Raw genomic sequence first — 144,179 nt, 5'->3', positions numbered from 1 at the left:
CGCTCACCAGTGGAAATTGAATACCTGAGGCAGGAAGGCCTCAGCTCCCCCAGCTGGCTGGGAGCCAAGGGCAGTGGCCGGGCCTTGGGGGCATTGATCCTCCTTTGACTGTGACAGATGCTAAGCCTTGGCACTTCACATTATTTGGAGGAAACATGACTGCAGCCCTGCAGGGCCACCAGTGATTGGGCATGAAAAAGGAACAAAGTGGAGAAAGAGACCCAGCCCCTTGGTCCTACTGTGCTACCAGTGAGCCTTTCTGACTCCATAGAATACGGGAGAGAGCCAAATCTGAGCAACCAGTAGACCTCTGCTATCTAGTTGCTGGAGACCTTTCAAACTCTCCCACCTGAGAGTTCGTACTGACAGGGTGACTTGGTTCAGAATCCCTAACTTGGTACAATCACCCAAGGGCCCTCTAGGGTGATACCCTGGTTGTGTAGTAACAGGAAGAGTCGATTTTCCCATTCTAGTTGTTGTCTGGGGAGGTGGGGTTTCTTAATTGCTTGTATTTCTTCACAGCTAAGACTTGATCAGAGTCACTGATCCAACAGGATTGGACAAGAACCAGTTGAATACAATACTGAGCCACCTAACCCCACCACACCAAGCAGGTTTCCCCAGCCTCAGACTGTAATACTATACAGGTCCTTTCCAAAGTTAAAGGTGAAAAAGATGCAGTCATCAGTTCCAGATCCTTAACACAGGGCTGGTTAACCACAACCGCAGGAAACCCCAATCCAATCTCACCTTACCAGACCACCTAGCCAACAGTGAAAAATAATCATGAGGCGGAATGAGTGGAAAAACTCTGGCAACATGAACAATAAGAGTAGATCAACTTCCCCAAGAAACGATAAAGCAGATACAGAACAAAATCCTATTCACAAGCAAATGACTGAGATGTCAGAAATTGAGTTCAGAATTTGGATAGCAAATAAGATCAACAAAATGGAAGAAATGATGAAATTAGAATTTAAAGCAGAAATTCAAAAGATGGCTCAAGAATTTAACAAATTTAAAGACAAAATGACCAAAGATTTTGACACATTAAAGCAAGAATTTGCAGCCCTCAAAGATCTAAAATGTACAGTAGAATCCCTCAGTAACAGAATGGAGCAGGCAGAAGAAAGGATCTCCGATATTGAAGCCAAAGCTTTTGAATGCTCCCACTCAAAGAGGGAAAAAAGTGCAGAACAAAACCGGATCTTTCTCTCAGAGAACCCTGAGATAATTCGAAGAGGTCTAATACTCAACTTATAAAAATACCTGAAAGTGATGAGGTTGCTGTGAAGGATACAGATGCTTTGCTTCATGAAATAATTAAAGAGAATTTTCCAAACATGCCCAGAGATTCTGAAATTCAGATAGCAGACAGTTTCAGAACACCAGCACGACTCAACCCGAATAAAAATTCTCATAGACATATTATAATTAATTTCACTAAAGTTAATATGAAGGAGAAAATTCTGAAAGGTGTAAGACGTAAGAAAACCATTATATACAAGAGAAAGAGCATTAGAATGACTGCAGATCTCTCCACTGAAACCTTTCAAGCTAGAAAAGGGTGGTCATTGACCTTTAATCTCCATAAACAAAATAACTTTCAACCCAGGAACCTGTATCCAGCTAAACTGAGTTTCATCTATGATGGAGAAATTAAATACTTTAATGAGATTCACACGTTGAAGAAATTTGCCATAACTAAATCAGCTATTCAGGAAATTCTCAGAGCTATCCTCCATAATGAACAACACACCACTAAAGTAAAATCACTCAAAACTTTTGATCAAATTCTAACTTCTATAGTGGCAAAAGGATTAAAAATGTCCACTGGACTTTTGAAAAACTTGGCACCCAAAACTCTGTTGGGTTTATAATTACTCTCAATTAATGTGAATGGCTTAAATTGCCCTCTAAAGAGACACAGGTTGGCTGACTGGATACAAAAAACCAGGCTAGACATCTGCTGAATTCAAGAATCTCACCTTACCTTAAAAGATAAACATAGACTCATGGTGAAGGGATGGTCATCTATAATTCAGGCAAATGGAAATCAGAAAAAAGCAGGAGTTGCAATTTTATTCACAGAGACAATAGGCTTTAAACCAACCAAAGTAAGAAAGACAGTGATGGTCACTTCTTATTTGTTAAGGGCAACACTCAACATGATAATTCAATAATCAACATCTACGCACCCAACCAGAATGTGCCTCAAGTTATAAGAGAAACTCTAACTGACATGGGCAATTTGATTTCCCCCAGCACCATAATTGTTGGGGACTTTAACACTCCTCTGGCTGTATTGGATATATCCTCAAAAAAGAAGCTAAGCAAAGAAATTTTAAAATTAAAATTAACCATTCAACATTTGCATCTAATAGACATCTATAGAACATTTCATCCTAACAAAACTGAATATACATTCTTCTCATCAACCCATGAATCATCCTCAAAAATTGATCACATCTTAGGTCACAAGTCTAACCTCAGCATATTTAACAGAATAGAAATAATTTCTTGTATTTTCTCAGACCACCATGGAATAAAAGTTGAACTCAGTAAAAACAGGAATCTCCACATACATACAAAAACATAGAAACTAAATAACCTCATGCTGAATGATAGCTGGGTCATAGACGAAATTAAGAAGAAAATTACCAAATTTTTGGAACAAAACAATAATGAAGAAATGAACTATGAGAACCTCCGGGATACAGCAAAGGCAGTCCTAAGAAAATTTATAGTGTTACAAGTATTCCTCAAGAGAATGGAAAGAGAGGAAGTCAATAACTTAATGGATCATCTCAAGCAGCTGGAAAAGCAAGAATTTGCCAACCCTAAACCCAGTAGAAGAAAAGAAATAACCAAAATTAGAGCAGAATTAAATGAAATTGAAGACAAAAGAATTATCCAAAAGACCAATAAATCAAAAAGTTGTTTTTCTGAAAAGGTCAATAAAATAGATAAACCTTTGGCTAACCTAACCAGGAAAAAAAGAGTAAAATCTCTAATTTCATCAATCAGAAATGATAAAGACAAAATAAAAACAAACTCCTCAGAAATTCAAAAAATTCCTAATGAATATTTCAAGAAACTTTATTCTCAGAAATATGAAAATCTGAAGGAAATTGACCAATATTTGGAAGCACGTCACCTTCCAAGACTTAGCCAGAATCAAGTGGAAATGTTGAACAGGCCTATATCAAGTTATGAAATAGCATCAACCATACAAAATCTCCCTAAAAAGAAAGGCCTGGGACCAGAGGGCTTCACGTCAGAATTCTACCAAACCTTTAAAGAGGAAGTAGTACCTATATTACTCAACCTGTTCCAAAGTACATAAAAAGAAAGTATACTACTCAACACATTCTATGAAGCAAACATCCCCCTGATCCCCAAACCGGGAAAAGACCCAACAAGGAAAGAAAATTATAGACCAATATCACTTATGAATATAGATGCAAAAAAGTTCATCAAGATCTTAACAAACAGAATCCAGCAACACATCAAATAAATTATGCATCATGACCAAGTCGGTTTTATCCCTGGGTCTCAAGGCTGGTTCAATATACGTAAATCCATAAATATAATACATCACATAAACAAATTAAAAAACAAAGACCATATGATTCTCTCAAGTGGTGCAGAAAAAGCTTTTGACAATATCCAGCATCCTTTCTTGATCAGAAAGCTTAAGAAAATATGTATAGAAGGAACATTTCTTAAACTGATAGAGGTCATTTACAGCATACACACAGCCAATATCATAATGAATGGAGTAAAATTGAAATCATTTCCACTCAGATCAGGAACCAGGCAAGGATGCCCACTGTCTCCACTGCTTTTTAACATTGTAATGGAAGTCTTAGCCACCACAATCAGGCAAGAGAAGGCAATCAAGGGCATCCAAATAGGACCACAGGAGATCAAGTTGTCACTCTTCGTAGATGATATGATTATATATCTGGAAAGCCCCAGGGAATCAACTACAAAACTCCTAGAAGTGATCAAGGAATATAGTAACATCGCAGAATACAAAACTAACACTCATAAATCTGTAGCCTTAATATACACCAAAAATAGTCAAGTGGAAATAACAATCAAAGATTCTATTCCTTTTACAATAGTGCCAAAGAAGATGAAATATCTGGGAGTGTATCTAACTAAGGACGTGAAAAATATCTATAAAGAGAACTTTGAAACTCCGAGAAATGAAATAGCTGAAGATGTTAACAAATGGAAAAATATACCATGCTCATGGCTGGGAAGAATCAACATTGTTAAAATAGCTATACTACCTACAATAATTTACAGATTTAACACAATCCCTATTAAAGCACCTCTGTCATATTTTAAAGACCTGAAAAATTAGTACTTCGTTTTATATGAAAACAGAAAAAACCTTGAAGAGCCAAGACATTACTCAGAAATTAAAACAAATCAGGAGGAATCACACTTCCAGACTTCAGACTATATTATAAATAGATAGTTATCAAAACAGCATGGTACTGGCACAAAAATAGAGAGGTAGATGTATTGAACAGAATCGAAGACCAAGAGGTGAACCCAGACACTTATTGTCATTTGAGTTTCGATAAGCCTCTTAAAAATATAAATTGGGAGAAAATTCCCTATTCAACAAATGGTGCGGGATGAATTGGCTGGCAATTTGTAGAAGACTGAAGGTGGACCAACACCTTTCTCCTCTAACAAAAATTGTCTCTCACTGGTTAAAGGACTTAAACTTAAGACATGAAAATATAAATATTCTTAGAGAGAGTGCAGGGGAAACACTTGAGAAAATTGGCCTGGGAGAATACTTTATGAGGAAGACACCCCAGGCAATTGAAGCCTAATCAAAGACACGTTACTGGGATCTGATCAAATTAAAAAGCTTCTGCACTACCAAGAACACACTAAGTAAAGGAAATAGACAGCCCTCAGAATGGGAGAGGATTTTTGCAAGTTATACTACTGACAAAGGTCTAATAACCCGAATCCACAGAGAACTCAAACTTATTACTAAGCAAAAAAACAAGTGATCCCATCTCATTGTGGGTAAGAGACATGAACAGAAGCTTCTTTGAAGAAGATGGGCACATGGCCTATAGACACACGAAAAAAATGCTCATCATCTTTAATCATCAGAGAAATGCAAACCAAAACTACTCTGAGATACCATCTAACTCCAGTAAGAGTAGCCCACATCACAATATCCCAGAACAACAGATGTTGGTGTGGATGTGGAGAAAAGGGAACACTTCTGCCCTGCTGGTGGGAATGCAAGCTAGTACATTCCTTTTGGAAGGAAGTTGGGAACACTCAGGGATCTAAATGTAGACCTGCCTTTTGATCCTGTAATTCCTCTTCTAGGTGTATATCCAAAGGACCAAAAATAATTTGGCAATAAAGATATTTGCACAAGATTGTTCATTGCAGCTCAATTCATAATTGCCAAGTCATGGAAGAAGCCCAAGTGCCCATTGACCCAGGAATGGATTAATAAATTGTGGTATATGTATACCATGGAATATTATGCAGCACTAAGAAATGGAGACTTTACTTCCTTTATGTTTACATAAATGGAGCTGGAAAATATTCTTTTTAGTAAAGTATCTCAGGAATGGAAAAAAAAGTATCCAATGTGCTCAGCACTAATGTGAAACCAATTTATAATAACTCACACTTGAATATGAAAAATGAAACACAACTTTAGGCTATGATGAAGGAGGGAAAGGGAGGGTGAAGATTGGGAAGGGGGTGGGAGGGATAGTAGGAGATAGTAAGGGGACCACAACTATGGAGCACATTGCAAGTACAAGTTGGTTCTATCATGTGTAGAACACAAATGTCCTAATGCTATAATTGGGTAAATGAGATGGAAAGCTATGCTGATTAGTATGATGTAAGCACTCCAATTTGTACAAATAATCAACACACTGAAATGGGCATAAATGTATTGTTGATCTATGTACAAAAAGACTTAATAAAAAATACAATATTGGCTGTGGGTTTGCTATAGATGGCCTCTATCAGTTTAAGAAATGTCCCTTCTATACCAATTTTCTTAAGTGTTCTGATCATGAAGGGATCCTGGATATTATCAAAAGCTTTTTTATGCATCAATTGAGAGAATCATAAGGTCTTTGTTTTTTAATTTGTTTATGTGATGTTTTATATTTATAGATATATGTATATTGAACCAGCCATGAGACCCTGGGATAAAACTGACTTGATCATGATATATAATTTGTTTGATGTGTTGCTGGATTCTGTTTGTTAGGATCTTGTTGAATATTTTTGCATCAATATTCATTAGTAATATTGGTCTATAATTTTCTTTCCTTGTTGGGTCTTTTCCTGGTTTGGGGATCAGGGAGATGTTTGCTTCATAGAATCTGTTGGGTAGTATACTTTCTTTTTCTATACTTTGGAAGAGGTTGAGTAATATAGGTACTACTTCCTCTTTAAAGGTTTGGTAGAATTCTGACGTAAAGCCCTCTGGTCCCAGGCCTTTCTTTTTAGGGAGATTTTGTATGGTTGATGCTATTTCATAACTTGATATAGGCCTGTTCAACATTTCCACTTGATTCTGGCTAAGTCTTGGAAGGTGACGTGCTTCCAAATATTGGTCAATTTCCTTCAGATTTTCATATTTCTGAGAATAAAGTTTCTTGAAATATTCATTAGGAAAATTTTGAATTTCTGAGGAGTCTGTTTTTATTTCATCTTTGTCATTTCTGATAGATGAAATTAGAGATTTTACTCTTTTCTTTCCTGGTTAGATTAGCCAAAGGTTTATCTATTTTATTGACCTTTTCAGAAAAACAACTTTTTGATTTATTGGTCTTTTGGATAATTCTTTTGTCTTCAATTTCATTTAATTCTGCTCTAATTTTGTTAATTTCTTTTCTTCTACTGGGTTTAGGGTTGGAATATTCTTCCTTTTCCATTTGCTTGAGATGTCCAATTACGTTGTTAACTTCCTCTTTCCATTCCCTTGAGGAAGGATTGCAATGCTATTAATTTTCCTCTTAGGACCGCCTTTGCAGTATCCCAGAGGTTCTGATAATTCATGTCTTCATTGTCATTTTGTTCCAAAAATTTGGCTATTTTCTTCTTAATCTAGTGTATGACCCTTCTGTCATTCAGCATCAGGTTATTTAACTTCTATGTTTTTTTATGAGTATGCAGATTCCTGTTGTTACTGAGTTCGACTTTTATTCTATGGTGGTCCGAGAAGATGCAAGGAATAATTTCTATTCCTTTAAATTACTGAGGTTAGGGGTGGCGCCTGTGGCTCAGTGAGTAGGGTGCCAGCCCCATATGCCGAGGGTGGCAGGTTCAAGCCCAGCCCTGGCCAAACTGCAACAAAAAATAGCCGGGCGTTGTGGTGGGTGCCTGTAGTCCCAGCTGCTCGGGAGGCTGAGGCAAGAGAATCGCGTAAGCCCAAGAGTTAGAGGTTGCTGTGAGCCGTGTGACGCCACGGCACTCTACCGAGGGCGGTACAGTGAGACTCTGTCTCTACAAAAAAAAAAAAAAAAAAAATTTACTGAGGTTAGACTTGTGACCTAAGATGTGATCAATTTTTGAGTATGTTCCATGGGCTGATGAGTAGTATGTGTATTTAGTTTTGTTGGATTGAAATGGTCTGTATATCTGTTAAATCCAAATGTTGGATCATTAGTTCTATATCTAATATTTCTTTGCTCAGCTTCTTTTTGAAGGATCGGTACAACACTGCCAAAGGAGTGGTAAAATCTTTGACTATTATGGATCTGTAGGAAATCAAGTTGCTCATGTCTGTTAGAGTTTCTCTTATAAATTGAGGTGCATTCTGGTTGGGTGCACAGATATTAATAATTGAAATCTTATCATATTTGGTATTACCCTTAACAAATATGAAGTGACCATTCTTGTCCTTCCTTACTTTTGTTGGTTTAAAGTCTATTGTATCTGCAAATAGAATTGCAATGCCTGCTTTTTTCTGATTTCCATTTGCCTGAAATATGGACGACCATTCTTTCACCCTGAGTCTATATTTATCTTTTAAGGTACGATGTGATTCTTGTATGCAGCAAATATCTAGCCTGAGTTTTTGTATCCAGTCAGCCAACCTGTGCCTCTTTAGAGGACAGTTTAAGCCATTCACATTAATGGAGAATATTGATATGTCTGGTAAAATTTTGGGTATCAAGTTTTTCAAAAGTCCAGTGGATATTTTCAATCCTTTTTCCACTGTGGAAGTTGGAGTTTGATCAAAAGTTTCTGAGTGAGTTTACTTTTGTGGTAGAGGATTGGCTGGTCATTATGGAGGATAGTTCTGAGATATCCTGAATAGCTGGTTTGGTTATGGCAAATTTCTTGAGCATGTAAATGTCATTAAAGTATTTAATTTCTGCATCATAAATGAAACTCAGTTTAGCTGGATACATGATCTGGGGTTGAAAGTTATTTTGTTTTAGGAGATTAAAAGTCAATGACCACCCTCTTCTGGCTTGAAAGGTTTGAGCAGAGAGATCTGCAGTCATTCTAATATGCTTCCCTTTGTAGGTTCTGGTTTTCTTATGTCTGGCTGTTTTCAGAATTTTCTCCTTCATATTAACTTTAGTGAAGTTAATTATGATGTGCCTGGGGAATGCCTTATTCCAGTCGAGTTGTGCTGGGGTTCTGAAACTGTCTGCTATCTGAATTTCAAAATCTCTTGGCATGTCTGGAAAATTCTCTTTCATAATCTCATAGAGAAGGGCCTCTGTGCCTTGCAAAGCCACTTCATTGCTTTCAGGGATTCCAATGAGGCAGATATTAACCTTCTTTGAATTATCCCAGAGTTCTCTGAGAGAATGATCCATTTTTGCCCTCCATTTCTCTCCCTCTTGAGAATTTGAGAGCATTCAAAAGCTTTGTCTTCAATGTCAGAAATTCTTTCTTCTGTTTGCTTCACTCTGTTACTGAGGGATCCTACTGTATTTTTCAGATCTTTGAGATCTGCAAATTCTTGCTTCAATGTGTCAAAATCTTTGTGGTTTTATCTTTAAATTCATTGAATTCTTGAGAAAACTTTTGAATTGCTCCTTGAATTTCTAAGTCCAACTTTTTCACCATTCTATTAATCTTTTTTGCAATCCAAATTTTGAATTTGATTTCTAACATCTCAGACAGCTTTTAGGAATGGGATTTTCAGTTATATCTGCCATATCTTTCCTTGGGTGGTTGATCTACTCTGGTTATTCATGTTAACAGAGTTTTTCCAGTGATTCCTCCCCATGATTATTTTGCACCATTTGACTAAATAAGTGGATAAAGAAAAGTTGAATTCTGGGCTCCAGGAGTAGTGATTAATCAGCCCTTCGCCCAAAAGCTGTTACTGCTTTCTGCACCTTTTCCCCTGAAGCTTTGCTGAGGACCCATACAGTGCTATGGCCTGAGAAACTGGGGACCTGCTTGGTGTGGTGGGGCTAAGTGGCTCTGTCTTGCTTTTAGCTGGTCTCTGTCTGACTGTAGTGAAACAGTTACTCTGGGTTGAAGTCTCAGCTGTGGAGAAATACCAGAAATTAAGTCACCCCGCCCCCCACAGGCAACAATGGAAAAGGAAAATCAAACCTTCCTACAACCACACACCCAGGGCACCACTTGTATAGACCTCGGGTGATTGGCTCAGTACAAAAGGTCCAAATCAATTGTCTCAGTCAGCACTCGCCTCAGGTGGGAGAGTTTAAAAGGTCTCTGGCAACTAGATTGCAGTAGTCTGTTGACAACTCAAATATGACTTGTTCCAGTGTTCCGTGAGGTCAAGAGGACCCATCCAGCAAATACATTAGTCTGGGAAGATTGATGCCTACTTCCCCACCTTGCACCAGTGTCACACCCAGTCACTGATAAACCCGCAGGGCTGTGACCCAGTTGCCTCCAATGAGCAGATACTCCAGGGGTTTGCACCTGCCTGAATCACAAGGAAATCTATGTCTCCTCAGCTAGGCTGCTGCTCTCTGCCACTATCTGGCAGGGAGAGGTGAGGCCTGACAACCTCGGGCACTTGATGGAGGCTGGGGCTGTTCAACGAGTTCCAGCCATGCCCCTGATTGATGTTACTGACAGAATAGAATAACTTTTCAGAATTTGTTTCTGTCCTGGCTAAATTCCCCTACAGAAAAGAAGCTGTTTTGAGTTCATAGAACCTGCACCTCAGGCCATGTCTTTGCTGCTGCAGATTTGTATTCACAGAAATTGTGTTTTATCCAAAAGCTTTATCCAAAAGCATAAAGATTACAGTTCTTCAACTCAAATTATATGAGTTATCATTGAAATAAAAGTGTTTTAATTTAACCGTTTACACTATGAATTTGTAATATGCTTCCACTCTATAGAAGCTAAAAAATCAATTATCTGAAAAAGATTTCAAGTGCCCACAATTAGCAGCATTAATGGTTCTGAACATTTTCTTCATGAATTTTTACTGTGTACAATTATTATCCAAAGTATTCAAAGTAGCAGTTACTTATTGAGCTCATTTTAAACATGATACGTTGAAATACATTAAATATTAAAGTATCTGTATCACAAAATACATTAAAATACTGTGCTACAATATCTAGGAAGAAAGGGTATAAGTAATAAGACTACTTGCCCACACTTGCATTGTGGAATTGGGGTGATGGCTCAAAGAAGAAAAGCATATTGGCTGTTCCATTGTGTTATAAACATAATAGTGGTAGATCTTCTGGCAAACAAAGTGATTTGGGCTACAAAAGAGACCTCATTTATGAAATACATTTAGTAAAATGTACCTGCCTATCTAGAACTACCCATGGTAAACAAATGTGAAATCTGTAGGTCTATGGAACATATGGCTCTGTGAAAATATAACAACATATAACAAAATATAACTGAATAATATACTAAGAAATATTTGGTCTCTGTCCCTGGTTGCTCTGCCATAGCTCCTAAATTCCTTGTAGATAGAGACACTAGGAGAATTTCTTGTTCTAATATTTGGCTTTTGACTCTAGTGCTAACAAAGAATTCCTAAGAACATTGCAATTTCCCTGGTGATAGGAGAAACTTACACGGAGCTCTTAAATCCCTTGGAATTTCCTGAATGATAGGAGCATCTTTTTCCCTAATGAGATAACTCTTAGGGAACCTTCTGAGTTACCTCAGGGTGGGAGCTGATTGCCATGGGAACAAGCCATATGATTAGAGGGTTAGAACTCCCAGTCCTATCCCTTAATCTCCAGAAAGAAGACAGGAACTGAAAGTTTAGTTGATCACCAATGACAGTGATGTAATCGATCTTTTCTACATAATGACATGGCTTTAAAAACCCACCAGGACAGGGTCTGGAGCACTTCTGGGGCACTGAACACATGGATATTTCTGAGACTGGCACATCCAGAGAGTACATAGAAGATCTATACCCCTTCCCACATACCTTCCCATACTTTGTTTCCATTAGACTATGCACCAGTGTCCTCTGTAATATCTTTGACAAGAAACATGTAAGTGTAAATAAAGTTTCTTTGAGTTCTGTGAACCACCCTAACAAATTTATCTAACCCAATGAAGGAGTAACCACAACCTCCAATTTATAGCAGTTCATGGGAAGTACAGTTCACAGTCTGGATCTTGGAGTTGACATCTGAAGTGGAGGTCAGTCTTATGGGAATGAGTCCTAAACCTGCAGAACTTGACACTATGCCCAAGTAGAAGTTCAGAATTGAATTGAATTATAAGACACCAAGGCAGTATCGTGGGGATGAATTGAATTAAAACAAAAATAGAAGATCAGTAATAAATAAACTGATTCTGATAAAAATTTTTATTACAATTGTATTTTTTCTGGGGAAGCAGAGATGAACAGCTATCATCAGATTCCCAAAATGGCTCTTTATCTAAAGTGTGTAAAGAAACATTTTCATGGTCTCAGCATAGTTCAACAGAGATGCTGTCTATTTCAGATCCACATGTAGAGCTCAGAATCAGTCTCATGACAAGGTCTGCTCTTAACCAAGGGGTATTTGTTAACACTAGAAAGATATTTCATATTCCAGGGCCCACTGTGGTATACTATCAGCTCACCCCTTCTTTTGACTTTTCTACATGGCAGATTTTTTTGTCATAGCCTTTTTTTTTAGATACCTATAATTGTGGCTACATGAAGAATTGCTTGGTGTTTTGGAAAATTTTCAAACATATTTTGGTGACCAAAGGTGAAGTAATGTATTGAGTGATGAGTGTGTGACAGTAGAAAAACCAGTTTGCTTTTAATTTCAAATATACTGTATATAAATTTTTAAATGAATGTAAAAATTGAATCATTTTATGATGTATAAAATGTAAAGTCAATATGGCAATGGATGATGTTCACATTTGATAAAAATAGTTTCAAGTCCATTTTTTTTATTTACCTGATAGAATTATATTTACTTTCTTAATTTTAATTTTTAAAATTATTTCTTTGAGATACAGACCATTGCTTCTATTCTGAAAAAATTTCTATTTCTTCTTATACCTGAAAAGTATCTTAGTTGATCATCTGCTTGTTTTTCTCTATTGGGTTTCCATAGCCCTCTGCCTTCTGATTCCTCCAGACTATTCAAATGAGCAGCTCATCACACTCTAGTTCACACCCCAGATGTGTCCTTCCCTTCTATACAGACTTGCCAAGTTATTTCTGGTATACAGGCATCTGCTCATGTCTTAAATGTCCATCTTTATCTTAATTTGTGCCTATTTAAATACACCTACACAATAGGAAGATTATCTTAATTACTTTATTGACTTCCTGATTCAAATTAACTCCTATAACATTTATAGGCTATAGTACATAATTTAAGTATATTTATATTTTCTTGAATTTGTTTCTTGTGTCTCAACTGTATCTTCTCGGCGAGATTATCAAGGCCATGGTTTATGTTTTGATGGTCTTCACAGCACTAGCTATCATGACCACCAAAAATATATTCTTTGTCATCATGGATACTTAATGCCATTTGATAAATCTAGAGGTAAATAAAGATGCTTGTTTTTATCTGCATCTCAGAGGCTGGGGACAGTTGGGTGAGGTCACATGAATCAATCACTCAAATTTACATGTTTCCTGTCAGATGCAACATAAATTATTCTGGTGATGGGCACACTGAAAGTCCTAAGTTCAGCATGATACAATTCATTCATATAAAAAAAACACTTGAACCCCATAATTATTTTTTAGAAATGTTCTGCAACAAAGGCAAGTTGGAACTCTTGCATTTAGAAATTATTTCATATGAAATACCATAAAACTTTTATGGTTTCTCGATACATATGAGAAATTTTAGAATGTCTTAATTGTCTTATTCTTACACTAATAGATACCTTGTTTCTTCAAGGGACACGTTCACTAGAGAAACTGGCTTAAATTAGTATTGTTCCTGATTCACATAATCTTCCCCTTTGCAGTCATTGAAACTGGCCCTCTGGAAGAGTGATCGGTCCACCATCACTTTATTCCTGGACACCTGGTTCAATTATCATTCTTAATTCTACTGTAAATGTATTGGTGCTTTTACTGAAAAAGCTCCAAGAGGAAGCACAAGGTATTATGCGAGGCACTTGTAACATCAGTGCAATCTAGGAAGAAGAAATCTCGAGATTTATTTTAGATTTGGATTCTAAGATTTCCAAAGGCAGTCTTCCAAAATTTGAGTTGCCTTTTGGTCACAGAAAATGAATTGCCATATTGAATTAAAACAAAAATAGAAGATCAGTAATAAATAAACTGATACTGATTAAAAATTTTTATTACAATTATATTTTTGGGGGGAAGCAGAGATAAATAGCTATCATAAGATTCCCAAAATGGCTCTTTATCTAAAGTGTGTAAAGAACAATTTTAATGGTCTCAGCATAGTTCAACAGAGATGCTGTCTATTTCAGATTCACATGTAGAGCTCAGAAACAGTCTCATGACAAGGTCTGCTCTTAACCAAGGGGTATTTGTTAACACTAGAGAGATATTCCATATTCCAGGGCCCATCGTGGTATACTAGCAGCTCACTCTTCTTTTGACTTTTCTAGATGGCAGATTTTTTGTCATAGCTTTTTTTTTTTTGTAGATAACTATAAGTGTGGCTACATGAAATGCAGTGCAATTAAGTTAAATTATTAGCAATTTTGTGTTTCTGATTCAAAGACTTTTTTTTATTCTTTTCACCTATTCCTGGCCCTCTTCATACTCACTTGCTAAATTTAACAAACTATTTAACAAAGGTGAGAATATGAGAAGAATGCCCTAAAGGTTAAGTCAAGTAATGTGTGAAGAATCTCCTAATGTATGAAGAATTTGGTGCCTGATAGGTCTTCAATAAATTATTAGTTGTACCTAAGCACATTACATTATAGCAAAAATATTTTTGTTTAAATATGGTAATGTGGGCTCAGTGCCCGTAGCTCAGTGCGTAGAGTGCCGGCCACATACACCAAAGCTAGCAGGTTCGAGCCCATCCTAGGCCTTCCAAACAGCAATGACAACTGCAACTAAAATATAGCCGGGCATCATGAAGGCACCTGTAGTCCCAACTACTCAGGAGGCTGAGGCAAGAGAAATGCTTAAGCCCAAGAGTTTGAGGTTGCTGTAAGCTAAGATGCCATGGCTCCCTACTGAGGGCAACATAGACAGACTCTGTCTTAAAAAATATATATATGTGTGTGTGTGTGTGTGGTAGTGTGCTGGCGACAAAATTACCAACAAATTTGGTCTACAGTTGTAAGTCTCATAAGATATGTCTCAGCCATGTTTAATTTTTTAAAATGATGTTGGGTTTTGTCAGTTCATGAGAGTTTGTTTAAAAAAATGTTTTGCTGGAATGGTCAATATATCTTAAATGTGAATATTCTTGTTATAAACAGTAGATGTTATGGATTTCTTAAATATTTATTGTAAGCATCTACTGAGGCAATTGGAATCCCACTGAGTACACAGAAACCAAAGAGCCCCTTTTATGCTTAAAGCACACATGCTGGGAAGAAAGTTATTCCAAAAAATCTGGACTGTGACAGACATTAACCTTCTGCTTCAATGATATCTAATTTTCCTGAAAACCAATTAAATCCCAGGGAGCCTCAATTGGAAACACTTTGCCTTCTCTAATAAAGACCAAGTCTTCATGCTGAGCTGCAGTCATGTTTTGTAGCAATGAACTGAATCATTCTCTTCCTTTGGCACAGCATCTGTTAACCATGTTCCATTTCTTTCATTTTCATGAGGGCCCAAACACGTGACATCTCTACTTAAATCTCTGATAGTTTCTGGAAGTTTCTTCAGAGAGTTGAGTTGAGAGAATTATTCAGCTAACGTAACTGACATGAATGCTAATGCATGTGGTCTGGGTAGGAATTCAGCTTCTTCAATAACTGCTGATTGTGCTTTATTCTTTCTGGTCCTTTTTTTTTTTTTTTTTTTTCACTCTGTCATCCAAGTTACAGTGCTGTGACTCAATCGTAGCTCACTGCAGGTCCCAACTCCTGGGACAGGTCATCTTCCTGCCTCAACCTCCCAAAGAGCTAGGATTATAGCCATGGTGCCTGCTTGTTGTTATGTTTAATGTGTGTTTCCAAGTGTAGTGCTGGGCTCTCCCAGTGGAGCTAAAAGTTTTACATGGTACCTATTATAGCCAGATCCTGCAGATGTGCTCCTTCCCCTCAACTGTGTAATAAAAGAAATGTGGGGGCATGGAGTGATAATTGGGTCTTTGCTGTCAGAGTTAGCAGTGTTGCATGAGTCCAGGCTCTGCCACTCACTGGGGGATCTTCTACAAATCACTGAACTTCTCTGGGCCTCAGTTTCCTTATCTATAAAATAAGGTACCTGGTCTACATTCCCTGTAAAGTACCTAACAGCTCTAAAGTTTCCATGAAGCCCAGATGTTCTACTCAAGGAGCTTGGAATCTTCACACTTTGATTTTCAAGGGAAAATAAAACTCTCAAAATATTAGAAACTATTGCTAAAAGTCTTTATTTTTTTAGTGCCATGAATTTTTAAATTCTGTCTTGATTACAAAATAGTCATGAGAAGAGTGACAAGGAGACCAGTTAATAAACATGCAAGATCTTATTCCTGAAAGACTTGGGGCAGAACTCCCCACTCAGCCCGGAGCTCTGACCACCCCAATCAACCGCAAGAGACGTCGCTTGATGCAAAAACACAAGAGGATTTTTATTCCAGTATACTGGGACTTGACTCACAACTCTTTTAGGAGCCGAGAAATCAAGCCCCCCACAGCAGTTTTTTACAAGCTTATAAAGGCAAAAACTACAAAGTAGGCGGGAATAGCATGTCTCTAATAAAGTAAGAGAGAATACACACACCTGGGACTCTAACTAGATAAGAAGAACTCTAGTTCACTATTCAACTGTCTTAAGACAAGACTAACAGTCAAATATTTGCTTAATAGTAAACATTTGCTGAAGCTCCTGGGGCTATCTCCTGGAACAGTTACAAAAGGTCACATTCCTATGGTAGGGAGCGAGAAGTGGTCACATTCTCATGGTAATATTTTCTTTCATTCCCCCATTTGTTTTTTTGGGAAGTTCTAATCATGGAACTTCTGGCTCTATGTATTCATTCTCATGGCTATCGTCTCGGCGGAGAGACTGGTAATGCTGTCTGAGCATTAATACTTGTACAGCACTCACTCTCTCCCGGACGAAGGTGACTATACGGTTGAGAATGTAGGGCCCAAAGGTAAGAATTAGAAGCAGTATAATAATAGAGCCTATTAAACTGGAAACGAGAGTGGTGAACCAAGGTGATCGGCTGTACCAACTTTCAAACCATCCTTGATGGGCCTCCCGATCTCGTTGTCTTTTTTCTAGTCTCTCCCTGAGTTTAGACATGGAGTCTTTTACCATACCAGAGTGATCTACATAGAAACAGCATTCTTCTCTTAGTGCAGCGCATAACCCTCCATCTTTTAGGAACAGGAGATCAAGTCCCCGTCTATTCTGCAATACTACTTCTGATAAGGATGTTAGTGACTCTTCTAATTTTGTGATCGATTGTTCTATGGCTTTTAGGTCCTCATCTACAGCTGCTCTCAGTTCTTTGAGATACTGTGGGGTCTGGACAAGCGCAGCCGTTCCTGTTCCTACTCCGGCCGCCACCCCTATACCCATCAGGACAGCTAGAGTAATAGAGACTGGTTCCCTCTTCTGTCTACGGGGTCTGAGATCGAATTCTGCCTCGAAGGAACTCGCCTCATGATAGATAACTCTAGGTATTAATTGTACGAGGATACAGTAGTCTGCAGTGGAGTTGAACACTGATGAGGAAATGCACGGGGTTAGCCCAGTGCTGCAAGCCCACCATCCTCCTTTAGGGGGCACTAGATAATAATTGATAGTGGTTGATGGGCTTTTAATGGTCTGATTACACAGATGCTGGCGATTTTCGGGGATCGTGCCTAGGCAAATGCCTCACCCAGAGACTGCTGTAAGGGTGATCTTGGATCCCCAGTCACAGGAATTATGGGAGGTGGTATTTTGGAAGATACTTGAGAAGGCGATTCCTTCATAATAGGGCGGGCCTGAGGCTAGACACAACCAGCAAGATTCGGTAAGATTAGGGTTGGAAGTATTGAGGACATTGAAAGCCCCCTGTATTAAGTTAAGAAGTCTCTGCCCGGTGCTTGGAGTCTCCGGGGATGTTACCTGGGGAGACAGTTTCGCAGGCGATGGGGCTGTGCTGGCCTCAGTAAATTGGGTGCTCCCCGGAGTCTGGGGCATACGGGGAGAAATAGGCGGCCTAGCTGGCGGCTGCTGTCCTGAGAGTACGATGTTGGGTCCTATCTGGCCAGCGACGGGGGTCTCTATTTTTAATTTGATGAAGAAGGTAAATCCTTTATCCCACCCTGACATATAGAAACGGAATCCCCATGTTCTTCCTTTTATCCAATCTCGGGCTTGTTTCCCCCTCTCCGTGAAGGAAATATTTAGGGGGTTTGACCCTGTTCCGGTACTGCTCCTCTTTACGGTTATTAAGTCCCAAGAGGAGAAGGGGTGCCAGAAGGCCTGCCCAGTCGTCTCACATCCCCATTGTTTACAATAGAAATTTTCTACCCCCCCACATCTGTTGGCTTGGCTTCTCGTTCTCCCGTCCCGGGGACAGATATAGAACTCCGTTTGTTGCATCCGGCGCTGGGCGGGCAAGTTGCCACAGCCAGGGGCGTCTGCAACGTACTGGCCTTGGGATGTGGAGCCTTGGGTAAGTGAGCGCTTTGTTAAATGGTGATCAAGGCTTGATGGAACCTCTTTAAAGGTCTCATCGGAGATATCCCAATTATCTAGCCCTGCTATTAAGGCGCAAATATCTGGGGTGAGGGACGGCCACCAGGTCCAAGGAGGGTCTTCTTTTGTAGTACTCCATACTATATCACCAGTCTGAGAGAGAACCTGCCAGGTTAACCTCTGGGGGGCATGGGGGTTGGGACCAGAACTACTTATCACCGGGAGTTGTATCAGCAGGTGCAGGGCTACTGCGGCGAATGCGGAGCTTGAGGGGGTTGTCTGTCTTTTCCACTTTCCACCGTCTGGCGGCGGTGCTGGTTTGACATGAGATGCGTGGATCCAGGCTGCGACGCCATCGACTTTTATTGCCGTCGGGGTTGTGAGCAGCACTAGGTATGGTCCTTTCCACCGTGGTTCAAGGTTGGCTGTCCGGTGGCGCCGGATGTACACCGAATCTCCAACCTGGAACTGGTGAGGTATTTGCAGATCCCCGGGCTTGTAGGCCTCGATCAGCCGGCTCCACACCTCCTTTTGCACGGTTTCAAGGGCTTTTAATCTGGTGCATAGAGATTGAGAGGAGTAAGATTCTGGGGAAGGGAGATGCTGCATGGCAACAAGCGGGGGGTGAGCTCCATATAGGATTTCAAAGGGGGTCAGCTTGAGAGTGCTAGGAGTGTTGCGCACACGGAACAGGGCAAAGGGAAGGAGGACTGTCCAGTCAGTAATGCCAGTCTCTAAGGATAATTTAGTCATGGCCTCTTTTAGGGTTCTATTCATCCTCTCTACCTGCCCTGAGCTTTGGGGCCGATAAGCACAATGTAATTTCCACTCAAGCCCCAGGATTTTGGCTAAACCTTGATTAACCTGGGCAACATAAGTGGGACCGTTGTCGGATCCGATTACCTTGGGTAGCCCAAATCTTGGAAAAATTTCTTCTAATATTATTTTGGCTACGACTTGAGCAGTCTCCCTTTTTGTAGGAAAAGCTTTGACCCATCCTGAGAAAGTATCTATGAACACCAGCAAGTACTTGTATCCGTATTTGGCCAGCTTAATCTCTGTAAAATCTGTTTCCCAGTAGCTCCCAGGACGATCTCCTCGGAGTCATCTTCCCTGAGGTAATGTGCTAGGCTGGGTGTTTACTAATTGGCAAGGTCTGCACTCTTTTGCAGCTGCGTCAATGAGTTTACTTAATTCCATAATATAGTATGGGGAGGACTGAACAATAGTTCTTAGATGCTTGGGGCCCAAATGAGTTAATTTATGAAGTTGTCTGAGAAAGGTGATCGCCTGCTCTTCAGGGAGGATGATTTTTCTTTCCGGAGTTTCTCGGATCCCCTCTGGGGATTCTAAGTGGAGGCCTAATCTGTTCATTTTCTCGAGATCCCGCTCCGAATATTTAAAGTGTTTGACAAGGGGGTGCGCTATTTCTTTAAGGCTAGGCCTTAAAGTGTTTTCATATAGCGGCAGGATGTTGAGCCTTTGAGCTGCTAGCTTAGCTTCTCGGTCGGCTCTTTTGTTTCCCTCAGCAACTCTGGACCCCCCTTTCTGATGCCCAGGGCAGTGGATAATGGCCACTTTCTTAGGAAGGTGAACAGCCTCCAGTAGACTTAGGATTTCTTCCTTGTGTTTAATTTCTTTTCCTGCTGAAGTCAGCAGTCCTCGCTGCCTGTAAATGGCCCCATGAACATGGGCCGTAGCAAAAGCATACCTGCTATCGGTGTATATGTTAACTTTTTTCTCTTCTGCCAAACGTAAGGCCTGGGTTAAGGCGACCAGCTCGGCCTTCTGGGCCGACGTCCCTTCAGGCAGACTACTTGCCCAGATGGTCTGCTTATCGTCCACTACCACCGCCCCGGCCACCCTTTTACCTTCTATTATGGAGCTGCTCCCATTAGTGAACCAGGTCAGCTGGGCATCCGGCAGGGGCTGATCACAGAGGTCCTTCCGAGTTCCAGTTTCCTCAGCCAGTACTTCTTGGCATGTGTGTAATACATCTTTCTGGACAGAAGTATCAGGTAATAGGGTAGCTGGGTTGAGGATGACAGGCGGGCCAAACTGGACTCTGTCTCCGTTTAATAGGAGACTCTGGTAATGTGTCATGCGGGCATTAGACAGCCACCAGTCAGGGGGCTGTCTGATGATGCTTTCTAAAGCATGGGGGGCAATGACTGTCAACTTCTGCCCCATAGTCAATTTGTCTGCATCTTTTACCAGTACCGCTACTGCCGCCACAGACCTCAGACAGGCTGGCCAACCACCAGCGATGGGGTCCAATTTCTTGGAGAGGTATGCTACCGGTCTTTTCCATGGCCCTAAAGGCTGCGTCAGCACCCCTCTGGCCACTCCTCTCTTCTCATCTACGTATAGGACAAAGGGCTTTGTTACATCTGGTAGAGCCAGAGCCGGGGCTGATAATAATGCCTTTTTAATGTTGTCAAAGGCCCGCTGTTGGCTGGCACCCCACTCGAAGGGAGTGCCTTCCTTGGTCAAAGGGTAGAGGGGAGCTGCCAGAGTAGCAAACCCCGGTATCCATAAGCGGCAGAACCCCGCAGTTCCTAAGAATTCTCACACCTGGCGGGGCGAGCGGGGAACTGGAATCTGAGTCACAGTATGCTTCCTGGCTTCTGTTAACCATCTCTGCCCTCCTCTTAAGGTGTAACCCAGGTACGTTACCTCTTTCTGGCAGATCTGGGCTTTTTTAGCAGAGGCTCGATATCCTAAGCGGGCTAGTTCTTCTAGCAATAGTTCTGTGCCCCGATAGCACTCTTCTTTTGTTGTTCCAGCTAGTAGTAAGTCATCTACATATTGTAGGAGCGTTACCTGAGGGTGGCTGGCGCAAAAGTGAGCTAGGTCTTGGTGGAGGGCTTCATCAAAGATGGTTGGGGAGTTCTTAAACCCCTGTGGAAGTCGGGTCCATGTCAATTGCCCCGTTGTTCCAGAGTCCGGGTCTCTCCATTCAAATGCGAAGATGTTCTGGCTAGAGGAGTGTAGTCGGAGGCAGAAGAAGGCGTCCTTTAAATCCAGGACAGTGTACCAGATATGGTTTGGAGGGAGAGAGCTTAACAGATTATAAGGGTTAGGCATGGTGGGGTGGATGTCTTGCGCCCGCTTGTTTACTTCTCTTAAGTCCTGCACAGGGCGATAGTCTCCTGTGCCAGGTTTCTTGACGGGTAATAAGGGCGTGTTCCATGGTGACTGGCATTTTACTAGTATGCCCAGCTGTAGCAGACGTTGAATGTGAGGCTTAATTCCTTCCCGAGCTTCCTTAGTCATAGGATATTGGCGCACTGCCACAGGAGTGGAAGTAGCTTTGAGTTCTATGACTATAGGCGGCCTTTCTGTGGCCAGTCCCATTCCAGCAGTTTCGGCCCATGCCCCGGGATATTTTTCTAGCCAGTCATTTACAAGACTAGTCCCTTTCTCCAGCTGCTTTTCAAAGAGTCTATGTTCATCCTCTAAACGCATGGTCAGGGCTGTTACCCTCTTATTTTGGGTTACCTCTGGGCCATCAGGAGTAAAAGTGATTTGGGCTTCCATTTTGGTGAGTAAATCTCTCCCGAGGAGGGGCGCAGGGCACTCAGGGATAATTAAAAATGAGTGGGTTACCCGTCCCACTCCCAGATCTACTGATCTTCAGGTAGTCCATGAGTACTGCTGATGCCCTGTGGCCCCTACAACCCAGGATTTTTTCTTGGAGACGGGTCCTGATGGTTCAAGTAGGACTGAGTGTTGATCTCCGGTGTCTACAAGGAACTCAACTGGCTTCCCCTCCACCTTAAGTATTACCCTAGGCTCGGGGAGGGGTTCCGAGCCCCGTCCCCGCTAATCTTCTTCTTCCTCTAAGGCCAGTACTTTCTTGGAGAGTTCTTTCTTCTTTTTTTTAGGACATTCCCTGGCCCAGTGCCCCTTTTCCTTACAGTAGGCACATTGATTCTTATCTAACGGGATGCGGTTGTTCAGGCTACCTGACTTCTTAGTTCTACCTTGGGTCTGTTCCTGGCTCTTCTCCCCTACTACTGCGGCCAAAATCCGTGTTAAGTTTTTCTCCTGTCTTCGGTCTCTCTTATTTTCCCTTTCTTCTCTCTCTTTCTCCTTTCTCTGCTCTTTTTCTTCCTCAATTTCTCTTTTATGGTATACTTTCTCAGCTTCCTTAACTAAATCCTGCAAGGTATAGTCCTGCAATCCTTCAATTCTCTGCAGCTTTCTTTTAATGTCTACAGCTGACTGCCCTATGAAAGTCATAGCCACGGAAGCCCTCTGTCCTTCAGAGGCAGGGTCAAATGGGGTGTAGCGCCTAAAAGCTTCCATTAGATGCTCAAGAAACACAGAGGGGGGTTCCGTGGCCCCCTGTATTATTTCTCTTACCTTAGCCAAATTAGTGGGGCGTCTTGCCGCCCCACGGAGGCCAGCCACTAGAGCCTGGCGATAGACTGACAATCGCTCCCTACCTTCTGCCGTGTTGAAATCCCAGTCTGGTCTGGAGAGGGGAAAGGCAGCCTCGATGATGTTGGGGAGCTGGGTAGGACGCCCGTCCGCCCCGAGTACATTCTTCCTAGCTTCTAATAAAATCCTCTCCCTCTCTTCAGTAGTGAAGAGAGTCTGTATGAGCTGCTGGCAGTCATCCCATGTGGGCTGATGAGAGAACATCAGGGACTCTACCAGCCCAGTTAGGCGTTGGGGGTCTTCTGAAAAAGAGGGGTGATTAGTTTTCCAGTTATACAGGTCTGCGGAAGAAAATGGCCAGTACTGGAGGGGCTGGAGAGGATTTGGTCCCTCATCTGTTGCCACCGGCGGGGGGCCGTATGCCCTCAGGGGTAGGGCAACAGTAGTGTCGGGAGACACTCCTCCCCGGCGGTGACTCCTGGTACCTTGTGCGGGCCCCAGTGAAGGTTCCCCCGGGGGTGCAGAGGGGGCAATTGCCGGATCCGGTGATGCTGGTCCTCCCTGCCCCCCGACAGGAGCCAAGGCGGGAGGGTATGGGGGAGGAGGGGGTGGAGGGTTGAGGAGAAGATGATCAGTCTGGATTTCCGGGTAGATCTTCTTAGGGGGGTCCGAACTGTTGCCCCCTTTTCTGGGACCGGAAGATTGGACAGCGAGCACCTGAGGATTAGATGGGGGCCTGGATGTGGCAGTCCACGGCCAAACCCAGGGGGGCGGATTCTGCACCAGGTCCTGCCAGACTATGATGTAAGGTTGTTGATCCAGATGGGCTCCCGGTCCTCTCTGAAAAACAATCTCTTTAATAGCAAAAATAAGAGATAAGTCAAAGGTTCCTCCTGAGGGCCAGCCGACGTTAAAAGTAGGCCACTCCGAGGAGCAGAAAGTCTGCCATGGGCCTTTTTTAACCTCTACTGACAGATCACGACCTCTTCTCTTCACTTCAGTCCAATGATCTAGAGTTAAACTCAGAGGGGTTGTCACAGTCTGTCCCATCGTCAGTGGATATGTCAGAAACACAAATAACAGAAATAACAGAAATATTACAGGTACAAGGACCCACCTACCACACTTGGTCCTTCACAAGCCTATAACAGAATCAGACGGGCGCGTTTCCCGTAATTTTTGATCGAACAACCAGACTCGACCAGCGCCCTTACAGCAGGAGACAACCAGGCATCCCTGGTTCTCCTCAGTTCCTGGGGCGTCCCCCAGGGTTTCAGCCTGTGGTCCTCTGGGCACGTCTACCGACCACTGTCCGGCCACTCTCACGAGGTGCCGAACGGCTGCGAAATCGAAAGCGCGCACACAAAGTCAAACAAAAGGACTGAAGACACAGACTAGGCAGTTTTCGGGGTACCCCTTTCTTACCTCCAAGGTCGACTCTGCAGGTGAGGGGTGGTCGTTATCTCCTGGACGAGCCCCCAAATGAAAGACTTGGGGCAGAACCCCCCACTCAGCCCGGAGCTCTGACCACCCCAATCAACCGTAAGAGACGTCGCTTGATGCAAAAACGCAAGAGGATTTTTATTCCAGTATACTGGGACTTGACTCACAACTCTTTTAGGAGCCGAGAAATCAGGCCCCCCACAGCAGTTTTTTACAAGCTTATAAAGGCAAAAACTACAAAGTAGGCGGGAATAGCATGTCTCTAATAAAGTAAGAGAGAATACACACACCTGGGACTCTAACTAGATAAGAAGAACTCTAGTTCACTATTCAACTGTCTTAAGACAAGACTAACAGTCAAATATTTGCTTAATAGTAAACATTTGCTGAAGCTCCTGGGGCTATCTCCTGGAACAGTTACAAAAGGTCACATTCCTATGGTAGGGAGCGAGAAGTGGTCACATTCTCATGGTAATATTTTCTTTCATTCCTTAATGAATAACCAGCCAGGGGAAAGATAGACATAGGCATTGAAACAGTCCACTCTCCCTGAACGAATACAACACAGGAGTCACTCTGGGATATGGAAAATTAAGCGTCACCCCAAGCTACCATTTGAGGATCAATAGGCCATTAAATGGACTTCGATTCCTACCTACATATATTTTGAGACTGTTTTTTTTGGAATTGCAGATTAAGTCATCTGAGTCCCAAGCAACAAGTTATCCATAGTCATGCCCCTCTCAGGATGTAGCATGAGGGTCTAGGTCCTCTTTAGTGTCCGGGCAGGGTACACACACTAGTTATGCCCCCTAAGCCTGCCCTTTTTACTTCTGAAGAAAGCACTTCCCTGTCCTCACAGCTAAATCTCCTGTCTCTTCTTCTTTACAGCCTGGAGGAAAGCTACCTGCTCTGAATCAGCCTGGCTCAGCCCTTGATATGCAAAGAGCTTTGCATGTGAAGTTGTATATGCAAAGTTGTGGAATTGGGCACACTCCTTCTCTTTCAACAAAGTCTATCTTGTAGTCTTTTGTTTAAGATCCAGAAATACAGTGTATTATTTTTGGAAGATAAAAGTTGAACACTGAGTCTAACAATAGATGCCACTAAACAAAGATAAAATCATATATCAGAAAAGCAAAAAGAGTAGCATAGTGGTGACAGTGCCAGCACAAACACAGAGGCTGGAGAGTATGAACCTGACCCAGGCCAGCTAAACAACAACAACTGCAACAAAAACTAGCTGGGCGTTGGATGGCTGAGGCAAGAGAATTGCTTAAGCCCAAGCATTTGAGGTTGCTGAGAGCTGTGATGCCATAGCACTCTACCAAGGGTGACATAGTGAGACTCTGTCTCAAAAAAAAAAAAAAGAAAAAGAAAAAGAAAGCTGAAAGAATTATTTCCACATGTATTTCCTTTGCAAAAGTAATCCCCAGTGGAGTAATCCCCTGCCCCAAGGTGACACTTTCCTATAACTCTCCTTCTCCATTAAGCTTAGGCTGCCTTTTTTAGAAATATCCTCTTCTGAAGCCTAAATTTCAGTACCATTTCAACCAGATTTTACTTAGATAAAAATTATAACATCAGAGATTAGAATGCCATTTCCCCCCAACATACTGTCTCTCCTCAGTGTCAAAACTTTCTCCCAGATAATCTGGTAAAAGTACAGGTACCATCAACATCTAATATGAGCCAGGTTAAGTACTAAGTCCTTGGCTTGTAATGACTCATTTAACCCTCTCAGCAGCTCTATGTGGTAAGTTTTCCATTTGACAAGTAGGAAATTGCATCCTAGAAAGATGAAATAATTACCTAAGAGCAGACAGCTAGAAAGAAGTGTATCTGGAATTTCCCCAGACACACACTTGGCCTTGTGAAATATCACAGTGACACCAACATTCCAAAATGTTAAGTAAGGTTACAATTTTCTCTCATAATGATTTTTCTATTCTTTTTTCTCATCTAAAAAATTGGCACGCTTGAATCTTACAAGACCATGCACTCAAGAGGCTAGTTATTATTCCCCCATTGTTTTCTAAACAGCAAGACCCTTTTCATTAAATGACTTCTTGAATAAAAGCTTAATATATAAAACATGTCCAGCAGGGGGTGCTCAATTAAGTGAAGGGGTGGATGGGCCAGTCATGGAGGGGTGTGGTGGGGAGGAAGGGCAGCCTGACTTATGTTCTTCAAGGCAGCTCTGCTACAACTTTGAAACATCAGACCGCCATTTGAAGTGCATCTCCTAGTTTGCTGGCTCTTCAGAGTCCAAACTGTCTCCCAGATGATCTGGCAGAACTATAGAACGTCAGACCTATAATGAATCTTACCAACCACCTGGCTCAGTGTTTACCTGGGATGGGCAGGTGGTAGAACAGCTCAGGAGTGGGCTCCTTGTCCCATTCTACTTCGTAGTGCACTGTTCTTCAGAAAAAGGTTCCTTTTGCAAACCAAGCAAGACTCCTTAAAAGCAAGATTTCTAAAGGATTTCGGACTAAGTATGTCTTTCTTTGATGCTTCTGGAAGTAAATACCTTTAATCAGGCAGTGATTCTCCAACTGAACCACAGTCTAAACCATTCTTTATTGGTTTAGAGTAAGCCTCTTCTGCTTCACCCACTCAGCTAAATCACCCATTCTCAGAGGCAGCTGTATTTATAACACCTGATTTACAAAGTGGCTGCTTCCTTATAGGATTAAAAAGGAATCGGACTCATTCAGATTGGCAACCTATAGGCTTCATGAGGGTAATGACTCCATGCATGTGAACCTAGCATCAGGCACCCTGGGGCAGAGTAAGCCCTCAATATTGCACATGTTTGCTTAATTAATAATGCCATGAGTATGTACTCTAGTAAACTGACTCATACTCTAAGCTTTGGAAGTGTAGGTCTGCCTGCTTGCATTTCAGTAAGGAAAATGATCGATCACAAGCAATGAGCATTGGATCATTATTTTATAATCTACAAAATAGGAAAGTATACAGATTTGGTAATACTTAGCCATTGTATCCGATTTATATTACTCATTTGCTGTGACCAAGAGAAGATTCTAATAGCGATGCAGTTAGTATGTTCACACATGATTTACATTTCAAATAGCAGGTCAGCTAATTTTCACTGAAAACCTTTGGTTTAATGGGAATAATGTATCTCACTTTGTTGTTGTTGGGTTTTTTTTTGGGAGGGGTTGTTTGTTTGTTTTTGAGACAGAGTCTCACTTTGTCATCCTGGGTAGAGTGCCACGGTGTCTTAGTTCACAGCAACCTCAAACTCCTGGGCCCAAGCAATTCTCTTGCCTCAGCCTTCCAAGTAACTGGGACTACAGGCACTGGCCACAATGCCCAGCTATTTTTAGAGACTAGGTCTCACTCTAGCTCAGGTTGGTCTCCAACTTGTGCGCTCAGGTGATCCACCTTCCTTGGTCTCTGAGAGTGCTAGGTTTACAGGCGTGATCCGCTGCGTCTGGCCTGATATATCTCACTTTGAACCTTTCACCAGATGTGCCACCCAAACCCATCTGAAGCACAGTTTTAATTTTTTATTGTGAAATTCCATAGATAAAACAATCAACATTTGCCATTATATTTGAAAGAGAAATTTTTAACAACAGTTTTAAAGAATTGCTAAAATATTTTAAGTTATTAATAAACTTGAGGTAGACAATGGTATTTTCTTAAAAGGTATTAAAGACAGGAATGCATTAATTATATATTATAATAATTAGTCGCAAAGAGATTTTAGATATACAATCTGTGAATTATGCTAAGTACTTTGAAATTGTGAGTTATGTCCACCTGTATATTTTGAAAGAACAATTTGTAATATTTATGTTGTATTTTATGTATATTTATGTTAAAATATACTCGGGAGGCTGAGGCAAGAGAATCGCTTAAGCCCAGGAGTTGGAGGTTGCTGTGAGCTGTGTGAGGCCACAGCACTCTACCGAGGGCCATAAAGTGAGACTCTGTCTATGCAAAAAAAAAATATATATATATATATATTTTAGATCAAAGTTCTAAAGGCAAAAAACAATATGTACATATGTCTACATTTTCATTTACAGAACTGATTTATTTATTTACCCTGATAATTGGATTAACATTGTCGAGGGAAATTTATATGAATCAAGACATGCAATAAATTGGATTTTTAAAATAATTCTTATTTCAATGAGTTGCCCATTTAAATGTCAAACTTTCTAGCAAAATCACATACCCCTCATGGTACTACCTTTTGGGTATAATTTAAAACTTTAAATACGCATTGTTTGAAGTTTTTCTAAATAATTTCTTCAACAGTAAAAATAAGACACTTTGAAGGGAGGGTCTTTTTCATAGCCACGTGGTCAGGTTGGTATAAGTCAATATTGTAATAATGTCTACTACTTCTGAGATATTAAAAAATTTTCTCATCATCATCAATATCTCAGCACCATAATCTTAATGATAAATAAGTTGAAGTTTTTGAGTTTCACTCAGGAAGCAGACACCAACGATGATGTCTTTGGTCCTCATAGTAAGACTTTAAAGCCCCTCAGCAAGAAAGAATCAAACCAAAATTCAGAATCAGGGCTATGGATTCCAAAGTTGAGCTCTTTCCATTTGGCCTCTTTTAGCCAAATGCTAATCAACATTTAGCCTTACAACATTGCCATAAATAGATGGCCCATTAAATATTTTTAAAGGTTGTTCAGATTCACCTCTTTTACAATATATTGAAAATAACAGCATTTCCACAAAGGTCATTTCAAATGAAAAGGCATTTCCTATCCTTGAGTTGTCATTTACCCTGAAGATCCCTGTGCAAAAGCACAGCTCTTTTATATAAATAGCATGAAACCAGAGGGATGCTGTGCAAATGCTGCGCTTGCCCAAAATGAATTTTTAAGATTGACCCCAAATTCATCTTCTGCTCTCAATTTACATAATATGTCTTGCAAAACTGCCCAAAACCATATTTAAAATTTAAAATGTTTTGCACCAAGGAAAAACTGCTCTGAAATATCAAATTTATATGTAGTTTTATTTCTTTCACTGTGATGACTCCTAAATACAATCTTGGCTTCAGCTACGGTTTCTCTTGAAGATTGTATTTCAATTTGAAAAAAATAGTTGGTTGTAAGTAACACAGCCTTCTGAGATCCCTCTAGTGGTTTGAAAATGAGATCTGTCCATAAAGTATCCAGCCACATTGTATGAAAAATAGTATTGGCAATGACTGGATACTTTCTGGACAGCCTCATATGTGCTTGAATTCTTTAACACTTAATAAAAGTAGTAAAGTCTAGGTGGTGCCTGTGTCTCAAAGGAGTAGGGTACCAGCCCCATACGCTGGACGTGTCAGGTTCAAACCCAGCCCTGGCCAAAAACTGCCAAAAATAAAGTCTAATTTCCCTCCCTGTGACAATGGGTGACTCACTTCTAATGACCATAATGTAGTAAGAGTGACACCAGGTGACTTCCTTGGCTCAGTTTAGAAAGGCAGCATAATTTTGCCTGGCTCTCATCTGCCTCCTGGGATTCTCACCTTTGGATCCACCCACCATGCAGGGAGGAAGTTGGATGCCCACATAGAAATCCAACAGCTGGCATCAACTACTAGACATGGGAGCAAATGAGCCTGCCGATGATTCCAGCCCCTGGTCTTTGAGCCATCCCCAGATGATGCAGACTTGCCCGCACCACACCCTGCACAACTGCAGAATCATGAACAGAATATGTGATCATATTTTAAGCCACTAAATTTTGGTGGCTGTTTTGTGGAAATAGATTAAGAAAACAAGTCCATTCCACTATTAGCCTTGAGGTTCCAAATGGAAAGCATCTTGAATAATTCAGAGAAAATAACAGTAAATTCCAAGGCAGATACCAAACATCACAGAGGAAACTTGAAGAACTTTTAGTCTTGTTGCCTTTTGTTTTTATTCCTCATTGGCCATACTGACACTCCATCAGGATCAATAGAGAGTCAACAATGGAGTTGATATTTTTCCCCTTTACTAGTTTAAAAAAAAAATAGATCTCAAAATCTAGTGTGCTCCTTATTGGGGTATTTCTATTAACCCATCCTTCTTCACAGGTGCCTCACAACCAGCATGCACTAAACTGAGTGTCGTTTCTCCTACACAGTGATTCCTCTTCCTATGATTCTCATTGCCATCAATTCATATGTCTTTTCTCCCCATATCCAAGATTGCCAATCCAGCTCAGACCCTATGCCTCTCCCCAGCACAAGGGCACAGCCTGTCTTTGGTGTCTTGCCCTTCTATCTTTTTCCAGTCTAAGACTTTCTGCACACACCGACTCAACAATCTTCAAAATTACAAATATGACTGCAATTGAATATTTTTAATAGCTATTTTATTTCTTTGGAAGAAACCTTCTTTCCTCGGCACTGCTTACATGGCCCTTTGTGATCTCATCCCTCCTTCCCTTTCCAACCCCCTTCCCAGATTTCCTTCTTGAATTCAGAATCAGGATTCTGAATCTTGGTTTGACTCTTTCTTGTTGAGGGATCTTAAAGTCTTACTGGGAATATTAGAGACAGCATCCTTAGTGTCTTCTCCCTGACTGAAACTTAAAAACTTTATTTACCAGTAAGATTATGATGGTGAGATGATGGGGATAAGAAATAGAGTCACAAGGGATATCCCATAAGAACACCCCCCAAATTTGCACTTGTATGCCTAAAATTTATTTTCTTTATTTTCCAAAGTCTCAAAAAATAGAGAATATTTTTATAAATAAAAATAGAATATAATTTCAAAAAACAGATCATGCCAAATCTTATAGACAATACAAAAAGAAGAACTACTTCAAAATTTATTTTCTTTCACACTGAGCCTCTCTTCCTTCACTCTGCTACAGAAAGGGAGGAATCCATGGCCAGCCCTCCTACCCCATGCTACACACACAGACATAAATCAGATGAATAAGGGAGAATATTCCTGAAATTTTTGATTCAAGCTATTCTCAATAATTTTTCAGCTGATTGTTATAAATGTCTGTGTTTTGCTAGATGTTTTGCCACTATGACATTGTAAGTAAATAAGTAAAAGAAAAAAATGCTTTAGAGAGTACTGCATATGCACTGAAACGTTAAACTCATCTGCTGTAGAATGTCTTTCAATACTTAGGTTGGTCAAAGAGCTCTTCCTTTCCTTCCTTCTCCTCCTTGCTTTTTTCCTTCCTTCTTTCTTTCCTTGCTTCTTTTCTGCCTCCCCACCTCCTCTTCTTTTCTTCTCTTTCATTGGGATGGGTTTAAGTGACTTGCTTTCTCCTTTAGACTCCACATCATATGGCATTGTGCATTTAAAAGTCTGGCCTCTGAACCTTGTGGTCTTACTAAGGTTGTAAACTTAAGCAAGAATTGAATATCTGCAGTTCCCAAATTCCATCTATAAATTTGGGATTATAAAGGAACCTATGGCTATTATGAGGCTAAAGTCCCTACATGTGGTAAGTGGGTGCCATAGAAATGTTCTGAATGGGCCACTGTCACCATCATATTGATAATGCGTGGACACACCTGCCAACTACTTGGTGAGGAGTTAGGATTTTGTCTTAGTCCATACCTGAACTAACAAAACCACTTCCTCATTAGAAACTATACTTATAACTATTCCTAAAGTTATTCTAATTACTATTAAATGCCCCTTGGCTATGGTATTTAATCAGTGTTGTAAGTCATCCAATTTCCCTAGTATTAATCAAAGCATTATTACATTTGTCAAACTCCAAAAGAAGACATGAATTTTTTAGGTTTCTAATAACAAAGAAAGTAAAGACGTTGCATTATAACTTGTCATCTGTTCCACTTCCTCAGACTACGAATTAATTTTTCAAATTGTGAAAAAATCCAAATGTACAATGCATAAAGAAAGGCCATGACTCCCTTTCCTATGCTACACAGGACCCAAGACCAGCAGGGGCTCCTTGGAGTTTCCCTAGTCATCCCACCTCCCCTACACCTGTCTCAGGTGTGTTGTGCACCATTGCATTTTGTGTTTTTTTCATAACTCTTTCCAGGCATGATCCCCCCAGACTCCTACTTATATTTTTAAAGATATTTACCCAGGTGAATATCATGTCTTTTCTTTTCATATCAGAAAAGTTAGTCTGCTCATTTGTAGGGGGAATGGATAAAAATGCTTTAATAAGTTGGTCAGGAAATCAAGGAAGAATTCAATTAAATCAAATAACTATGTATAATTAATAAACCAGGATTCAATGGTTGTCTATCAGCAGAATCATCTAAGAAACATAAATGCCTGGGGCCCAGCACAGTCCAATTAAATCAATGTCTGGGAAAGGACACAGGCCTTAGAGTGTTCAGAGTTCTCCGGGCAATGCCAATGTCAGGGCTGAGACAGGGTGTACCTGCCATTATGCAGTGTTTTCAGGTGTAACAGGCACCTACAATAAGTTCAGTAACACAATTACACAATTTCTGGAATTGAAAGAAGTTATTTGTGTCAAGGAGAAAACTAATTAGACACACTCTTTACTAACTGGACCAATTGTTTTACAAAAACAAGTACGTAAAATATCTATTACAGTGCAGCTTCTGTATTAAAGACGTACAGTATTTGAGAAGAATATTGATCGGGGTGGGGACTAATTTAACCAATGTTTTTAGTAAAATGATAAAGAATAGAGGCATTGATGTCTGTTTAAATCTGATTCCGCATTCACCGATGTGTATGGGATAACAAAAGCCATATAATAACCTAATATTACTCTAGTGAGCACACATGTGCTCTTTTCTAAAACAATGTCTCTGCATCGTGACTGTGTTCAGGTTTGAAGCAGAATGGGTGTAGTCATGAGCTCACAGAAGTACCACTTGGGTGGGAAAGGGGAGAACCTATCACAGTGGTCACATGTGAAGCCAAGGGAGCCTCGCAGAGCCCTCACAGGTAAGGTAAGATGATTTGTGGGAGTCCCTACTTTTCACAACTGAAGCATTTGGAGGCTTATTATTACTTTGCCCTTCGTCTCCCTTATAAGAAACTATAGGTTCAAACGTTTGGCATGGTCTAGTTAATTTTATTTTACAAATTAAGGTTATTTAAAAACTGAATAAAATTCATACTGACTGTATTTTATTGAATACAGAAATACCCATCCTTACTTCCATTTTTTCATATGACCCTTAAATTCCAATCATGGCATCTATTTACTTTATCTTGTTTTGTAGAAATGTTATAAAATTGTTTCTTAAACTTACTTAAATATAATAAGACATATTCAGTATCATTTAGCTCTTATAATTGTATAAATGCTAATGCATATGAGGTCCAAAATTAAGTTTGCAAACTCAGCCTGGAAAAAAATGCTACATATCTCATTGCTGAATGTTACTTCAGTCAAACCTCAAAGCACTTCCCCTTGGGAAGCTATGTACCAATGCCAGCACCTACTCCACCCTACAAAGAACTTTTTCTAGGATGAGTTTGAGAACTTAATTGTCTGACCTCATATATACGTAGATATATATTTTTTTCTTAAACTATTAGGAGGAAAGACAGATTCTCTGCATTTAATATGGAGGGTCAAAGGTAGTTGTTAGAGATATAAATTAGTCATTTGCCCCTTTAAGAAATAATTTTTAACAAATTTAGCATATTGGAAAAATAGAGAAAATGCTAGTATATCAGGCCTTACAGCTAACGCTTCCTTTTGCTCATGATGCTCCACTACCATGACCTTCTTGGGAGACATACTGACGCTCCACCACCATGACTTTCTTGGGAGACATGCTGACACCATCCTGCCACAGGGCATTTAGCCTCACTGGTCTCTGTGCCAGATCTTCATGCAGCTTCTGGTTATTCCTGTGGCCAGTTCGGATGTCACAAGTTTATTTCTCAGGTGGTGGCACAAGCATAGTCTTGAAATGATATGTAAGTCATAGTGCCTTCTAACTATGATAGACAAATAGATCAATCTGGGCTAAGAATCAAAATAAAACTATCATTAAATTTAATAACTAAAGCCATATTTTCTAGTATTTGACTCTTTATCTCTTTTATTAATAGTAATATTTAATATTTTACAATATTTACTTATAGTACCATATGCTCAATGACCAAAAATCTTACCATTTTGTTTAGATGTGAATATTTAAAATACAACCTAAGATTAAATAGTAAATATAGGTAAAGAAAATACAACCTAAGATTAAATAGTAAATATAGGTAAAGAAAATACAACCTAAGATTAAATAGCAAATATAGGCAGTATAGAAACAGAAACAATAGAATTACTTTTGTTTGGAAAAGAATTAGCATTTCTGAGTCCACGGGTGTATATGTGTGTATATAATTTTATCCTCTAATAAACTCAAAACAAAATTGTCAGCAATTTCATATTCTACTTGATTTTAATTTCTGGAGATTTTAAGTTATTTTACATCATCAAAGAGAAGATTCACTTTCTAAACTAATAACAATTCTTAGAGTCAACATTTATTTGCAGATTCAGAGCAGAAAATTGCTTTCACCAGACCAGCATTTTTAGTTAAACATACTCTCAAAGCACAGAGGAAATTCAGAGGAAGACACTTGTTTTTATATAAGGGTTGACATGTTTCTAATGACAGCATCTAGAATAGTAACTGCTCACCTCCTGTAGCAGAGACAGTAGGGAGCCCTTGAGTATCTAATCAAATGAAACTCAAGGGGCATGAGAATCCCTTCTAAAACCGGCATGATGGGTTTGTGTGTCCCAACACATGCAGAGCCTGGAGACTTGACTTTTCAGCACAGCTTCTCTTGACCAATGCCTGAAGTTTGGATAAACTTCTTCAACCTGCTAAACCCTAGCTTCCTCTTATGCACCATGGACAGTCTACATTAGAGCCCATGTAATCTATGCCACGCTTTCCTTTACACTATTTTTTTCCAATATGGAGAAAGAAGCCCTTATAGCCAACTCTGTATTAGGCTTCAAATTAGCAATTACGACCCTAATAGAAAGAATCAGAAATGTTCATTACAATGCCCTGAGGTATTGGTGAAATTTTTTCTTTTAAACTATTGTCACAGATACAACTTCTACAGATATACAGGTTTTAGTATTTAAGCTTTGAAGACCATGCAGTTGATTGTCATATTTACCTACTATAGTTAAACACAACCTCAAAGTCTTATTTGGGATATTATATTTAAAAAGTATAAAGTGATACAGTGATAAATAATATTTCCATTATAGATTTTGCTTTCAACAACATGAAGGCCTCTATGCTCTAGTAGTAATGGGACTGACGTCCAGGATAGTCACATCTTCGCTTACCACCATTTTCCCTATGTATTCTTCCAGGAAAGGAAGCAGAAGGATGATCCATGCCTGACTGCATGCTGCAGGAAGAAATTTCCATAAATCCACAGCTCCATATAATGGGCAAGTTTAGTTAGGTTCTGAGTTAAATTAATATCTTTTGAATTACCCTTTTTTCTACTTTCTTTTATTCTTGTATTATGCTGTAAAGTCATTCTTTTCTGGTGTACAGTTCTATAAATTCTAAGACATGAATATAAGCTACCATCACAATAAGATACATTTCTATCACCCCTCCCCAAAACTCCATCTTGTTGCCTCTTTATTACAAACCTATCCAAACCCCTCAAGTACTGGCAATCACAAATCTGTTTTCCATCACTAGTTTTATCTCTTGAGAGTGCCATATAATGGATCAATATAGTATGTACTTTATTATTATTATTATTTTTTTGAGACAGAGTCTCACGCTGTTGCCCAGGCTAGAGTGCCAGGGCATCAACCTAGCCTACAGCAACCTCAAATTCCTGGGTTCAAGTGATTCTCCTGCCTCAGCCTCCCAAGCAGCTGGGACAATAGACACCTGCCACAACACCTAGCTAATTTTTCTATTTTTAGTAAAGACAGAGTCTCGCTCTTGCTCAGGCTGGTCTTGAACTCCTGAGCTCAGGCAATCCGCATGCCCTGGCCTCCCAGAGTGCTGGGATTACAGGCATGAGCCACTGCACCCAGCTCAGTATGTACTTTTTGAGTGGCTTCTTGAACACACCATCATGCCATAAGATTCATCCAAGTTATTGCATTTGTCAACAGTTTCATGAAAATGTCTACTGTTTTTTAGCCAAGCAACAGGTTTCCCTGGACACAACCTAGCCTCAGAGAAATCATAAAAAAATTTTATCATCTCATTGTCTTTAATTCAACTAGATTAACAGACAGGATTTTCTTTACTTAATTAAAATGCTTCTACACGTATTCCTCATTTCTCAAAATTCCCAATTTTGACTAAAAAAAATCGCTCTTGGATTTCACAAGATGAATTTTAGCTTAAAATGTACTAAACCCTCTTACAGAATGCTGGGATTGTGTTCTCATGACTTGTAAGAGTGAAAGACATTTTCCCACTGTATGTGCCCAACTCTGGAAATATTAAAAGAAAGAACCTAAGACTGTGCAAGAAAATTATACAAAAGCTACAGAATGTGCTGAACTTTCAGCCAATGGAGAACTCAAATGAGAATCTCCTGGCATCAATTTTTCCATTCTGTTTTTAATGTCATAATGCAAAATGTTAATCTTAACTAAGCATTGATTACAAATATTTATTTTGACAATTTGGTTCCTAGAAACTATCTTACACTATGATTCTTATAAATATTACTTGATTTAAGTTAACAGTTTTATGTTAAAAATTATGTATGTATGTTGATATCTATATAGATAGGTAGAGATTTATTTTTCAAGAAAATATCCTTCAAACTAGTTTTTATGCTGGTACATATTTTAACCAATAATTTTATTATTTTTAGTTTGCCATGTATTTACCAGATATGGTAGGCAAAAATCTAAATGGATGTTTTGTATGTACATACATATCATGCATATAATATGCTAAGCTGATTCTAATAAGTTTGTTTAAAGAAATTTATTGAAGTAAACATATTGGTTAGTTTTTGTTCATTCTGTCTATAAGCAGGCATTTAACTACAAACTAAAGCCTTGCTATTCAAAGCATCAGTATCAATTTAGAGCTTCTTAGAAATACAAACTTCCCACCCCCATCTACATTGACCTAGAATCTGTATTTAACAAGATCCCAAGGGTCTCACACATATGAACATTAAAGTTTGAGAAGCACTGCTGAAGAACATCTCAAGGATAAAACTAGAACATTTGAATTCCAAATGCACTATTTACATTAGCGTGACTACTGTGAAATAATCCACTAAGCTAGAATTTTGAGCTAGTTAAATGTGGATGGTGATAATGTAAGACTGTTTTGAGAAATGCAAGCACTAGTAATCCCTTAGCAAATATAAAGATGCTACCTGTGGTCTAATGGAATATTAGACCTTCCCACTTCTCAGGAGGCAAGGCATTATGTTCCAGCCTGAGCCCCCGAGCTTCCATTGCTGGAATCTATTCTTAGCCTTCATGGCTGCAGGTTGGTTGTTGGGATTATATTGTTTTAACAATATAATGTTAGAAATGTTTTCAAAGCAGAACTGCAACAGGAATAAACTCCTCAAGAAACAAATTTTTGCTTTCTAAATGAATGTAATCATATTTGTAAAAGACAAGAATGAAGAAAGTTTTTTATTCTTTATTAAATCATAACTGTGTACATTCACGCGTTTATGGGTACAATGAGCTGATTTGAAATACAATGTGGAATGCTTACATCTAACTGATTAACATAGCCATGTCCTTGCTTACTTATTTGTTGTGGTAAGACAATCATACTCTATTCTTAATAGTTTTGAAGTGACCAAGTACAGTACCAACAGTACAGCAGTGTCTCAGGATACAAAATCAATACTTACAAATTAGTAGCTTTTAAATATGCCAATATTTAAATAGTCAAAATGAAAATATAGTCAAGGATGCTATTCCTTTTACAGTAGTGCCAAAGAAGATGAAATATCTGGGAATTTATTTAACAAAGGATGTGAAAGATGTCTATAAAGAGAATTATAGAGAAAGGAAATAGCTGAAGATGTTAACAAATGGAAAAATATACCATGCTCATGGTTGGGAAGAATCAACATTGTTAAATTATCTATACAACCCAAAGCAATCTACAGAATTAATGCAATCCCTATTAAAGCACCATTGTACTACTTTAAAGAGCTTGAAAAAATAGTGCTTCATTTTATATGGAGTCAGAAAAAACCTCGGGTAGTCAATAACATTACTCAGAAATAAAAATTAATCAGGAGGTGTCATATTACCAGACTTCAGGCTATATAATAAATCTGTAGTGATCAAAACAGCCTAGTACTGGCACAAAAAAAGAGCGGTAGATTTATGGAACTGAATACAGAAACAAGAGATGAACCACGCCACTTATCGCCATTTGATCTTTGATAAAACTATCAAAAACATTCATTTCATTCATTCACAAAGATTCCCTGTTTAACAAATGGTGCTGGGTGAACTGGCTGGAGACCTGTAGAAGGATGAAACTGGACCCTCATTGCTCACCATTAATGAAAAAAGTTTTATAAATTATATAAAGAGTAGATTTATTTTGAAATTGTACAGTTCCCCTCAAGATACTGCTATTAACATAGTTACTAAGCATTATTTGCAGTTGCATATCCGAGTAGTATCTAAAATGAAAAGACATTTGTTTTCAAATTGTTCAGCTGATAGAATTTGTAGTTTTCCTAATTAACTCAATGCTCTGGCTTAACAGTACACTTGGATTGGTACAGGATCAGAATATTCTATAAAGCTATATTCACTCTTCAAAGTCCTCTGTATCGATTGCCTCCAGACTTTTTTCTTTTGAAGTTTTTGGCCAGGGCTGGATTTGAACCTGCCAGCTCTGGTATATGGGGCCGGCGCCCTACTCCTTTGAGCCACAGGCACCACCTTGCCTCCAGATTTTGAGGTATCCTCTTTTTAAAATATACCACAGCCCATTCTTTGTGGGGATTTGCCTTCCCTTTCAATCCAGCAGAGGAAAAGTGAAATCTGACTACTTACACTCTATATCTGACACTACCTATCAATTATTTCCCTTTAAGATAGGAAACTGGCAGACCTCGCTCAATAAAGAGTTATAAGACCTGAAACACAGTCTCTGATAAAATGGGAGTCAGTAGCAAAGCCAACCAAAACCAGCTAGAACTAAGTTTCCCACAAAAACATGACCTCAGGTTACCCTACTACTCTTTTTATGCTAGCCATAATGTATTAGTATACCAAAAAGAAACTCCTACCAGCACCATGACAATTTATAAATTCCATGGCAACTACCAGAAATTACTCTTATCTGGTTTAAAAGGAGAAGGAATGCCCTGTTCTGGAACCTCCCCACTCCTTTCCCAGAAATTTTATGACTAATCCTTCTCAATTTAACATAAAATTAAACAGAATGTGTAAATAAGACACTGAAAACTCACAAGTGCTACTTTCTGAAAGCTGGTTACCGCTCTGCCGAAAATAATGGTGAAAAGAACATAAGTTTGGATCAAGCTGAAATGGTGAAAAGACCATAAGTTTGTGTTCACTAAGCAGAAGTTCTGCATTTAAAGCTGCATCATGGGAGTCAGGAAGGGCTCAACCAGTTGGGCTGGTTGACTGAAGCCTGGACAAAAAAGTAGCCATAGTGAGAAAGTTTCAAGTGGAGCAAGCCTTTCTTCTGTTACTTTATTTCTTCAATAGACTTGCTTTTGCTTTACTGTCAGCTCACTTTCAAATTCTTTCCTGCATAAAGCCAAAATCTCATCTGGCTTTCAGGCCAGACCCCCATTTGAGGGTTCACTTTCCTGTGTCACCTTCTTTCTGGTCCCTTTATTCATGCCTTTTCTACTGACACTATCCTATCAACATTTTGATTTCTCTGAATATTACTTGTCTCAAAACAAATAAATCACCTTTCTTGTCTCTATTTCAACATGTTTAGCTTTCATTGAAGGTTTCTCCATCTATCCATGAATGAATGTCTCTATTTTTATTCCCCATTTGTCACACATTTATCTTTCAATATATTCCAATGTAAGGTTAATTTCCACAATTGACATTTATTGGATAAAAGTCCTTTCAATACATTTTACTTCTAATATACTTGATATCTGTTGCATGTGTGACAATATCACTAATGGTTATACAGCAACATGTGCCTTATAAATCTTTCAACTCATCATCATTCTCCAGAGAATTTTATCATGTCTGACAAAAGAACTATTTGAGTGTTTTCAATTATATAGACAGAAATCTGGGGAACATATATGAGAATGAATCATAAGGGTGTGAAAACAATGGTGAAAAGAATGTAAGTTTGGATCAATCTGAAATGGTGAAAAGAACATAAGTTTGGATCAAGCTGACATGTGTTCACTAAGCAGAAGTTCTGCATTTAAAGCTGCATCTTGGGAGTCAGGAAGAGCTCAAAGGTTGGGTTGGTTGACTGAAGCCTGGACCAAAAAGTAGGCCATAGTAAGAAAGTTTCAAGTGCCAGATCTGTCTTGTTTTAATGTATAGATGTTCCTAGACTTATTGTGGGGTTTTGTTCCAATAAACCCATCATAAGTTGAAACTATTATAAGTCAAAAATGCATGTAATACATTTAAACTACAAAATATCATAGCTTAGCCTAGCCTACTTTATAGATGCTCAAAACACTGACCTTAGTTTATGGTTGAGCAAAATTATTTGACACAAAACTTGTTTTAAAATAAAGTATTGAATATTTCACATAATTTATTGAATATCATACTGAAAGTGAAAAACAGAATGTTTGTTAGGTACTTATCATTAGCATACACAGCTGAAAGCATACTGGCTCTTGAGTGAAGGGGAGACCAGGTATCCATGCAGAAGGAGCCCAGTACATAGCAAAATTTATACTGTTAAGTTTTCTCACAGCTTCCCCAAAGTAAGGTACTTTTTAGTAGAGCACCTATGCATTGGGGCAAAGGAAATGATTAGACCTTTTAGAAACTACTGGACACTGACTCTGAACTGACATTAATTCCAGGACACCTAAACACCATTGTGGTACCCTGGCCAGAGTAAGGGCTTATGAAGGTCAGGTGGCCAATAGAATTGTAACTCGTATCTTTCTCACAGTGTCTCCAGTGAGTTCCCAAATCCAACCTGTGGTTCATTTTCCAGTACCAGAATGCATAATTGGAGTAGATGTACTCAGAAACTGGAAGAACTCCCACATTGGTTTTCTAATTTGTGGGATATTATTATGATGAGTTAGTTTTAATGGAAGCCACTAGAATTGCCTCGACATAGGGAAGTAGTAAACTAACATCAATATTGCAACTCCAGGAGAGTGCAAAGTTTAGTGCCACCTTCAAGGACTTGAAAGATGCAGGGGTGGTGATTCTACCACATCCCCGTTCAAATAAACTATTCAGCCTGTGAAGAAAACAAATGGATATTTAAGCTTACAGTAAACTACTGTAGTAAACTACCAAATGAGCTTAGTATGTGTCTTCTGGACTTCTAGAACCCCTTCTAAAATGACCAAAAGTTAGATCCAGGTCAAAAATACTTAATTTAATTTAAAACTTGATTTTGGAAAGCCTGTAAAATATGTCAAAGTTTTACAGCATTTGGTCAAAATAGAAGTAGAGGTCATCGTAAATTAACAGTTATTCATTTAGCCAAGGTAACAATTAAAGAAATTCTAAAAGCAATAACGTCTGCTTTTTGACAGTGAAGGGATTCAGTTTTTGAAATAGTCACAAGACCAATAAAGGCAGCATGAGGTGAAATTTGTTCCGCTCTCCCCCTTCCTTCCTTTTTAGGCTATTTATTTAAAGGTGAACAAAAAAAATTTTTTTTTTTTATTGTTGGGGATTCATTGAGGGTACAATAAGCCAGTTACACTGATTGCAATCGTTAGGCAAAGTCCCTCTTGCAATCATGTCCTGCCCCCATAAAGTGTGACACACACCAAGGCCCCACCTCCCTCCCTCCATCCCTCTTTCTGCTTCACCCCCCATAACCTTAACTGTCATTAATTGTCCTCATATCAAGATTGAGTACATAGGATTCATGCTTCTCCATTCTTGTGATGCTTTACTAAGAATAATGTCTTCCACGTCCATCCAGGTTAATACGAAGGATGTAAAGTCTCCATTTTTTTTAATGGCAGAATAGTATTCCATGGTATACATATACCACAGCTTGTTAATCCATTCCTGGGTTGGTGGGCATTTAAGCTGTTTCCACATTTTGGCGATTGTAAATTGAGCTGCAATAAACAGTCTAGTACAAGTGTCCTTATGATAAAAGGATTTTTTTCCTTCTGGGTAGATGCCCAGTAATGGGATTGCAGGATCGAATGGGAGGTCTGGGTTGAGTGCTTTGAGGTTTCTCCATACTTCCTTCCAGAAAGGTTGTACTAGTTTGCAGTCCCACCAGCAGTGTCAAAGTGTTCCCTTCTCTCACATCCACGCCAGCATCTGCAGTTTTGAGATTTTGTGATGTGGGCCATTCTCACTGGGGTTAGATGATATCTCAGGGTTGTTTTGATTTGCATTTCTCTAATATGATGAACATTTTTTCATGTGTTTGTTAGCCATTCGTCTGTCGTCTTTAGAGAAAGTTCTATTCATGTCTCTTGCCCATTGATATAAGGGATTGTTGGCTTTTTTCATGTGGATTAATTTGAGTTCTCTATAGATCCTGGTTACCAAGCTTTTGTCTGATTGAAAATATGCAAATATCCTTTCCCATTGTGTGGGTTGTCTCTTTGCTTTCGTTATTGTCTCCTTAGCTGTACAGAAGCTTTTCAGTTTAATGAAGTCCCATTTGTTTATTTTTGTTGTTGTTGCAATTGCCATGGCAGTCTTCCCCCAGGCCAATATCTTCCAGTGTTTTTCCTATGCTTTCTTTGAGGGTTTTTATTGTTTCATGCCTTAAATTTAAGTGCTTTATCCATCTTGAATCAATTTTTGTGAGTGGGGAAAGGTGTGGGTCCAGTTTCAGTCTTTTTTTTTTTTTTTTTTTTTTTTTTGTAGAGACAGAGTCTCACTGTACCGCCCTCGGGTAGAGTGCCGTGGCGTTACACGGCTCACAGCAACCTCTAACTCCTGGGCTTACGCGATTCTCTTGCCTCAGCCTCCCGAGCAGCTGGGACTACAGGCGCCCGCCACAACGCCCGGCTATTTTTTTGTTGCAGTTTGGCCGGGGCTGGGCTTGAACCCACCACCCTCGGCATATGGGGCCAGCGCCCTACTCACTGAGCCACAGGCGCCGCCCAGTTTCAGTCTTTTACATGTAGACATCCAATTCTCCCAACACCATTTATTGAATAGGGAGTCTTTCCCCGAAGGTAAGTTCTTGTTTGGTTTATTGAAGATTAGGTGGTTGTAAGATGTTAGTTTCATTTCTTGGTGTTCAATTTGATTCCAAGTGTCTATGTCTCTGTTTTTGTGCCAGTACCATGCTGTCTTGAACACTATGCCTTTGTAGTACAGACTAAAATCTGGTATGCTGATGCTCCCAGCTTTATTTTTGTTACAGAGAACTGCCTTAGCTATACGGGGTTTTTTCCGGTTCCATACAAAACGCAGAATCATTTTTTCCAAATCTTGAAAGTACGATGTAGGTACTTTGATAGGAATGGCATTGAATAGGTAGATTGCTTTGGGAAGTATAGACATTTTAACAATGTTGATTCTTCCCATCCATGAGCATAGTATGTTCTTCCATTTGTTAATATCCTCTGCTATTTCCTTTCTGAGGATTTCATAGTTTTCTTTATAGAGGTCCTTCACCTCCTTCGTTAGGTATATTCCTAGGTATTTCATTTTCTTTGAAACTATGGTGAAGGGAGTTGTGTCCTTAATTAGCTTCTCATCTTGACTGTTATTGGTGTATACAAAGGCTACTGACTTGTGGACATTGAATTTATATCCTGAAACATTACTGTATTTTTTGATGACTTCTAGGAGTCTTGTGGTTGAGTCTTTGGGGTTCTCTAAGTATAAGATCATGTCATCAGCAAAGAGGGAGAGTTTGACCTCCTCTGCTCCCATTTGGATTCCCTTTATTTCCTTGTCTTGCCTAATTGTATTGGCTAGAACTTCCAGCACTATGTTGAATAGTAAAGGTGACAGAGGACAACCTTGTCTGGTTCCAGTTCTAAGAGGAAAAACTTTCAGTTTTACTCCATTCAGTAAAATATTGGCTGTGGGTTTGTCATAGATAGCTTCAATCAGTTTTAGAAATGTGCCACCTATGCCTATACTCTTCAGTGTTCTAATTAGAAAAGGATGCTGGATTTTATCAAATGCTTTTTCTGCATCTATTGAGAGGATCATGTGATCTTTATTTTTGCCTCTGTTCATATGGTGGATAATGTTTATAGACTTGCGTATGTTAAACCAGCCTTGCATCCCTGGGATAAAGCCTACTTGATCATGATGAATGACTTTTTTGATGATAAGCTGTAATCTATTGGCTAGGATTTTGTTGAGAATTTTTCCATCTATATTCATGAGTGATATTGGTCTGAAATTCTCCTTTTTGTTTGGGTCTTTTCCTGGTTTTGGTATCAGGGTGATGTTTGCTTCATAGAATGTGTTGGGGAAGATTCCTTCTTCCTCAGTTTTTTGGAATAATTTCTGCAGTACAGAAATAAGCTCTTCCTTGAAGGTTTGATAGAATTCTGGAGTGAAGCCATCTGGACCAGGGCATTTTTTAGTTGGAAGCTTTTTTATTGTTTCTTTGATCTCAGTGCTTGAAATTGGTCTGTTCAGGAGCTCTATTTCTTCCTGACTGAGTCTAGGGAGAGGGTGTGATTCCAAATATTGATCCATTTCTTTCACATTGTCAAATTTCTGGGCATAGAGTTTCTGGTAGTATTCAGAGATGATCTCTTGTATCTCTGTGGGATCAGTTGTTATTTCCCCTTTATCGTTTCTGATTGAGGTTACTAGAGATTTTACTTTTCTATTTCTAGTTAGTCTGGCCAATGGTTTATTTTTTTATTTATTTTTTCAAAAAACCAACTCCTTGTTTCATTAATTTTCTGAATGATTCTTTTGTTTTCAATTTCATTGATCTCTGATTTGATTTTGGATATTTCTTTTCTTCTACTGAGTTTAGGCTTAGATTGTTCTTCTTTTTCCAATTCCATAAGATCTCTTATGAGATTGTTGATGCGTTCTCTTTCTGTTTTTCGAATGTAGGCATCTAAAGCGATGAATTTTCCTCTCAAAACTGCTTTTGCAGTATCCCACAGGTTTTGGTAGCTTGTGTCTTCATTGTTGTTATGCTCAAGGAAGTTAATGATTTCCTGTTTTATTTCTTCCTGCACCCATCTGTTATTCAACAGAAGATTGTTTAATTTCCATGCCTTTGGGTGAGGTTGAGCATTTTTGTTAGGGTTGAGTTCCACCTTTAGTGCCTTATGGTCTGAAAAGATACAAGGTAAAATTTCAATTCTTTTGATTCTGTTGATATTTGTTTTGTGTCCCAGGATATGATCAATTTTGGAGAATGTTCCATGGGGTGATGAGAAGAATGTATATTCTTTATCTTTGGGGTGGAGTGTTCTATATGCGTCTATCAAGCATAGTTGTTCTAGGGTCTCATTTAAATCTCTTATATCTTTGTTTAATTTCTGTTTAGAGGATCTGTCCAGCTCTGTAAGAGGTGTGTTAAAGTCCCTTGTTATGATGGTATTATCAGATATCATATTGCTCAGACTGATTAAGGTCTGCTTCAAGAATCTGGGAGCATTTAAATTGGGTGCATAAATATTTAGAATTGAAATGTCTTCTTGTTGTAGTTTTCCCTTGACCAATATAAAGTGACCATCTTTGTCTTTTTTGACTTTAGTTGCTTTAAATCCACATGTATCTGAAAATAAGATTGCAACTCCTTTTTTCTTCTGAATTCCATTTGCCCGAAAAATTGTCTTCCAACCCTTGACTCGGAGCTTTAATTTGTCTTTTGAAGCCAGGTGTGTTTCTTGCAGACAGCAAATGGATGGCTTGTGTTTTTTAATCCAGTCAGCCAATCTATGTCTCTTCAGTGGGGAATTCAAGCCATTAACATTTATGGAGATAATTGATAAGTGTGGTAGTATTCTATTCGTCTTATTTGGTGAGAGTCCATTGCTTAGTTTTATCTTTTGCATCAGTGTGGAGGTTAGGTTCTGTCCTTTAATTTCTGAGTTCTTACTTTGCTGCTGATCCATTTTGGTGGTCAGTGTGCAGAACAGGTTGAAGTATTTCCTGTAGAGCTGGTCTTGTTGTGGCGAATTTCCTCAATGTTTGTATATCCGTAAATGATTTGATTTCTCCGTCAATTTTGAAGCTTAGCTTAGCAGGGTACAGAATTCTGGGCTGGAAATTGTTCTGTTTAAGTAGATTAAAGGTAGATGACCATTGTCTTCTTGCTTGGAAAGTTTCATTAGAGAAGTCTGCGGTCACTCTGATGGATTTGCCCCTGTAGGTCAACTGGCGCTTACTCCTGGCAGCTTGCAGAATCTTTTCTTTTGTCTTGACTTTGGACAGGTTCATCACAATGTGTCTTGGAGAAGCTCGGTTAGAGTTGAGGCGACCTGGGGTCCGATATCCCTCTGAAAGCAGTGTGTCAGAATCTTTGGTGATGCTTGGGAAATTTTCTTTTATAATATTCTCTAGTATGGCTTCCATTCCTCTGGGGCATTCTTCTTCCCCTTCTGGAATTCCTATAACTCATATGTTGGAATGCTTCATAAAGTCCCATAATTCTGACAGTGAACGTTCTGCTTTCTCTCTCTTCTTTTCTGCCTCTTTTACTATCTATCTGAAAAACTTTGTCTTCTACCTCTGAAATTCTTTCTTCTGCATGGTCTAACCTGTCGCTGATACTTTCCATTGCATCTTTAAGTTCCCTGATTGTTTCATTTCCTTCAGCTCTGCTATATCCTTTTTATATTCTTCATATCGTTCATCTCTGATTTGATTCTGTTTTTGGATTTCCTTTTGGTTATTTTCCACTTTATTAGCAGTTTCCTTCATTGTTTCCATCATTTCTTTCATTGTTTTCAACATGTGTATTCTAAATTGCCTTTCTGTCATTCCTAACATTTCTGTATAGGTGGAATCCTCTGCAGTAGCTACCTCATGGTCCCTTGGTGGGGTTGTTCTGGACTGGTTCTTCATGTTGCCTGGAGTTTTCTGCTGATTCTTCCTCATGAGTGATTTCTTTTATCTGTTTCCTTGCCCTAATTTTCCTTTCACTTCCTCTTGCTCTTTAAGTTCTTGTGCCTGTGGACTAAGGGTTACAGGACCAGAAGGGTGAGAAGGTTGAAGAGCAAAAAAGAGATGAAAGAAAGGAGGACCGAGTGATAAGAAAAAAAAGAAAGATAGAGAAAGGAGAGGGGGTGGGGGTAAGGAATATTGACAAAAAGAAGAGAGGCACAGAAAGAGGGAGACAGGGCAATATAGGTGTACAGTAGGGTACTTTGACACAACCTTAAAAAAACCCCACCTTCTGGGGGTGCCCAGTTGGGTGGTTCCCTTGAGGTCAGCAGCTCTTTGCTAACCTGATCAGACACAGTACCCTACCTCCACCAAGTAGAGAGGACAGACAAAAATGCTATAAATCAAACCAAAACAAGCAAACAGAAAACTTTACGGGGATAAAATTGGGTGAAAAACCAAATGATAGCGGTAGAAACACTAGGAAAAATGAAGTTGTAGTTATTAAAAAAGACAGCAATGGGAAATTATAATTAAACTAGAAAAATTGAGAAAGAAAAAGGGATCTGTATGGAAAAGATTGAAATTAAAAAACAAAAGAACATCAACAACGTCAAAATAAACAAACAAAAAAAAACAACCAAACAAAAAAAAAGAAAAAAATAGACAACCAAAAACAAAGCAGTTTGTATATGCTATTGAATATTGTCTGGGCAACACGTGGTCTTCTGGGGTATGAGATGTTAGTCACAGTTCTGATACGACTGGAGCCTGCTGATTTCTCAAACCCCAGCAGGTAGACACCCTAAATCTCTCTTCAGCCCACTTAAAAGGCACTTTGAACTTGTAAACTTGCTGAGCAGAAGCTTTCCCAGCTTTCTCGCTGGAATCACTGCTGAAGTGGCTATCCACTTACCCAGTGTGCCAAAACCAATCTCACTCTGCCCCTCAGGGTTAGGGCTGCAAGGTGGCTCAGACCCCACCCTTAGGCTACTTGGTTGCTGGGTTACCAGCTCCCACCGGTTTCTAGCTCTGGGACCCTGAGGGCGGAGCTTGCTGGGGCAGATCACTGACAATGGTTCCGTGTGACCCACCGCCAAATACTGTTAGCTCCGTCTGGCTCAGCGGCTCAGACTGGGGCCCTAGACAACGGCCAAAGTTCTCCGCACTCCCACTCAGGCCTTCCCCAAGGCAGTTCAACTCAGTGCCAAGTCCAAGGACATCAAAACAGTTCACAGGTAAGGCCTTTCTGGTTTGCAGTCTCGCTGCTACTGAACTTACAGTTGTGGGCGGGTTTAGACGGATTGAACACACGCGACCACTTGCCGGTTTTCCACTGTTTTGGTCCTCCTCTTAGGGTCCAGAAGTCTCTCGCTGACTCCCTGTATCCTCATAGGAGTGATGATAGGCAGTTCCCACCAGCCAGAGATGCCTGGAGTCCTATCTCCCCAGACTCACGGTGCCCAGATGCAAGTAAGCTGTTACTCGGCTGCCATCTTGCTCCGCCTCCCCCAGCAGAATTTTTATAATTTTGAGATTCACTCTTCTTCCAGCCTTTCCCTCACTCTCCCGCCTCCTCTGCCCCGTCGGAAGTGATCACAGAAAAATTTTAATCTTTCATTAATACTGCATGAAAATTTTATTCAAAAGAGAAAATTAAATTTTAGTTCTATACTTTTTATATTAAGGTTCAATGTAAAAACCTAAATTTATTTCATTTTACCCAGTTTAAACCAAGATTTTAAAATTCTCTTTTTTAACTATTGACATAGATTTAGTTTTATCTATGTCATTTTCTATGTTTTAATTTTTTTTTTTTTTGTAGAGACAGAGTCTCACTGTACCGCCCTCGGGTAGAGTGCCGTGGCGTCACACGGCTCACAGCAACCTCTAACTCTTGGGCTTACGCGATTCTCTTGCCTCAGCCTCCCGAGCAGCTGGGACTACAGGCGCCCGCCACAACGCCCGGCTATTTTTTGGTTTCAGTTTGGCCGGGGCTGGGTTTGAACCCACCACCCTCGGCATATGGGGCCGGTGCCCTACTCACTGAGCCACAGGCGCCGCCCTGTTTTAATTTTTTTATATTTCAGGTTTTGTGAGGGTATAAACAACCAAATCACAATATTTGAAATTGTTAAGAGGAGTCCCTCTTGTAGCTATGTCCTGTACCCAAAAGGTGGGCCATACACCCCTACATTGTGCCCATTCGGTGGGAGCATCCCAAACCCCACATCCCCTCACCTCACTCCCTCCTTCTCCCTCCCCCCAACTGATTTGAAATGAGATTTTCTCCTGTGTGGGCGTGTATTAGATGGTCTACTGGCTTCATATTAGTATTGAGTACATTGGATATTTGCTTTTCTATTCTTGTGATATTTTACTGAGAAGAATGTGTTTCAACTCCATCCAGGTTAATTCAAAAGATGTAAAGTCTCCATCTTTTTATGGCTGAATAGTATTCTATGGTATGCATATCCCACAGTGTGTTAATACATTCCTGAACTGATGGGCATTTAGGTTTATGTTTTAATTTAAAACAACTTTTAAGTAATCTCTACACTAGACAAAATAACTTTTTCTTTATTAAAAACAATTCTTCCTTGATTGCTTTTTTAAAAGTTTCTTTACCAAAAACACATCCTACTTTCCTTATATACTCAGTATATAGAATTGTTTCTTTTATATCTAACAGTTTGAAGTACATTTATTAACTGCAGTTTTAATTCTTAGCAAAGTTCATTTCTCTAGAAATTAAGTCATTTTGAACTGTTATTATATACCAAAACACTTTATGAATATATATTTCATAGTTTTTATAAACATGGGATTTTTTTATGGAACAATTTTCAAGGCAGAATGGGACACATTTATTAACAAACCCAAATATCTTTCATTGCTCTGAAATAAGAAACCATGGGCTTATATTATTATTATTTAAGCAATATGTTTTATTTAGAAATGATCTCAAATTCCATTAATATCCACCGTTTAACTTAACTTAGCAAAATTCTAAGGGTATAATTACCAAAAGGATTTAGAAACCTTTAAGTAAATATATTACTTATATATATATCGTCAGGGAGGATACCTGAGAAGGTTGAGGTCTAGGATAACAGATCTTCTCAAAGAGATCACAAGGATAAACCTGCAGGGTCCTCTCCATGGTGACTCAGCTCTTGGGAATTTGTAAACTTAATTTCCTAGAACATGGAAATTTCTAAGTTGTGAAATCCTGTAGTTCTGTAGGGGCTGGAATAGCATCTCTCGCTTTATTCAAACTGGCCTATGAGAAGGGTACTTATGGGTTGGAACTTTTTGACTGTTGATAAAAAGGGAAAGACCAAGCCGGTACGGGAGCACAGCCATTTGGAACTCTTCTATGCCATAAGCTCTGGGCTGGTAAATTAAGCCCGTCCTCTTATAAACATAGTATTTGGGTGCTCTTCCTCTCCACTGGGCCTCGTCTTCCTGCAACAATAAAACATAATTACTATAAAAAGATTCATTTATGAACTTTCATTACATTTACCTAACTTACTTGTCCTTAACAATTACATTTAAATTGTCACAGAAAACAAAACTAGTCATTTCAATTATTATTTTTCTTTTGAAAAAGACAACACAGGTTAATCCTTCATCAGCCAGTTTCATCTTAACCACAGCTTGGATTTATATACTGGGTGTAAAGCCCAGAGGATAGAGCCAGGAAGATGATGCCTAGAAGATCCAACCCTTCCTAGCATGACCAGAAGCAGAGCTGGATGGGAGAGGAATGGCAATACATGGTCCCAAGGTCTCATTGTGGCCATCTATCCAGATTCTGAAATCTAAATGTCAAAATCAAAGACATAGCTTGCAGCAGTTATGTGCAAGGCTTTGGAGGAGCCCATCAGCCATCCCTTCTAAGCATTAGCTCATAGACAAATCAAGCAAGTATCAAAAATATCACAGAAGCAATAGTTTCATAACCTTAAAACATCTAGCACAGACAGCATCAATCTGTCTAATAAGTAGACCCAGAAAAAAATTTTCTGATCAAATTTTGAAGACATTTTTATTTTATCAAGGTTGCCACCCAGCTGGGTTCATATGCCTATTGCCTGAGAGAAAGCCAATATCCAGAAACAGCAAGGTTCACCACAGAGAAAAGTTTTTTTCTACATAGCACTAAGCGGGGAGATGGGAGAATTCAAATCCACCACCCTGAGAATTGGGGGACAGGGTTTTTAAAGACAGTTGGTAGTGTGCTCGCTTTGGCAGCACATACACTAACTAAAATTGGAACGATACAGAGAAAATTAGCATGGCCCCTGCACAAGGATGACATGCAAATTCGTGAAGCGTTCCATATTTTCTCTAATCCAAAAAAAAAAAAAAAAAACAGTTGGTGGCCAGAAGTTTGGGCAATTAAAGTCTGCTAAATGGTTGGTACCAGGGCAGAATCAGCAGTCCCTTGGTGTGGGCTGCTATCTGGGGGGGTTAGTTGCTGTAATGCAGTTTCTTGGTTGGAGGTCAAAGACCAGTTGAGTCAATTCCATGGTCTTGGTGGGTCAATCAATCCATTAGAATGCAGGACCTGGAAGGTGTTTCAAAAAACTACCCCAAGGTTGCAAACAGATGATGTTATTTCCAGAGAAAAGTTAAAAATCTTTACAACTACCAGCTGTGCCCTCTAGAGTAACAATTATAGAGATGCAAACAAGAGGACAGTGATTATTATTATCAAACAAATGAGGGGACAGTGGCTGATTATTATCATTATTTTAGTTAAGCCTGTTCCTTCAGAGAGTTTGATTATTATCATTAACTTAGCCTTGTCTATTCCTTTACAGAATTTGGGGGACCTTTACTCCAGTTCTTGCCTTGCATTTGTTACTCGATGAAGAAGGTCCTGCTGCCTAACACTGTCAGCCAATATGCAGAGACAGGGATAGGCCCCCAAATTTTACTTGTCAGATGGCCAGGGATTCTAGAGAACAGTGAGAGTAGCCCCTCCAAGACTATCCTGTTCTTCCACTTCCAAAATCATAGTTTTATACATAAAGATTCAAAGCAAAGACCACATTAACTCTTATTTTAAATAACAATCAGCACAATTTAGTGACAATCTATTACAACATTTCTAATTTACAAGTTAATTTCCTGCCTCAGTCCTCCCAAAGCAAAGACCACATGAACCCTTATTTTAAATAATAATTACTTAGCATAACTCCGTGACCTATTACAACATTTCCAATTCCAAAGTCAATTCCTTAAACTATTCAGGATGTATCTTTAGGGATTCCCTAAAGCAACTGCCCTAGCCTGACTGACTCCATCCTATTCTAACTACATGTGCTTTCACACCCTTCTTCAATTTGTAAGGGCAGTTTCACCAATTTTAAAACTGCCTTTATTTACCAAATATCACTAAACTCACAAGCACTTAAAAAATACAGGAGATAGTTTCTTTTTATTTATGAGTCCTTATTTATTTTGGTACCATGTGGGCAATGTACAAGTACATGTACAGGCATACGTATACATACAGCCATATGTATACATACAGACACAACACTAAACACTCATGTATACATACACGTACATATCTAAAAGCCAAAGAGATTAAGGAGTTTAAAGAAAAGAGGGTACAGCTTTAGACCTGACAGGGACACATTAACAGCTCTTAGGGCTCTATGAAGAAAACGAGGGACCTCAAATGAGGGTCAGCAGTGCCTTTTGTGTGTGTGCTCCCCTCAGGGTCTCAGGGTCACTAGATGTTCCCTCTAGTTCCCTTTTGTGTTTTCTGGTATCAAAGGTGGCAGAAAGAAGGAAAAGTAGAAGCAAATTGGAACACAAGTCTCAAGGAAGCCAATTTGGGGACATTTTAAGCTTTCCAAAAGGCGAATAACATTTTAGTTAGCAAGGAATTTGAGCAAAAAAGGACCTAGTCAATTAAGAATTTCCCATGGACAATTAATGACAATTAAGGTTATGGGGCGGGGGAGGAAAAGCAGAAAGAGGGACGGAGGGAGGGGGTGGGGCCTTGGTGTGTGTCACACTTTATGGGGGCAAGACATGATTGCAAGAGGGACTTTACCTAACAATCGAAATCAGTGTAACCTGGCTTATTGTACCCTCAATGAATCCCCAACAATAAAAAGAGAAAAAGAATTTCCCATGGGAGAAATAAGATTTAAAAAACAGAGAGGAATACAAGCTTTTAATTAAGTTGACTTTGACCAGATAGCTCTTTAAAAAGAATCATAAAAACTTTTTAAAATGTGCAAGCAGCCAACTTTTTGTCCTGCTAAGAGAGGATACCTAGAAAAAGTAAGGTCTAAGAGAACAGAGCTCTTCTCAAGGAGACCCCAAGGATACACCTGTGAGATCCTCCCCATGGTGACTCAGCAATTAGGAATTTGTAGAAACTTAACTTCCTGGAACCTGGAAACTAATGTTTCCACTTCTGTAACAGCCTGAGATTCTGTAAAAGCCGGAGTCAATTTTTCTTCAGCTTGATTCAAACTGACCAGTGAGAAAGGTACCCATGGGCCAAAACTTTTTGACTGGGGATAAAAAGAAGACGACTGAGCCAGTCGGGGGGCGTGGCCATTTTGAATTCTTCTGTGCCGTTGCCCCACTGGCTGAAAAAAGCTCTTCCTCTTTTAAACACAGGAGTGTTCATTCTCTCCATTGGGCCTAGTCTTCCTGCAACATTGTCAGCAGCCAACCTTTCCCCGGAGCAGAGAGAGTGGTGGCTTCAGCAGCAGCAGCACCTCTCCCTACCTGAGAAGATCCCTCCTTCCCTGGTAACCCATTCAGTTCCCAGGGATGGTGGGAGGCAAGGCTTCCCAGCCCAGTAAAAGAAGCAAGATAAATGAGAACCAAGTTGTTATCACACTATAAATATTGTGGGGGTGAAAGCAAAATTCCCCCTTCACTCTCAGAAGGTTCACTGAAAAATAAAATCACAATAAAGCAGGTTATTAAGAAAAAAATATTAAATGTATTTAATATGTACACATGGAAACCCTGAGGAAATGAGGATTCAACTCACCAATGAGGCTCAAGAGCTTATATACCTTTCTGGTAGAATGGGGGGTTGGATTTTGTATAACATAGGACAACTAAAACAAAGATTAACTGGTAAATAGCTCCTTTTTTGGATTTTAAATGAGTCTGAGAGATGTGACCTCATCTTCTTAAAGAATCTGTTCTTTAGGTGGGAGAAGAAAAGGACAATTGTTGTCCCAGGTAGGTCTGGATCTTAGATGACAAATCTTCAGCAACTTAGGGTTAGGTTAAAGAGAACTTGAGGAATTTTTCAGACAGTTGAGAATGCCAAAATGTCATTTGAGGGTAAAGATATTCCTAGTTCCCTTCAATATAAACCAAAGTTTTAAACCAGAGGCATACCTAAACCAATGGCTCAAAACTAAAACAACTATATATGAGACTAAAACTGAGAAGCCTTTTATGGCTTTAACCAAGGTCTTCAATGAAGGAGCAAAAGCTTCAGCCTTCCAGATCCTAGACCATTCCCAATGGCAGTTTAAAGAAAAGAAAGTTTTGATAGCTGCAAATGGAGTACAACTCAAATTTCGGTCTATCCATATTCTCTAAGGTTTAAGACAAAGGAAAATAAAATCTGTTTAGGGGGAGACATACAAATTATTGGGTACTAAAAAGGCTATGGGTACTGGACAAAAAGGTTCCAGCCACCTGTCACTGTCAGCCAATACAGAGACAGAGGTAGTTCCACCCAATTTATTTGCCAGAAAGCCAGCAATTCTGGAGAACAGTGAGATTAGTCTCTATGAGACTGTTCTGTTCTTCCGTTTCCAAAATGACAGGTTTATACATGAAAGTTCAAAGCAAAAACCATGTTAATCTTTATCTGAAACAACAATAATCAGTATAAGCCATGACCCAAAAATCATTCCATTTCAAAAGTTAATCTCCTAAATCAATCCTCCTAAACTATTCAAAATGGGCATCTTTAGGGTGGGAGCTAAATTTACAAAACAGTAAGAATGGGAGACAGGAGGTATAGGTCACTTAGGACCTAAACCAACCAGACCAGCAGTCATGTTGGCCCTAGCCTGATTAACTCCATCTTAGTTTCACTATGGGTGCTCTCGATACAAACATAAATTTAAAACAAATAATTCAAACTAATTTTTATAATGTTTCCTTCTTCTCCTAAGTCAAAGGATTTGCAACCACCCTTATAAATTAATAAAAAGTACAAGACTAGAATTGGAGTAAGGGCCCCCAAACTCTGTGAAAGAACAGGTTTAGTTAAAAATAATGATAATAATTAATTACTGTCCATGTTGCTACTCTGGAGTCACATGGCTGGTAGTCACAAAGATTCTAAACTCTCTCTGCAGATAATATCACCTTTGCAAAACCTAAAGGTACTTTCTGAGATATATTCTAGGTCCTGCATTCCAGGGAATTAGCTGTGTTACAGAAAGTTCAATATTCCCTGCCCTTCGAGCCACTAAGCTGAGGCAGGGATGAGGGTTCAGTTCCCCAAAAGTTGGAAAGGCAGAAAATATTTTTGCCTATTTTTTTTTTTTTGGGCCCTTCCCTCTGCAACAGTTGACCCAGCCAGACCAGTGGCTCATACCAAGAAACTGACTCTACTGGAATTGTGACCCTAGGAACTAAATCATGATTTGTACATCCCTATAATTTTGCTTCAAACCTAGTCAACTAGCAAACCTAATTGCCTAATCCTTGGCCCATAAACTATCCTTAAAAACTCTCAATGTACACAGTTATAATTTAATAAAAAAAATAACAACAATAAAAAAAAAACTCTGTCTCCTAAATTCTCAGGGAGGCAGATTTGAAAAATTCTTCCTGTCTTCCCACTTAGCACTATGTGGAATTAAACTCTTTCTCTATTGTGAACTCTGCTGTTTCTGGGTATCAGTTTCCTCTTGGGTAGTGAACAAATGAACCTGGTTAGGTGGCAACAGATTTACATTCCCAGGTACTAGTTCCCCGAAGAGAAATCAAATCTAGGCTAAGAAAATGAAAGCAGAATCTTACCCACCAGATGGCAAGGCAGAGTGCCTTCTTAATAACCCACTGAGGGATCCAAAGCAGGTAATTTGAGTGTACAAGTATCTTTAACATTATTTTAACTCTGATTTCTGCTCTTTTAAAGAAATCTTGCCAAGGGAGTTGTTAAGGCTATATTTCTTTTGAATCTTTTCATAAGTAGCAATAAGATAACTGTTTTTAAGAAGAGAGCACACTAAAATGTTTTCTCTTAAATATAGCTGATTCAATTTCATAAGCAATTCAAACCAATACAAAAACTAAATTTCAGACACAGGTTTCTCCCCTCCCCCTATTAATCCAAATTTTAAAAAGAAAAAAAAAACAAAACAAAACAAAGAGTTTTACTAATTTTATTTGACTGGGCATAATAGGTAGAGAATTGGGAAAAATTATTGTGTAAAAAATTCTTACCTTTTTTTATGGGCTTTTTGTAAGTTTTCCCAAGATCTCATCCCTGACTGATAAGAGCCGCATAGGAAGAAAAAAGCACTCAAATGTGTTAACATGAGGTATGAGGGGGAGGTCAGATGGCTGAAGTTTTTATACTATCCTGAGATTACAGAAAGAATGGGGACTTGGAATGTGATATAAGAGGTTATGAGGGATAGAAGAGGAATGTCATGGCTGGCAAAGGTGGTCTTGTTATATAGATGAGGCCTCTTAGGCAGCAGCCCTTAGAAAAAAGTAGATGATAGCCTGTGATTGAGTTAATGTGTCCTAGATCTGAACAAGGGGTGGTGAATGGGCCTCAGAGAAAACCTAAAGAATTGTTAATTTTTTTCTATGGATACAAATGCCCTTCACAAAAGGCAGCTTTTGAGGTTTATTTCTGCCTGCTGGACCTCTGAAGAGCCATCTCAAAATATGTCAAAGAAATATACTTTGGAGTGAAACATTTTTGGTTTCCTTTGGTACCCGCTCTTTGTATATGCCATGCACCCAGCTGCCTGCTACGGCTCACCTGCACTCCATCTGCATTCCAGAGGCTTATTTCCTGCCTGTATTAGTCTTCTTGGACTGCCATAACAAAATGCCATAGACAGGGTAGTTTAAACAACAGAAATGTATTTTCTCACAGTTCCAAAGAAATCCAAAATCAGATTGTTGGCCAATTCGATTTCTGGTGAGGGTTCTCTTCCTGGCTTATAGATGGTCACTTTCTAAAGGTGTCTTCACGTGGTCTTTTTTCATTGTGTGTGCATGGACAGAGAGAGAGAGAGAGATTGATTTTCCTTTCTTTTTCTTCTTACATAGACTCACAAATCCTATCAGATTAGGTCCCCTACTCTGTGACCTCATTTAGCCAAAATGACCTGAGACTGAGCAGGGACCCCTCTTAGAAACCTACTGGGGACCCCCCCCACCACCACCACCAAGCATAGAAATAAAGGAAAATCTTGAGTCCCTTCAGAGGAAGTTCCCAGAACCTGGTCACTCTTGAAAAGTAAATGGGCAACTTTATGAGAACAAAGGTTTTCCAAGTAAGCCAAAGTCATGAGGTGTTTTGGTTTCCTGTAGAAATTACAGGATGGCATCTTAACATATGTTCTTGAGTTGTTTTTCAGAAATCCCCCACTGGTTTGAAAATACAGATAAGGAGGAACTGAGGAATGAACTCTTTCTGGCATTCTTTGATTCAAATTTCCCCCTGAGGGGCTGGACACATCCACCTTAACATTCCTTTTCACTAATCATAGATTCTCTGAATCCACCTATGCTCTCCCTCTCTTTAAAGTCCTGTCTTTGGGGGCTCAGTATTGTTGTTGAGGGTCCCAGTTTCCTAAACCCAGTTGACCTGGTTTAATTACTTGGCTGAGCTAGAAAGTTCAACTGAGTCAAGGTGATAATTGGAAGTAATAATGAATGGAAACTGAAAATAAAACTAGAGCAGCACAGCCAGCATGAACAGAGTGCTAAGTAACCCACAGAAGTTTCAGTGTAATAAAGGGAAATTTTATTTAGGAAGAACAAAGGGAAAGTTTAAAGCATGTCCAAAGAGAGTTAGAAGTGGGTCCCTCTCATCATGGAGAGAAGGTGGGAGAGGCAGAGACATAAAGGCCCTGCAAAGGTATAAATACCCTCTTTCTCTCCATTTGAAATTGGTTGCAACTCTTTCATTGGCCTCTCTCTAGGCATTATGACCCTTTAGTTTTGGCCAATGATTATTATCTCTTTCTACTGGTCACTGGTTACTGAGGTTACCTTATACTACATTCTTATAGGCCCTCTAGACTTCTTGGCTCAGCAGGCCACGTTTTCTTCCTACCCCCTTTGAAACCCCTCTCTTTGTGTCCCTTCTCAACAATTTTGCTCACATGAAATGTACTCTTGTCGTTAAAAGCTCTGGTTAGCAAGCCATCAGGAAGTTAAGGTATTAAGCATTAGGTACCCATACTCCTTGCCTGGTGTCCTGCAAATAAAGCCTCTTTATCTCCCTGAAACTCTCAGTTTCAGTGTGAGGTTTTGCTGTACCAGGTGAACAGACCTCAGTTCAGTTCCTCCATGTTTGCTGGCTCATGCCTGTAATCCTACCACTCTGGGAATCCAAAGCAGGTGGATTGCTTGACCTCAGAAGTTCAAGACCAGCTTCATTTCTTGAACCAATCACAAATTAAAAAAAAAAAAAAATCTTCAAATACACCTATAACCTATAAGCCCCCACTTCAAGATGTCTAGCCTTTCTGGGCTAAACCAATATACATCTTCCATATATTGATTTGTGATTTTATCTGTAATTCCTATCTTCACAAATGTATAAAACCAAAATTTAACCTTGCTACATCAGGTACATCTTCTCAGGACCTCTTGAAGCCATGTGCTCCAGACCACTGGTCACACAACTCATCTCAGAATAAACTTCTTTAATTTATTTTATAGAGGTTTTTTTTTTTCCCCATTAACAGTATATAAGCTTCTTAACCCCACTGCAAGTTGGAGTAATAACTCTGTGGTTCTTTCTATGCTTGTTAATAAATTTGTATACCATTTACTCAATTAATTGGACTTTTGTGGACTGATTTTTCAACAAACCTTCAGAGAGTAGAAAAGAAGTTTTCCACTGATCTCCACACCTGCTTTCTGCTTGATTAATTGTCCTCCTAAAATGCCGGGAGCCAAAACATATACAAAAATGCCCCTTGCTAGCTTGCTTGATTTACAGTTTTACGAGCAAACTATTCTCAGGAATTCAACCATAACAGCAACGGTACTTTCCGCTTGCGTATCTCTTCAAAAATGCATCCCCTGCCTTAGGGTCCTTCTCCTAGTAATTCTCCAGAAACTAGCCCCCTCCCCGCCCTGCTAGGAATAGCCCTTAGTTACTTCCTCGTTTGTGTGCTTATAAGCCCAGCTGAAAAAATAAACCCTTCGGAGCTTGATCAGACTCTTGACTTGCTCTCATTCTTTCGTGTCTCTTGTCCCCTCATTCAACTGACCCCCTTTGTTTCCCAGGTCCCCGTTGAATTCCCCGCGGGCCGGGGCGCTAAAACTGCCCAGCTGTTCAAAATAACTTATGCATAGATATAGCATGGATCATTTCACTATGTCCAGTGCAAACCTAAACAATGCAAGCTCTTTCTAATTAGAGATAAGACTCTAATAAAGCATGAACATTATCTAACCACCTAAAACTCTTATAAATAACCATTGCTTTTCACATATTGGTTCACAAAGAAAAAAATTATGTATAATTAACCTTACTAATATTATCTTTTGAGAAGTCTTTTTCTATATTTTAAAGTAAATGTCAATTTAAATAGTCAAAATGAGGAAAACAGTTAAATCAAGATGGCAATGCTAACCATATACTAATAACTTCATCTAAAGGAAAAATATGTACTTCATGGGAAAGTCCACCATTTTATGGCATCATGAACAATTAAATCTTATGAATTATTTTTAATTTTTATATACTATTTCCATTTTTGCTTACTACTAATATTTCCTTTATATATAATCCCCAAATAAGAAGAATTTGGAAAGGCATGAAGAAGAGGAAACTACCAACCACCAAGGTATCAAAGATAAACAGAATCAATATTTTGCTGAACAGGCGTCCATATATTTATATGTTCATAGGCATGGATTTAGGAATAAATAAATTGGCATTAGTGGGATCACACTGAATCATTGCTGGACCATAAATGCCATAAATGCAGGACTATGAATGATTTATTTACTTCTATAAACAGGCATATGGTGGACTCAGTATATATTTCTGTAACGGTGGAAGGATGGTTTAACATAACTAATTCCATTTTGCTTCTGACCCCCTACAGTAATATCCTGTAGGTTAAAATCTTCTACTTAGCTCTGCATGTAGGCTAGGAGAAAGGTGATAGCTTTTTCCCCAAACCAACTCCTGAGTAGATAAGAAAAATATACACAGAAGTAACAATACTGTTCAAGATTTAGAGGAACATCCCTACCTATCCTACTCATCCAAAGTTAAATGACAAAAGCAAACAAGTTTTGCAACCTTCTCAGACCCTCACTGATGCCCAGATGTCTGTAGTCTTCAGTTACCTCTTATAATTCTTTCTTAACATAAAAATTAGCCCAAAGTTCATGCTATCTTAAGATGGTTCTTTGGGACATTAGTCAGCTATCTTTCAAGTATTCTGGCTTTCCAAATAATAGTCACTTTCCTTGTTACAACATCTTGTCTCTGACTTACTAGCTGTCCTGTGGCAAGTGGTAAGAACTTGGACTTGGTTAGAGTTCTAGAAAACCTAAGTAAATGCTATTGACAAAGTATTTTATTTTTTAGATTAACATTGTGTCATGGAGACCTATCAATCCCACAAGATGGCTGGCTAAGATAACCTAAAAACACCTACTTCTGTAATTAGAAACACCTAGAGACACTAGGTAATATATAACAATTTTCCTTCCTGTTCTCCGTAGATTGAGTTTTAGGTGTTGATAGACAGTCTTGCAGGTGGTAGAGATAAAACCACTGATCTTAGTGATTTAGAGAGTGTTAAGAGATGCCTGCATCCTGGGTACATTTCTGGTACCCAGAAAATGTGGCCCATTCAGACAAGGGATTAATTTTTTTTTTTTTTTTTAAAGAAAAGCTATGGAACTTTGCTATTCTCTAGGTTAAAATAGAAATTTCTTCTTAGAAATAAAACATTTTGCTTATACCTTGCAAATGTTTAGAAATTAACTATAAGTAATTAACCAAATTTGTAATGCATAAATGACATATTTTATAAACTCTGAAATAATAATAAAACTCACCTTTATGGACATAAAAAGCTTCAATACATATGAAGCAAAATTAGACAGAAGTATGATGATAAATAAACAGATGTTCAAGGAAACAGTTTTAAATATCTCTTACTGGGGGAGGGGAGAATTGGGAGTTGTTTAATGGATATAGAGTTTCAGTTTTGCAAGATGAAAAAGTTCTAGAGATTAGTTGCACATCATTGTAAATACTTTTAACACTACTGATTGTATTTTTAAATTGTTAAAATGTACAAAGAAAGACAAATATTGTATTTTCTCACTCCAAAGTGGGAGCTACAAAAGTGAACACATGGACATGGAGAATGGAATGAAAGAAATGGAGACTTGGAAGGGTGAGAACCTGAGGGGAGGGGTATGGATGTGAAGAAATTGCTTAATGGATACAATGCACATTATTTGGGTGATGGATATCCTAAAAGCCCTGATTTTACCACTATGCAATGTATGCATGTAGATTGTGCTCCAAAAATTTATACAAAGTTTTTTAAATAGTTAAAATGGTAATTTTATGTTACATGTATTTTACTACAATTAAAACAATACTCCTCTGAGGTATTGGTTGAGCTACAAAACAAATAAGGAAATTTGGAAGCTCTATTTAAAATTTCATGAATAGGGCATTAAAGAACCCTACAACCACTACAAAATCACATTTCCTTCAGGTTGATATAAAACATTTATTTTAAAAAATTTCCATGCATTAGGCCACAGCAAGCATCAACCAGTATGTTAGATAACATAGAATTTATTAACAAGAAAATCACACTATCCTATGCTTTGAGAAATTTAAAAATGCATTTGAAATTTAAAAATCAAAAAAATAAAATTATATTTAGAACAGAATGACAATGGAACCACTGTATATCAAAACTGGAGAGTGCAACTAAAGCATTACTTGGCAGATGATTTGTATTCATAAATACATCTGTTAGATAAGAGAAAACCTACAAAGTCAATGGGATAAGTGATTTCATTCGAAGGGAGACCCCTCACATAAAACACCATGACTGGCTACAAAGTTATTTAAATAAGACCAACAGCTTACATTGTAGAAATAGATTTACAACTATAAGGGAACACAGTGGGTGACATCTTACACTTCAGATCAATTAGGGAAGAACTGAGATTCTTCCCCAATAGTACTGGGACACTAGTTACACATAAGAAAAAATAAAATAAAATTAGATCCTTACCTAACACTTTCAATAAAAGTAAATATATGGTTTAGTTATTTAAAATAACAATCTTAAAAATGTAGAAGATAAGAAGAAATACATTTTACTTGCTCTGGGCCCAGGCTTTACCCTTGGGAAAGACAACCACCACCTGATCTAATCATGTAGACTGACTGCAGCTTGGTATCTCTGTAACAATAAAATTACTATAGACTCCTCCCCCCAAAATTGCAGCCAAAATACAAATTATAAAGCAAAAGATCTAACTACCAAAAGACTCCCTACAAAAAGGGTAGAAGCCACTAGCTGAAAGAAGATATTTGAAACACATATGACAAGGGAATAGCATTTGAAATATGAAGAATTTGTATAAATTAGAAGAGAAATGATAGAAAAATGGACCAAAAAGGAAAATATACAACTTGGTATTTCACAAAGAAAATAAACTTACAAAGATGCTCAACCTACAAATGCAGAAGCCAAAAAGAACTAAATAGTAAATCTTTGTCAAGATTTTGCTCTGTGTGTGTATGTATTTCACATGTTCTGGTTCTGCATGTTTTATTTGATACTTTTCCCATGTCGTGAAGTTAAGAAGAAAAAAATGACTCATTCAACAAATATGTATTGAACTGTATCTTTGTACCTTATGCTTTCCTAGACACTGGAGCTACATGGAAAGAACAAAATAAAGCAAAACAAAAATCTCTGCCTTAATGAAGATTCTATTTCTAGAGAGGCAGATAATAAACAAGAAAAATATAGTACAGGGCGGCACCTGTGGCTCAGTCGGTAAGGCGCCAGCCCCATATACCGAGGGTGGCGGGTTCAAACCCGGCCCCGGCCAAACTGCAACCAAAAAAATAGCCGGGCGTTGTGGCGGGCGCCTGTAGTCCCAGCTGCTCGGGAGGCTGAGGTAAGAGAATCGCCTAAGCCCAGGAGTTGGAGGTTGCTGTGAGCTGTGTGAGGCCACGGAACTCTACTGAGGGCCATAAAGTGAGACTCTGTCTCTACAAAAAAAAAAGAAAAAGAAAAACATAGTACAGTAAAACCTCTATATCGACCACCTCCCTACACTGACCATCTCCATAAGTTGACCTAATTTTCACAGACAGGACCACATGTTTCTATCCATACACTAGTCTAGTTCCTTATATTGACTGCCTCTGCCTCTGTATGCTGACCAGTTTGTTATGGGTGACAGCTTACAGAGGTTCCACTACATAGTATACAGTGATAAATGTTAAGCAAAATAAAGCAGAGTGCTAAGTTGAACAGAGAAAGTTCTAACTGAGGGTGTGTTATAAGAATCAGTCATACATATGCATATTTAATACCTCCATATTGAATAATACCTATACATTGATAGGAATTTCTATATATTTTTTTTTTGGCCGGGGCTGGGTTTGAACCTGCCACCTCCGGCATATGGGACCGGTGCCCTACTCCTTGAGCCACAGGCACCACTCAGGAATTTCTATATTTTGACACAGTAACAAAGGGAAGTGAAAATCCTCTCACACAATTACTACCTAAGAAAATACTTCCTGAAAATGGAAAATGAGATTACTAAGAAAATAAATGAAAGTTTAAGATGATTGTTTTTAATTCCAAAATGCTTTCCTAGAAGTTGTGTCAACTTATACTTCCAGCAGCAATGCTGGTGTTGAGGCTTAATAGCAAAATCACATGAGTACTGAAGGAAGCTCCAAATGACAATAAAACAGTTCTCTCAAATGTAACCTCTGGGAATACAGCCAATAATTCCTGCTGTTAATATCGCTCTTAAAATCCTAAATTTATGATTAAAAATATGATAAGGGTTAGTTCAGTAACAGAGATGGCAGGGAAAAGAAAAACACCACAGAGAAAGGACAAGTTTTTCTGTAAACTTATAGACAGAATCAAATTTTGTTGCAGTGGATTTCACATCATCTCAATAAACGGTTCTATGTGGAAAAAGCAGCCAGTTTCAGAACCCAGATCTTACCTAAAAGGCAATCCAAAATCAGTAGAGAAGAAATCTTTGCACCACCAAAATAGTCACTGAAGAACTCTCCGAAGACGTGGAAACTGGTAACAAATGACACTCCTGGGAGTGTGGCAGCAATGGCCAGCTCTGGAAGGCGCTGCTGGCAGGATTTTCTGTGTGCCAGCCACTACCTGAGACTGTGTGACTTGGAGGATCAAGTGGAGCTGGAGACAGAATTCACTGAGTGTCTATTTTAGGAGTGGTTGACCTACTCCTTGTGTCTCCTCCCACCCTTAGCAGAACATCAGAGGTTTCTGTGTAGAGGATAAATGTTCATTCTAGGGTTAAAAAGAGAGGGTCAGGAGATTAGAGACCACTAGGACCAATTGAGGAAAGTATTGAAAGCAAAGCACATACTGAAAATTAATATTTCCAGCTTTTTCCCACCATCCACCTCTTAGAATATTGGCAACATGAATATATATATACATACACATATGTGTATGTCATCTGTGGGGGGTTAGACCACCTCAGTAGGTCAAGTCATAAAAAGCCTGAAATTGAGCATTTCCCAAGAAATAAATCTAACAGCAAAATATGGCCCTAAGAGTAAGTTTCTATAGCACCATCATATAATAGGGGAACCTTAGGGCAGTGTGCAGGACTTTGACTAGTGGGTAAGACTTGATTGAAATCCTGGGGTATAATATTAAGTCATGGAGAAATGGAAGGGGCTTCATGGGGATACAGAGAAAAGAGGATGTATTGAAGAAGGTAGAGGTTGAAAGCCAGAGATCAAGAAGAAACTAACATTTAGTCCACAGAGCTCCTGCATTTTTCTAAGCCCAGTGACTTATCAAAACATTTAATATTCCTAAGATTAATATCTATTACCTCTTTTATGAATGATATGCTTTGTAGTTCTCTGTACAAGAAAGTTTTCTTGTTCTCTCTTTTTTAAAAAACATGGGGCCTCTCTATGTTGCCCAAGCTGGTCTCCAACTTCTGGCATTATTATTGGTGTGCTGGGATTATTGGTGTGAGCCAATTCTTGTTCTTTATAAGGTGGTTACACACTTCTGATGCTTAAAATAAAAAAAAAAAAAGCTAAAAGATTGCAAAGTAAGCTCATGGTTGGAGGTTTTCTTCAATTTTCAGCAACTTTGTCATAAAACTCAGAAAAAGAAAGATTCTCAGTAAACATACCAGTGGGAATGTGAGTCAGGAGAGGCTGAGGCTCTCCCAGGAACTACACAGAAGGGTTTATGGAAGTCCAAGGATGCTCTTCCGCAAATGGAATTCTTCTAGCAAAAATCACCCTCCAGTTCTTTCCATTTACAATGTCAATTTCCTAATGATAAGAAAAAAAAAATCTAAGCAAATTTAAACATCATGGAGTTTATTAGAACATTCAGAGGTTTGTGAATAAAGCCATATCAGTCCGTATGCAACCAGCATATCATCATTAGAAGGGCCAACAGAGGGAAATTTTACAAAGCATTTGCTGGCTGGACACAGTGGCTCATGCCTGTAATCCTAGCATTCTGGGAGGCTGAGGCAGGAGGGTTAGTTGAGTTCAGGAATCCAAGACCATATTGTGCAAGAGTGAGCCCCCATCTCTACAAAAAGTAGAAAAATTAGATGGGTGCTGAGGGGTACCTGTAGTCCCAGCTACTCAGGAGGCTGAGGCAGGGAGATCACTTGAACCCAGGAGTTTGAAGTTACCATGAGCTATGATGATGCAGAGACTTCATCCCCCAAAACAAAGCATTTGCTTAGCAAAACAAAGAAAACAATTCTGATTTGTTAGAGTGAAAAGCCTCTAGTGGTTTCTTTTAATGGTTTCTGATTGATACAGTTTCCAGTTTAAGCTTACTGTTTATTGTAGGACCTTGGTTTACTCAAGTAGAAATTTTAAACTGGAAGAAAGAAACATGTTAGCAGGGACTGACTATGTCATAGAAATAGTGCAGGGGAAATGGTAGCCACCTTCTCCATTGAATGGCAGTGGTACCTGCTCTGTAATAGAGACTGATGAAAAATTAGTCTTACTTCTTGATATTGAAGAAAGAGTAGTTATCACTATGGAGTTTAATCAAAAGAATTAGAATAGTATGTTCCTGAGTAGGATCCACATATGACTGTTGGCATTATTTTTGACTACTGTATTATTCAGACTGTATCATAGATCTCATGTGTCAATAAAATTTAATTGTTCCTAACTGTGGAAAAAAAAAAAAAAAAGAACCAGAGCCACCCCAGTATAGTAGCTTCTCATGCACATTTTTTAAAACGCTACGATGGGAAACTTGAAGACTTGGACAGTCTCTGAGACTTTGCGATTTGTAATGGTTTTTAAGAAACAAAAACAATGTTGAAAAGCAATAGGGGGAAGTGGGAAAGAGGGGGGGTGGGTAGAGGGAGGGGGATCGGTGGGATCACACCTGTGGTGCATATTATAGGGGTATTTGCGAAACTTGGTAAATGTAGAATGTAAATGTTTTGGCACAGTAACTGAGATAACGCCGGAAAGGCTATGTTAACCACTGTGATAAAAATGTGTCAAATGGTTTATGAAGTGAGTGTATGATGCCCCATGATCATATCATTGTATACAGTTATGATTTAATAAAAAAATTTAAAAAAAATAAAAAAAAAATAAAATATGCTAAAAAAAAAAAAAAAGAAACAAAAACAATCACAATTCTTTCCTCTTCTTCTTCCCTTCTTAGACATAGCAAAGTGCTTTGAAATGTATGAATGGCAGCGCCGTCAGAAGGAAGAAGAGGAAGAGATAGGGATAGATGAGGAGGGAGAGAATGAAAAAAAAAAAAAAAGAAGAAGTGATCCAATTTGGAAACTGAAAATCACACTCACACTCTGTTCCCCCCATGATAAGGGAAAACTCCTGTAAATTCAAAAGAAATAGCACCAATTCTGGGAAGACGGCCGACTGACAGCAACACTTGGCAGAGGCTTCTGACCAGAGGAAGAAAAACTGGATGGAATCGGACGCTATGAAGCCAAAGGGGGGCAGCTGAGCCAAGAAAGAAGTTTGGCAAGCTATAACTCCAAGAAAGAAGCATTCAAGAAAACAAATTATAGGTACAAAGCCTATTGACCAGAGGATAAGAGACCCCTCCCCCAAGCAGGAGCCTGCTACAGGCTATCTGCAAGGAAGCAGGGAACAAAAGACCTCTCGTTTCACCTCCCTGGAGAGGGCAACTGAACACCAGGTCTCTTTGTCCAGGGAGGCCCCACTTTTGAACCTAGACACCACCCCACCAGGCATAAAATTTGAACAGATATTTTCCCCAACAAGTCAAAATTTCCAGTTCACCCCTCACCCCTCACATGGCAGTCTGAAGTTCTGCCCCCTGCAGAGCACAGAGTGTTTGGTCTTTTTCTGAGAGATCTGGCCATAGTGTGAACCTCCAACCACCAGGATAAAATCTGTGAACAACAGGGAAGAAAGAGGGTGTGGGAAGAAAGGGACACTTGGCAAGAGGAGGAGCAGTCCCCTGGTCATGACTATGCCCAGCTAGTGGTGATGTTGACTCTCAGTTCGGGCTATGTCTGGCAGGACAGGCTGTAGAACTCCTGGCTCTGGTGGCATCCACAGCAGGAGAGTGGTTGCCCCATGTGGACTGAGTTTGGCAGGCAGGGCTTGTTCCCAGCCCTGACAAGTACTCAGATGTGTGCTCAGGACACCATTGGGAACCTGTAAGAGAAACCAAGGTGTTCTTCAAATGACAATCATGGGACCACCTGCTCTGTGTGCCATAGAGCTGACCAGGTGATTTAAATATCCTTTTAGACATAAACTTCCCAAGAAAAGAAAGTCATTGAGCAATGTAATTTCCCAGTCCATTAAGAAATGTATATAAAACACAGCCAGACTTAAGATTTTATGGATATCACGATAATATATAATATTACATGTACATATGAAAATACATACAGAGCCTGTATAAACTGAAGCATACACATGTGTATTAAAATTATGTATGTATGTATGTATTACACGCAATTGCAAGTAGAACAGGCCCTGCTAACCTACTGACCACTTCCTGTAGCATCAGGGCTCAACAGCTCCCTGCCAAGTGGGGCCCCAGTCCTGCTCCTCCTATTGAGGGATCTCCACCTAAACTTTGGTCCCATCCAACATCCAGCCTCTCCACAGATATTTACTGTGCTCCTACCATGTTCCAGATACTAGGGGCATCAAGTGCTGTTGCTTGTCATAGGCAAAGACAATACCACGGGGAAAATTTCTCTTCTGGCAGCACCTACCCACCTCCAGGTCTGGCATCTTCAGATTTTTAATCTTAGGAACATTCATGACAGGTATTGATTACTCTTCTAAGCTTTCTCCTGGTATAACTTTATATCCCATGAGTCTTCATATCAATCCCATTTGTGCTGTAGCTAGCAGGAATTCCTCAGAGTTTGCAACCTTTAGATAGTTTGCTATCATGGCTGTCAACCCTGATATAAGTGGATCACATTTTGAGTTTCGTGTAGTTTTCATTGGGATGTTAAATGCACAGGAAGGATGATGCCTTCCTGGAAGTAGAACAGGACCTGCTAACCTAGCAACTAAAATGTTCCTTGAGGGTTTCACAATAACTTATTAATTATTAATAACTTAAACAAACCAAACTACTCAGATTTATGTTTATTAGTACTTTCTTTCAAATCAAACCATTTTGATTTTTTTTTTTTTTTGAGACAGAGTCTCACTCTGTGCCCCAGGTAGAGTGCCATGGGGCCATAGCTCATAGCAACCTCAAACTCGTGGGCTCAAGTAATCCTCTTGCCTCAGCCTCCAAGTAGCTGGGACTACAGGTACTCACCACAACACCCAGCTCTTTTGTTTTTAGAGATGGGAGTCTTGCTCTTGGTCAGGCTGGTTTTGAACTCCTGAGCTCAGGCTATCCACCTGCCTCGGCCTCCCAGAATGGTAGAATTACAGGTGTGAGCCACAGCACCTGGCCATCAAATGAAACTATTTTGCAGAATTATATTTTATTTTTATAAAGAATTACTGAAATGTTCACCTTGCACACCACATTTCAGGCAAAATTCACAATATATTGCTAACACTCAGCTGAATAAATCACTTACCCTGATGCTTTTTTTTTTTTTTTTAAAAAAAAAGCACTTCTAACTGGGAGGTTTAATTGTAGTAATCTATGTACTAGCCAAGGAAGACAATGCATTGAAAATATAATGGTAAATTTTGTTGTTTGGCTGGATAACACTATAGCTTTATTTCTACTTACAGGGTACTGGTTCCCAGCCAGAGTTGTTTTTGCCTCCAAGGAACAAAATGTATGGAAACATTTTTGGTTATTAAAACCAAGGGGTCCTACTGGCATTTTATGGGTTCAGATTAGAGACATGCCAAACATACTGTAGTACACAGGTCAGCCTAAGACCTTTCTGTCCCTCACCCCCCAAAAAGAATTAGGCATTATCTGGGTCAAAATGTTACTAGTACTTAAGCAGAGAAAACTTACCATAGACCAGTGGAGGTAAAAATGGTAAAACTCCTGGAATTTACACAGTTTTATTTCTAGGTTTTCCTTTTTTCTAATTTGCTATAGGGGACTTTCTGTCCCTCATTGTTTTTCTAAACCGGTGTGATTTTTGGCATAAACTGCTCCACCCCGTCATGAGACCAGCTCTTGTACTTTTAAGATACTATGAATATGAGCTCCAGACTTATAATGGTGAATTCCGAAGCCCTTCCAAATGTCTTACGACCCAACCCCACTCTGTCACATGACCTGTGTATACACTTAAATCATTCTGAAATGTCCTTCACACGTGTCCTCTTTCAAAATATAAAACATCTTCCTTGCATAAACGCTTCCTATGCAGAACTGGCCAAGTGGTGACTACTTAATCCACTTGAAATGTTGTTCTATGAAAGACAAATGACTATTCAACTGGCAGTAACCTCAGTACCACTCTTGACATTTGATATCTTCACCTACGCTCCCTCCTAAATTTCTTCATCTACTTCAGACAACAAACCTTAGGCTTATCTGAGGCCTAAGAAGTCCAAAAGCAGTCTTGTGGAGATCTGTGGCTCAGTCTCCCTCATCAAAAACTTACATTTTGGGGTGAAGCAAGATGGCAGACCAAAAAGGTGGTTTGGCTAAGTTCTCCTAGTACAACTGAGGAATGGGAGAAATCCAGGCTGTGCCTGGTGCAGAGACCTTGCCTAGAGCTGTGGCTCAGGGTGCCCAGCAATGTGGCGTGATGCTGGATACAGTGCAAGAATGGGAGTGGAGAAGATCTGACATGCTAGTTGTAAGCCAGTGGGAGTGACCCGCTCGGTTTTGGAAGTCTGGAAGGGAGAAAGCCTTTTTGCAGTTTTTTATTCAGGGGGAAGCTGTGCATTGAGGGGAAAGCTTGGGAGAGTGGGCAAACCGAACAGTGATCAACAAACAAATTTGATCAGCAACCAAACGGAACAGTGATCAACAACCAAATTTGTGGGCTGGTGGGAACAGATTTGCCACCAGTGTGGTGGAGGTAAATGGCCATACTGGTAAGGTCGTGACAGCCAGAGAGCGGCCATTGTAGGAGGGTCCAAGAAAATTGTGAGAGTGAGCCTCCCACAGGATACACACTTCTTAGTTCTGCCTGCTGGGATTGGACCTGCAATCGTGATAGGCTCAGGGACTCCTGCACCCCACTGGAACTGTTGTCTAGGGACACAATAGACCTGACTCTGAAAGTTTCTGGAGAGCTTTGAGATCCTAACCCCACAGGGTCTGAATGCTGAGGAAATAATCAGGTGATCACCTCAGAAAATTAAGTAGGGAAACAGATCTATGCCTCAGAACCAGGGAGAAGTTAACAGCTGTATTGTCTGTCCCCTAAAACTATAGTGCCACCTGATGTCCCAGCAGTATATTACAACACAAATATATTCCTACTGAAGTAGGTGCCTTCCCTTCTTCCATATACGTATATATACACATATGCTTTTCTATGTATGTATATACAAATTTTTTTATTTTTTATTTTCGTTGATGTTGTTAGTATTTTTTTCTTTTTTTCCTTCTTTTTTTTTGCTGAGTTTGCTTATTTTTGGTTATTAGAGCTTTTTGTTATGTTGTATTGATGTGTTTCACTTGCTATTTATTTGACTGGTTCTTTTCTTAACTTTCATTTTTACTTTCATCAAGAGCAATGGCTCCTATGTTTGTTTACAATATTTTAGCCTCCCTTATTCTCTTTATTTCACTCCTGTATACTCTCTCTTTGGATAGAGACTCTTTTACCTTTCTCATCTCTCCCACATAAATCACTTCTACAACAGCTAAGATATCCCCTCCCTTTCTTTTTTCTGTTTGTCTTTCTCCTTTCTTTCTTTTTTTTCTTCAAATTCTTGGTTTAATACGGACTTATTTTGAAGAAAAAAGGTCCCAAACATCAGGCCATAATATCAACTTTAGAAAACAAATCTTAAGACGATTACACTAATTATTTTTCTAAAGGATGCATTTGACATGGCAACTCTCATTGATAAAAATACATTGTTACATTTGTGTTGAATTGCCCCACATTAGCACTCTTACATGAGGTACAACACATACTTCCAACACAAAGCTGCTCATAGGTGATACTTTAACTAAATGAGATTGCCTTTGCAGTTAGGGAAGCAACTACTAAGTTCATGTATGAATGGCAAGAACTGTACTCCCTGCGCAACAAGGTATTATTTTGGAGACAACTGATGAAAACCATACATCCTTTTTATTGTTAAGCCATAAAGAGGTATCAAAATTAAAAGCAAAACATTACAGGGTAAAAGTTAACAGAACTACTAGGAGCATCAAAGAAAGTGAAAATGGGACTAGGAACAGGGCAATATGAATTAATGAATTAGGGAAGGACAAGAATGGGGAGAACAGTGAGCATGTGGTGAAGGTACTAGGGGGAGAGGATCTGGTGAAAATTTTGATCTACACAAGCACCTAGGTAAAGAAATAATGGGATAAGATTTGTAAACCCCACTATGTGCTTAAGAGTCATCCATGTCATTGACGCTGTCTCCGTCATCCTCTCTGTCCTCAGCCTCTTTTTCATCACCATTGAAGAGCTCCAGTTGGTCTTCCCCCATCTTCATTATCATCATCATCCAGTAGGTCCCCCTCCTCAGCAGAGTCATCTGCACCCCCCTCAGACTCCATCTTCACATTAGTCTCATCTTTCTTCAGGGAGCTGCTGCTCTGCTCCTCTTCAGACTTATCATTCTTCAGCTATACTGATGCTTGTTTGCTCTGTTCCTTTTCAATTTTTTCCAGGTTTTCCAGTAAAGAATCCACTTTTTGTTTTATCTTGGTCAGTTCCTTCTTGATGACCTGAAGGTCATCTCCTTTCACTTAGACTTGGAAGAATCTTGCTGTCCACTCTTAGAATTTAAGCTACTTTTCCCTTTTGTGAGGTGTTTCCTGATACACACTGGCATTTTGAGGGCACCATAGCCCAAGCAATAGGAAGAGGAGGAGGAACACGTGCTGGGTAACTGTACATCCTGTCATAATAATCCCATTGAAAGTCATAGTCCAAGTCAAAAGGGGAGCTATAAATCTCCACTGCAGATCATTTCACATCTGCTTTTCCTCGATTCGGCTTTGCAGCCAGATTAATATATAAAACTTGGCTAGCAATCATTCTGCCATCCTCTCCTGCTGTAGCAGCCTGGGCATTTCTCTCATTAACATACCGAACAAAGGCAAAGCCCTTGTGAACAGAGCACCCACAATATTGCCATATTTTGAGAAAATTGCCTCCACATCAGACTTCTTGACCACAAGAGCATTGAGATTCCCAATAAATACATGGGAGTTCATGGACAGAGGGTCTGTATTGTTGGTAACATTGCTAGCCATTGTGTTTGATGATAAGGTTCTTCACAAAGTGAAAAAACAGGAAGGGGGAGGGAGAAGAGATTCAATTCCAAGTCTCCTACTCCTGGGTACTACATGGAGAAGCCAAGTACTGCTTGAGGTCAACAATGCAGCTGCAACTGCTCTGTCTTCAACTCTTCACAAAATCTCTCCTTTCTTTCCTTACTCCACTCCACTTACCTCTCCTTTATTTGATATAATGATATTTTAACTTTCCTTTATCTATTCTTATTTTAATAGCTTTTTTGTTTTTTTGCTGAGAGCTGGGGTAACACTGCTATGGTCTGGCAGGTAGGCCACAGCAGTAGTATGGCTCAAGGTAGTTAAAAGACCTCTCTACCTTTGGCCCTAGGAGGAAAGTATTGGCAAGTTCATGCTACAGAATTTTTCTATCTTGTTTTCAACCTTACTTAATTTTTCCTTCCTGTTTTCATTTTTGCTGTATTTCTTGTCTTCCTATTTTTGGCACAGGAAGAGTTTGGCTCTGATCAGGCTCTTAAGGAGCTCCTGACTTTCAGGAACCCACCCAGTCCAGCCCCCCAAAATCCTTGAGTTACAGGCAAGGCCTTACCACCATGCTGATCAATACCATTTCTTCCATCTCTCTCATACTCTCTTCCTATCACCTGTTCTTCAATTTTTTTTCTGTTATTCTCACTTCCCCCTTTTTTTCTTTCTTTTCTTTAATGTTTTCCTTCTTTTATCCTTTTTATTTATTCTTCTCTTGTTTCTCCCTGCTCACTCTTTACCTTTCTCCTCCTTTTGGACTTATACCAAAGGCCTCTTCATCACCTAAACTCTGAGACGATGTAATTTGAAGCAAAGGAGGAAGTGAGAAGGCAAAAGGAGCACAAGGAGGTGAACAAGAAGAAAGTACACATGAGGAGGAACCAACTGAAAAATTTAGGCACCATTCCAAAACAAAATAGAGCAAGTCCTCCAGGGGACCATGAGGCAGCTATTACAGAAGACTCCTCCTATAAAGAATTAATGGATTTGATGGAAAGAGAATTTAAAATATGGATTATTAAGAAAATAAAGGGAATGGATGAGAAAATGGAAAGACAGAACTAAAGTAGAATATAGAAAGGCTATGGCAGAGCTTAAAGAAATGAAGGAGACAGTCAGGGAATATAAAGATGCAGTAGAAAATATCAAAAATAGATTAGACCATGGAGAAGAAAGAACATCAGAGTTAGATGATAAAGTGTTCTAGTTAACCCAAGTAGTTACTGAGGCAGAAAAGAAGAGCAAGAAATCAGAGCAGACACATAGAGAACTACGAGATTCCATGAAGCATTCAAACATATGAATAATAAGAATCCTTGAAGGGGAAAAAGATTGTCCCAAAGATAGGGAAGCCCTACTGGAGACTATCATAAATGAAAACTTCCCACATTTTACTGAAGATTCCGACTTTACTTTCAGGTAGTTATCAAAACCCGAATCATCTCAACTCTAACAGAGTTTCTCCAAGACACATTGTAATGAACCTGTTCAAAGTCAAGATGAAGGAGAAAATATTGCAACCAGCTAGGAGTAAACAACAACTGACCTACAGGGGCAGAGCTATTAGGATGACAGGAGACTTTTCAACTGAAACTTTCCAAGCCAGAAGATCATGGTCATCACCTTCAATACCCTTAAACAAAACAACTTTTTCAGCCCAGAATTCTGCATACCACTAAATTAACCTGTAAAGTTGATGGAGAAATCAAATCTTTTGTGGATATACAAGCACTGAAGAAATGTACTACAGCAAGACCAAAACTATAGGAAATACTTGAACCTATTTTCAAAAATGAACACCACAATGGACCACCACCAAAGTAAATACTAGAAGCTAAAGGACAAAACATAGCTTCCACAGTGGTGTAAAGGATAAAACTACACAACTGACTTTCTCACAACAAGATGAATAATATCCTACCAAGCTTGTCAATGCTCTCAATAAATGAGTAGTATTTATGAAAGACAAATCAAAACTCAGGGTTAAGGGATGGAAAACAATATTTTAAGCAAACGGGAATCAGAAGAAAGGAGGGGTTGCAATCTTATTCTCAGATACAAGCAGATTCAAAGTGACTAAAGTTAAGAAAGACAAAGATGGACATTTCATACTGGTCAAAGGAATAATACAACAAGAATACATCTCAATTTTAAACATTTACACACCTAACTTAAATGCTCCCAGATTTATTACATAGACCTTGATGGGTCTAATCAATATTATATCCCATAACACCATAATACAGGGGACTTTAAACCCAGTTTCTCTGACAGAACTGAATAGCTCCTCTAAACAGAAACTAAACAAAGATAAAAAGGACTTAAACATGACCTAGAACAAATGGGATTAATAGACATATACAGAACATACCATCCCAAAGTAAAAGAATATACCTTTGCTTGTGGCACATACTCCAAAATAGATTACATCCTAGGATATAAATCAAACCTCAGCAAAATTAAAGGAATAGAAATTATACCTTGTATCTTCTCATACCACAAGACTATAAAGGTAGAACTCAACTTGTACAAAAATGTTCATCCCCACACAAAGGCATGGAAATTAAACAACTTTCTACTGAATAATAGTTGGGTTCAGGAAGAGATAAAATTAATTTCTTCAAACTTAACAATAATGAAGACACAAGTTAACCAAAACCTGTGGGATACAGCAAAAGCAGTCCTGAGAGGAAAATTTATTGCACTAGATGCCTACATTCGAAAAACAGAAAGAGAGCACATCAACACACTCACAAACCATCTCATGGAAGTGGAAATAGAAGAACAATTTAATCCTAAACCCAGCAGAAGAAAAAAAAATCAAAATTAAATCAGAGACTAATGAAACTGAAAACAAACAAGAAAAAATCATTTAGAAAATTAGCAAAGTAAAAAATTGTTTTTATGAAAAAATAAATTAAATAGATAAAACTTTGGTCAGACTTACAGAAAACAGAAAAGTAGTCTCTACTAACCTTAGTCAGAAATGATAAAGGGTAAATAACAACAGATGCCACAGAAATACAAGAAATTATCTCTGAATATTACAAGAAACTCTACACCCAGAAATTTTATAATGTGGAGGAAATGTATCAATGCTTGGAATCACACCCTCTCCCTAGACTTAATCAAGAATATATAGGTCTTCTGAACAGACCAATTTCAACCACGGAAATCAAAGAAACAATTTAAAAAATCTCCCAGCAAAAAAAATGCTCTGGTCCAGATGGCTTCCCTCCACAATTCTATGAAACCTTTAAAAGAATTGATACCCATTCTACAGAAACTATTTCAAAAAATGGAGAAGGAGGGGATCTTCCCCAGCACATTCTATGAAGGAAACATCACCTTGAAAGGGCCAAATAAAAAGAACTTCAGACCAATTTCACCAATGAATATAGATGCAAAAATTCTCAATAAAATCCTATCCAAGAGATTACAGTTTCTTATTAAAAAAGTCCTACATCACAATCAAGTAGGTTTCATCCCAGGGATACAAGTCTGGTTTAACACACCCAAGTCCATAAATGTAACTCCTCTCCATATCCACCAAAACAAAAACAAAGATCATATGATCCTCTCAACAGATGCAGAAAAAGCATTTGATAAAATTCAACATCCTTAGGTGGCACCTGTGGCTCAGTTGGGCACCGGCCCCATATACCGAGGGTGGAGGGTTAAAATTTGGCCCCAGCCAAACTGCAACCAAAAGAAAAAAAAAATTCAACATCCTTTTTTAATTAGAACTCTGAAGAAAATAGGCATAGGTGGCCATTTCTTAAACTGATCAAAGCCATCTACAACAAACCCAAAGCTGATATTATACTGAATGGAGTGAAACTGAAAGCTTTTCTACTCAGAACTGGAACAACACAAGGTTGTTCTCTAGTACTACTACTATTCAGCATAGTGCTGGAAGTTCTAGCTAATACAATCAGGCAAGAGGAGGTAATAAAGGGCATCCAATGGGGGCAGGGGAAGTCAAAATCTCCATCTTTGTCAACGATATGATCTTATACTTAGAAAACCCCAAAGACTCACACCAAGACTCCTGCAAGTGATAAAAAGTACAGTCATGTCTCAGGACATAAAATCAATGTCCAGGGAGGTGGAGCATGATGGCAGACAGGACGGACATGTAGCCCACCTCTCCCAAGCCATCAGGTGAGAGGAATGGGGGTCTGGACCTTCCCCATGTGTGAATTATTGGTGTGGACGAATAGCTGGAGATGCTCAGTGAATTGATGGATTACTATATATGAGGGGTAACTTAAAACCACAGACTCTGTTGTAGATATTCTTCCCTGCTTGGCCGTGCTGGCCAGCAGGCCCCTCCCTTAGGGAGGACAGCAGCTTGCAAATGCTGACAAAACACAATTGACAAATATTTATTCCTGAACTGAGGAAGGCATCTGTAAGGAAAGCCACTCAAAACCATGGGGAGCTGGGCAACCTGACGGAAAACTGAAGGGAAGCAATTCCGCCCAGGAAACAGACATTTTGAACTACCCAAAAGGGTGGGCACCTTCCCCCAGTCCAGGAGTGATTGAATAGCATTCCTGGTGGAGAATGTTGGAGGGGGCTGGCGGTTCAGGCTGCCCAGCAAACTGGAGGGTCCCCATCCAAAAGGGAAACTCTGAATCATAAAACTCAGAATAAGGTCCCCGACTGCTCCGGTCACAGGAACCGGCTACAGCCGCAGGAACCAGCTACAGCCGCGGAACCCGCCAGCAGCTGTGCAAACCCAGAAGCACCCTCCCCCATAGCTGATTGCATTCACCAGTTTGCAGGAGAAACTGGGAGCAGAGTGGAAATATTTGAGAAGCGTGGACTCCTACACTGAGTGGGAAGGTTGGTCACGAGTGCTCTCTGGAGCAGAACAGCCGAGGTTACACAACACTTAGATGACAAACTTTTACAGAAACTCCAAAATGGCGATCGGCCATGCAAGGTGGTTACCATTAAAACAGTATAAACCTTGAATCAGGTATAAGCCTGGAAACAACTCACAGCAACACCGGGTACCCAGAAAGTATATTGCAGTGTGAATATATTCCTACGAAAGTTGATCTCTACGTCATACATATAGATGTACATTTCTACATAAAAGAATAATATTTTTGTGGTTGGTGCCTTTTTTTTTCTTTTCTCCTTTTCTCTTTTTTTTTTTTTTTTTGTTTGTTTTGTTCTGTTTTTTCCTCACCATTTCATTGGAGGAGCTTTTGTTAATTTTTTATTATTACTTTTTATATAGATATATTTTTTATTATCTATTTTTTCTATTTTTAATTTATCCTTTCTTCTCTTTTAACCTTTCTACAAACACCACATTTTTCTTTTTCTATTTTTTTCAATTATTTTATGATTATCACTATTTTTATTGCAGATGTTTTTATGTTGCTGTTGTCGTGGCTGTTGTCTGTATGTCTATGTGTCTCCGTCTGTTTCCGTATCTATGGGCTTGTGTGTCTGGTAGCCTTTGTATCTGTTTATTTGCTCATTTGCTCTCAAGGAGCTTGGTGTTATGACCTGCAACTCTGAGCTCCCAGAACTCCCCTCCACTCTCACTCTGAGGTCTGGATGCCTGCCCCCAGGAGTCCAGATTCTTGGGTGATTTCCCATGAGATGTGGACAGGCCCTGGACTGCAGCTGCACAGTGCAGATTCTGCAGCACAAAAGTGAGGAGATTGCAGTTGGCTAAGAGGGAATCACGCCGTAGCAGCGGTGTCCTGAGGTACACAGCAGCAGCCGTCTTTAGCAATAACAAGGCCCACTCCCAGATATCCTGTAGCCACTCCTCCTATCTCCCTGGGCAACCACATGAGGCCGGGCATCTTCATAGATGCAACCACCACGGAACAGACCTGGTACTGAAACACAGGCCCTGTGAGTAAAGGGTTTGCCAGAGGCGGTACTGGCCTGGGTGGAATGCGGGGACCAGAAAATGCATGCACAGAGCCAGGAAACTCCCAGGGTGGGGCTGATCCAGAGGAACGCTTTACTGAGCCTAAGACACACCTGGCCCTCAGGAGATCAGCCTATAGACAAAGGAGGCCAAGAGCCTACAGGTGACAACTAATCGGGCTGCGAATACAAACCTGCAGGAGTAAAGACAGGGCCTGAGGCACAGGTTCTAGGAACTCAAATCAGCCTCTCCTCTGCAGAGGAATCTAGCAGGGTCAGAAACAAACTCCCACAGGGTTGTTCTGTTCAGCCAGTAACATAAACTAAGGGTGGGGCTGGAACTGAGTGAACAACCCTAGCCTCCATCAAGTGCCCAAGGTTGACAGGCCTCACCACGCCCTACTGGATAGAGGCAGAGAGCAGCGGCCTGGACGAGCAGATACAGACTTCCCTGTGATTTAGGGAGGTGCAAGTCTCTGGAGTATCTGCCCACTGCAGACAACTGACTGGGTCACAGCCCTGAGACACAGAGCTGCAAGGTGTGGAAAGAGGCACCAACCTTCCCAAACTTATCTATTTGCTGGGTGGCTCCTCTGGACTCCACGCAGCACTGGAGGAAGCCATATCAGAGTAGTCAACCAGACACCTGTTATCCAGTTACCAGAGACCTCTTAAACTCTCCCACCCAAGACAGGTGCTGACTGAGACAATTGATTTGGACCCTTTGAACTGAGCTAATCGTCTGAGGACTATTCAGGTGGTGCCTTGGGTGTATGGTTGTAAGGAGGTTTGATTTTCCTTTTCCAATTGTTGCCTGTGGTGGGTGGGGAGACTTAATTGCTAGTATTTCTCCACAGCTGAGTCTTCAACCCAGAGTAACTGTTTCACTAGGGTTTAACAGAAACCAGGTGAAAACAAGAGAGAACACTTAGCCCCACCACTCCTAACAGGGCCCCAGTTTCTCAGACCACAGCACTGTACAGGTCCTTGACAAAGCTCCAGGGGAAAAATCAAAGGGAGTAAAACAATCAAGGGGCAGAATAAGGGGAAAAACTCTGGTAACATGAATAACCACAATAGATCAACCCACCCACCCCCAAGGAAAGATATGGCAGATGTAATTGAAGATCCCATTCACAAACAACTGCCTGAGATGTCAGAAATCAAACTCAGAATTTGGATTGCAAACAAGATTAATAAAATGGAATTAGGAATTTAAGGAGAAATTCAAAATTTGTCTCAAGAATTTAATGAATTTAAAGACAAAACCATCAAAGACTTAGACACACTGAAGCAAGCCCTCAAAGATCTGAAAAATAGAGTAGAATCCCTCATTAACAGAGTGGAGCAAGGAGAAGAAAGGACTTCTGACATTGAAGACAAAGCCTTTGAATGCTCCCAAACTCTCAAAGAAGAAGAGAAACGGAGAGCAAAAACGAATCATTCTCTCAGAGAGCTCTGGGATAATTCAAAGAAGGCTAATATCCAACTCATTGGAATCCCTGAAACCGATGAAGTGGCCTTGCTAGGCACAGAGGCACTTTCCATGAAATTATAAAAGAGAATTTTTCAGACATGCCAAGAGATTCTGAAATTCAGATAGCAGACAGCTGCAGACACCCAGCACGACTCATCCCCAACAAGACATCCCCCAGGCATATCATAATTAACTTCACTAAAGCTAATATGAAAGAGAAGATTCTCAAAGCAGCCAGATATAAGAAAGCCATTACCTACAAAGGGAAGAATATTAGAATGACTGCAGATCTCTCTGCTGAAACCTTTCAAGCCAGAAGAGGGTGGTCATTGACTTTTAATCTCCTACAGCAAAATAACTTTCAAACCAGATCCTGTATGCAGCTAAACTGAGTTTCATTTATGATGGAGAAATTAAATACGTTAATGACATTCATATGTTGAAGAAATTTGCCATAACCCAACCAGCTCTCCAGGATATCCTCAGACCTATCTTCCATAATGACCAACCCATTCCTCTACAACAAAAGTAAACTCACTCAGAAACTTTTGATCAAACTCCAACTTACACAGTGGCAAAAGGATTAAAAATGTCCACTGGACTTCTGAAAAACTCGATACCCAAAATTTTACCAGACTTATCAATATTCTCCATCAATGTGAACAGCTTAAACTGAAACAGAGATAGGTTAGCTGAATGGATACAAAAACTCAGGCCAGATATTTGTTGCATACAAGAATCACATCTTAACTTAAAAGACAAATATAGACTCAGGGTGAAAGGATGGTCATCCATATTTTAGGCAAATGGTAATCAGAAAAAAGCAGGTGTTGCAATTTTATTTGCAGAAACAATAGGCTTTAAACCAACAAAAGTAAGGAAGGATAAGAATGGTCACTTCATATTTTTCAAGGGTAATACTCAATATGATAAGATTTCAATTATTAATATCTATGCACCCAACCAGAATGTACATCAATTTATAAAAGAAACGCTAACAGACATAAGCCACTTGATTTCCTCCAGCTCCATAATAGTCGGAGATTTCAATACTCCTTTGGCAATATTGGATCAATCCTCCAATAAGAAGCTGAGCAAAGAAATCTTAGATTTAAACCTAACCATCCAACATTTGGATTTAGCAGACATCTACAGAACATTTCATCCCAACAAAAGTGAGTACACATATTTCTCATCAGCCTACAGAACTTACTCCAAAATCGATCACATCTTAGGCCACAAGTCTAACCTCAGTAAATTTAAAGGAATAGAAATCATTCCTTGCATCTTCTTGGACCAACATGGAATAAAAGTTGAGCTCAGTAACAACAGGAATCTGCATACTCATACAAAGACATGGAAGCTAAATAACCTTATGCTGAACGATAGCTGGGTTAGAGATGAGATCAAGAAAGAAATTGCCAAATTTTTGGAAGAAAACGACAATGAAGACACAAATTATCAGAACCTCTGTGATACGGCAAAGGCAGTCCTAAGAGGGAAATTTATAGCTCTGCAAGCATTCCTCAAGAGAATGGAAAGAGAGGAAGTTAACAACTTAATGGGACATCTCAAGCAATTGGAAAAGGAAGAACATTCCAACCCCAAACCTAGTAGAAGAAAAGAAATAACCAAAATTAGAGCAGAATTAAATGAAATAAAAAACAAAAGAATTATACAACAGATCAATAAATAAAAAAGTGGGTTTTTTGAAAAGGTCGATAAAATAGATAAACCTTTGGCCAACCTAATCAGGAAAAAAGGAGTAAAATCTCTAATCTCATCAATCAGAAACAACAAAGACGAAATAACAACAGACTCCTCAGAAATTCAAAAAATCCTTAATGAATATTACAAGAAACTTTATTCTCAGAAATATGAAAATCTGAAGGAAATTGACCAATACTTGGAAGCATGTCACCTTCCAAGATTTAACCAGAATCAAGTGGAAATGTTAAACAGTCCCATATCAAGTTCTGAAATAGCATCAACTATACAAAACCTCCCTACAAAGAAAAGCCTGGGACCAGATGGTTTCACATCAAAATTCTACCAAACCTTTAAAGAGAAATTACTACCTATATTACTCAACCTGTTCCAAAAGGTAGAAAAAGAAGGAAGACTACCCAACATGTTCAATGAAGCAAACATCACCCTGATCCTCAAAAAAGGAAAAGACCCAAAAAGAAAATAAAATTATAGACCAATATCACTAATGAATATAGATGCAAACATATTTAATGAGATCCTAACAAACAGAATCCAGAAACACATCAAACAAATTATACATCATGACCAAGTGGGTTTTATCCCAGGGTCTCAAGGCTGGTTCAATATCCATAAATCTATACGTATAATTCAGCACATAAAAAAATAAAAAACAAAGATCATATGACTCTCTCAGTTGATGCAGAAAAAGCTTTTGATAATATCCAGTATCCCTTCATGATCAGAACACTTAAGAAAATTGGTATAAAAGGGACATTTCTTAAACTGATAGAGGCCATCTACAGCAAACCCATAGCCAATATCGTATTGAATGGAATTAAATTGAAATCATTTCCACTCAGATCAGGAACCAGACAAGGCTGCCCATTGTCTCCACTGCTCGTTAACACTGTAATGCAAGTTTTAGCCATTGCAATTAGGGAAGAAAAGGTGATCAAGGGTATCCACATAGGGTCAGAAGAGATCAAACATTTGTTCTTCGCAGATAATATGATTGTATATCTGGAAAACACAAGGGATTCTACTATAAAGCTCTTAGAAGTGATCAAGGAATACAGCAGCGTCTCAGGTTACAAAATCAACATTTATAAATCGGTAGCTTTTATATATACCAATAATAGTCAAGCTGAAAAAACAGTTAAGGACTCTATTCCATTCACAGTAGTGCCAAAGAAGATGAAATATTTGGGAGTTTATCTAACAAAGGACGTGAAAGATCTCTATAAAGAGAACTATGAAACTATAAGAAAAGGAATAGTTGAAAATGTTAACAAATAGAAAAACATACCAAGTTCATGGTTGGGAAGAATCAACATCATTAAAATGTCCATACTTCCCAAAGCAATATATAATTTTAACACAATCCCTATTAAAGCTCCACTGTCATACTTTAAAGATCTTGAAAAAACAATACTTCGTTTCATATGGAATCAGAAAAAAACCTCGAATAGCCAAGACATTACTCAGAAATAAAAACAAAGCAGGAGGAATCATGCTACCAGATCTCAGACTATACTACAAATCAATAGTGATCAAAACAGCATGGTACTGGCACAAAAACAGAGAAGTAGATGTCTGGAACAGAATAGAGAACCAAGAGCTGAATCCAGCTACTTACCATTATTTAATCTTTCACATGCCAATTAAAAACATTCAATGGGGAAAAGATTTCCTATTTAACAAATGGTGCTGGGTGAACTGGATGCCAACCTGCAGAAGACTGAAACTGGCCCCACACCATTCACCATTAACTAAGATAGACTCTCACTGGATTAAAGATTTAAACTTAAGACATGAAACTATAAAAATACTAGAAGAGAGTGCAGGGAAAAACCATGAAGAAATGGGCCTGGGCAAGTATTTTATGAGGAGGACCCCCCAGGCAATTGAAGCAGCTTCAAAAATACACTACTGGGACCTGATCAAACTAAAAAGCTTCTGCACAGCCAAGAACACAGTAAGTAAAGCAAGCAGACAGCCCTCAGAATGGGAGAAGATATTTGCAGGTATGTCTCCGACAAAGGTTTAATAACCGGAATCCACAGAGAACTCAAACGTATAAGCAAGAAAAGAACAAGTGATCCCATCGCAGGCTGGGCAAGAGACTTGAAGAGAAACTTCTCTGAAGAAGACAGGCACGCGGCCTACAGACATATGAAAAAATGCTCATCATCTTTAATCATCAGAGAAATGCAAATCAAAAGTACTTTGAGATATCATCTAACTCCTGTAAGATTAGCCTATATCACAAAATCCCAAGACCAGAGATGTTGGCATGGATGTGGGAAAAGGGAACACTTCTACACTGCTGATGGGAATGCAAATTAACACATTCCTTTTGGAAAGATATATGGAGAACACTTAGAGATCTAAAAATAGATCTGCCATTCAATCCTATAATTCCTCTACTAGGTATATACCCAGAAGACCAAAAATCACACCATAACAAAGATATTTGTACCAGAATGTTTATTGCAGCCCTATTCATAATTGCTGAATCATGGAAAAAGCCCAAGTGCCCATCGATCCATGAATGGATTAATAAATTGTGGTATATGTACACCATGGAATATTATGCAGCCTTAAAGAAAGATGGAGACTTTACCTCTTTCATGATTACGTGGATGGAGCTGGAACATATTCTTCTAAGTAAAGTATCTCAAGAATGGAAGAAAAAGTATCCAATGTACTCAGCCCTACTATGAAACTAATTTATGACTTTCACATGAAAGCTATAACCCAGTTACAACCTAAGAATAGGGAGAAGGGGATACGGGGGGGGGGAGGTGGGCAGAGGGAGGGGGATTAGTGAGATTACACCTGCAATGCATCTTACTAGGGTATCTGTGATACTTAGTAAATGTGGAATGTAAATGTCTTAGCACAATAACTAGGAAAATGCCAGGAAGGCAACGTTAACTACTGTGATGGAAAAGTGTCAAACGGTCTATGAAACTAGTGTATGGTGCTCCATGATCACATAAATGTACACAGCTATGATTTAATTAAAAAAAAAAATCAATGTCCACAAGTGAGTAGCCTTTGTATACACCAAGAACTGCCAAGATGAGAGGCTAGCCAAGGACACAACTCCCTTCACCATGGCTTCAAAGAAATTGAAATACCTAGGAATATACCTAACAAAAGAGGTGAAGGACCTCTATAAAGAAAATTATGAAACCCTAAGAATGGAAATAGCAAAAGATATTAACAGATAGAACAACATACCATGCTCATGGCTAAAAAGAATCAACATTGTTTAAACGTCTATACTTCCCAAAGCAATCTATAGATGAAATGCAATCCCCATTAAAATACTAACATCATACTTTCAAAATTAGGAAAAAGTAATTCTTTGATTTGTATGGAACACAAAAAAACCTGTATGGCTACAGCAATTCTTAGTAATAAAAACAAAGCGGGGGGCATCAGCCTACCAGACTTTAGGCTGTACTACAAGGCCATGGTGATCAAAACAGCATAGTATTGGCACAAAAATGGAGACATAGACATCTGGAACCAAATAGAAAACCATGAGATGAAACTAATATCTTACAGCCACCTGATCTTTGATAAATAAAGCAAGATAAATAAATACTGTGGGGAAAAGAATACCTATTCAACAAATGGTGCTGGGAGAACTGGATAACCACATGCAAAAGATTGAAACTGGACCCACACCTTTCTCCACTCACTAAAATTGATTCAAGATAGATAAAAGATCTAAATCTAAGGCATGAAACAAAAATCCTCGAAGAAAATATGGGGAAAACATTTGAAGGTATCAGCCTAGGGAACGACTTTATGAAGATTCCAGTGGCAATTGTAACAACAAAAAGAACCAAATGAGACTTAATTAAACTGAATAGATTCTTCACAGCTAAGGACACATCAACCAAAGAAAATAGACAACCATCAGAATGGGAAAAGATATTTGCATGTTATGAATTGGCCTAGTGCTTGATAATTAGTATCTACAGAGAACTCAAATTAATCAACATAAAAAGAGCAAACAATCCCTTATATCAATGAGAAAGACAGATGAATAGAAACTTCTTTAAAGAAGAAAGATGAATGGCTAGCAAACATATGAAAAAATGTTCATCATCCCTAATCATCACAGAAATGTAAATCAAAACTACCCCGAGATATCACCTAACCCCAGTGAGAATGGTCCGCATCACAAAATCTCAAAGCTGCAGATACTGGCAGCTTTGAGAGGATGTGTATGTGGAGCTGGCAGCTTTGAGTGAACGTGGAAAGAAGGGAACATTTCACACTGCTGGTGTGACTGCAAACTAATACAACCTTTTTGGAAGAACATATGGGAAATCCTCAAAGAACTCATACTAGACCTACCACTTGATCCTACAATCCCATTACTGGGCATCTACCCAGAAGAAAAAAAAAAAGTCCTTGTATCATGAGAACCATTGCACTAGACTGTTTATTGCAGCTAAATTTAGAACTGCCAAATTGTGGAAACAACCTAAATGCCCACAAATCCAGAGAATGGATGAACAAGCCATGGTATATGCGTACCAAGAAATACTTTTCAGCCACAAAAAATATGGTAACTACATCTTTTGTATTAAACTGGACGGAATTGAACACATTCTTCTTAATAAAGCATCACAAGAACGGAGAAGCAAGAATCCAATGTACTCAATTCTGATATGAGGACAATTGATGCTAGTACATGGCAGGGGGTGGCAGAATGGGGGAGCAGAGAGAGCAAAAGAGGGAGGTGGTGGGGGTTATGGTGTGTGATACACTTCTTGGAGGCAGGACACAAATAGAAGTGGGTCTTCACCTAACAAATGTAAGCAGTGTAACCTGGTTCTTTGTACTCTTAATGAATCCCCAACAATAAAAAATAATTTACATTTCAATTGAGAGCAGAAACTTATGGTATTAAACATTATGTGGGGTGTAGTGGCTCACACCTGTAATCCTACAACTCTGGGAGGCTAAGGTGGGAAGATTGCTTGAGCTCAACAGTTCAAGACCAGACTGAGCAAGAATGAGACCCCATTTCTACTAAAAATAAGAAAAACTTAGCTGGGTATTGTGGCAGGTTCCTGTAGTCCCAAGTACTTGGGAGGCTGAGGCAAAAGGATCACCTGAACCCAGGATTTTGAGGTTGCTTCATAATTTTCTAATTTTCAATTTTTTTTTAATAAGATCTATGCATTAATGGCAGGGTTTCTGGACCTAAGCACTATTGACCTTATAGAAAGGATAATTCTCTGTTGTTAAGGCTGTCCTGGGCCTTCTAAGATGCATAGCAGCATCCTTGGCCTCTACCCACTAAATGCCAGTGGCCCTAGCTCCCCCCATTTTTAACAACCAATGTGTCTCCCTAGACTTGGCCAAATATCCTTTTTTTGGGGGTGAGGATTACCTCTGATTGATATTCCTTAAATTGTTTTAGGTCAAGGAAAATTTGGTTTCCCAGCCTGGAGCACACAATGTAGTTTCAATTCCCCCTATGTGGCTTCTCTCCTGTAGAGTTATCCTGGTACTCTCCTTTAAATGGAAACTGAAGAAGACATCCCCTTTACACTGGCTGCTTCACTTACCGAGTTAGGAAAACCTTATTTTCTTCTGTGTTTGTGTAGTCATGGATGGCAATGGCCACAGGCATTGTTGGGGCTCAGAAAACAATACCCCAGAAGCTGCTCTCTCTGACCTTCTCCTGCCCTTTGTGTCTGGCCTCTTATGCTCCTTCAAGGTTAACAATAAAATCTAAAAATATTACCCATCTGTCTGTGTAAATATAAAAATATTACCTGTGTAAAATATTATCTGTGTAAAAACTAGCCATAAAGAAATTAGTTGATCTACTTTGTTTGACTTTAGGGCATGAGAACCCCCTACCCATGAGAGGGTCCTGCCCTATACCCAGAAAGAAGTGATGCTCCACAAATCCCAACTCAGTATATTCACCTAGATCATGCCCTTTTTGTCTGATCATATTTCTAAATGCCTGTCTATACTTTGTTGAGCCAAAGCATAAAAATGGATAATTTGTCCTGTATTTTTGGTCTTTAGGTTCTGTGTCACATAAAATGATGATTACATTTGCATGCCTTTTTCTCTTATTAATCTGTCTTTTGTCAGTGATTTTCAGAGAAACTTTAGAGGGTGAAAGGGAAGTTTTCCCCTGGCCCCTGCAGCCTCAACATGACTTTGGAGATGGAAATTATTTGGGGAATGTATTGAACTCAGACTTACCTATTCACAATTTCTGCTATTGACTAAGATCCTCACTAGTAAGTTCCTGAGTATCTATGAGGCAAATTAATCTTTGTTTTGGGTTATGCCACGCTATTTATTATTTTCCATGTACATAAACTGTCTTCAGTTCCTTTTCTGTTTTTCTTTTTTTTGCTTGAGACAGTGTGGCACCCTCAGTACAGTGCCATGGTATCATAGCTTACATCAATCACAGACTTCTGGGCTGAAGCAATCCTCTTGCCTCAGCCTCCCAAGTAGCTAGAACTACAGGCACCTACCACAATGCCCAGCCACTTTTAGAGACAGAGTCTTTCTCTAGCTCAGGCTTGGCTCAAACTCCTTAGCTCAAGCAATCCACCCAACTTGACCTACCAGAGTACTAGGTATAAAGCTCTTTTTCCTTTTTTTGAGTCATTCTCACTCCATGGCCCTGGGCAGAGTGCCTTGGTGTAATCATAGCTCACAGCAATATCAAGGTCTTTGGCTCAAGCAATCCTCTTGCCTCATCCTCTCAAGTGTCTGAGACTGCACCTACCCACCACAACGCCAGGATAGTTTTTCTATTTTTTAGTAGAAACAGCGTCTCTCTCTCACTCGGGCTGGTCTTGAACTCCTGGGCTCAGATAATCCAGTCACGTCAGCATCCCAAAGTGCTAGAATTACAGGTTTGAACCTCCATTCCTGGCCTTCTTCAGTTCTTAATATATTACTTGTCTTGACTTGTTCCCTGGTTTAGATGTGAACATTTTTACAAACTCAGTATTTTCAAACTCCAGATATTAAAAAATAAAAAAATCTAAAGGGACAATTTTACATCCCCAAACATAACAATTTTAATCTTTTTAATTGAAGAATTAAAACATTTTCATCAAAATGAAAAGGATAATTAAATTAAACATGACTCAAGTATAACAGCAGGAGGTTTTATAACACAGTGGTTAAGATTTGAGTCTCTGATTTCATATTGCCTTGAGGTGAAATCTGCTTTCATACCTTCTACTTACATGACCTCACTAGGCATAATCCTTTGGGTTTGTGCCTTATTTGTGTTCATGGGCAGGATTTATCAGTATTAACTGTTTATTGTTACGAATTTCCACACAACTAGCAAAAGTCTGGTTATGGGAACTACTAAAAGAAAAATATTATATTCTTAGAGGTTTAAATAATTTAAAGACCCACCAAATTAATTTATCAGTTATAAACAAATAGTTATTAGCTGCCTCCCCTGGGCCGAATATAATTCTCAATAATGGGACACATTAAAAAGGTAAAGTATTTAAGATAATAAAACCTTATTTTAAAAGCATGAGTAACATATTCATGGATAATTAAAGTTACAGAAATGCAAAGCAGGCAAGGAGAATCAGGAGATGATCTTAAAATCAGTATTAGGAATTAAAGCATCCTATGGGACAGGGTTGGCCACAACCAGCCTCACTGCATAGAGCTGGGGGCTTCTTGTTCATATGGTGGGTGGGGGGAGTGGGGACACTCCCAGCCCATTGTCCCTCAACCTGGGGATTCCAGGACAAGCAAGCTTCAGGCACTAGGAGCAAAAAACAAACAGACTCTCCAGTGGTCAAGAACTATACCAACACTCCCATCAGCTGTGGGACAAGATCTGTGACACTGGTCTGGAATAGAAACCTTGAAAGGCTATTTAGATCAGATTTTCACCTGTGGACAAAACTTAGAAGACATGAGTCTTTGATCATTAGGCAGAAACTGTCTCCTTCATTTTTCAATATTATTCTTACCTGTCTTGATTGCTTCCCTAGTTTAGACATATGCATTTTTACAAACTCAGTATTTTCAAACTTCTGTGATTAAAAAATATCTGGAGGGAAAATTTTACATCCCAAAGCATAGCTATAAAGAGAAACCAGAGAAATACAAACCAACTACACAAAATTTCTTCTAAAGTGGCCACAATTTGGGATCTATGTTTCATGCAATAACCTCTACTAACAGTTAAATTTTTAAAAAGATAAACTAATCCTTCAATTGAAGAAAATATAAGATTAATTATCTTACATATAGCAATATACCTTAGAGTATAGGAAGCAGAACTAACAGAATTGCAACTACAGACAAATTCTCAAAGGGGTGTGTCATACCAGAAGCGGAAGCCTCAAACAGATGAAATAAACAATGGTGAAGAAGATTTCAATACAAAACTAAGAAGCTTGATATATGAAGTTCACTGCATTAAATGATTAGAATATCTTGTCTCTATTTGCAGAAATATTTATAATCTTAAATGCATTGATTTAAAGACAAGAGAGAAAGAAATAAGTTTAGCATTCAAGTCAAGAAGAAAAAAAAACTGTAATGTTCACATATGTAAAGAAGGAAGTAATACTAAACCAACAATGAAGGAAATAAAATTTTAAATAGTACTGACACAAATTAAAGCTGTTTCAAAGATAAGGAAAATATGGCTAGATACACTTCTACCAAGACTTAACTAAGAAAGAATAAAAAGGAAGTAAAACTGCATAAAATTTTAGCAAAGATCATCTAATCATTATGTTGTAGTTGTTAAGATTTTATGTTTTTAATCCGTATTCTTAATATTTGTTCCTTTTATATTTTCTGTAAGATTCCAAAGAGAAATATGACTTTGGCTGAAGGTCCAGTCAGGCATAATTTGAGTTTAATCTCCCTTTTTCAGAGTGAGAACTTCCTCATCCAGTAACATACAACATGTACAATTGCTCTGCTGAATAATTTTTCCCCCTTAGGATATTCTCCTTTTTCCTCTACAAATGTGAATCTTACAAATGGTTTCCTTCAAAAACCAGCCAGATTCTCATTGCATATATTTCACTTTCAAATCTTCTCTTATTATTTTATCCCACAATAATCTTTTCATTTTCAGATGGCTTCAGTATTAAAAATAACTTCTATATTATCAGACTCCTCAATTATAGTAATTTCCTGCAGAGGTTCTGTTTTAGACTTTAGTTTTTTTCCTCACAAACGGTTCTCAACAACCGCTGGGTATTAGGTCCTCACATGGTGAGCACCCACTTCTAATAACCTATAGAATTGGGGTTCATTGAAAGGCTATGTGTTTTTGTTCATGTATTAGAATAATTATCACATTTTGTGACCTGATTATACTTTATGTGCTCAAAAGTTATGTATAGCAGAATCATTTCTAAACTTTAAATAGTTATTTTATTCTCAACAGTTAATGAGGAAAATTTTTAAATTTTTTGAGCTGGAGAAAGTGAACATTATTGAAGTGTTCTGATAGTATCTACACTTATTTTAAAATTAAATTTTTTAGTATCTAAAATAAATATTTCAAAATCACTCAGGTTATAGGAGAAGAAATACTAACTTCTACAAGTTATAAGCAGCTCCAGATTCCCTCATTTCTTGGACTTTTCCTGCTGCTACTAGAGTTTGCAGTGACTTCTACTTTATCAAACACAACTGCAAGAGACTACAGACACAGAATAAAAGCAGATGTACCTATTGGGTTTCAAGGCACCTGCCTGCATCCTAAAATATTGGGGTTTCAAGCAACTGCCTAGGTGCTCGGTTCTTGGAGCACTCTTGGTTGAAAAATGACCAGACACCCTAAAGTAAAGCAAGCATGAAACAAAGTTTATTGAGAAAGAAAAAGACAAGTTTACAAAGTAAGAGAAAGATACAGGCTTACAGAACAAGATACTTATGCCATAGACAGTGAACAGTCCCCATTTTTCCAATAAGGAAAAAGTCAAAGAGGCAAGGGTTATAGCCTGGTGATTCTCTTTAATATCTCCTGGGTCAGGCCTACCTTGTGAGTCAGAGTTCACCTTGGAAGCAGAGTCTTATTGTACTTGGGAACCTCCCATAAGGTTCTCCGAGAGCCCATTGGGAGTGTAGAACCCAATGTAGATCTAAGCTAATGACATGATAATTATTCTTAAGGCTGTTGTAGCTCACTAAGTGATTAGTTAAGACCCTATTGTACCTGTTGCTAGGCTAGAGTATCTTCTACATCCTTTGTTAATTGGCAAGCTAAGTTCTGATAGGTAAATTGTCAGTAGGATGGTCCCTCCTCCTCAAGTGTCAGCAATCACTTGGGACAAAACAAAGGTGGATGGCAAAAAGATGGAGGTCTGGGGGGCTGCCCTTGTCCTTCTTATCCAGGAGAGCAGGATTTCTAGCTATCTACCCACCTAATATACCCACTGCTCTTCTGGTGCAGATAGTTCAGATATTCAAATTTTATTGCACAAATAAATATGTACTTGAAAATAATTATTAAAGCTGTCAAGAAATCTATTACAATAAAGAAATGACCCTGTGAATGTGGATCAGCCACCACCCAGGCACAGAGCCAGAAAACAGCACTCCTGGAAGAAGGAGCTACACACAAAGGCTTGGGTGTGACTGATCCTACATAATTCCAGAAAGTGAGAGGTCAAATCTGCATTAAAAAGAATGGTAATTTTCTCAGAAGCAGAGCAAGATGATAGTCCCTGAAATCCCAACACTTATTTACTTCGTTAACATAAGAGGTATGTGTATTTTTTAAAAAGTTAAAACTTCATTCATCACTACACTTCTTCCTTTCCTTAATAAATGAATAAGTATTTCCAAGAGTAACTTTGCAAGGTCAGATCATTTCAGGATACCATTATAAGTAATAACTAATAAATTTTAAACAAAACAACAAAGCCATTCATAACCATGTAGTTAGTTGGCTCCCTAAGCTTCAGAGTCTTTCTAAATGTTTCTGTATCAGATACTGAAACTACATTATACGTATTAATCCTTACATGATTCTCTAGCTTACAGACATACTGAAGACTCCCTCCATCTTCCTCTATTTACAGTGGATGGCTGCACACCTCATGGGACTTTGAATCAAATGCTCTCACAGTATAGAAGTTGCTCCATGTCCTTACTTATTTCAAAGGAATGAGCTTTCAAACTATGTTAAATAAATTATTGAAAAGCTCAAGGGATTGATTGGCTTGGAGTTTTTCTGGAGAAAGTCTCACATTTGAGAGCCATAGAATATCCAACCATGTCATATAAATCATACAAGATGAACATTCAAAAACAACTATAATCATTTATTTAAAATTCTAATAATTATTGGAAACTCTAGCATGGCTGGTTAACTCCTGTGTGGTAGTTTGACATTCAACACTTCCTCTGCCAGTAGAAAAAGAAAACAGAAGTCATCCACGAATATAAAGCTGTTAAGGACTTAAATTGATCTGACAATTCAATTAAAGACATTGGAGTCAGTAAACAGAGATTTTTGTTGTTGAAAAGAGCCCGAATAATTAACTTAAAAGAAGGTTAAATTTCTTTTTTATTAAAAAAAAAACTGTCCATTTGTAATAATAGATAGTAAAGAAGATTTGGAAACTCCTATAATTTAATGTGAAATTTATTTAACAGTCTGGCTTAACACCAGTTTAATTAAAAATTATTTACAAATCAGTGTTTAAGAGGAAAAAAGTCCTCATTCCTTTTATTTCAATTCAAGTTTTATTTAAAAAGGCTTACATGACTTGAAATCTTTCAAATGACTTTAGAAATTTCTACAGACTAACATGCACAGAAACACATGGCATTACAGCAGTGACTGGAGAATGTGACCAAGGGCTGTATTCTGAGGTCTCAGGTGAACACAGACTGATGGCTGCTCCGTCAATAATAGTAACATCAAGATGCCAGTTTAGTCTGGGCTCTGTGGCTCACACTGTTAAAACCAGACTGGGGAACATAGTTAGACCCCATTTCTACAAAAATAGATAGATAGATAGATAGATAGATAGATAGATAGATAGATAGATAGATAGATAGATAGAAAGAAAAGTATGGTGGCAGGTACCTGTATTCTCATCTACTAGGGAAGCTGAGGCAGGAGGGTTGCCTGAGCCCAGGGGTTTGAGGCTGTAGTGAGGATGCACTCCAGCCAGGGCAACAGAGCAAGACCTTGTCTCACAAAGAAAGGGAAAAAAATTAAGCTGGGCATGGTGGCTCACACCAGCAACCCCCGCACTCTGGGAGGCTCCCTCTTTTCTACAAGTCAGAGACCAGCTTGAGCAAAAGGGAGACCCCCATCTCTACTAAAAATAGAAAAAATTAGCTGGGCATGGTGGTGCACACTTGTAGTCCCAGCTACTAAGGAGGCTAAGGCAGAAGGTCTCCTGAACCCAGGAGTGTGAGGCTGCTGTGAGCTAGGCTGATGCCAAGGCACTCTACCCAGGGCAAAAGAGTGAGACTCTGTTTCAAAGAAAAAAAAAAAAAGAGAGAGAGAGACAGAGAATTTACAACCTCACTTCTTTCCAAGAATACAGGGAAGAACACAGAAGAAAAGATATGACCACAGCTGATAGAAAACATATCTACTGACAATTCATTATGTTATTAAAAGCCACAGCAATAATCATTACACAATTTGTTCCACTGAATGAGGATTTATTGTTAATAAGATTGATATATTGAAGAACTTTACAATGACTTTTAAGGATGAACATAATAATCATTAAGAAAGGTCAATGCCCTAGAATGACTTTTGAACTAGTCATTTTTTTTGTGGTTCGTGATAGATGACATTAGTTTCTATAAATTCAAAAAGCTTCATTATTGTATATTTGTGGCAGGTAATTTAGTTGTTTTCTGCGGTATGATGCAGAATAAATTTTCCATCAAACATACAGACACATACATACATATAAAATTAAATACTACCAAGTCTGCACTGTTGATAGGTCAGTAAAAGTGAATGTCTGTTGCATGTTGTTAGACATGCAGAGATGATTTATTTTCCATCAGTAGTATAATAAATCCCTTGATTTATTTTCCATCTGCAGCACAAACTATAAGCATACTTTTCAAGTTAACTCCTTCCTTCATTCCTCCCTTCCTTCCTTTCATCTGTCTAAAAATATTTATCTAGGACTCCAGCATGCAATCTCTGTTGTTTAGTGTTTATACAGCTAGAAATAGATCAATAAATGAAAAGACTTCTGAAATTCCCATTGTAGTGATGATTTAAATGTCTTCCGAAAAAATCAAAAATTTTGATACAAGAATACAATGGTCCTGACCAAATGTAACAAAAGAAAATTCCTTTTGTTCATGGCTCTTTTCAGCCTGCCAGACATATATGTCACAGGCCTTGCAATGATGTCTTCCAGAGTGAAAGGGCTGACAAATGGAGAAGTTCCCATCAGGTAATTAAATAATCATTTCAAATATTCTGATTTTAAAAGAGAACATTTGAACTGCTTTGACAATTCAAAACAAAAACAATACCCAATAAAAATATAAAAGAAAACAGAAAACAACTACCAAAAACCACCTGATTACAATCAAGATTTCAAAGTCTAAAATTCTCAAGTCTACATATTCAATAAATTTCTTTTTCTCAAATTGTAGTCCTATTATGGGCAGCTTTATGTCTCTATTATAATGAGCATTATTGCAAATTATGCTAGCAATTCAATTCCTTTTAGATATCCTTTGATATCTTAGTTTTTTTTTCTGAACTGACATATTTTAAGAATTATGGTGGAGGGCCATACAATGAGTCATGCTAGAATGCCAATGAGAGCATATGTAATTGATGAATCAAAAATGTCTTAATCATAAAGAAGTCTATTGATCCTTATTGCTTTTATGGATTAGTTATTTATATGATATTAATTTATTATAGACAAAACATTTTCCTTACAAAAACTATTGATCAGATATATTATGATGAGCAAAAAAAGACATAAAGGCTTTATTCAAGATGATAAATGAGTTGAATAAAATAGATGAAGGTCAGTGTTTGGTGAATTTGCTGACAGTTAAAGTGGTTAATTATCACATTATTCTTATTACCCAAAGTTCAGTACCTGTCCCTGAGGCCAAATCATTGACAACAAAGAATGAGGACAAGTGGTTTTGTTCACAGAATTTTTTTGGTCTTTGGTCTTGGAGATTAAAGGAATGAACCCAAAACCCACAAATCAGTGATAAGGTAGGATTTATTAGGTAGAAAGGAATACAGAAGGAATAAAAAACACCATAGATTCTGACAGAGGAAAAGACCCAAGGGGAAAGTCTACATGTTGGTTTTTTACCCTGTGGTATAAGGTCTTGAGAATTATACTTGGTTAGGAGTTGGTAGATGGAAGTCACCTTTTCAATGTTGATAAGTGTATTAACGAAAGAATGCAATTCCTCCAGCTCCAGGCAAAATGGCAGGATGTCCACATCAGAAGAGATTTGATTACATGAAATTGCCCATGCCTAGGAAAGTGGAGTCCCTGTCCAGGCCTGAATGGGGGAACTCTGTATCAATTTGAGGAAAAGGAACAAGAAGTTCATAAATTTGCGGGCAAGTGAGGAGTGTGCAGACAATCCTCTCAGAAGACTGCCATCCAGACTTTAAGCAGAAATATAATGCTTTTTATGGGGGAGGGAGGACTTGAATCTATGAGCAGTCTCACAAGGGGCTTTGGGATGTTGTTTAACTATAGTTGGTCATTTCCACTGACTTCATCTCCAGGGAAGCCAGTGGTGACAATTCTGTTGAGCCACCTCCTGTGGTTTAAGATACTAGAAAACAAACAACAAAGAACATTTTCCTGCCCCTTTGATTATTGTCCTTGGACAAAAATGCAGGTTTTAATTCCCCAAAAGGGTGGAGGGATTTAAAGAGACTACTTATAAAACATTTCCTTGCCCTTTTTCTAACCTTTACCTCTTGTTACATCTGGGCCAAAAAGAAAACTTCTTGAGGGCAGAGTTTTGTTTTCTTTCTTTCTACCCTATGTAGCAAAAGCTATATAATCTCTATTTCCATGAAACTCTTCTATGTACAAGAAAATAAAGTGTTCTCCAGTAAGATATCTAGTCCCTCCAACTAGATAGGCACATCAGACAACAGCAATTTTTACAACAGAAACAAACATTAGAAACACTCAGAGAGAATGACTCAACTCCATGAACAGGCCCCAAACATAGGAAAAGACCTTGAGTGCTGCTGTGATTGCAGCTGAATTTTTTTGTCCGTCTGCTCAGGGACTTAACAGGGGAAATGGAAATTTGGTTTTAGACATCAATGTTAAAGAAGTAGATATTGTAAAAATAAAAGTAATTTGCTGTTGTCTACTCTAAATAAACTCAGATGCCAGAAGGCAAAAATAAAATGATGGGGATTAGGCAAAACAAGCAAACTATTATTTAGTAAAAATATGTATTAGATTCTGGTATATGTAAATGTAGATGATTCTTTTTTTACTTTACTTTCTTACTCTGTCCTCTTCTTTCCTCCAACTAGATTGTAGTGGCATCATCACAACTCACTGCAACCTCAAACTTCTGGGTTCAAGCAATCCTCTTGTCTCAGTAGTTGGAACTACAGACAGGTGCCACCACACCCATTTTATTTTTCTATGTTTAGTAGAAATGGGGTCTCTCTCCTGCTGAGGCTGGTCTGGAACTCTTCCTCAAGCAACCCTTCTTCCTTGTGCTCCCAGAGTGCTAGGATTATAGGCATGAGCCATCACTCCTGCCCCCATTCTTTTCTTTAGCATTATTAAATAAAATTTATAAGAGACCATTGGTTTGGATTGAGCTTCTGTACTTGGCCCAACAGACCAAACCAAAATGTAGTTACTCATGCTACATGTCCACATGATCAAACAAAAAGTGAGTTGTTTATCTGACCTTCTAAGAAACCAGGAGAGATTGAAAGAAAGAGGGGGGAGGTTGAGACAGAGAGAAATGATAGCCAAATCACCAAACTGGTCAGTTTTAGCCTGCGTAATCCTGCATAAAAAGGTTTAGGAAACCTTCTCTGCTTTAATTTTTAAAGAAAGGTAACTTATTTGCTCAGTCCATTTCTATCTAAAAAACCAATCTTCTTTGCCCAGCTTATCTGAACTCTTGTTCTATTTTATGGAACAAAGTATTGCCAATTCCAGAACTGCAAATCAAACCAATTAAGATTTTTGAACCAAATTTGTTGTAATGTTTTCTTTTAACAGTTCCTAATGATAATCTGGACATTGTTTCTTGTTTGCATATTTTTGTGACTCCTGCAATACATTGTGGGGTGGTTGTGAATTTTCTATCACATTTCCTTAGAAAGGATACATTGATGTACAAATGTATCTTGACTCCATGGGAGAAAAATGAAATTATATGTTGTTAACTGAAGAATCATGAAGTTTACAAATTTGGAAAGGAGAACTTTATTTCTCATATAGGGTTGCAGACTGCAGGTGGCCATTTTACAGGCTGGAAAACATAGCCTCAGGCCAAAGCCAAAATCAAGCACTTTAAGGGAGGGGAAAAGGGAACAGGAATTTATGCTGAGCAGGGTAGCTAACCATACATATTCTATAGATTATATGAGGATCCATGAATATTCATGAAGTGGTGGTACATGTATATAACATGTTTCCCATGTTCATTTTGGGGTGGAGACTTAACATTTAAATGTACTATAATTAGACCCCATAAATGAAAAATTGACACAGAGGACACAAAGGCTTTCCATGAACAGTTTCTACAGACTGGCCAGAACCAGTCTGTGGTCAGCAGTCTTTTACCAAGAAGGAATGGTGGTCAGTTTTGTCTATTCTGCAAAAGAAAAGGACCAGTCATGAAGTTGGTTGAAATCAGTGGTGGAGCAAGTCTTTCCAAAGGACTGGCTTCTGTTTGACCCTTAGGAAAGAAAGTCTAAGGTGGTTACAAGGAGGAGGTATAGCAAAGTGTATCTGACCTTCCATCCTTCATCACCAGGCACTCAGTTTTAATGTTTCTCTGAGGCCACGTTGCCAAGAGGGAGTCCACTAAGTTAGTTGGGGATCTTAGGGTTTTATTTTTATTTCTCAGTGTTGGGATCCTCCCAGACCTCATCTTATATGTCTCTCCCTTTGGCTGGTTCTTTTAATATACTTTTCAATAAGAAAACAATAGTCATAAGTAGAGCTTTCCTGAGTCCTTTGAGTCATTCTAGCAAATTATCAAACTTGAGAGGGCAGTAGGAACACTTGAATTTGTAGCTAGCTGGTCAGAAGTACAGGTGGTCTGGGACCCCTAACCTTGAAGCTAACATGTGAAGTGAGGACATCCTTTACTTCACCTTGTAGAGGACTGTGCTGTTAACCTTGGATGTTTGCACCAACTCTCAGTACTTAGTGCTGAGGCTCAGAAAATGATATACCATAATGAACACCCCAGATGCAGCCTCAGGAACCAAAGGCTTTCTCTGACACCTCCTGTCCTGCTACTTCTGTCCTTATGTCTCCCTCAAAGCTGGCCATAGAAACTAGACTCCCTCTTCCTCAACATGGGTGATAGAAATCAGAAATCCGACAATGTCTCCCTGCAGCCCACAGCCAAACACTACTAGCACAGTCCAGCTCAGTGGCTCAGTATGGGGCCCTAGACAATGACCAGAGTTCTTTGCACTCCTGCTCAAGCTCTCCCCAAGGCAGTTCAACTGAGTGCCAAGTCCAAAAACATCAAAACAGTTCACAGAGATCCTGTGAGTCATTCAGGTGGACCTCAATCTGAAGTACAAGACAAACATCCAGGAGCTGTTTGAGGAGTTTGACAATTTCCTGCCAGACGCCATCATGGGAATAGCCCGAGAAATACAGCCAGTGCATAGCTGTACATAGGTCTCCTGCCCAGACCTCCATAAGAGCTGAGCCACTCCTATCTCTGTAAGAACTGTGCGGCGACTGCGATTGGCATCCACCCGGACCTTGGCAAGAGCTGTGCAGTGACGCCTGACCCGAACCTGCGCCGGCCAGGCCTCTGAACGCCCTGACCGGGAACTGCAGGAGCCACGCAACCCCACATCCTCCCTCCTATGATCTCCCTGTGTCCACACCTCCCAGCTTGTCTGGCCAGGAACTCTGGTAGCTGCGTGCCCTCCGGAGTCCTCCCTGCCTCTGAGGGGAGCCCTTCTCCTGGCCAGAGACTGCTGGAGCCTTGGGTTCCATGTGCCAAAGTTACTGGGCTCCAGGCACTCCCAGAACAGTGTGCACCACCCCCGCGCTGATGCTGGATCCAGGTGTGTCACACTCCAGAGCTGCTTCCACAACCAGAACTCCCTGGCTAGGGCAGCCCCAGAGGAAATAAATGGGGTCACTCCCTACAAAGATACAGCAACAATACAGTGATCCCACTGGGGTCTAATCTTGGAGAGACACCTCCCCAACTCTGAGGATGGCCAGAGGCAATGGTGAAAAACAATCATGAGATGAAATCAACAGAAAAACTCTGGCAATATGAAAAATCAGAGTAGATCAACTCCCCAATGGAGCAGACACAGCACAAGATCCCATGCACAAACAAATAGCTGACATGTCAGAAATTCAATTCAGAATCAGGATAGCAAATAAGATCAAATTAGAATTCCAAGCAGTAACCCAAAAGATATCTCAAGAATTCAAGTAATTCAAAGACCATATGACCAAAGATTTTGACACATTGAGACAAGAAGTTGCAGCCTTCAAAGATATGAGAAACACAGTAGAATCCCTTAGTAACAGAATGGAGCAAACAGAAGAAAGGATTTCTGACATTGAAGACAAAGCTTTCGAATGCTCCCAAACTCTCAAAGAGGAAGAGAAATGGAGGGCAAAAACAGATCACTCCCTCAGAGAGAGCTCTGGGATAAGTCAAGGAAAACCAATATTCGTCTTATAGGGATCCCCAAAAGTGATGAAGTAGCTTAACAAGGCATAGAGTCTCTTCTCCATGAGACTATGAAGGAGAAATTTCCAGACATGCCAAGAGATTCTGAAACTCAGATAGCAGACAGTTTCAAAACTCCCACGACTCAACCCAAATAAGACATCCCCCAGACACATCATAATCAATTTCACTAAAGTTAATATGAAGGAGAAAATTCTGAAAGCAGCCAGATGAAAGAAAACCATCACCTACAAGGGGAAGAATATTAGAATAACCGCAGATCTCTCTGCTGAAACCTTTCAAGCTAGAAAAGGATGGTCATCAACTTTTAATCTCCTAAAACAAAACAACTTTCAACCCAAGATCCTGTACTCACCTAAACTGAGTTTCATTTATGACAGAGAAATTAAATACTTTAACAACATTGATGTGTTGAAGAAATTTCCCATAACTAAACCAGCTCTGCAGGATATTCTCAGACCTATCCTTCATAAAGACCAGTGTAACCCACCACAAAAGTAAACCCACCCATAAAATTTTGATCAAATTCCAACTTCCACAGTCGCAAAAGGATTAAAAATGTCCACCAGACCCTTGAAAGGCTTATCAATATTCTCAATTAATGTGAATGTTTTAAATTGTCCTCTAAATAGGCATAGGTTGCCTGACTGGATACAAAATCTCAAGCCATATATCTGCTGCATACAAGAATCACATCTTACATTAAAAGAGAAATATAGACTCAAGGTGAAGGGATGGTCATCTATACTCCAGGCAAATGGAAAGCAGAAAAAAGCAGGTGCTGCAATCCTATTTGCAGATGCAATAGACTTTAAACCAACCAAAATAAGGAAGGATAAGGATGGACACTTCATATTTGTTAAAGGTAATACTCAATATGATGAGATCTCAATTATTAATTTTCATGCACCCAACCAGAACGCACCTCAATTTATAAGAGAAACTCTAACAGACATGAGCAACTTGATTTCCTCCAGTTCCATAGTAGATAGAGATTTTAATACTCCTTTAACAGTGCTGGATACATCCTCCAAAAAGAAGCTAAGCAAAGAAATTTTAAATTTAAACTTAACCATTCAACATCTGGAATTAACAGACATCTACAGAACATTTCATCCCAACAAAACTGAATACACATTCTTCTCATCAGCCCACGGAACATACTCCAAAATTGACCACATCCTAGGCCACAAATCTAACCTCAGCAAATTTAAAAAAATAGAAATTATTCCTTGCATCTTCTCAGACCATCATGGAATAAAAGTTGAACTCAATAACAACAGGAATCTGCATACTCATACAAAAACACGGAAGGTAAACAACCTTATGCTGAAGGATAGATGGGTTATAGACGAGATTAAGAAGGAAATCACCAAATTTTTGGAACAAAACAACAATCAAGACACAAGTTATCAGAACCTCTGAGGTACTGCAAAGGTAGTCCAAAGAGGGAAATTTATAGTACTGCAATCCTTCCTCAAGAAAGAGAGGAAGTTAATAACTTAATGGGACATCCCAAGCAACTGGAGAAGGAAGAACATTCCAACCCCAAACCCAGCAGAAGAAAAGAAATAACCTAAATCAGAGCAGAATTAAATGAAATTGAAAACAAAAGAATCATACAACAGATCAATAAATCCAAAAGTTGGTTTTTTGAAAAGATCAATAAAACAGATAAACCTTTAGCCAACCTAACCAGGAAAAAAAGAGTAAAATCCCTAATTTCATCAATCAGAAACGGTAATGGTGAAATAACAACAGACCCCCCAGAAATTCAAAACATCCTTAATGAATACTACAAGAAACTTTACTCTCAGAAATATGATAATCTGAAAGAAATCGACCAATACCTGGAAGTACTCCACCTACCAAGACTTAGCCAGAATGAAGTGGAAATGTTGAACAGGCCTATATCAAGTTCTGAAATAGCATCAACTATACAAAATCTCCCTAAAAAGAAAAGCCCAGGACCAGATGGCTTTAAGTCAGAATTCTACCAAACCTTTAAAGAAGAACTAGTACCTTTATTACTAAACCTCTTCCAAAATACAGAAAAAGAAGGACTATTACCCAACACATTCTACGAAGCAAACATCACCTTCATCCCCAAACCAGGGAAAGACCCAACAAGAAAAGAAAATTATAGACCAATATCACTAATGAATATTGATGCTAAAATACTCAATAAGATCCTAACGAATAGAATCCAACAACACATCAAAAAAATCATACACCATGACCAAGTGAGATTTATCCTAGGGTCTCAAGGCTAGTTCAATATATGTAAATCTATAAATGTAATTCAGGACATAAACAAACTAAAAAATAAAGACCATATGATTCTCTCAATTGACACAGAAAAAGCTTTTGATAATATCCAGCATCCCTTCATGATCAGAACACTTAGGAAAATTGGTATAGAAGGGACATTTCTTAAACTAATAGAGGCCATCTACAGCAAACCCACAGCCAATATCGTACTGAATGGAGTTAAAAATTGAAATCATTTCCACTTAGATCAGGAACCAGGCAAGGTTGCCCATTGTCTCCATTGCTCTTTAACATTGTAATGGAAGTTTTAGCCATTGCAATTAGGGAAGAAAAGGCGATCAAGGGTATCCACATAGGGTCAGAAGTGGTCAAACTTTCACTCTTCGCAAAGTGGTAATTACAATAAATAATATACTTCATAGGGCTTCTATAGCTTTCAATGAATCACTCTCAATTTGGAATTCCTTGTTTAATACAGCACAATACCATAGGAAGGTGGAAAAGTCAAAATTGTAAAAACAACAACAACGAATTTCTAAGCAACTCGGTTGATAGCTACCTGAAGTAGTGGAATAGGCCTATTTTTCTAACTTCATAAACACAAAAATAAATTGTATTAAGATTGATATGTTTTTGCATTACAAGTTGCAGAAACATGAACTATGTATAAAAATAATCCCCATCATAGGAATGAAGAAGTATGCATCCTCTGTATTCAACTTTGATATGAGGACAATATATGACAATCAATGACACGGTGGGGTGTGGGGGAAGGGACAAGCAGACAGCGAAAGAGGGAGGGGGTGAGGGTAAGGAAAGAAAAACAAAAGAAGAAAGAAAATAGTGACTAATTCTCACATAAACTGGATTCAATTTTAACTAAAGTACATTACTTAAACATTAATTTTGACTTCAACTCGTTAATATGTTGTTTCAAATACAGGATACTGCATCCTCATTTATAAGTGAATTATGTTTGCAATTTCCCCTTTATATAATATATTTTTTTCTAATTTTAATATCAGGTGTATCCAGATTAAGTAGAATGATTTTGAAGTATTTCTTCTTTTTCTATTGTCTATAAGATTTGGTATGATCTATTTTTTTGAAATTATCTTTTATCTGCATTTATAAATATTAGTTGTCTATTCTTTGATACTTTGGGAAAAAGTACTAATAAGTAGTTAATTGATGACTCCATACTGAACCTCATAGTCAAAGCATTCCATAATAGACATATTCTTATTTGACAAAGTGAATGTTTCTTTCTTTGCATTACTATTATTATTATTGCTTAATACTTTGTTGCAGCCATCGTCTGATTTCTTTTCTGAATGTATTTGTCTTCGTTTGTTCTTTGCAAGGTTTATGTTTCTGGTCCCTATCTTAAACATTGTTAAGTTGTTAAATTTTAAGCCTTTTTAATTTTGTGAAGGCAAAAAGTGGAAGCCTAATGAACACATGTATATGTGAAAATAATCATCATCATCATCATCATCATCATCATCCCTGTGATGGGAAATCTTCATAGTCAGGTACTTAATAAAAAATCGGATTTATAACCTGAAACTTTGCTGAATTTATTCATCCATTTCAGGAGATTCTTGGTGGAATCTTTGGGGTTTTCCAGACATTAGATCTTATCATCAGTGAAGAGCAATACTTTGACCTCCTCTCTCCCAAGTTGGATAACCTTTATTTTTTTTCTTTTGCCTGATTACTCTAGCTAGGACTTCCAGTACCATGTTGAATAGAAGTGGTGACAGCTGGCACCCTTGTCTTGTTCTAGTTCTTAGGAGAAATGCTTTTAGCCTTTTCCCATTCAGTATGATGTCCGTGGGTTTGTTATGTATGGCTTTTATAATTTTGAGGGGTGTTCCTTCTGGTTTTTTGAGAGTTTTTTATCATCAAAGGGTACTGGATTTTGTTGAATGCTTTTTCTTCCTCTATTGAGATGATTATATGGTCATTATTTTCACTTCTGGTTATGTGGTAAATCACATTTATTGATTTACATATGTTGAATCATCCTTGCATCCCTAGGATGAAGCCCCCTTGGTCACAATGGACTACTTTTTTAATGTGCTGTTGGATTGCTAGCATTAATATTTTACTGAGGACTTTTGGATCAATGTTCATAAGGGATATGGGTCTGTAGTTGTCTTTTGTTGTTGTTGTTGTGCCCTTTCCTGGCTCTGGTGTCAAGGTGATATTGGATTTATAGAATGAATTGAAAAGGATTCCCTCCTTCTCAATGTTATGGAATTTCTGAAGGATGGGTACCAGTTCTTCATTTAATATACAGAAATCAGTAGCATTCATATACACCAGTATCAGTCAAGCTGAGAATTAAATTAAAGATGTGATCCCATTCACAATAGCTATAAAGAAAATAAAATACCTAGGAATACCGTTAAATAAGAAAGTAAAATTACAAGGAGAACCATGAAAAACTGGGAAGGGCCAGGTGTGGTGGTTCACGCCTGTAATCCTACCACACTGGGAGGATGCAGCAGGCAGATTGCTTGAGCTCAGGAGTTTGAGACTCACCTGAGGAACAGCGAGACCCGCTCTCCAAAAATAGCCCAGCCTGTGGTAGGTGCCGGTAGTTCCTACGTGGGAGACTGAGGCACGTTCAAAATTTTGAGGTTGCTGTGAGCTATGACATTACACCACTCTACTAAGGGCAACTGAGTCAGATTCTGTCTCAAAAAATCCCCACAAAAAAACAAAGAAAAACTGAAGAAAGAAATTACAGATGACACAAACAAATGGAAAAAACATCTTATTTTGCCATGTACACTGCACAATTTTTGCCCAAATTTTGAGGGAAAAATAAGGATGTGTATTACACATGGGTAGTACTAATTCTGTATCTATATAAATGTTTGGGTTTTTTTTTTTTTTTTTTTTTTGGAGAAAAAGTATCACTCTGTTGCCCCAGGTTTGAGTACCATTGTATCATCACAGCTCACAGCAACCTCAAACTCTTAGGCTCAAGTGTTCTTCATGCTTCAGCTTCCTCAGTAGCTGGGACTCTCTCTAACTTTTCTATTTTGTTAATAGGGATGCGGTCTCAATCTTGCTCAGGCTGTTGTTGAACTCCTGAGCTCAAGCAATTTACTCAGCTCAGCCTCCCAGAGTGCTAGGATTACAGGAGTGAGCCACTGCCCCCGGCATCACATACATGTTTCTAATTCTTTTATTTATTTATTTAGAGACAGAGTCTTACTATGTTGCCCTTGTAGAGTTCTGTGTCATTACAGCTCACAGCAACCTTCAACTCTTGGGGTTAAGTGATTCTCTCACCTCAGCCTCCCAAGTAGCTGGGACTACAGGCGCCTGCTATAACACCCGGCTATTTGGGGGTTGTAGTTGTCATTATTGTTTGGCAGGCCTGGTCAGGTTTGAACCCACCAACTCTGGTGTATGTGGCTGGTGCCCTAGCTGTTGAGCTACAGGAGCTGAGCCTAATTCTTTTATTTATGCTTATATGTTAAAAGTGTAACTCTAGAAAGAAATAAAAATATCAGTAAGCAAAATGATACCCTGGAATATAGTTATCAGTTTTGTTGAACTTACAGTGAACTTGGAATGAAAGCATTTTCTGGTATCATGATCATGGATTGGTAGAATCAACATTGTTTAAATGTCCATACTACCCAAAGAGATTTACAGATTCAGTGCATTCCCCATTATAATATTAGTATTTCACAGATCTAGAAAAAATAATTCTACGCAGAAAAAATTCCAAATAGCCAAAGCAATCTGAATCAAAAAGAAAAATCTAGAACTGTCACATTACCAGACTTCAAACTATACTAAAAGACTATACTAACCAAAACAGCATAGTAGTGGTACAAAATTAGAGTCACCAACCAATGAAATAGAATAAAGAATCCAGATATAGAATCATCATCATACAGTCAACTGATCTTCATCAAAGCAGACAACAATGTAAGGTGTGGAAAATAAATGCTACTGGGAAAATGGGATAGCCATGTGCAGAAGAAAGAAATAGGACCCTTATCTCTCTCAACTCACAAAAATTAATTCAAGATGGATAAAATATTTAAACGTAAGGCATGAAGCCTACAGAATTTTAGAATATAGAAAAAATCGTTCTAGATACCTTCCTAGGCCCAGAATTTATGACTAAAGGCAATTACAGCAACAACAATAATAAATACATGAAACGTAAAGAGTTTCTTCATAGTTAAGGAAATAACCAACAGAGCGAATAGGCAACTTAGAGAATGGGAAAAAAATACTTGCAAACTATCCATCTGATAAATGGTTAATATCTAGACCCTACAAAGAAGTCAAACAAATCGGCATGAAAAAAAAAAAAGAAAAAAAGATACGAACAGAAGGTTTTTTTTTGTTTTTTTTTTGGTAGAGACAGAGTCTCACTTTACTGCCCTCTTTTTGTTTGTTTTTTGTAGAGACACAGTCTCACTTTACTGCCCTTGGTAGAGTGCCGTGGCGTCACACGGCTCACAGCAACCTCCAGCTCTTGGGCTTATGTGATTCTCTTGCCTCAGCCTCCCGGGCAGCTGGCCCTACAGGCGCCCGCCACAACGCCTGGCTATTTTTTTTGTTGCAGTTCGGCAGGGGCTGGGTTTGAACCCACCACCCCCGGTATATGGGGCCGGCGCCCTACTCACTGAGCCACAGGCACTGCCCGAACAGAAGTTTTTTTAAAGAAGATAGACAAATGGCCAAGGAACAAGTGAAAAAAAATGTATGAAATGCAAAGTAAGACTACAAGATGTCACCTTACTCATGTTGGGAGGGCTTTTAATTAAAAGGTTCAAAAACAATAGATGCTGACATGAATGCAGAGAGAAAGAAATGCTTACATACTTGTGGCAAGACCGTAAATTAGTATAACCTCTATAGAAAACAGTATGGAGATTTTTCAAATAACTTAAAGTAGACCTATCATTTGATCCAGCAATCCTACTACTTGGTATCCACCCAAAGGAAAAGGAGTCATTTTATCAAGAAGATAACTGGACTCAAATGTTTATTGTAGCGTAATTCACAATTGCAAAGATGTGGAATCAATCCAAGTGCCCATAAATTCAGGAGTGGATTAACTAAATGTGGTACATGCATCACATGGACTACTAGTCAGACATAAAAAAAAAAAATGAATTAATACCTTTTGCACAATTTGGATGAAACTGGAGACCATTATCCTAAGTGAAGTAGCTCAGGAATGGAAAACAAACACCACATATACTTTCTAATAAATTGGAACTAACCCATAGGCATACATATGCACATAGGGAAGTAAAAATCATTGGAAATAGGGGAAGGCGAGAGGAGGGGGCAAAACACTACCTAACGGATACAATCAAAACGATTAGGGCTGGACACACTTATAGCCATGACTCCAACACTACAAAAGCTATCCATTTAATAAAAACATTTATACCCTCTTCATATTTTGAAATTAAAAATAAATAAATAAAATAGCATTTGACATCTAAAGAACTATAGCCTGAGATTGCTCTTATTTTCCATTATTCCCTGTGCCCCATCTCAATCACTGTTTCAGTGATAATGGCCATCCATTATACTTTTAATTCTTCAGGAATGTAAAATTATACTTTTACATTCCTGAAGAATTAAAAGTATAAAGCAAACAAATAAAAAGGCAGAACACAACTCTCAGCAATGAATTAAGTAATAGACTTGTATGTTAAGCAGAATAAGCAGTTATTCATGTTTGATTACTACATTGCCTGTAACAAAGGAAAGAATGTATTTATTTGGCCCCAATGTGCAATTCACTAATGTGTTCAAATATTAAAAACACCGAGGAATACAGCAGGAAGGGGATAAAACAGAAAAACACAAATACAAAATAAGGTAATAAGGAAATAGGAAAGCACATTTACAATACACACTTTTTTCATGTATGCTACCAATATTTCTTGTTAGAATATTAACCCATAAAAGTAATTGTAAATTCAATTATCTGAGAATTTATTCTAGGAAGTTTTACTTAGTTTTTGTTTGAAAAATGCCAGGCTGATGTATTGTCACTATTTATGTAATATTTAAAGTTCCCTCTTATTTACACAGCTAGATAACATTCGATTCTCTACACTTCTGTTTAAGCATATGTAAAAGAAGCACTCCTCGTGAGATATGCTTACAAATACATATGGAAAATTCACAGTGGAGCATGAATAAACCATTACATGTTTATTTCTTCATAGTGGATACTAAAGTCAGCCATAATGAGCAATAAACTAAGAGTTGTAGTTATGACATAATAAAATCTTTTAAAAATGCGTCTTTATTTCGCCAATTTTCTTGTCCAAAGAAGGGTAACCAAATAATCCGGTACAATGAAACATATACTTGTGGAAAAAACAATTCAAGGTAAACTAAAGGACATAATTTATTCTGAGGCCTTGGACACAGATTTACATGTTGCAGTGCGTATACAGAGAGTTCAAACACTGTCAAGTTAGCTGTAACTTGTTCCCAGGCCCATGAGGCCTGGACCAAGACAGGCCCAACAGGACCAGCGAGCCAAGTGATCACTATGCTCATGTCAAAGACATTCTCAGAGTTTTAAATGGGAACAACATATGCTTATTTGGAATTTTATTTCCTTCTGCAAAGCATCGATCAATTATAATTATTTTGTTAATGAAAATCCAATGAGAGTCACCAAGGAGCAATGTGAGGAAAAAGCAGACTCACCATCTCTTTGATTAAGCTTTGCAAACCCAAGGCCATGGCTGCTGGACAGCTCTGAAGAGCTGCTGAAGGACAATGGAGGCAAGGCAGATGCCAGCGGGGCATCGCAGTCGCCTGCCAGGGAAAAATACCACAATATGGTTAATACACAGATTGCAGATAATAGCTCTAAATATGTATCTATATATATACACACACACACATACACACACTAGAACCTAGCTCAATAATCACTACTCTTTCAATTTTTAAACATTTTTAGTATTTCCACTGGAGTATGTATATAATGTATACCAAGTAAAATTTCTGAGAATTTATTTAATTAAAAAGAAATGTGCAGTTCTGTTAGTTTTGACAAATGTATATGGTTGTGTAACTTCCACCATAATGAAGACATAAAATTCCCTTATATTCCATATTTTCTTCATTCTGTGAGCTGTCTGGATATACCACCAATGCAAAACTACTTTAAATTAAATTTGACCTTTCTTTACGTACACACATACGCACACACAGACACACACATCCACACACACACATACAAACACAGAGGTAGTATAAATTCTGTGCCCAAACCTTTGTGCCTAGAAATACAGTGTCCCTACACAGAACCTGTGGAGACAGAGTCTGTGCCAAGTGTTGAGACTAGTTACCATCTCTAGGTAACCAGGACCCACGAAAGGGACACAAGCAGTGGTGAACAAGTAAAAACACACCCTGCAGACCTCTACAGAGGGACTCACTGGGAGATGCTTGCCTATAGGACATGGGGCTCCTCCTTTCTTCCATCTGGTATCTTTAGCCTTGTGGAGAATTGCCTACTTTTTCAACCCAGGAACCCCCACATGTCACTCTCACCTTGGGGCAATCTTCTATTGCTTGAATTCTGGTATAAAAGAATTGCTGGAAGTTTAAGGAGTGCTTGATCCGGACACCTTACTTGTTATCAGACTATGAGGACCCTTAGGTCCTTCCATTTCCAAACTTGAGAAGCCCCTAGAACCATTTCCACCTTGGGGTACTCTTTTCCCATGTGTAACCACGTGTAACCCCACAAGTAACAGAAGAAATATAAGGGTCACTTCTGCATCCTTCAGTACATTGTAACCATTTCACTCTCAGATATTCCACGTATTTTCCATAATAAAGTTACTGCTTCCTATTTTCTAGCAGGATCATTGATCTATACTTTTAAAAGTTAGTTTTATGTCAGATATTGCCTTATTTCATGAAAAGGAAGGCTACATTTTGAATATGTCATTAAAAGACTTTGAACTGCATATTTTGTTATACCTTTTCTCCCTTATGAGCAAGTTGTTATTAATAAGTTTACAAAAGGAAAGAAAGCACACAGAATTAACTAGACTGCTATGATTTAGCAAAACGTTTCAGCTATGTTCAATAAGATAGATATCAGGGGTAGTGCAGGGCTCTTGTTAGGTTGAGTACGTGACACTAGGGACAATAAAAAGACAATTTACGGATTATAATTAGTCTGAGTGAATATGATTTCATAAAGAAATATTAGAATTATAGCAGCGTTTCTGAAAGCATGTACTGCCATTAAGACAGTATCATATCTTAAGACATGATAGCAGAAAAAAATAACACATTGTGAACCATCCATCCTACACTAGGGAGGACAGAATTTCAGTGTCTAGCAAAATATTCAAAGTATTTAATGTAGAAATATTTTATATATATTCCCTAGAGATGAAAATTTTGTAGAGGTGAATCACACACTGTGACTTGTGATTTTGACACATAAAGAGCCACATCCCTTCACCTTGCTACAAATGACATTATTTCATTCCTTTCTGTGGCTGAGTACTACTCTATGTACCACATTTTCTTTACCTATTCAACTCATTAATTGAAGGACACTTGGGTTGATTCCAAATCTTTGCAAATGTGAATTGTGCTCTGTGATAAACACTTGAGTGCAGGTGTCTTTCTGAAAAAATGTTTTCATTTCCTTTGGTCAGATACCCAGTAGTAGAATTGCTGGATCAAATGGTAAGTCTACATTTATTTGTTTGCGGAATCTCTATAGTGTTTTCCATCGAGGTTGAACTAATTTTCAGTCATACCAACACTGTATAAACATTGTTTTCTCTCTGCATCCATGTCACCAGGTGTTTTTCTTTTCTTTTTAATAATGGCCATTCTCATATGGGAAAGGTGGTGTCTCATTTTAGTTTTAATTTGAATTTCCTTGAGGCTTAGTGACATTGAGAATTTTTTCATATGCTTATGGGCCATTTTTCTTTTTTCAAAAAACTTCTGTTCTTGTCTTTTGTCCACTTTGTGGAGGAAGCTGGGGAACATAATCCTAAGTGAATAATCTCAGGAATAGAAGACCCAACACCATATGTTCTCACTAATAAGTGGGAGTTAATAGATGCTTACACATGGGCAATAAAAGACACAAGAAAGCAAGAAGGGAGGAGGTGAAAGGGTGCGTGTAGGATCAAAAATTATCTTTTGGGTACAATGAACGCTATTTGGACACACCAAAAAAACCCTGAATTAAACTTTATACAAGATATCCCTATAACAAAAACATTTGTATTCCTTTAATAAATATTTTCAATTTTTTTAAAGAAGAACAGCATCAATTTAACACACTTGACCTGAGGAGTACTCATTATGTTCTAAATTTGCACAGCAAGAATAACATGGAATCATGCAGTGCTGTTAAGAAAAGATGATTTTTCTCTATGGCTTCTTTAAACTTCCCCCTGAAATGTTTACATCACAAAAGAGCCTTTCTTCAAAAAAAAAATTAGAGACATAGACATGAAACAGAATAGAAAACCTAGACATGAAACCAGTCTCTTCCACCATCTGATCTTCAATAAACCAAACAAGAGCACACACTAGGGAAAAGAATTCCCTATTTAATAAATGGTGCTGGGAGAACTGGATAACCTCATATAAAAGACTGAAACTGGATCCTCACCTCTCACCACTTACAAAAATAGACTCAAGATGGATAAAAAATTTTAATCTAAGACATGAAACAATAAACATCCTAGAAGAAAATGTGGGAAAAACTCTTAAGGATGTTAGCCTGAGGAAAGATTTTGTGAAGACTTCAGTGGTATTATATCAACAACCAAAATTAACAAATGGAACTTAATTAAACTGAAAAGCTTCTGCACAGCTAATGACTCAACTACTAAAGAAAATAGACAACCTTCAGGGGGGAAAAGATGTTTGTGTGGTGTGAATATGGCAAAGGATCTACAGGTTGATGACTAGGATCTACAAAGAACTCAAATTAATCAACAAAAAAAGAGAAAATAATCTCTTCTATCACTGGGCAAGAGACAGGAACAGAACCTTCTCTAAAGAAGACAGATGAATGGCTAACAAATGTTTGGAAAAAAATGCTCATTGTCCCTAATCATCAGAGAAATGTAAACCAAAACTACCCTGAGATATCACCAAACCCCAGTGAGAATAGCTCACATCACAAAGTCCCAAAGCTGCAGACGCTGGTGTGCATGTGGATAGAAGGGAACACTTTTACATTGTTGGTGAGACTGCAAACTAATGCAGCCTCTTTGGAAATAAATATGGAGAATCCTCAAAGAACTCAAAGTAGACCTTTCATTTGATCCCACAAACCCATTACTAGGAATCTACCCAGAAGAAAAAAAAAATCATTTCATCATAAGGACATTTGCCCTAAATTGTTTATCACAGTTCAATTTATAATTGCCAAGATGTAGAAACAACCTAAATTCCCACCAACCCAGAAATGGCTTAATAAAGTTTATACACCATGAAATACTATTCGGCATTTAAAAAAGATGGAGACATTACACCTTTTTTATTAACCTGAATGGAGTTGAAACACATTCTTCTTATTAAAGTATCATAAGAGTGGAAAAGCACGTATCCCATGTACTCAGTACTAATATGAAGCCAGTAGATGGTCTAATACTTGCCCACAAAACAGAAAACTCAATTCAATTCAAGCTGAGGGAGTGGGGAAGAAGGGAGGTGGGAGGGGGAGGGGGAGGGTGTGTGTGTGCTCCCACTTAATGGGCACAATGTAAGGGTATATGGCACAACTTTTAGGTGGGGGACACTACAACAGGGACTCTTACTTACAAATGCAAACATTGTAACCTAATTGTTTGTACCCTCATATTAACCTGACATTTAAAAAAAGAATGCTAAAAAAAAGAGCTCTTCTTCATTTCCCCAGCACAGATGTTCTCTGGATAACATTGGGCAGTAACGATACTTACGTGTCAGCAAATATGCTACATAATGGGCTAAGAAAAAGAGGGAAATACTAACCCAGCTTGATAAGAACTTTACTTAAATTTTCTATAAAGTCATTTGAAAACTGTGAAGAGACTAGGATATAAAAAGGCAACACAGCCTATACTCCATCCTTGGATAGTAGGTCCCATGAGTAGCCATGGCAGGATCCAAGGAGGAGAGACATCATTTGGAAAATATTGTCCCATAAGCCTATCTACCTTATGTTATGTTCTTCCATTTTTGTGAGGAAAAAAAAAAAAAAAAGATGTTCAAAGACATCTTATGAAGTAGCATTAAAAATTTTTGGATAAAAAGTATTCTTAAATCATAAAACACACTAACTATATTCCTGATGCTTATGTACCACCATAACTTTCCAGACTATAGCATTGGGTTTTTCACATGTCCTTGGGATTCCTAGCTGACATGTCTAGTTCTCCCTGTGAAATCATGACCTCTTGAAAGCACAGTTAAGTCTTTTCCAACTTTGTTTGCTGTATACCTAGCACAGAATCTAAAAGATATCATGTACTCAATAAACTTCTATTGCACATCTATCAAATAAATAAATAGAATTATCATTAGCAAGTAAATTTAATTAAACTGAATCTTCCGAAATTATTAGATTAAATTTTATCAGTCAATCTAAAAGACAAGAGGCCTAGAGATATTACAGACTCATATCTCCAAGGCAATCTCAAAAGAATGCTGTTAGAAGGTGTAATAGATAGTATCATTTTTACTCTTTCCTTTGGTTCCCCTAATTAGCTTTCCAACTGTATGTTTCACTCATCTTGGATTATTTCCAGTATCGTTAAAGTTCAAGAATAAATCTATAAAGATAGCTGGAAACAAAATTATTGACATTTTCAATTTCACCTTTGGAAAATTCAAGAATCAGTAGCACTTGTTTACCAAGATTCACCTTGCAATGAAGAAAATTTCAAGGCACAGGCTTAAAGAAAACTGTCTTTCATAAAAACAATAAATTTCACAAAATAAAAAAACATACCTGGTACCTAAGTTTATTTATTGCTCTTTTCATATCATTTTGAATTCCCTGAACAGTTTCTTCTTAGAAAGAGTTGTACAATATTGAGATTTAAGAATCAAGTCAAACAGATGTTAGGGAGTCTGAGCCTCCTTCAGCTTATTAGAAAGTCTGGTTAAGATTTACTGTATTTCCAAGGCCTTGGTTGAACAGTGGAATCCAATGTCTTAATGTGCTGTTATAGACAGATGTTATTTCCTATTTAATCTCACCATCCAAAAGTAAGGATTCATTGCTATGTAGAGACATTTTCTATCATTTTGCTGCTAGAAGGTCATGGTTGAAGATGATATAAAATGATAAAATGTGTTCTTCAGGGTTATTTCATGGTTATTCAAAAATAATGAACTTTCTTTAAAACCTCACGTGCTGAGCTAAGTGACAATAAAACTTTAAGATTTGAAGGGGAGAAGCATTAGTAAAATGCAGAAAATAAATACAGCATCAGAGAAGTTAGTTGGCTGATGACTCAACAGTGGTTGAGACAGAAGTGAGATAAACATACGGGGAATCCCACATGATCCCCTCACACAGCTACCTCAAGTCCCCTCCTTGACAACTGATGCTAGACCAGATGGCCTTGGGCTCACTGCATTTCCCTGGGCTTGCCGACTTGGTCGTGGGGATAAGCCCATCCTGGGTGCTTCTTACCACATTCTGTGGTCTGACTTATTCCCCCACCCTTGCCTGGCATCAGCTCAACCTGATAGGTGCTCTCAAGTGTGCTTTGTGATTGTTTCTAGAAAAAGTTTTCTAGTATTATGCTCCTCAAAGACAGTGGAACAATCAAAATTAGTCTGAAAAATGATTAAAAGTAAATTTGAGAAATTATCCTTACCTTCCTAAATCAGAAAGAGATAATATACTATTCAAAATAGCAATTTATTTGAATATATATGTGCACACATATATGTATGTATGTATGTACATATATATAGATTGCAGTGAGTTGTCGTATTCCTTAATTTTTTTTTGCATCAAAGTTATGAACTTCATTAAGATTAAAAATAAAAATTTTGATGTTAGGCAATAGTCCTACTCAGAAATTATATATCATATCACCTATTTAGAAAAAGCGAAACAAAATTCCAACAACTTACTTGAATATATTAATTCTTTCACTTAGTAAATAAAAGTGCATTGAGCACCAACTATCATATGCAAAGCACTGTGGGAGATAAAGCGGGGCATGACTCAAGAGAATCCATGGTTAGACTCTAACACAGGATGTGAGAGAGGGACTGTAAGTATCTGTCATGCAGACAGATTAAAAAAATAGATAATACTTGTTTTTCCCAAATGTATGCAAGCATCTTAATTGCTTAAGAATGAAACCAGTGTCTGAAAGAGCAAACACTATGAGAAGAGAGACAAGTGTAACGGAACCTCCGGAGAACATGAACATAAACCATGCATTTTCAAACAGTGACTTGTTGCTTTAGGCTCCAATGATAAAAATGAAATAAAGATGAATGTGTGGATCACAGCAGGGCAGATTTTACCCATAAATGCAGAGGAAATGGGATAAGCCAAAACAAAAAGGTATGCTGACTCTCTGGAAAGGATCTTTAAATCTAAATAAAGACACATATGTTCTGGCATCTTTGGGGAGAGTTATAAATGAAAAATTACACTATTACTTAAAGGATTTTATTATTTTTCTTTTTTTTGTAGAGACAGAGTTTCACTTTATTGCCCTCGGTAGAGTGCCGTGGCATCACACAGCTCACAGCAACCTCCAACTCCTGGGCTTAGGCGATTCTCCTGCCTCAGCCTCCCGAGTAGCTGGGACTACAGGCGCCCTCCACAACGCCCGGCTATTTTTTTGTTGCAGTTTGGCTGGGGCCGGGTTTGAACCCGCCACCCTCGGTATATGGGGCCGGCACCCTGCTCACTGAGCCACAGGCGCCGCCCTTAAAGGATTTTATTAAAAGACCAAACAACATTGTATTTGTGGTTGAATGGCTTCAGTAAAGATGAATCTTATATACCATTCGTGGCAAACTGACAAATGCTCCCAAAGATACATCTATGTCTCAATGTCAGGCCCCTGTGAATGTTACCTAATAGGTACAAGGTGTTCCAGAGGTGATTAAAATCCTTGAGATGAAGAAATCATCTTCAATTACCGTGACAGGTCCTAAGGGCCATCAGAATTATCCTTATAAGAGAGAAACAGGCAGGGACTAGCAGACCACACCCACAAAAGAGAAGGTGGCATGACAACAGAGGCAGAGACAGCAGTGAGGTGGCCACAGTGAGGGAATGCAGGAGTCACCAGAAGCCAGCGAAACAAAGAACGTATTTCTAGAGCTTCTGGAGGGCTTGTGGCGCTGCTGACATCTTGAGTTCAGACCATTGATACTGATGCTAAACTTCTGGCCTCCAAAACTATGACAGAATAAATTCTGTTATTTTAAGTCATCTACTTTGTGGTGATTTTCTTTTAGAAGAGCCACAGGGAACTAACACACCATTCATATGAAATTACATACTGATATTTTAGGGGGAAATGTGGGAAGGTTCCACTTTAAGTGGTACTTATATCCCTTTGGATCGCACAGGTAAAGCAAATCTTTCAGGAAAGGACTTTATGATGCTGAGTCACTCTGCCACATGCATGCTCGGTGGCTCCCACCTGGCTTCACTGTGAAAGAAGCTAATCCCTGCACTGCTGGAACCTAAGGAAGGCAGAAGACAAAGGGGCCCTGGACTGGTAATAAGAGAAGAAAGCAACTTATTCAGCATCAAATTATCAGAAAAACACACAACTTATTATTAAAGAATTAGTTACTTTGTTATCACCAGATTTACAGAAAACCTATTCATTCTAAAAAATGATTAATGACTTTTCAGAGACTGTTTAAATTAGGTAAAAGTCACTAAATCCATGGCAATACTTCTCTATCATTCTACACATTGAGTCAGTATGGAAGATGCTATAAGGAAATCAAATCAGAAACAGGGAGGGTGTGCCCATCCTTCTTCAGGATATAACCTTCTGGATCTGGTGCTATTCCATTCTTTCCATTATCACCTGCCTTTTAAGTTCTTAATGTACCTTAACATTATTTTAATGAGAGTTTAAATAAAACTTTTATTTAGGAGGTAGTGAAAGTTTATCTTGTTATGATGAATCTGAATGGATTTAGGCATGGCTATTAAAAGGGAATTCTTTAGCAAAAGCACAGTTAACGTAATCAGTCACAGTAAGCATGTGATCTACTCTTTTGGCCTGGTGAAAACCTCTGTTTCAAGTGGTCTTCAGCCCTCGTTTGGTCATCTTGAGTCACTGTCTTCCCTAAATCTCACTCCATGGTGTTTGAATGAGGCTCACCTTACCACCTGGGTCCAGGGGAGCACTGGCCAACTGAATGCTACGTCCCACTGGCAAGGATTGGCTCAAGGGTGGTCAATAAGTCCATGCTGAATGAATGAGAGCAGAACCTGGGAATTTGGCTTGAGCTCTTGGGAAAAATATCCATTCATATGGTCGACAAATCCTTGTTGAAAATCCTACACTGTGTCAGGAATTTTTTTATGTTCCGGGGCTATAGTTTCTACTCTTGTGGAGCTTATCCTACTGAATGGAATAAACAAATAAAGGCATAACAGCTGAAGAACTGAAAATTCCAAAGAGCAAAAATAAAGAACAGTAATCGTGTTTCTAAGTTAGTAAACGGTATGCCTGAAGCTACTACACAGCGCTGCTCATGAATTAGGCCAGTGTAGAGGAAAATAAAACTGAAAGAAGGAAAGATGCAGACTGCTGATGAGAACATCTAGTTACCAAGTTCAACCTATATTGAATAAAGTGGTAATTTTGATTTCCTTTGTTGTTTAAGCCTATTTGATTTGAGATTTTTGTCACCTGCAATGTAAAGATGCCCAATAAGTCCACCACTTATTTTTACTCCACAACCAATAAACCATGAAGGATTCTATACTGGCAGTACAAAATGATCCCTCAATTATATAACAAACTTGAGGAAGTGATATATTTTTAAAATCTATGGCAACGTAATATGCCTAGTACAGTAAGAGAGACCCATCACAGAGAGTTCTCAAAGAACCGAAAGTAGAACTACCATTTGATCCAGCAATCCCACTACTGGGTATCCACCCTCTCCAGAAGAATTCATTATGTCAAAAAGATACCTACACTCTATCAAAGCACTCTTTACAATAGCAAAGATCTGGAATCAACCTACGTGTCCATCAATAAAGTAGGGATAAAGAAAATGTGGCATATATACACAATGAAATATTACTGAACCATAAATACAGGGGCATCATGTCTATTGCAGCAATGTGGATAGACCTAGAGGCCACAATCTTAAGCAAAACAAACCAGAGAAAGACAAATGCTACATGTTCTCACTTAGAAGTAGGAGCTACATAATGTGCATATGGAAGCAGAATGTGGAATGATGGAAAATGGAGACTTGGAGGGGTGGGCCGTGGGAAGGGTTGGATAATAAGAAATTATTTAATGGGTACAATGTACATTATTCATTATTCCAGAGAAAATCCCTGACTTTACCACATACATAATCTGTCCATGTAACAGAATTACATTTATAGCCCATAAATGTATTAAAATAAATAAAATTTAAAAAGAAAGTAAGGGAATATGATCCGAAAAGATATCACACAGAAGGTAATGTTGGTCTATAGTCTCTCAACAGATATTATTAGGGAAAAGATATTATATAGATGATTCTGAAAAGAAACAGAATATGCAAAGACAGCATAGGAAAAAAGTTGCCTGTCTGGCTGAGGGAAGACTGTACAAGGGGGAAGGCAGGGTAGATGGGGGAGGGAATTAGTAGCTCAGAAAAGCTAAGGATATAGGCTGTGCAAGTACTGGTTTGCTTTCTTAGGAGCTTGAATTTAATATTGAAAATCTAACAGTGCAATATAGCATAAAGGCAATACTTACGTTCTTAATATAAATGTATTAAAATTGAATAAAGACACAGATTCATTCTGCAGACCAGTGTACCATGACTATAAACTATACCACAGTATACCACAGTGGGTCACCTCCTGTGCCTCACCTCACACCCTCTTTGCTCACCTTTTATTCTGGGCAGGGCTGAGCTAACCGGTCCCTCACAAGTGTAATGTGGCAGCACTTCTTAAGTGCCAAGAAGTTCTCTGTCTCTTGGTCACTTCTCATCTTTGTTGTCTTGGGCTGAGACTCCTGCAGAAACCCAGTTGCAACTGATTTATATTCCTCACCCTATAGCTAGGAGTTACCCCCTCAAGGGCAGTTCTGTGTCCTGTTGCTCTCTCAGGACTGGGAATAAATGCATTCCTTCTGCTGTCTCTCATGCGTGTGACTCTGAGACACACCCTACTGGCTTCCCGAGGGGCTTCCAGGGAATGCAAGCCCCAGATGCTCACAGCAGTGACCAGCTAACGATGTACCTTTTTACTGGTTTGCCCGGCTCCTCTCTTCCACTCCTCTCTTTGATAACATCCCTTTCCAAAATAGACTACGTGCACAGAAGGACAGCACAGGCCCGGCTTTCTGGGAAAACTCTGGCTGGTATAGTTGGCTTTCCAGAATAGACTATGGGTTGCATTTTAAAATGCTGCATCAAATACAGTAAGAAAATCAAAGAGATAGATGTCACGTGGAGCAAAGAAAGAGGAAAGGACAGCTGCCTAGTCTTCCATAAGCAAGCAAACAAAACAAATCGACAATCAACCCCAGCGACTCAGAAGACAGCTCTGTGACAGCAATTCCCTCAGTTCCATAAAGACGGAGGAGGAGACGAGTACCGTAGACACAGCTGTGCCATCACAAAGAGAAAGCTGCCTGATCTCTTCTCCAGCATGTGTCAACTGTGCCTAAGTAAAGAACATTCGCTGTTTTTACATTGAAATGTTTGCATTTTTTCATTTGTTTATTAGCCATTTGTCTTTCTTCTTTTGAGAAACTTCTGTTTGTGTCTTTTGCCCACTTTTCAATAGGGTTGTTTTTCCTTGCTGATTCGTTTGAATTCTTTGTAAATTCTGGATATTAGCCCAGATGGATAGCTTACAAATATTTTCTCCCATCCTGTAGGTTGTCTATTTGCTCTATTGATTGTTTCCTTGGCTGTGCAGAAGCTTTTTAGTTAATCAAATTTCATTTAATTTTTTGCAACAATCTGGATGGCATCAGACACCATTCTCTTAAGTGAAGTATCTCAAGAATGAAAAAATGAACACCACATGTACTCGCTATTAAAGTGGAACTAACCAATGAGTCCACATTTGTGCATAGGGAAGTAAATCTCGGTGGAAATCAACTAGGAGGGAGGAGGAAGGCAGAGAAGGACAGAAACCTACCTAATGGGTACAGTGAACACTATTTGGGTGATGGGCACACCTAAACACCTGTGATGCAAGCATCACAACACTGATCCATGTAACCTAAAACATTTTTAGCCCCTTAATATTTGAAATGTTTGCTAATCCCCATGGGTAATATCCTCTCACTCTTTCCTATATCATGTTATAATTTTATCTATGAAGAAAACAGCCATTTCTCAGGCAAGACATTGTCAAAAACTCTGACAAGTCTGAGATTTTTACCCTACTGGCAAGCTAACAAAGGGAGTATGCCAACTTCAAGGTTGCATCCAAAGACTCCTGGATCAAAGCAAACAACTGCATTATTCACAGTACAGCAAGCCAGATGAGCACCAGCATATTTACATCAATTTTCTTGCCTCCAACTCCTATGGGGGAATCATGAATAGGCCCAGATGGGTGTCTATACATCCAGTGGGCTGCATTACGAGAGAAGTCCTGAACTTAGGAAACGCAAACGTTTTCTTCAGGCAGTAGGCATTGCCTGCCCTTTGCTATTACTTTGAAATGAATCTCTTACACTCCAAGTTTTATTAGTAAGTATCTTTTTTTTTTTTTTTTTGAGACAGTCTCACCTTGTCACCCTCAGTGGAGTGCCATGGCATCACAGCTCATAGCAACCTCAAATCTTGGGCTTAAGCAATTCTCTTGCCTCAGCCTCCCAAGTAGTTGAGGCATCCGCAACAACGCCAGCTATGTTTTGGTTGTAGTTGTCATTGTTGTTTGGCAGGCCCAGGCCTGTTTGAACCTGCCAGCCCCAGTGCATGTGGCTGGCACCCTAGCCACTGAGTTCTAGGCACTGAGCCCATATGTATAAATATCTTAAGCTTAGTTTTATATATGAAGCAGAGTAAATTATTATTATTATTATATACAGTAATTCATGATATCTCAAAGTCTATTTTTATTGGCTTAGTTATATTATAATTTTTTAAAAATATTTGGTTTCTTTTAACTATTAATGAATAATAAGAACAGAAAGGAATAAATTAGTTGCTTTCTTAAAGATAAGCAACATCTTTTCCTATTAGGGAGTCCAAAACTTTTCCTACCTTTTACAAATGTTTGTAAATACGAGGTTCTGTGACAGGCAGTGCTACAAAATTTCATAGGATCACAAGGGGTTTCTTTACATAACTGTGGATTTTCTCCTGGTGGTGTGCAACAATTCAAATTAGCACAACAGTTATATACATGGAGTAAGACAGGTCATTTGAGCAGCTTTTATAACATTACACAGGTATTAATGTTCCCATTTGATGATGCATTACTTTTTCTAGCAATCTTCTTAACAATAAAATCGTAAATACTTATCTTGATTACAGGAAATGTGAAGTTCTATCACAAGTCCTTAAAGTTAAGAATCATCAAGCATTTAAATATATTTAAATTAAAAAATCAGCTAAAATTGAAGCCCTAAATTGGACAATCTTTGTGAGGTTATCTGCCATAAAAGAGGCTTTTGCTTAAGATACTTTTCTCTTTGTATCTGTGTTAAAAATTAATTTCTCTTCATAATTAAACTAGCAATCTATATAGCTAATGATTTTTAAATCAAAGCCTTTCCTCATTTCTTATCTTCACTACTATGTTCAAAGACTAGACTATAGGAGCTTGTCAGAAGCTGGGTTAAATACAGGGTATCTGAGGGAAAAGTCTTCTATATTTTAAAGGAGGGGTGTGTGTGGTATGTGTGGTGGAGTGGTTAACTGTATCAGATCAGGCATAGTACTGTATTTTTAATCACTCACTCTGTTACAAATGTAAATTATAAATATTCTCTGCTACCAATGATAGCAAACACAAAACCACCTAGGTCTAACACAACATTGAGACAGTGTCTTTTTAATTCCCTTACAACTTCTTTCCCACCCATAAGAGTTAATAGATTTAAAAACCCTAAACAAATTACCTGTCTTTACTGGAGGTAGCTCTGATTTCATAGATATTATATGTGATAGGTAATACTTTAAGTCAAATCACTCCACTAAGTCCAGGAGTAATTCAATTGTTTGCTCAGTTTCCAAAAAACTCCTTCCATTTGGGTCTGGAATTTCATAAACGTTGGGCTTATATTGAAGGAACGTGAGAAAAAGTGGCAGTGAGGAGATCCCAGAAGAACAGTGAGGAGAGCTCTTGAACAGACTAGAGAGTTCAACCTCAATGTCATAAGAGATTTGAACTACCAAGTTCAAGCCTTTTTAAAGATTCTTAATATGTACATCATCTCTCTAACTCTACATCTGCCTGAGAAACAATGACATTCAATAAACATTTTTCCCCCATGGGATGTAACTATAGAAAAAGTTAAGTCAAGGAACTGTAAGTTTTATATTTCTTGGTAAAAAAATAATAAATATATACATAATATTATACATAAAATTTTAGAAGGCATAACTCAGCATGTTTATTTTAATCTAAAATTCTTCTTAAGGTCTTAATAGCCATTGGGACACAAACACATCTGTGAATTAGAAGCAAGTAATATCCTTGTTTTTAGAAGCTCGAGAAATGAAGTTATACTTAGTAAAAGTAATTAGAGCCATAGCCCAGGTAATATATATTGAGCCATTTTTCCTTAGCAATTTAATTCTTAAAAATAGTTTTTATGGTTGCCTTATTAACTAGATATACTACCTCAATTATAATCTTGTAATTCCAATGTTAAAACTATTTTCAAATTTCAAATGTTTTTAGACTTCAGTCATTCTCCACATTATTAAAGCAAAAATGTTCACTAACTGGAACATAAACAGGATCATTTTCACTTCTATTTTTTGATATTTTTCTATTTTTATTACCCAGAATAGTAGCTTAATTATAAAATTTTAAACAAACTAAGCATATACACCATGCTTTAGAAAACTGGACTTTCTTTAGGCCAGTTAAGGCTATGATAATAAGTAAGAAATTCGACATATTTATTTTATGTAATACTAGCAGATATATGTATATGTCATATTTATATATGTAGGTATATATATGTATGTCATATTTAGCAGATATATGTAATCCTTCACAAAAGACATTATTTTGAAAATTTCAAATTAATAAGAGGGTACAAACAATTAGTTTACAATGTTTGTTAGGTAAGGTTACAAAAGGTATTGAAAGCAAACAAGTCTATGCTTTATATGTAAAGTAGAAAAGAAATACTTTTATGCAGTAACACAGTAGATTTGGTACGTATATGATCTACATGCATGTATAATCAAGCTTTTGCAAATGCTCTTAGAACACAGAGGAACTAAGGCTAAAGGGCAATAAACCTTTCAGTGAAAAGTCATCAAAAGTGGAGAAGCCCATTCTAAAAGAACAGCTACAATCAGTCAGAAAAATTCATTCAGATATCCAGGTTTTAGAAAATACTTTGAAGAAGTCTAATGTCGAAGTCACAGCCAGTGAATTTCCAAAATGAGGATGGGGAACAAAATGTCCCCATACCAATTATATTTTTGTCATTCAGAAACTCAGGGCTAATTTGGATTTAGAGTCATAAATAAATGTACTGTTATTTCTCACTAATTATGTTATTTTTTCAATCTTTTTATTGTCAATTTATATGTCTTAGGTCAAAAAATCAATTTTAGTTTATTTACTTGAAATTTTTCTGTTGGTCTATATTTCAAAATAATCTCAAATTTATAGGAATGGTAGAAGAAACATAATAATGTGCTACATCACCCCATGATACTTCAACATGCATTTTCTACAATAAAGATACTCTATTACATAAACCATAATATGACCATCACAATCATCTTGGATGGAATTTCAACTTTTAATACTCAAACCTTGTTCAAATTTCAACCATTCCAGTTGAAATCCAGAATAGCATTTAGATGCTATGCTTTCTCAATTTCCTTCAATATGAAATATCTCCCTGCTCACCCCACTCAACCTCTGACAATTTGCTAAATGGGTCAGCATCAGCACCCTCTCCTGTCTCTCCTTGTCCCCACCCTTGCCTCTCTGTAGATGCTTTCCTTACCCTATGAGGCTTCTGAACACTGTGCCATGCCCCAGCACTTCTGCACCACCCAGCACAAATGCTGACCTGCTAGGATCCAATGACTGGCTTTGGACTGAAGTACTCAAGAAGAGAAGGGGAAAGGAAGAGAGATAACAGATAATTAGATTTTTTTCCATGATTGAATCAATTTCTTGAAATTGATTATAATTTCTATGGGTTACTTATGCTCCACAAAGTTTGCTGATAAAGAGTTTGTAAGAAATGAATAAAGACATCCTAACTCCATGTTTTCTGGAGTACCATTTGACACTAAAATTAAGAGTCTATTACTCTTCTGCAGATTCTCTTTTTAAATGGTATTACTAAAAGGTATAAATTGAATATCTACTAAATTAATTATCCCTATACTCTGTGAGATATTTTTTCTGACATATTTCTCATCACAAATGGGTTTCCTAACTAACCCACATACTTTATAGTAGGTTTATACTTCTTTGCCTGTCTTGGCTGGTGAAGTTTAAATACATAACCATTTAGAGGGGAAAATGAAACAATTAGAAGTGATTTTAGGTAAGGAATGAATAAATTAACCCACTGAAAAGTTACATCAAAGACTATTACTCAGCATTTTATCAATTACCAGCATTTCTGAAAAATCCATCTAGTCATTTGATTATTTATCTCTGGGATCAGTGTCCACAGCTGAACCATTCTCTTTATTCTTGCTATTGTTTTCAGGGACCAGATGAGAGCCATAAGTGACCTTTCATTCACTCTTAGAGAGACAAAGTAATAGAACAGGAAAAAAACTCTGAGATAAATTATGACTAGTCAAATTCTTATTACAGGGCACTGATATTGATTAACTCAAGGTACAATGACCCAAAGGTCAAATTCTCCCTGCTTCCCTTCCTGCACTCCCCAGTGCCTTGATGTTAAGAAAGAAATGGTAGTCGCAAGGATGACTGTAACATACAGAGATGTATGCAAGTCTTTGTGCTTGTCCTTTGATAGTAAGTGAAGAAATCAATAAGAGATAAAACAACATAAAGAACATCCAAGACTCTGAGGGTCTGTCCACAAAATTTTACACCCACATCCATTGAATAGTTTAGAGGGAAAAACAGGTGACTTGCTTATTGCTTTTACATCTGCAGTGAGGCATAAAACGAAAAAACAATGCAGTCTAGTCTTGATATTTCATTTTAAGGAGGATGAGGAATATGAGGATAATTCAAAGTAGTCAAAGCAAACAAAAGAGCAAATCTTTTGAAGTTGAGAAAATATTTTCTCTCATGCAGAATTCTTCTAACATACAATTTTCCCATTTATTTGTCAGGTCAACTAACACTTAAATGAAATATATATACTCTATACTATATCAAATGTGTAGAGAGCTCTTCCCATGACCTCATTTCATGCAAGCCACTATTTCATGCTATCATCAACAGTCTGCCTTTGGTGGATGATAGATTTGATTCTGGAGAACCAGATGTAAATAATAGCAAGTCATGGTGTCTCAAGAGCAGACTTTCAGATGTCATTACTGACTTTCTTATTGGTATTGAAGAAGGTTTCACTTAAGTTAATTACATAGTTTCATCTGTAAGAATTATTTGATCTAAAAGGTAATTTACAAATAATAACATGTATGGAATATAGAGATATTTAAGCTTTTTTAACAAAAAAGATTGAACCTCCCCACACAAACACACAAAACTAAGGGGGAAAAAAACACAAAAATTCTAAGTGTCATCCAGTGACTAGACAAAGCTAAGTTTGGTGACAATCTCATTTTGAACATTTGTATGTGTTTCACATAAGTCATCTCAGATGACCTCTACTCTTCCAAGAAGAATGTTCACTACAAAAGAAAACAGCTTGACTTCTGTTGGCTTCTTAATCCTTCCATTGGTCTCAAGCAAAATACTATCAATTCAACTAATCCTGCAAATCAGAAGTAATCACCACTATGGAACGGCTTTGCTTTTCTCAAGGAAAGTCTTTTTGATGCCCTGTTTAGTGAATAGTAAGAGTGACCTCTAGTGACTTATTTCTTGGTGGTGTATTGAACTAATTGATTATTGAATTACTTTAGTGTACCTTTCTATAAGTAGTGTATTTTATTTAAGCAGAATAGCAGTTTCCATTGCAGGACCCATGGATTTTTATTTGATGTAAACATTCACGTTTTATTAACAAGCCTTCCCACAAAAGATTAGTTGAATCTGAACATCTAGTACTGCATTTGACCGAAAGGGTCAGTAGTGCATGTTTAGGTGTGGCACACAAAGTATAGGATTAAGTGAGATAGGATTGAATGCTGATGCACAGTGTCTGCACCGAGGTCAGTGCAATCAATGCACGTGAATTGCCCTGGCATGATCCTGCAGGAGAAGAACACTGAGTGATGGCAAACTTTATAATGACTGGCTAATAAACTCCTGAAAGCTACTCCCGGTTATCCTCCAACAATGTAAACTTCTGAATATAGTCTCTAGCATTTGTCTGAACTGATTTCAAAAGAGATTTTGGTAAGAGGGGGATAAGCCTGAGCATGGAGAGATAGCAATGGAAGAAAAAAAAAGTACTCTTTGTGCAAGAAAGATATTTTAAAAATTCTAATTTCATGGTTGGATTAAATTACTTAAGAAAGGGAAACATCTCCCTGATCCAGATTTAATCCAAGCCAAAAAAAAAAAAAATTTAACATTTTTTGTGTATGATAAAATCAGGTGCATTAGATTCTGCTCAACTATTTGGAATATCATGATTGGATTAGTATCACAGCCTGATCTAGAACTAAAAGCTTCCTAAATTTTTATCAAATAAAGAAAAATCAAAATAGAGCCCCCAATGACAAATTAAATAATGTAAAATATTAGCATTCAGTGAAAAATAATTTTCAAGATCATCTAAATGACTGGTAAGTTTTGTCTTTAAGCGAGAACTTTCTGCTATTACAAATGAAGCCCCTGTCAGGGGAGTGTCCAAGTGTCAGTCCCATAGTCGTTAGGGTAGGTTGTTAATTTGGGGGTCTTAAATTTAGATTTGCCTACAGGTGCTCTGTCCCTGTCGTGCATGGAGTTAATTAGTACCTCAACTCTGAAGCTGCCAAGGTTAGCCAAACTGTGCACTGCTAACATCCAAGTTGATGCAGTATGATGTAATGTCTGCCAGTTATTTCTCCGTTAGGCTTAATTCTTATAAAATGCTAAACTCCTAAAAAAGGAATACATGACAGCGTTTGCAGGCTAATCCCTTACTAAGAAGTTACTTTCAGATTTTACAAAACATTCACTTCCTCCATGCATAGTCGAATACATAGATAATAAAGTAAAAACGGGCATTATATATTTTAGACTCCCTCACAAGAGGAAAGAACAAAATTGTGCTTTTCAGTTGGCAGTTCAGTAGATATTTTTTGAGAGGTTTTTATTTTTAGGAGCACGCTCTGCAATTCCCACTCCAGATTTTACCAATGATAAAAATACAAAGTTTTCCAGACAGCCTACGGCAAGTTTTAAACCATTCGCTGTACTTACGTGGATTTCCTGCTGCTACTGGGCTCCAGGTCTGCCCAGCGAGAAGCAGCAGCACCTTGAGGAAGGATTCGGAGACTGAGGCCATGCTCGCTCTCCTCCGGCGCACAGAAGACAGAGCGGAGCTGCTCCGCGTTGGCCCTGCTCTCACTGTGTCCCCTGCCAGCTTCAGTGATTCTCTCTCTCTCCCTCTCTCTCTCCCTCTCGCTCGCTTTCTCAGGCACTGGCAGCTGCGCTGGTTGGGGAGAAGCCGCAGGTTCTCTACCGTCCTCCCCTGCTGCAGACACCCCCTCGCGCCCCGCCCCGGCCCCCTGCAGCGTCTCCCAGGACTGCCACCTTGGGGTCGCCTCTCCAGCTTCCCTGGAGCTCCAGCAGCGCGGCCGCAGCTCCAAGTTCCGAGGGCGCAGGTTGGCGATGTGTCCTGGACACACGCCTCTGGAGGTGGCAGGTGGCAAAAGGGAGTCCGGGAGGAGAGCGCGCAGACCCTCCCTACGACTCTTCTCCCGAGCACTGCCCCGCTCTCTCGATCTGGGCAAGAGCCTTCCCCATCTTTCCCCTCCCGCCGGCTTTCCCTGGTGCACCTGCAGCCCCTCTCCCCGACCCGGGCGGGGCGGGGCCGGGAGGCCTGGGTCCTCGCAGTCACCCTCTGGCTGCGGGTTGAAAACCGCCAGACGCTATCTCTGGCCCATTCGTCCCATATAGAAGGAGCATCCAGGGAAGATCATTTTCTGTTTCGGTTCAAATGAGAAAGATGGAGCTGCAGTAACTCGGTAGCACACACGCTCCTGCGGGTGCGCGCACACTTCCACTTTGCTAGGAATTCTGACTGTCTGGAAAGAAGCACAGGAGAGTGAAGCCAGGTTATGCAAGCGCAGAGTTGAATCCTATCTTTATCTTAAATGTTAACATTTCGTTCCACAGGATTTTTTGGCATTGAATTTTATTTTTAAAATATTGCATGATATATTATCTTGATTGCTAAGTGTTGCTCAAGGTTTATGCCCGGGATAAGTGTATTAGTCATTGTACCCTAGTTCTGCCTCTCCTAGAAGTCAAAAATTTAAATTTCATTCCAGCTTTGAATGGGAAGGAGCAACTCCGGCGTGAGGTGAGTTGTGGCACTCACTATAGCTGAGTCTACTGTATGTTAGAGGGGAACAGGATGGATCCTTGTCTTCCTCTACTTTGCAAATTCACCATACACGCCAAGATTGACAAACTCTCTGAAATTACCACTGCAAGATTCTAAGAAAGGATTTACTAAAGTTGTTTACATGATATCTCAAAAAAAAAAATAATAGCTGTGTGTACTTTTTATCTTCTCTTTGGAAAGAACAGCTTTGAAAATATCCTTGAAAGGCTTTTTTTCCTCATTAAAATGAATTCAAATATAATACTAATATAAGAAGAATCTTAAGAAGTCATTTGTGGATTATTAATTGGATTCACTTAAACCACTTTTGCATAAGAACTATGGAATTCACACCTCTTTCATTACAGGAGAAAGTTATACATCTAAAACTTTGATTGACAGATTGGTTGCCTTGAGTGAGGTAGAAACAGGAAAAGTGGATCTAAATTGGACCTAAAGTAAAACAACAAAATGTCAATTTATTGTTGGGTTGATTTGTCAAGGATCAGAAAAAGTCTTTCAAAAATATAAAGTTGTACATTCGAAGTGTTAGGCTTAATGGAGAAAGGCAAAGAAATTTTTCTACAGTAGAAGACATTTGTAATTTTTTTTTAATTACTCCATTAAGCAGTAAAATCACTGTTGCATTGAGTGTGAATGTATTTTATTACATCACAGGAATATAGTTATACTTATAAGTTTTATTCCAAATACACAAATACATATTCACAGATGAACTCAAAAGGGCAAAGTTGTTCATTATATCCTAAATATACACAATATTTTGTATGCCAAAACAATAAGCATCAGCATTTGTCTTGTGAGATAAGAATCTCTGATTTGGGAGATTTTTCCCTCCTTGACTTTAAACTCATTTAGGTTTATTCCATTTTAGTTTTCTCATTAAAGGAGTTGAAGTCCTCCGATGTAAATATATGTGTGTAAGGGAATTTATTTTGCTATCATTGCTGCTATATGATTAAGTTTTTATTTCAATCAGCATAGACACTTTGCTGTGGTGATAATGCTGGCAATGAATTTTGCAAGGTAAGAGTAGTGAGCTTATAGAAATTACCTGGCCTATTAGCATAGCATCTGCTGCAGCCATCACACACTCTATATGTAAAGGACAAAGGAAAGCATTAATTTGAGGTGGCTGATGTAACTGGAACACTGGATGTCCTAGGAAAGATTTTAGCTGTGACAAGTATAAATGCTTTCTGTGTTAAGCTTTACTTCCTTTCTTCCCCATTTTCCACAACAATGCAGTTGAAATGGAAACTTTTTGCTTACCTTCCATTTAACCTTAACCTAGATAATAAATAAAATTTTTACATTTTGTTTTGGATAATTATTGAATAATTCAACCAGAATACAAAGGTAATAAAATCTAATTTATAATAACAAAATTTAGAATTGCAGTATATTACATTGGAACAAATGATGCCAAGGTGTGTTTAATGACTGGCTTAATTGTAAGACTTCAAATGTTTGTTAAGATAAACTCTTTTTAAAACTTTTCTAGGGTGGGGGGCAGAGAAAATATGGCTGACTGAAGTCAGCTTTCCACAGAGGCTCCTGTCCAGAAAGAGAGTTAAAGGATAGAAATTTAGCAAGTAACCTGGTGGATTAGAGCTGCACTGAGAGAAGGTTGAAGAACGCACATCAACCCCACTGAGGCCAGCTGTGACCCCAAGGATACAAACAAAAGGTAAAAAAATCCATCACCAAGGGGATGGGAGTCCCCCTCTCCCATGAGAATGGCTCAGAGTGCCCACAAAACAAAGGTCCTCCCACTACACTCCATGGAGAGAGTCCCTACGAACTGGACCTACTTCCCCAACTAGAATGCCATGGCATTCTCTGGCCAGGCATAAAACTGTATAAAACTATATATTCTCTACCTGCAATTCTGAGCTCCCAATACTCCCCTCCACTCTCAGCCTGAGGTCTGGAGGCCTGTCCCCCAGGAGTACAGATTCTTGGGTGATTTCTCAAGGGGTGTGGACAGGGCCTGGACTGCAGCTGGTCCATGCTGATTCTGAGGCAGAGGAGTGAGGAGAGGACGGTCGGTTGAGAGGGAACCACACGGGAGCAGCGGTGCCCTGAGGGGAAGAGCAGCAGCTATTATTGGCAACAATAGGGCTCACCCTGGGATATTCCAGAGTCACACCCCCTATCTCTCTGGGCAACCAGAGGAGGCCAGGCATCTTCTCAGGTGGCAACCACTGGCGGAACAGATCTGGGATGGAAATGCAGGCCCTGTGAGTTAAGGGTTTGCCTGAGGTGGTACTGGCCTGGGTGGAGTGCAGGGACTAGAAAACGCATGCACAGAGCCTGGAGATTCCCAAGGTGGAGCAGACGCAGAGGACTGCTTTACTGAGCCTAAGATGCATGTGGCCCTCGGGATTGTCAGCCTATAGACAAAGGAAGGCAAGAGGCTAGAACTGACAGCTAACCATGTTGCGAACACAAACCCACAGGAGCAAAGACAGGGCCTGAGGTGCAGGTTCTGGGAACTCGAAACAGTTTATCTTCTGCAGGAGAATTTAGCAGGACAGAAACAAATTCCACAAAGTGTTCTGTTCTGTCAGTAACATCAATCAGGGGTGGGGCTGGAACTGAGTGAACACCCCCCAGCCTCCATCAAGCGCCCAAGGTTATAAAGCCTCACCTCCCCCTGCTGGATAGAGGCAGAGAGCAGCAGCCTGGCTGAGCAGACATAGATTTCCTTGTGATTCAGGCAAGTGCAAACCACTGGAGTAACTGCTCATTGGAGGCAACTGGGTCACAGCCCTGTGGGGTTATCAGTGACTGGGTGTGACAGAGGTGCAAGGTGGGGAAGGAGGCGTCAACCTTCCCAGACTAAACTATTTGCTGGGTTGGTCCTCCTGACATCACAGAGCATTGGAGCAAGTCATGTTTGAGTAGTCAGCAGACTCCTATGATCTAGTTGCCAGAGACTTTTTAACTCTCCCACCTGAGACAGGTGCTAACTGAGACAATTGATTTGGAACTGAGCCAATCACCTGAGGACTATCCAAGTGGTGCCCTGGGTGTGTGGTTGTAGTAAGGATTGATTTTTCTTTCCCAATTGTTCCCATGGGTGGCGAGGTGACTTAATTTCTGCCATTTCTCCACATCTGAGACTTCAACCCAGAGTAACTATTTCACTAGGGTCAGACAGAGACCAGCTGAAAACAAGACAGAGCCCCTTAGCCCCACCACACCAAACAGGTCTCCAGTTTCTCAGGTCATAGCAATGTATGGGTGCTCGACAAAGCTCCAGGGAAAAAGTCAAATGGTGTAAATAATCATGGGGCGGATTCAGCAGAAAAACTCTGGTAACATGAATAACCAGAATAGACTAACCCCTGCAAGGAAAGATATGGCAGAGATAACTGAAGATCCAATTCATAAACAGCTGGCTGAGATGTCAGAAACCGAATTCAGAAATTGGAATGCAAACAAAAGTAATAGATGGAGGAAAATTTGAAATTAGAAATTCGAGGAGCAATTCTAAAGTCAGAATTAGAAATTCGAGGAGAAATTTAAAAGTTGTCTCAGGAATTTAATGAATTTAAAGACAAAACCACCAAAGATTTTGATGCACTGAAGCAAGAATTTGCAGCCCTCAAATAGCTGAAAAATACAGTACAATCCCTCAGTAACAGAGTGGAGCAAGCAGAAGAAAGGATTTCTGACATTGAAGACAAAGCCTTTGAACGCTCCCAAATCTCAAAGAGAAAAATAAATGGAGAGCAAAAATAGATCATTCTCTCAGAGAGCTCTGGGATAATTCAAAGAAGGCTAATATCTGCCTCATTGGAATCCCTAAAAGTGATGAAGTGGCTTCGCAAGGCAAGAGGCCCTTCTCCATGAAATTATGAAAGAGAATTTTACAGACATGCCAAGAGATTCTGAAATTCAGATAGCAGACAGTTTCAGAACCCCAGTATGACTCAACTCAAATAAGACATCCCGCATGCATATCATAATTAAATTCACTAAAGTTAATATGAAGGAGAAAATTCTGAAAGCAGCCAGACATAAGAAATCCATTACCTACAAAGGGAAGAATATTAGAATGACTGCAGATCTCTCTGCTGAAACTTTTCAAGCCAGAAGAGGGTGGGCATCAAATTTTAATCTCCTAAAACAAAATAACTTTCAACCCCAGATCCTGTATCTAGCTAAACTGAGTTTCATTTATGATGGAGAAATTAAATACCTTAATGACATTCATATGGTGAAGAAATTTGCCATAACCAAACCAGCTCTTCAGGATATTTTCAGACCTATCCTCCATAATGAAAAGCCAATCCTCTACCACAAAAGTAAACTCACTCAGAAACTTTTGATTAAACTCCAACTTCAACAGTGAAGAAAGGTTTAAAAATGTCCACTAGACGTTCGAAAAACTCGATACCCAAAATTTCACCAGACTTATCAATATTCTCCATTAATGTGAACGGCTTAAGCTGTCCTCTAAAGAGGCACAGGTTGGCTGACTGGATACAAAAGCTCAGACCAGATATTTGCTGCATACAAGAATCACATCTTACCTTAAAAGATAAATATAGACTCGGGGTGAAAGGATGGTCGTCCATATTTCAGGCAAATGGTAATCAGCAAAAAGCAGGTGTTGCAATTTTATTTGCAGATACAATATGCTTTAAACCAACAAAAGTAAGAAAGGATAAGAATGGTCACTTCATATTTGTGAAGGGTAATACTCAATATGATGAGATTTCAATTATTAATATTTATGCACCCAACTAGAATGTGTCTCAATTTATAAGGGAAGGCCTAACAGACATGAGCAACTTGATTTCCTCCAGCTCCATAATAGTCAGAGATTCCAACACTCCTTTGGCAATATTGGATCAATCCTCCAATAAGAAGCTGAGCAAAAAAATTTTAGATTTAAACCTAATCATCCAACATTTGGATTTAGCAGGCATCTACAGAACATTTCATCCCAACAAAACTGAATACACATACTTCTCATCAGCCCACAGAACATACTCCAAAACCAACCAAATCTTAGGTAACAAGTCTAACCTCAGTAAATTTAAAGGAATAGAAATTATTCCTTGCATCTTCTCCGACCACAGTGGAATAAAAGTTGAACTCAGTAACAACAGGAATCTCCAAACTCATACAAAAACATGAAAACTAAATAACCTGATACTGAATAATAGCTCGGTCATAGATGAGATTAAGAAGGAAATTGTAAAAATTTTGGAACAAAACGACAGTGAAGACATGAATTATAATCTCTGGGATACCGCAAAGGCTGTCCTAAGAGGGAAATTTATAGCACTTCAAGCCTTTCTCAACAGAATGGAAAGAGAGGAAGTTAACAACTTAATGGGACTTCTCAAGCAACTGGGAAAGGAAGAACATTCCAACCCCAAACCCAGTAGAAGGAAAGAAATAACCAAAATTAGAGCAGAATTAAATGAAATTGAAAACAAAAGAATTATACAAGAGATCAATAATTCAGAAAGTTGGTTTTTAGAAAAGGTCAGTAAAATAGATAAACCTTTGGCTAACCTAACCAGGAAAAAAAGAGTAATATCTCTAATCTCATCAGTCAGAAACAACAAAGACTAAATAACAGCAGACTCCTCAGAAATTCAAAAAAATCCTTAATGAATATTACAAGAAACTTTATTCTCAGAAATATGAAAATCTGAAGGAAATTGACCAAAACATGGGAGCATGTCACCTTCCAAGACTTAGCCAGAATCAAGTGGAAATATTGAACAGGCCAATATCAAGTTCTGAAATAGCATCAACCATACGAAATCTCCCTAAAAAGAAAAGCCCAGGACCAGATGGCTTCACATCAGAATTCTATCAAACCTTTAGGAGGAACTAGTACCTATATTACTCAACCTGTTCTAAAATATAGAAAAAGAAGGAAGATTACCCAACACGTTCTATGAAGCAAACATCCCCCTGATCCCCAAACCAGGAAAAGACCCAACAAGAAAATAACATTATAGACCAATATCACTAATGAATATAGATGCAAAAATATTCAACAAGATCCTAACAAACAGAATCCAGCAACACATCAAACAAATTATACATCATGACCAATTTGGTTTTATCCCAGGTTCTCAAGGCTGGTTCAGTATATGTAAACCTATAAGTATAATTCAGCACATAAACAAATTAAAAAACGAAGACAATATGACTCTCTCAATTGATGCAGAAAAAGCTTTTGATAATATCCAGTATCCCTTCATGCTCAGAACACTTAAGAAAATTAGTATAGAAGGGACATTTCTTAAACTGATAGAGGCCATCTACAGCAAACCCACAGCCAATATTGTATTGAATGGAGTTAAATTGAAATCATTTCAACTCAGATCAGGAACCAGACAAGGCTGCCCATTGTCTCCACTGTTCTTTAACATTGTAATGGAAGTTTTAGCCATCGCAATTAAGGAAGAAAAGGTTATCGAGGGTATCCATATAGGGTCAGAAGAGATCAAACGTTTGCTCTTCGCAGATGATATGATTGTATATCTGGAAAACACCAGGTATTCTACTACAAAACTCTTAGAAGTGATCCAGGAATACAGCAGCATCTCATGTTACAATATCAACATTCATGAATCGGTAGCCTTTATATATACCAACAATAGTCAAGCTGAAAAAACAGTTAAGGACTCTATTCCATTCACAGTAGTGCCAAAGAAGATGAAATATTTGGGAGTTTATCCAACAAAGGATGTGAAAGATCTCTATAAATAGAACTACGAAACTCTAAGAAAAGAAATAGCTGAAAATGTTAACAAATGGAAAAATATACCATGCTCATGGCTGGGAAGAATCAACATTGTTAAAATGTCCATACTACCCATAGCAATATACAATTTTAATGCAATCCCTATTAAAGCTCCACTGTCATACTTCAAAGATCTGGAAAAAATAATACTTTGTTTTATATGGAATCATAAAAAATCTCAAAAAGCCAAGACATTACTCAGAAATAAAAACAATGAAGGAGAAATCATGCTACTGGACCTCAGACTATACTATAAATCGATAGTGATCAAAACAGCTTGGTACTGGCACAAAAACAGAGGGTAGATGTATGGAACTGAATAGAGAACCAAGAGATTAACCCAGCTACTTACTGTTATTTGATCTTTGATAAGCCAATTAAAAACATTCAGTGTGGAAAAGATTCCCTATTTAACAAATGGTTACTGGCTAGCAACCTGTAGAAGACTGAAACTGAATCCACACCTTTCACCATTAAATAAGATAGACTGTCACTGGATTAAAAATTTAAACTTAAGACATGAAACTATAAAAATGATAGAAGAGAGTGCAGGGGAAACACTTGAAGAAATCGGTGTGGGCGAGTATTTTATGAGGAGGACCACCCAGGCAATTGAAGCAGCTTCAAAAATACACTACTGGGGCCTGATCAAACTAAAAATCTTCTGCACAACCAAGAACACAGTAAGTAAGGCAAGCAGACAGCCCTCAGATTGGAAGAAGATATTTGCAGGTTATGTCTCCCACAAAGGTTTAATAACCAGAATCCACAGAGAACTCAAACGTATAAGCAAGAAAAGAACAAGTGATCCCATAACAGGCTGGGCAAGGGACTTGAAGAGAAACTTCTCTGAAGAAGACCGGTGCATGGCCTATAGACATGCAAAAATGCTCATCATCCTTAATCATCAGAGAAATCAAATCAAAACTACTTTGAGATATCATCCAATTCCAGTAAGTTTAGCCCATATCACAAAATCCCAAGACCAGAGATGTTGGCGTGGATGTGGAGAAAAGGAAACACTTCTACACTGCTGGTGGGAATTAAAACTAATACATTCCTTTTGGAAAGATGTTTGGAGAATACTTAGAGATCTAAAACTAGACCTGCCATTCAATCCTATAATTCCTCTACTAGGTATATACCCAGAAGACCAAAAATCACATTACAACAAAGATATTTTTACCAGAATGTTTATTGCAGCCCAATTCATAATTGCCAAGTCGTGGAAAAAGCCCGGTGCCCATCGATCCATGAATGGATTAATAAATTGTGGTATACGTACACCATGGAATGTTATGCAGCCTTAAAGAAAGATGGAGACATTACCTCCATCTTTACATGGATGGAGCTAGAACATATTCTTCGTAAAGTATCTCAAGAATGGAAGAAAAAGTATCCAATGTATTCAGCCCTACTATGAAACTAATTTATGGCTTTCATATGAAACCTATAACCCAGTTATAACTTAAGAATATGGGGAAGGGGGAGAGTGAGGAGAGGGAGGCTGAAGCATGGGTGAGGGAGGTGATTGGTAGGATTACACCTTCGGTGCTTCTTACAATGGTACATGTGAAACTTAGTAAATGTAGAATATAAATGTCTTAACACAATAAGTAAGAAAATGCCAGGAAGGCTATGTTAACCAGTGTGATGAAAATGTGTCAGTCTATAAAACCAGTGTATGGTGCCCCATGATCGCATTAATGTACACAGCTATGATTTAGTAAAAAAATTAAAAGAATTAAAAAAATTTTTTCTAGATTATTTTGCATTACAATAAGAACATTTTTGTGTAAAAATTATATATAGAAAATGTTGGTAATTACTACCACCATCACTCCAATCTCACCGAGGTACCAAAAGATAGATAACAGATTAGTGAATCCTCTCATAGTTTTTTCTCTTCTTATATACAAACATATACAACACTATAGATGAGGTTGTGCTTATTTTATTTTAATGATATTAATTTGATTTTAAAATATATTACTGCATTAATCGAGGTCCAGGAAGAAAGCAAGATTCATTTAGATGGTTTAAATGAAGAGACTGGAAAGAAAAGTGAAAGGGACCCAGGACAAGCAATAGCAGAAAGGCATTACTGCCATGGCCAGAGAGGCAGGAGGAGGAAAGACTGTGCCAGAGCACCAGAGCGCAGCATCAGAGAGGAGAGCTCCTTGCCAGACACTGTCCTCACTGAAGGAAAAAGCTGCTCTCCTCACAGAAGGGAAAAGCTGCTCCTGGCACCTGGAGGCAGGAATGAGTAAAGAAACCTTTTGAGCTCTGGCTTCTGAATTGCTTCTATTTCTGCCTGTCTGCCCCATTAGCCAAAACCAAATGGAAGTCAGCCAACCAAGGAGCCAAGGAGCCAAGTAACGCTGGGGCAGGAGGGGTGGAGAGTGGATCCTAGAAGCTCAACAAGAATGGCCTGCACATTTTGGGACACGTCAAAAATGATCATATCACCTGTGAAAGTTAAATTTTATTTTTGTTTTGTAATGAATGATTCATGAAATAGTGGCTTAAGTGCAGAAATATAAATATAAAGATTTTTTTTTTTTTTATTTAGGAACTGAAGTAACTATACTTACAAGAAATGAAACCAGAACTTTTTCATTCAGGCCAGAGTATAGTGGCATCATCATGGGTCACTGTAACTTCAAACTTGTGGATTCAAGTGATACACCTGCTTCAGCCTCTAAAGTAACTGGGACTACAGGAATACACCCCCACACAGGGCTAATTTTTCTTTTTTAGTGGAGATTGGGTCTTCTTCCTCAGGTTGGTTTTGAACACCTCACCTCAAGCAATCCTCCAGTCCCAGCCTCCCTGAGTTGCTAGGAATATAGGTCTCCCTGTGTTCAGCCTAAACCAGAGCTTTGAAGTCAGATAGTTTACTCTTTCTTCTATTTACATTAACAGGGAAGACTAATTGTGTTGAATATCATAACTTTGAAAAAAGCTTTTCATTAACTTCAGCATTAAGAAGTCACCTGAGTCCACTTATCTTTCCTAATTTTTTACAGAAATAGAAAGATTAATGTTCTCTCACGCAGGAAAGATGAGGTTTCACTTCCACATTTGTCAATACTTAAGGACAGCAATTCTCATATTTAAGGACCAATTGGAGAAATAATTTGAGCTCACACACAAAGGCAAATATTCTTTATTAAAGCATTGTATAATTTTTCTTTCTGTGAAATCAACAAACTAACTGAGAATCATATCCTTACAAACTGCAGTAGGTTATAAAACAAGCAAGTAAATTGTAAACAAATTGAAATTTTCTTTCCAATTTCTTATGCCTGGCTAATAGAAAAGAATTGGAAAATTAGAAGAGGATAATAATCAATGCTTATTTTATAAATAATTAGCTTAACTGTTTTGTTGAGACCGTTACTATATAAATTCTATGATGTTTTTCATTTATATCATAAGATACATAACAATGATAATGTAAAAAATACTGTAAGTGCTCATGTATCAAAGAAAGCATTCTCTCAAATGTTTCCTTCGTATAAAAAGATAATCCTCACCCCAAATCTAGGTTAATCTTATCATAGAAAGAGCCAATATGATTTTAGTGACTAGAAAATCAACCCCACATTCCACTCTGCCACTGAGGTGTATTAACATTTAGCATAAATTCCTCATGGATTTCAGATACTTTCCTGATCAAAAACTTTAACATTGGAAATATCACCTGAATTTGGGTTGGGGATAGGGAGAATGAGAGAGGAAAGTACCAGAAGGGGTGGAATGTACAGGTAGAAGACCAGAAAGAAAGGTGTTAGTTAAAGGCCAAAGATGAGTTTATTCACTTTATAGTTTTGTCTACAGTGAAAACTGATCCTTAAATGTGTTGCTAGAGAAAGTGTCTCTCATCAGGCATGAATAAAGTTATAATAAATAGTTCAAACTTAAAATAATGGAATTCCATGCGTGGGACAGCTTTTCCACTTAGCTACAAATACTATTCCTATTTAAAGAGCAAGAACTGATAGATGTGGGTTTAGAAGAATTTTTAGATTTGCCTACAGTTGTGTTTCTTGCTCATGGCAAGCCTGAATTTCTGAGAATAGTGTAGCAAAAGGCGAGACGTTGTGGCTTAAACCTGTAATCCTAGCACTTAAGGAAGGCAAAGTGGGAGGATCACTTGAGCCCAAGAGTTTTGAGGTTGCAGTGTGCTAGGATGATGGCAGTGCTCTATGATGATGCCACTGCATGTTAGTGCAGGTGACAGAGCAAGCAAGACCCTGTCTCAGGAAAAAGAAAAAAAAAAACAAAAAACAGAAACTGTTTTGCCTTGGGTGGATTCAGGGAATTCAAACCCATCCACCCACCAGCTCTGTGCCTCTTAGAGGAGCAGCTGTGGTGCCTGCGAGGAGAAGAGCCTCCCCCACCTTAAGGAAATATTTTGACCACAAGGTAGATAACTCCTGTCACAGAAGGAGGAGAATTGTGCAATTCATTTCCTGCTGGTGAGACTGATTAGTGCTTTGCAAACACTGGAAGGCAACTTCTGGAAGCTAGAAATAAGTATGCAGTTAGAAGGGAGTCTTTCATGTGCAGTGTAACTAGCACACTTCTTTCTGTGGCAAACCTAGGCACAGATTGTGAGGTATGCGGGATTGTTTAGTCTACACTGACCATGCCTACCCTGGTGATAAAGAAATGAAGATTACAAGTAGGGTGACTTCCTGACAATAATAAATAAGAACCTCTGCAGAACGACTTACCATGTTATCTTCTGGTCCAAAGTTTAAAGCAAAGTACTGCTGGGTATACAGAGGGTAAAGGAGAGAGGCAAAGGGAGAAACAAACAAAACAACATTGACATGATAAAATATTTGGTTGCACTTGAGATTTAGGAAAATGATTCAGAGAAATGAGACGGTCTGGAGATAAACTCTGGAAAAAACAGGAAAATGGTAAATTTCTCTTTAAACGTCAGATTCCATATTTTTACATGAACATAATTATACCTCTTTCCTAGACAATTTGTGAAGATTATTTGAGAATAATTTATGCAAAGTGCCCACTGCCTATAATATAGAGTTCAATAAATTATTCATACTCTCATTAATTAAAATAAACCCAATTATTATTAAGAACTTTTTCAAAGACTGATGATCATTACTACAAAATGCTTTGTCGTTACCAGCTATCTTTTCAAGACCCTTCTATGTCTCTGAAGAATATTTAGGCATAGTGTGTCTCCCAGGAAGGGCTATGGTAAAGTGTTGGAATTTTGTCCTCCTAGTGTGCATAAAGTTTCTTGTAATGCTATAGAATGAGGTTATGCCAGAATAATTTCCACATGAAGAATGAATAAAGGGCAGTCTTTGTGGTTCCAAGGGTTTTGTGCCCATCCATTTTTTCTTTGATTTTCTAATGTAAATTTATAAAATTTTAATTCCTCTAAGGAACACACACCTAAGCACAGTTATCATTAATGCAGATTCACAGTCATGATGCGGCTACTGTTTATTTTGTTTCACATGATTTGTTCTTATTAACTGCTTGTTTCTATCAACAAATCTGACAGATGGCAATTTGTCAAGTGCCAATTATGCATAGGGTGCCGGCTTATACAGGATATTTCTGTCACTAAGCTCATCTCTCAACATGTGGAGGAGCTATGGAATGTTCTCAGGAGGATGGAAAATGGATTTGAAAGCTCGATATTCTTCAGCAAATTTTACCCTTAAACAAAAATTCAGCCAATAGTATTAAAAAAGAAGTCTGTTAGAGAGCCTAAAGTTTTCTTATAATTAAAGCACTAGTTGAATCAAATGTCAAAATACTGGTCTTATTGGTCTATTAAGTAATCCAGTTTCCTTTTCTTCAGGTATACATCAGTTAGTTTTGATATGTTTTATTTTCTTTTTAAAAATCACCATTTTATCCTACCTTTCAACATGTAAGGTTTGCAATGCCTAAGTTTTGTTCCACCATGGGACATGGTTTAATAACTGGGCAGCTCTTGGCAAGTTACTCTCTCAGCATCTTAAGCAGAGATGATAACGGGACATACTTCCAAAGATTCCTGTGAATATTAAGTCAATGGATAAGGATTGAGCACTTAGCACAGTGCTCGATTTACAGTGCTATTTTAAGCACTATTACAATGGAAGCAATGTCTAAAGAGAAATGGAAAACTTCACAGTACAAGTAACATTTTAAAAATCTGATCATCAGCATTTAATTATATAGATATAACTAGAGAATAGTACTTTTTAACTCAGAATCTATACTAGCTTATATCCAAACCTTGTAATTTTTAAGAAGTAATTGAGAAAGAAAAAAACCCTAA

General features: G+C 38.6%; 2 protein-coding genes and 2 pseudogenes across 7 annotated transcripts; 1 reads left to right on the top strand and 3 right to left on the bottom strand.

Moving 5' to 3' along the window:
* Positions 1-13,488: 13,488 nt before the first annotated feature.
* LOC128598106 (uncharacterized) lies at positions 13,489-22,948 on the bottom strand (the record flags this gene model as incomplete). Its single annotated transcript, XM_053608349.1, is given in 3 exon segments — positions 13,489-13,614; positions 19,182-19,213; positions 19,216-22,948. Coding segments are annotated over 3 exon segments (3,891 nt in total), but the record flags the coding sequence as incomplete, so codon positions are not given.
* A 26,391-nt stretch (positions 22,949-49,339) lies between these two features.
* Positions 49,340-130,143, bottom strand: LOC128576105 (contactin-associated protein-like 3). Of its 6 annotated transcripts, XR_008377245.1 has the most exons (7): positions 129,927-130,143; positions 110,714-110,824; positions 65,936-66,080; positions 65,624-65,814; positions 64,748-65,067; positions 57,288-57,507; positions 49,340-50,734 (listed from the first exon to the last, which is right to left on the bottom strand). XR_008377245.1 is itself a non-coding variant. In XM_053578130.1 (3 exons), exons 1-3 carry the CDS (start codon positions 130,009-130,011, stop codon positions 50,685-50,687), a joined length of 246 nt encoding a protein of 81 aa, XP_053434105.1. In that variant the 5' UTR covers positions 130,012-130,143; the 3' UTR covers positions 49,340-50,684. The 6 variants fall into 6 exon arrangements, 2 of the variants coding, with proteins under 2 accessions (XP_053434105.1, XP_053434095.1); XR_008377246.1 differs by lacking the exons at positions 64,748-65,067; positions 65,624-65,814; XR_008377248.1 differs by lacking the exons at positions 57,288-57,507; positions 64,748-65,067; positions 65,624-65,814.
* LOC128580029 (uncharacterized) lies at positions 51,509-51,621 on the top strand (annotated as a pseudogene).
* Positions 72,774-73,656, bottom strand: LOC128576150 (heterogeneous nuclear ribonucleoproteins C1/C2-like; annotated as a pseudogene).
* Positions 130,144-144,179: the final 14,036 nt, after the last annotated feature.

The sequence above is a fragment of the Nycticebus coucang genome, chromosome 2 (assembly GCF_027406575.1).
Source record: "Nycticebus coucang isolate mNycCou1 chromosome 2, mNycCou1.pri, whole genome shotgun sequence".
Lineage (NCBI taxonomy): Eukaryota > Metazoa > Chordata > Mammalia > Primates > Lorisidae > Nycticebus > Nycticebus coucang.
This window is presented reverse-complemented; position numbering and strand designations above follow the sequence as displayed.

Coding starts and splice junctions, on each gene's coding strand:
- LOC128576105 (XM_053578120.1), bottom strand. CDS start 130,011: ATGGCCTCAGTCTCCGAATCCTTCCTCAAGGTGCTGCTGCTTCTCGCT. Junction 110,825..129,926: donor AGTAGCAGCAGGAAATCCAC/GTAAGTACAGCG, acceptor TTTCCCTGGCAG/GCGACTGCGATGCCCCGCTG. Junction 50,731..110,713: donor AAAGCTTAATCAAAGAGATG/GTGAGTCTGCTT, acceptor TGTTGCAGGAAG/ACGAGGCCCAGTGGAGAGGA.